Source organism: Phyllostomus hastatus, unplaced genomic scaffold (assembly GCF_019186645.2).
Source record: "Phyllostomus hastatus isolate PE091 unplaced genomic scaffold, TTU_PhHast_1.1 phas_contig_80, whole genome shotgun sequence".
In the NCBI taxonomy this organism is placed as follows: Eukaryota; Metazoa; Chordata; class Mammalia; order Chiroptera; family Phyllostomidae; genus Phyllostomus; species Phyllostomus hastatus.
In genome coordinates, this window is record NW_025333960.1 from 46,791,782 (window position 1) to 46,899,346 (window position 107,565).

At 49.6% G+C, this 107,565-nt stretch overlaps 1 protein-coding gene across 13 annotated transcripts; it reads left to right on the forward strand.

The window, feature by feature from the left end:
- Window positions 1-4,827: 4,827 nt before the first annotated feature.
- On the forward strand, window positions 4,828-102,170 carry ZNF532 (zinc finger protein 532). 13 transcript variants are annotated; one of them, XM_045850397.1, is made up of 11 exons: window positions 4,828-5,242; window positions 6,830-6,911; window positions 7,006-7,115; window positions 51,543-53,908; window positions 64,653-64,834; window positions 69,121-69,297; window positions 74,921-75,083; window positions 79,112-79,393; window positions 95,184-95,296; window positions 97,614-97,761; window positions 99,600-102,170. In XM_045850397.1, the coding sequence occupies exons 4-11, from the start codon at window positions 51,560-51,562 to the stop codon at window positions 100,089-100,091; spliced, it is 3,906 nt and encodes a 1,301-aa protein (XP_045706353.1). In that variant the 5' UTR covers window positions 4,828-5,242; window positions 6,830-6,911; window positions 7,006-7,115; window positions 51,543-51,559; the 3' UTR covers window positions 100,092-102,170. The 13 variants fall into 13 exon arrangements, with proteins under 13 accessions (XP_045706353.1, XP_045706355.1, XP_045706354.1 ...); XM_045850399.1 differs by having other exon boundaries at window positions 4,828-5,178; XM_045850400.1 differs by lacking the exon at window positions 4,828-5,242 and adding an exon at window positions 5,889-6,041.
- Window positions 102,171-107,565: the final 5,395 nt, after the last annotated feature.

Sequence of the window (107,565 nt, forward strand, 5' to 3'; positions counted from 1 at the left end):
ATAGGGAACTCCAGAGCTCGGGTGGCCATTCAGAATTGGCCCAGATAAGGCAAGAGGGCCAAGCTTTTGTACCTTGGCATCAGCCAGACATTGTGTGTTGCCTGGAAGGGGTATAAACTCGGGCAAGACAAGTCCCAGGAGCTGACACAAGACAGTAGCCAGTTTGCAGGGAGGAGCTCAGCTGTGAGTAGTCAGCAGCTAATGTTCCCAGCCACTGGGGCTTGGGTGTGTACACCCTGAAGAGAGGGTCCGGACAAAGCACTACAGTACACACTACAGTGGCGGAAGATCTTATGTTTCCCTTAGGACATACTTATTTTTAGGGGTCTGGAGGTTTATTATCCATTCCCTAGTTTGCAAACAACCAGTTCATTTCAACTATGGGGTGTGCAGGGCGTTTTGCTAACTGGTGCAGTCTCGTGTGTGTGTGTGTGTGTGTGTGTGTGTGTGTGTGTGTAGGGGGGCTGGGGTTGGGGGCAGATGCAAGGATGAATAATCATATATGCAGCTCTCAGGCAGCCTCCTTACTGCCGGGGACCAGTGAGATTCATTCTCAGGTGGAACTGAGCCCCCATTTCCTGTGGGTTCTCTCCTTCTCCTTGTAGGTTTAAGCCCAATTGCCTTTCCTTTTCTCAGGTACTTTTCTAGCTTTCTCTTCCCCTCTCTTTGGAACTGTAAGAGTCGGAAATTAGCCCAAACCCCAGTTCCTTTCAAGGAAGCCCGGATATAAAGTGAAAGTCACAGAGGGTTCAAGAACCTTACAAAATTCTCCAAAAGCCTTGTCCTTGGCCCATAGCACCTGAAGAATCCTTTGCTGACCTCCCAATACCCCTCCCCCCCCACACACACTTTCTGGTTCTTCTGTGATTCTCCCGAGTTCATAAAATGAGACTTTTGCTCGGTCTCTGCCCTCCTCTTCCCAGCATGTAGGCCTCTAGAGCTAGTAGGAGACAAAGAATCCCGGATCCATCCAGCAGCCGGGACCGAGGATGCCATTGAGATGAGCCTGACTCTGAACAGCTGAATTAATTAAACGAGGAGGCTGTGAGACTTAGGTGGCTTTGGCGTCCTGGTGACCTCCATCGGCAAACCAAAATCTAAGCCAGGAAAGACTTCAAGATTACAAAATCAAAACGCTGAGGACAGTCACAAACAGCCCACAGGGCTTTCAACTGCAGGCAGTCAAGTAAGGCCCTTCCTTTGTTTCTGTGCCTCCTCCCCGTCCTTCATTCCTCGGCTTATGTAGGTGGAGTGCTCCAGACCAGGGGTCCCCAACCCCAGGTTGGGGCTTGTTGGGAGCCAGGCTGCACAGCAGGAGGTGAGCTTGAATGCAATGCCCTTGAATCATCCGGAAACCATCCCCCCCACCCCCCACCCGGGGCCTGGGAAAAAGCGACTTCCACGAAACCGGTCCTTGGTGCCGAGAAGGTTGGCGGCGACCACCGCTCCTAACCACTGCTGGCTTGGAACGCCTCATTAGCATAGATTTTTGCTCAAATAAACTCTTAAAATTTTTCCTGTGCTCGGTGTATCTTTGAACAGAACACAACCCCCACCCCTTCAGGCGTCTGAGGGAAAGGCCTCGGCATGCATTTCCAAAGGGAGGCTCAGGAGCAGGGAGGAGTCTCCTGCGGCAGAAAATCTCCTTATGAAACTGACTAACAAAGGAAAAGGAAAATCCTTTCCTAGATCCCCCCCCTCTGTTTATTTCTGTTAGGCAAATAATAATTTAAATCTTGTTATCCTGTCTTTCAAGGGGACAGTTGGGGGAAATAAAGTAAATCCCCATAATACTACTGTTTTAAACTACTATGTTAAACATAGAAGATTGATTTTTTTCTCTTCGCTGACCACTCAGCTACAGATCTTTACATTATAATTCTAGTGTTGAACAGTGTAGTAATTCCCTTAAAAACATGCCAACAAATTGGACGTATTAAACTCTCTATAAACGCCTAGGCCTAGCTTCATTTAGAGCTAAAAAATGTGTAGTTCAAGTCACAGGGTGGGGCGGGGGGCGGCTGTTGAGGAGGGTTTTCAAGGACTTTTGATGGTGGGATAAAGGCTTTTCTTGTTTTTCTATTCCTTTCCCTCAAGGAACGCACCTTTGTGTGCTCTGCCTAACAAAGGAATCTCCCAATTTCATAGTGGAATTTGAGGGTGGAGGGAATGTGATGTGTACACTGATATCTATATAGCCTGCAAAGCCGGCTTCAAACCACAAAAGGATTAAAAAAAAAAAAAAAAAGCTGGGATTTTGCAATATACCGATTGGAGGAAAAAAAAAAAACCCCAGACTTAGAGAGCTAGCAATAAAAACAGCAAGGACCAAATCCGAAAGGGTTTGGAATGCCTTTAGTTTCTATTTGGTGTAAGAATAATATGATTTCTTTGTTCCGTCCCTTCTTATCTACAGCACGCCAATAATAGCTTATTCCATTTCGCAGTTAGCCCAGTTACTACTTCTGCTGTTGTCCAAAGCTGAGTGGTGCCCAAGATCACTTTACATATGCAGAACAACAGAAAGAACGTTTGCACTGATTTTTGGGGAAGTGGGGTAGTGGCATTTTTAAAAAAAAACACTTGCACTAAATTTTTTTTTCTGCTGTGAAATTGAAGGATTTCCTCCAATGGACTAAGATGCACGGTCTGCTTTTAACTCTTGCTCTACCTGGCAGAGGGGTTTCTCCGGAGAAATCTAGAGAACTGAGACAACTGGCAAGAAATTATCTTTTACTGTGGGTTGTTAATGGTTTTTAAAAGTAGATGCCCTGTTATCTGTGGCTGCTTTTTTGCAGATGATGAATAGAGCTTTCAAGCTGACTTCCTCCAGCCTAGGTTTGACCAAAACACTGGGCTTTGCACCAAGCTCTGCTCAAAAAGTATTTGGCATTATGGAGCCTCCAGGCAGTTCTACACTAAGACACTTTATGCTAAGCAATCCAGACTTTAGTGTAATGCTAACCATTCAAACGCTGCTGAGCTGTGCTTTCAACTCTTAAGAGAAGGGCATGGGGGAGGGGCAAGAGAGCGTTTGCAGTAAACAAAGATTCCGAATCCAGGGAACCTAAGATTGACTCTGGTATGCATATTATGAAATTCCATATATCGTAGTATGTGTAGTGTTATCAAGATTTCTGATAAGCAGGCCTTTGGATACTTTTCAATGCATGCAATGTTTTCACACGCATATTAATCAGGGCCCACTTTGGGGAGAAGAAAAAAAGGCCTCCTTTCAAATGAAATCAAGCCCAGGTAAAGCTGAAACTCAACCCACAGAGTACCCGCACTGTTTTCAGGCTAAAACAAGATGAGTTTCTACTTCATCATCTTGTAACACTGATAAACGTGAGGCTGTGGCTGGCAAAATTTGCAGATTACATAGGTCTTTCTAAGCACGTGGAAACGTGTGTCCCCATTTACGTGCCACTCCAAGCAGGTTGCTGTGTCAAACGAGGGACCAACAGCTCTTCTGTTCGGCAATCATTTGGCTCATTTACATGAAAAGCCTTAAAAAGCAAAAATGGTACTTCAATTTACATCACACCGTGTCCCCATAACGGAGAACAATGGCTTCCTCCGTGCAAGTTAATGCAAAGGAGAGGCACACTGAGATTTAAAAAAACAACAAAACCAACTTCTCAGCACTTTGCAAATAGTAACCAATTAATCTAATTTAAAATAAAACACAGAACCGCTTTCTATGCTGGGAGTTTTCACTGCAACAGGGGTGAGCCTTTTGAAGAGGTTAAGGTGACATTTTTCAGATGCTTTGGTTTTGTGCTGTTTCTAGGGGACGCACAATCAGTGTGATATGAGGGTTCTCTCTCCCTTTAAAAGACCTGTCCACTGAGCGCAGGCCCGTGAACCAGGTAGGAGCCAGAGCCAGGACGCAGGACTGGATAAATAGCATACCTGATGTGGTGGTCATATATTGTCTCTGTCGGATGTGTTGACGATGATACATCTTTGTGGGCTTTACGGGGTATATGTATCCTTTTGTATTCTGCAGGCTAGGACCACCTGCTGTATGCTCAGTATGTGCTTGCTACCTTTGTACACCACCTCCCCTCTCGAATTTAAAGACCTGGTTATTATATGTTGTTTACTCAATACCATTCCCCTATTTAAAAAAAAAAACACCGCATAGCAACCCCAAAACCCAAGCACATGAACAGAACATGCCATGTTTCAATTTGGCCCCAGAGGCTTTTTCTCTGCAAGCAAAATGTGTGTCTTTTACACCAGGGCTTTCTGCCCACCTTGGGGGGGTGTCTTCCACTCTTTTGTGGCTCAGTGGAAGGCGAGGAGGGCTCCAGACCACTAACTAAACCGAAGAGAGCCCCTTCTTGCACCTCCAGGGAGAATTTCAGATTGACTTTATCTGCAGATAGCGTGCTCTCTTCTTACTTATTTGCCACCATTACGAGGATAACAAAACACCACCTTGGCTTCAAGATCCTGGGTAGAGGCTCACGGTCTTTCTCAACCATCTTTGGCGAGGCCTTGCTTCCTTCCACTCGAGTAAGTTGCGGCTTGGGGCCATGGAGAGGACTGGGTGAGAGCCTGAAATGTCGTTTGAAAAAAAAAAGCAGCCCTCCCTCCATCCCCTCACCACCACCACCACCCCGCTCTCCGGGGCGAAGCTGCAATCCAGCAGCCCCAGATGGGCGAGACTTGGCAGGTCTGCGGGGCTCGTCTTCCCTCCGCGCCGCGGCACCGGCCGGCCGCGGGGCTTCGCGCTCTGGCTCCCGAAGCCTCCCTCCCCCCACCGGCCGCCCCCTCCCCCTCTCCCGCGCTCCCTTTTGTTCGCTCGCCGCTCGGCCCGAGCCACCGCCGCCGGGCACGCACCTCCAGCCGTAGGCCCCGGGCTCCGGGGCCGGCCCGTCACCGCCGCGCGGCCTAGAGCGCGGCGCCCGGGGAGGCGCGGGGCCCGGGCCGGGCGCACGGCGAGGGCGCACCGCGAGGCCGCGGCGGCGGCGGCGGGTCGGCCCGGGAGCCTGGGAGGCGGCGGCGGCGGCAGCTGCGGCGCGAGGCCGCTCCACCACACACGCACACACAGACCCCGGCAGCGGGAATGCAGATGACACGCCCGTAACATGGAAGCCGCCGCCGCCGTTACGACGACAGCCGCCGCAGCTTCAGCAGCAGCCGCCGGCGGCGCCGCGCTGAACAGAGGTCATCCGAGCTGCGGCCCAGACGCCCGGGCTTGACCGCTGTGAAGGCCAACCCCGGGAAGGGGGTGGGTGTGCGCCTGGGGGGCGGGGGCCGGGAGGGAGCCGGCTAGTGAGGGGCGTAGGGCCGTGGAGGAAGGGGCGCGCGGGGGCCCCGGGGCGAGCTGTGGGCGCGGCCCTTCGTGCCACCCCGCGGCGTGGGGTGAGCGTGTGAGGTCCAGGCCGTTTCGCCTGACTGCAGTGGCCTGTCCTGTGCTGGCCTTGGGGAGAGCCAGCCCTCGCGCCCGGCCGGCTTCCTTGGGGGGCCGAGGACAAGCGGGTTCTGCTAGGCCCCACAGGTTCAGAGAGGGGGGCCACGTGAGCGCAGGAGCTTGCCTGCTCCCCCTCAGGGCGGGCTGTGCATAGAGGATTTTTAAAGGCCTCTGTGCCCCTCTTTCCCACTGCCCCTTCGCTTGCCCCCCACCCCCACCCCAGGCATCTCTGCTCCTCTGCCCCGAGGTGAAAGGATTTGGACTTCTCCCCCCAGGTGCTTGAAAGAAGAGAAGGTTGGAGGAGGAGGAGACTGGGGGTGGGGGGGTTGCTGGTGGTGGTGACAGGGCTGGGAGAGGGAGAGACAGAGAGAGGGAGAGAGGGAGAGAGGGACGGGAGGAGGGGGCTGGGTGGGGTGGGGGTGACAGGCAGAGAGGAGCCTGGTCAACAAGCCAGCACCACTCAGCCAGGAGGCCGAGGCCGGCCGGCTCCCGCAGCCGGCGCATCCAGTGTGAGCAGGCACATAGATTGCTTTCTTGGGGGCTCTTTGTCAGCCACCAACACAGGGAACACACACTGACACACACGTACACAAAGATCTGAGCCAGGTTGTGGGAGGTAAGTGGGGGAAGGAGAAGGAGGGGGCACCAGTGTCTGCGGTGGGCTTTCGGGTGGAGGGGCGGGGGGATGGGCCCTGAGGGGCTCTGGGGTGCTTGGGAGGTGGGCATTTCCAAGACTGTGTGCTTGTGTGGCGGTGGGGGACACACGATGACCTTCCCCTCCTCAGGAAGACCTAAAAGGGAAAGGCAACCCCCAGCGAGATCCCCCTGTGCTGCTGATTTTCAGGGACTTGTTGGCAACTCAGCGAGGGTTGCCATAGCTTTTTTATGTAGGGTGACCAGAACCGGCTGAAACTGGTTTGAGGCAGATCAGCTCCTGAACACAATGCAGTCACTGAGCTACTACAGTGGGATAGCAGCTTCCTCCCTCCATGGCAGCCAAAAGCAGAGGAGCTTGCAGGAAGGTGCCATCCCAACACAGTATGTGAATGCACACTAGACACCACACAGCACTGGTATGTGGCTAATGGAGTCCTACAAGACTCTGTGTAGAGAAGATGGGGAAAATGTGCAGGTTTGCAAGGTCTGAGATTACTTGGGCTTTTCCTGCCTTTTTCTTTTGCTTAAGGGATGGACAGGGAGCTGAGATTTATGACCCTTATTAAAGAAAAAAAAATGTGACTTGCTAGGGTGGGGACACTGGTTTATGCAGTTTCTGTCTCTCTTTTCTGCTTTTAACAAAACCAAACCAAAATGAACTGATGGATTTGTAATGGTAGTTTGTTTGTTGCTGGAGATTGCTACTTTGCATGCTTTTTTTTCTCTCTCTCTCTCTCTCTCTTGCAGGGTATGTTCTGTGTTGTGCTTTTCCTTTTAGAAGCTACTAAAGGGTGTTGGGGATACTTCTGACTATTATGAAGGCCAAAAGGTAACAGTATTGTTCTAGGAAATGAGCAGGAATGCTTTCCAGTGATGCTGTTAAGGCATACATGCTGTCTTTTTTTTTTTTTTTTCCCTTGTAGGCCTGTTGACTGGGGCTGCTTTTAACCCTTTCATGTTTGCAGAGAATGCAACTGTGTGACAGTAACTGAGCACTGGTCCAAAGTCTTTCCCAAAGGTCAAGGTTCACAAGGTGAGATACGATATTTTGAGCATGAATTTAAGTATTTATTTGAAGATCCACTCAGACACAAACTGACAGTGGATTGGTACCCTGGAGATAATACTGGGTTTGGAGTGGAGAAGAGAAGAAAGACTCTCTTAATGTTACCCACGTTTGATGGGATTAGGGCGACTTGATGACGGTGTTTCTGTCCAGGTGAAATCAGAATGACCTCATGAAATCGTGTGTGTCTGGTCACTGGGGAGAGTCAGGCCTGGAAAGGAGCGAATTGAGAGGATGGTAGGCGCCAGGGCCTGGTGGAGAATGCATTGTTTTGCATAAGACTAAAAGCAATGCACAGGGAGCATTTTCCTCAACGATTACAAAAAAGAAAAAAAAAAGCCAGGACTTTGCCAAATCAGGGCAGCCTTGCCACCTTTTGGGGGGTTGAGGGGGCTGCAGGTAGATTCGTCCTTTGTTCAGTCACCCCCTTCCTTTTCCTGGGCTCTCTGTGCTAGCCTGACAGGTTTCTCACTCCGAGTCCAGTGGTGGAATGGCTTTTATTGATTTGGGGGGCTGCTGACGGTGAGTGTGCCATTGGGTTATTTGTGGCATACATTTTAACGTGGAATCCTAATGCAACACCCGGAGGAGAGCGGGGAAATCTGGCTTCATCTGTGAAGATGCCTGTTCACTCAAAGCCTTACAGCCCTGGATGGCAGAAAATGTCTGATGCCGTGCGAGACTGCGGTTCGGTTTGAGCTGGCTTTTCTCACGCACCCCCCCAGAAGCAGAGGTTTTGGAGAAGGGAGAAGGAAGCAGTAATGAGTATAGCCAAGGGAAGAACAAAGGCAGTGAGAGCTTACAGGGGAACACTAAACATTGTGCCTTGGGGTTCCTTGTGAAAAGAACTTCCACTTCCCCAAACAGGAAACCAGCAGCTCCAGAATCCCATCCAATATGATGTCATCAGCAGAGCTGGGTCTGTCTTCTGGCTTGGTAAAAAGGACAGTCAAGGGGAGCCCATACAAGACGGGACTGAAAATAAATTTCTCCCCTACTTTGAAGAGGGTATTTTGTTTCCCCTTCGCGGTCAGCAGGACAGAGCCTTTTCAGAAATGCCCAGGATCTTAGAATTGGTTGTGTGCAGGCATTCGGTGGGCGCAGTATCTGCCCTGGAGGGTGACAAGTAGGCAAGGGTTTTTATTGTTCAGGAATGTTGCATATGATTGCAGAGCGTCCAGTGTGTGGGAAAGCTGGCAGAGGGAGGCTGGAGTGTACATGGTTAGCTCAGAGTACTTTGTGTAGCATTTAACAGAGAGGTAAATGTGATCTTGGGCTGGTATACCAGTTCATAGCTTACATGCGGGGACGGAATTCTTTACAAGTCCCTGCCGCAGTTGGTTTTTCAGTTCTACGACGGTTTGGACGGCCAGGGGTGCTGTGCCTGAGTGTGGGCAGGAATCTGCTTGCAAAGCAGGTCCTGGTCCACGTTGCATGATATGCTGCTCCGGCTTTTTCGGTGCCAACGAAAACTCAGATGGCTAATATGATAAACCTTCATTAGCTTGATACAATAAGCTGTTTTATAATTGAGTCCTTCACTCCCATCTTTAGAAAGCCAGTGGCTTGTATTTAACTTTGACAGCTAACCCTTGGCAGGGACTCTTTCTTGATGTAACATGTTTAAAAGCTCTTTTTGTAAAGCGTTGCATGTCACAGAACGTTCTGGTTTACTCTCTCTGTGGTTTTGAGCTTTGTTCCTCCCCCTCCAGCAGAAGGCTCCTGGAAAATAGCATTTGTTTTGCATTTAGGCCGGTCTTTCCAGCTGCAGATGCAGTGTGAGGCTGGAGAGCTGGCTCTCCGCGGCGGCCATGGGGAGCTCATCTTGGATTGAGGGCTGGCTCAGGTGGCGGCCTCCCGCTGAGGTCTGACAATGGCAGCCCAGGGCCCCGGGGGAGAGGATCAGAGTTTTCTGAGCTTGGGAATGTGAATGTGAGTGCGGAGGGCAGCAACAGCATTAGCATTCTCTTTCCTGGAGGCGCCCGGGAGGGAGCAAACCGGGTGGCACCCACACTTGGGGCCGGGGCCTGTGTGTGGCCGACCCCCGTCCCCTTGGAGGAGGCAGCCACACCTGGAGCCCGGAGCCCAGCGCCCAGCGCCTGGTCGCCATTGCCTGCGGCAGTCCCCAAGGCGACCATTCCCTCTGGAGCAGGAATGTGTGGGTTTGGCTGAAGAGGGTGCACTGGAAAGAAAGTGTCACCTTTGCTTGTTTTTGTCATTTGCCTACTGAGATTGATTTTTTCCACGAGAAAGAACAGGGGATCCAGGGCTTTTAGAGCTCCAGCGTCCTGGTTCAGAGGCCTCTCCATCTCCTTTTTTCCCCTCTTTCCTCCTCTTTCCTCACAAAGAGATTCCCTGCCTCCCTCCACCCTTTTTTAAAGGAGGGTCTAGGAAGGAGGCAGCCAACAAGTCAAGGGAATTTTCTGCTCACACCTTTGACCAGGGTGGGTTAGAATTTTAGGGTTTCTAGTTGCCCAGCCCCTGGATTTTCTCCTGCTTGAAATGCTTTCTGGAGCATTCCTGCGGGGTGTCGCCCGTCTTCTGCTGGTGTTGAGTAAGCCTCCGCACGCCCTTGGTAGGACTCCATCTGGCCGCGCGCAGCTGCAGCAGAGGTTACCTGGACGGGGGAGGGTCACCAAGGTGGTCAACACGTGAGAAACTGAAAGGATCCGGGAAAGACCTGGGATTGCTCCCTCCTCGCGCCCCCAGTGTGTCTCCTCCTCATCAGTGCAGTGCAGGAGCAACAAGACACTGACAGCAGCCACCCTTTTGTGTCCATTACATTTAGGGAATGATCTTTCAACAAGTCATGGTTGACTCATTCATTGTTTCAATTTCTAAATTTCCACACGGTAAATTGACTCAGTGGTGGACAGTTTTCTGGGTGTGATGAGTGGATAGCCCTGTGTATCTGCCACCACTGTCCATAATAAGGAACCGTTCCACTGCCCCCAGAATTGTCCTCCTGCTGCTGTCCCTTTGCAGTTGGACTCTGCCCCCCACCCCAGCCCCCTGGCTGCCCCTGATTGGTCCTGTCCCTGCATCTGTGTCTGTTCCAGAAGGGCGTACCCATGGCTTCTTTCGCTTGGCAAAGCGCCTCTGAGGTTCATCCGTCTTACTGTGTGTATCCATGTTTGGCTCTTCTTGATGGTCAAGTTGTGGACCTCTCTGGGGGTGGACCTCGGTTTTCTGCCCGCTCCCCGACTCAAGGACATCAGGGTCATCTCCAGTGTTGGGTGACTGTGAAGAAAGCTGCTGAAACCTTTGCCCACGGGGCTTTGTTTGAACGTAAGTTTTGGTATCTTGTGGGTAAAGGCTTTGGCGTGAGGTGGCTGGGTCGCATGGCGAGAATGTAAGGATGAGACGTTTGGATGAAAATACGTTCAGCTCTCACAGCTCACAAAACAAGACCTGGCCTTGTCAGCTGGGTTAAGGCGTTCCGAGGAGGAGATTGTAGCGAACATTATCTGAAGACAAATGAGAGATGTTCGTGATAATAGACCACTCACTAACAGGATGACATGCTTTATAACCCAGAACTAATCGGAATTAGCCAAAAGTGGAAACAAAAAACGGCAAGTGGTAAAATCTCCTTTATTTCCTACAGCAATTATTTTGAATCTCCCCAGAAACGTTTGGCAGTAGGATTTTTACATTTGCCTTCAGGTTCAGTGAGACGCCAGATGATGATAGAACCAGAATTGTGGAAAGTGGTACCAAAGATCTCTGCTGAAATCTTAGTCGTACAAACAACTTAATTACAATTTGTCCGACTTCCTGCCTGCCAAAATATTGGTTGTGTTTTAATATTTGAAGTTATTATTCAGCTTTTATGCCTTTTAAGGAAGTGAAAATAGTTGTGCAATATCAAAGCAATGAAGCGGGTAGATTTTGGAGGCAGATTTGTGTGTGTGTGTGTGCAAAATAGTGTTAAAGACCGGGGAGAACTCGTAGGAAGAACAAGCAGACCAAAGTTGGGGTGATGTAGAGGGGGGAGCCCAGAAAAAAAAAGTGGGGAGCGATGTTTAATTGGGGGTGATTTCACCTACTTAACAGATGCTTATGGAGTGTTAGGCACTGGGAGCACTGGAGGGAGAGGGATCCAGAGGAAAGTGAGTGGGAAGTGGCCTCCCAGGTGCTGTGACAGGCATGCAAATGGGCCACCCAATGCCATGTGTCCAGAGAGGAGCCCTTGAAGAGTTGGCTTCCCAGCTGAACTGGGAACGATCAGTGAGGGACAGGTAAGGCAGGCAAGACTCGGGGGTGGGGTGGGGGGGAGGGTCTCGTGGAGCAGCGTGTGGAGGGCACCGAGGGAGTTGGTGTGGCCGGCGGTTTGGGAGGGTGCGGTGTGGGCAAATAGAGGAAGCTTAGGAGACGGTCAAGGGCCAGACGTCTGAAGGTCACGTCTGTACAGTCCATCTGTGTGTGGACTTCCTTGTCTAGGCTGCCTCGGCAGAAAGACTTAACTTCTAGCCCGGGCTGGGGAGCTCAGTAGGTTAGAGCGTCGTCCCAATACACCAAGGTTGCAAGTTTGATCCCCGGTCAGGGCACAGATAAGAAGCAAGCAATGGCTGCATCAATAAGTGGAACAAGCCCATCTCTGCCTTGCTCTCTCCCTTCCTCTTTCTCTGTAAAATCAATTTAAAAAAGAGAGACTGACTTCTAATCACGAAGGTTGTGGGTTTGTCCCTGGGAGGATGAAGTGGGAGTGGTTCAGGCTGGAGGCAGGGAGCTCCAACGATGGGACAAGGGAGGGCAGATCCGGGAGGGCAGACCAAGGCCTGGTCCAAGGTGCGGGCAGTGGGGATGCGGTGACTGCTTTGGGGGCAGGCGTGCGGGCGGTGGTGCCTGATTAGGGACAGGGGACGACAAGAAAGGGTGGCTCGGGGCTCTCGGAGGTGACCTGCTGGTGTGGTTTCGTGGCTGAGATCAGGAATTCAGAAGGCTGAAGAGATTGGGAGGGTGGAGGTGGTGGAGGGGCTGGATGCAGTGAGTTTCAGCTGTGGTTGGGTGGCCTGTGGGCGTGGCCTTTGTCTCCCAGATCTGTGTGGGCGAGAGGTCTAGATTGGGAGGGATTTGCATAGGCCAGAGATGACAGAGGAAAGGTGGGAAACGGGTTGAGTTTAGGGTCTCCTAGATTAATGGTTTATGTGATAAAAACCATACGTGAAGCAGAGGGGTGGCCAAGGAACTTGAGACGCACGCTTCGGGAAGCTGGAGGGCCCGTCTCTGAAAGGCAGAAAGGAGTGGCTGATGTCTGCAGAGCCTGCCGCCCGGCCCGGGGGGCCTTCCCAGGTGTTCCGTCGTTTATATGGAGACCATGAGGTGAGCTGCGTCCTGTTGTCCCCTTGGTGCTGGCGGGGAAACTGAGGCAAAGATCCTGGCCTGGCCAGGGTGTGCCAGCTCACAAATGGCCATAGAGGCAGAATTTGGATCCTGCCCCTTACCGCCAGGCTCTTCAGCCTTGGGGGAACGCAGTTGGTGGACGTGGGGGACCGCGGAGGGGGTGCGGGGGTGCAGGGGTGCAGGGGTGGAGAGAGGGCCCGGGGAGAGCTAAGCACGCCGGTGACGTCCAGGTGAGAAGCGGTAGGTGGTCGGGGTGAGAGTGTATAACGGAGCCGTCGGAGCCCCGGGAAGGCCCTTGTGATGAGCGGGTTTTCCTGGTGAGCGTCACGCAGAGACAAGCTGTGCCTGCACCAGAGCCGGTGCGGGGAATAGCGTGCTGAGAAGACAGACGTTTGTCCCGGGACAAGGATGAGGATATACATTGGAAGGGAGAAGGAACAAAGAGGTGTTTTTGGTTTATTTATTTATTCTTTGAAAAGGATGAGAAAATCAAAGCAACTCTGAAAAGTGGTGGCGAGAAAAACCTTTTGTTCTGACAATGAACGAACACAGGTTCGTTCTTTGCATCGTCTCCATTCTATTTAAGAATGAGGGGTGCGAGCTGATTCTGCTTAATCTAAACCTGAAGACTGAAAGAGCTATTTTTAGGCAAACTCAGTGGCCTTTTTCGCTCTACCAAGCAGGCTTTGTATTGTTTTGTTTCTAGTCAAACATTATTACAACTTGACATAATTAGAGATTCCAGGCATCTTGAAGGATTCGGAGGCTTGAAGATAAAATCAAGGTGGTGTAGTTCTTGAATGTTTTCTCAACTCAGCCTTTTCCTTCCTTAAACCCCTGCTTCCCAAAGGCTGACTCAGAGTCTAATAATGGGTATTGATTTTGATAGTTTTCTTCTGTGAGGAACAAATTCTTTCTAGGTAAGAATTACATTGCTGAAAAACTTACTGGGTTAGAAAAGTCAAACATTTACAGTGATCACCTCTCATTTCTACAGTGAGCCCATGGTGGGGTGGAGGGGGAGGGGTCATCCAGGGTTGGATAGCAGGTCATCCCGGGGTGGAGGGGTCATCCCGGGTGGGACTAGAACTCAGCATTCTGGGCTCCCAGTCTAAGGCTGTTGGATCATTCCTTTCTCTCTGCCTTCCGAAATTTATCATGTGTGTTTTGATGGTCTGTAAGTCAGCTCATATTACAATCTTTATATCATGAGAAGCTGAAACTATGAGTTATTCAAATTAAGCCTGATGCAGGTAGATGCTCTTTGATAAGCCGGTCCTTAACACTTTTGCTGATTTCACATAGCGAGTGTGGGAGAGGTGGTTTGAGGTTTGTAGCTTGAGAGTGGATTGTGCCTAGTGTTGCAGTTAAACCCGGGGGGTAAGGCCAACAGGTTTTCGGTTGCCTTTGCCTCGTCCTCAATGATACTGACCTCTGTTCTGCCAGTGACCTTGAGCAAGTTACTTAAATTCTAAGCCATACTTTCCTTGAAGGGTTCATTAGGATCAAATGCATATAAAAGGGCTTAGCAGAGTGCCAGGTACATGGTATACGTCCTGTAAAATCGCAGCTATTCTGTCTTCTCCAGCCCCGTTTTCAGAGAAGGGCATTTTTTTTCCCTGTTTAGAAGTGAGTTGTTTCTCTTGGCCTTCCTTTGATCTCATTTAAAAGTAGGTTTATTTTTTGGGGGGGGTGGGGCGCCATAGAAACACATACAGTGAGTGTCTCCTGCCTGGTCTGCAGGTCTTCAATTCCGGCTGCCCTGCATCTGGCTGAAGTGGGGGAAATGTGGGCAGGAGGGTAGCATGCTTCTTCCTACTTGGCAGTATCTTCATTTGTAGGTGGGAAGTCTTGCATGAATTTTGCAGTTATAATCTCCTTCGGTGGTCTTTGCTTCTAGGAACATCCAGCCTAGTCAGTGAGTGGCTGTAGTCTGCATTGCCTGTCTGTTGGTGTAAGGTAACTTACATTGATCTGAGTTTTTTTTTTAAACAACTGGATCATGTAAGTGTGGCAGGTTGGCTACCCCCTTGGATCCAACCCTTCCCCTGGCACTTTCTCCCCATGTTTGCTCCACGGTGCCTGGGTATTCCCGTCTTGCTCCCTGGGACCCGCTAGTGATGGAAGATTGCCTGGAGAAGGCACCCGAGGGATTACTTCGTGTCTAGAACTGCTCCGTCCATGGTGGGCGCCAGCCACCCAGGGCCGTTTGGTTTGGGCACGTGCAGCATGGCTGGTCCCAACTGAGATGAGTTGTGAGCGCACAGCGCATGCCGGATTTCGAAGGCTTATACGACAGACAGAACGTAAAATAGGTCATTAGGAGATACTGGTACCGACTACCTGTTGGAATGCCACGGCGACTGGAAAGTAGGAACTGTGTCCTTCACAGGTCACCCAGTGTGCCCTGCATTGTCTCGGTGCCTGTCCCTTGGTAGAGCTGGGGTCCCTCTCCCGTGAGAATAGCTGTCCCACAGCCCTTCTATTTCCATTCCCGCCTTTATTTATTTATTTATTTATTTGTTTGTTTGTTTATTTATTGTACGAATTAAAATTTACATGTTTGAAAAAAATTTTAAAAATTACAGTTTGCACCGTGTTATTTTGTGTTAGTGTTGGATGTACAGCAGAGTGGCCAGACACTCACATACTTTACAGAGTGTCCCCCTGGCGTGTCCAGTGCCCAGGAATCACCACGTTACTGATGGTATCCATGTCCTCATTGAAAGCACGAGGAGACATCACCTGTGTGCCTCAGTCCCCCTTCTGGTTCTCAGGACCGAAAAGCTCATTGGTCCTGGTCTAATCAGCTGTGGCTTTGGATGGCAGGGTAGCTCCTAACCCCGCACGAGTGACAGTTCTCACTGGGCTTGTGAGACACTCCCTGGGGGGTCTGTAGAGTAGGGGTCATGCAGGCAAATGCTCTTAGCCATCTCCAGTGTCAAGGTATCCCGTCTTTTGCAATGGGATGCTTTCTGGAGGGCGTCTCGGTCTGAGCGAAGTCTGGTAGCCGCCTTCGTTCAGCATCCTCAGAGCCGTCGAGGGAGTGAGTGAAGGCGATGAGAAATGATTTGTACGTGTTCATGAGCGAAGTTGAACAAGCTGGAGGCAGTGAAAGAGGGGGCCGCGCTTGTGTGGAACGTGCTCCTGTTCCTACGCGAGAATGGCATCGTTGCCCCGTGGGAGAGATGGATTTCCTCGGTTTGTCTTATCTTCCCTCTGTTCCCCTCGCGGCCGGGAGTGCAGCGTCTCTACATGACCACGCCGTTTGGGGGTGGGGCCTGCGGCTGTGCCTTAATTCGTTATGCCCAGAAAATAGCTTACCCCTTAGTGAATTGAATTCGTGTCCTTCGTTTTTATACTGTTTTCTGAGATGCTCGCTTGGATTCCAAGGGTAGAGGTGGGGGAAGAATCCAAAAAAAGATTAAGGTTGAATCTAAGAAATTTTGATAAAGGTAAATTTGGGGTAGAACTGTTGAAAAGAAGAGGGATGGACGGTGGAAGGAGGGAACGATGGGGAAGTTAAGACTCTTGGCACGAGGAGAAACTGTACAGAGGACGCTGAGCACAGCTTTCTGGCGAGGACAGGGATTTGGAGCTGGGAAATGATGAAACACAAGTGTCGGGGAAGATGAGCTGAAGGGTGGCGCGGCCGCCCTGGGCGACTGCAGCAGAGGAAACGGCTCGGAGCCACTTTTGATCTCTGAGCAGTGGGGTCTCACAGCAGCCCTGACGAGTGGGTGCTCCGGACCCCTTCTGTGCCTGAGGAACTTGAGTCTTTGAGAGGTGAACAGATATGCCAAGGCAGGTTGCCAGTCAGCGTGGGGGTGGGCGTTCACACCTGGTCTTCCAGACCCTGAAGTCTGTACCTCTTAACCGTTCTTCAGCGTCGTAGCCAAAGGAACTGAGCTCTCGTGAGTGTAGGAATGGAATCTTTTTTTACTCAAAATCATGAGAACAATGTTGAGCTTTCGATTTTTGTTTTATAAATGCGTAGTAAGTGCTGATGGACTGAGGAATGCATTGGACTGAGACACTGGGGCTAGGAAATTTGGCCAGATGGTGAGAGGGGTAGTTCATGCATAATGTTTAGGGTCTCGCCCATACACAGATGTGTATTTGAGGCCTCTCGTAGGGAGGGGTGAGTGTTGTGTATATGTCTGTGTGTGCCTGTGTGTATGTATGTTCGAGGCCCCCCGCAGGTACGTATCCTGCTGGCAAAATGCAAGTCTGGTTTACGTGGCCAATGTTAATTTTGGGAAAGATTAAACACATAGCTCGGCAGTTGAGTAATAATAATTACACTTGAGTGGTTTTGATGTAGATGACTCATAGAATTAAAAAAAACTTTCTGTTCCTCTAATCTCGAGCATTAGGATATTGTTGACCTCTGTTGGCGTTTCAAATTTAGCTGTAAGTTCTTTGGTTACAGGATGCTCTAATTTCAGGTGGTAGAGGATGGGACACATTTGTTCTGCATCTTAGAAGACCTGGCCGGGCTGCCTTTCTACAACAGGCACTTCGGGGAAGGAAACTTGTCGTCATGCCCCAGTGGTTGTTGGGAATTCTGATGGCATCTGTCTTATCATCACCAATTTAGGAGCAGAGTTGTGGCTTGGTTTCTTGTAGGGCTCTCTCTGTGTTAGAACCCTATTGCTGACCTTGTGTTGATGATATCATAACTCCAAATAATAAGTACTTAACTGTATTCCAGGTCCTGTGGTAAGCAGCTATCTGGATTGTTTTATTTTCTTTTAATATTTATTTATTTCTAGAGGGAGGGGAAGGGAGAAAGAGGGACAGAAACGTCAGTGTGTGGTTGCCCTTTGTGCGCCCCCTACTGGGGACTGTGCGCACAACCCAGGCATGTGCCCTGACTGGGAATTGAACCGGCGACCCTTCGGTTCGCAGGTTGGCACTCAGTCTACTGAGCCACACCAGCCAGGGATGGATCGTTTTGTTTATTGCTCACGATAACTCCGTGAGGTAGATCTGATTTCCATTTTATGCTGGAAAAATCCAGCTTGAAGAAGTGAAGGAGCTTGGAACCATGCAACCTTTTAAGGGAAGAGCCAGGACTCAGTCTGGTGTGTCTTACTCCGAAGCCCGCGCTTTCAAGCAGTGCCGTGCACTGTGGTTTACAGGTATCGTTTCTACAGCTGGTCGGCCGCAGGCTCGGGTGTCTTGGAGGTTCAAAGCCTCTGCTTCTGGGTCCACCAACATTCCCTCTGTTGTCACGATTGGGAGGCATTTCTTGCTTGGACTGTGCCATCGATGTGGCTGTGGCGACAGAAAATAGGTGAACGTGGAGAGACCCCTCGTTTCCTTTCCTGGTTTTTCTTCCTTTACCAGATGCGTGTGCGCCGGCTTCTGTGTGTGTGCATCTCACACCACAAACGGCTTCCTTTCGACAGTGCTCACTGAACCAGCCAAACCAGGCTTTGGACTCATTTTCACGGCATCCACGTGAGGGCAGAGCCCCTTTAGAAATACCTCTGTGCTCTTCTTCCTCCATAGTTGGCCATTTGTCCCCTCGGGCTGACTCGGAGGTACCTCTGGGGAGGCACCGCCAGGAAAAACGTGGAGAGGTAGAATTGTTCACGCTCTCTCCTCCCAAGGATTTCCTGTTTCCTGCTACCATTTCTCAAGGGAAACCCTTTCTTAAACCTTGTTTCAAGAGTTTCCCGAAAGCATCCAGCCTCAGATAAGCTTGGGTGGCGCCCTCAGCGGGGATCCCGGTCGTGAGATGCATGTCGCAAGCTCAGGGAAACCTCGAGGAAAGAAGTGTGGGTGTATTGAGCCCAGCATTTCCCACATTCGTAGCCTGTAGTCACCCCTCTTCCCTCTTGCCGGTGGGAAGTTGAGTAACAGGAGGAGCATTCCTGGGCCAGCATTGCTCCAAGCGGTGGGCTGTCTCGGATGAAATAAATGACCCGCGAGAGGGCCTTGGGAGGAGCACCAGCAAGCGCCCCCCATCCTTCCCCTTCAAAGAGAGCAGTGGTTGGCGGAATGACATCATTAGTTCTCTTTCTCTGTGTTATTTTGTTTTCTGTCTACTCCAGGAAGAGAACTTTCGTAGGAGCTTATTGGTAATCAACAGCCAGTGCGCATGCTGTAAACGATAACTTAGAGGGATGCTCTCAGTGGTAATAGATAGAAGAAAGTACCATATTTCATAATTCCAACCGTGTTGGAGGTGAAATGGGTATCTGGTGAGAACTCGCAGTTGGTGGGAGGGGCCAGGGGCGGGGGCAGTGAGCTGCAGCGGGGACTGGCCGCCATCTCCGCACTAGGAGGCCCTGCTGTGGGTGACCGGGGGAGCAGTGGGTTTATCGTGATGGGAAGAGGACAGGACCGTGAGCAGGAAGTCTGTGCCTGCAGAGCAGGGTGCCAGCCTCAGCCCCGCTGGCATGCGGGGCTGGGTCATTCCTTCTGTGGGGGGAGGGCGGGGGGGGGGGTTGTCCTGTGCACGGTAGGACGCGGAGCAGCATCCCTGGCCTCCTGTCTCTCACCCACCGGATGCCGGTAGCAGCCCCTCCCCCCTGCTACGTGGTGACAACCCCAAAGGCCTCTGGACAGTGCTAATTATCAGTGGTGGTGGAGGGGCTAAATCCCCCTCTCCCCACCCCGCCCGGTTGCTTTGGAGCAAGAACAATACTTCTAAACTTTGGGTAGTGAAATTCCAAAAGAAAGACCTCCCAGGGAAGCAGGCGAGCAAGCACGCAGGCACGCAGGTATGCAGGCAAGCGTCTTTGAGCTCTGAAGTCCCCAGAGGAGTGGAGAAGTGCCTTCAGCAACTCATTTTCTCCTCCACGTTTCCTCATGTTGGAAGTCTCAGCAGTGCTCGCAAGTATTTATTGATTAAAGATTTTATTTATTTATTTTTAGAGGGGGGAGGGGAGGAGAGGGAGAGAAACATGGCTTGCTTGCCTCTTGTACACGCCCCCAAACCCTCGGACCTGGCCCACACCCCAGGCATGTGCCCTGATCGGAAATCGAATTGGCAGCCTCCTGGTTTGCAGGCGGGCACTCAGTCCACTGAGCCACACCAGCCACGGCAGCTTGCAAATAGTTTAAATTTCGTATTTAACACCAAGAAAAATTACTGGTAAAGTGAGAAAGAAAACAGTAAAAAGTAGAGCTGCTGGTTGGAGTGAGTATTTCAGGGACAAAGGATTTAGGATTCATGCACAGAAATGTAGAGGGCTTACTCAGGTGACAAAGGAAAAATTACTTTGAAGTTCCCTTTTTTGTAGTCAAAATATCACTTCTTGTTTAGGAAATCTATACTTTGCTTCCAGCTAGAACTGTAGAGATGCTTCTACACACTGTGGTGTTGATAACATTCCCACGGAAGCTTCTAAACCCTTAGGAATTTTCCTCCTAAACTGAGAATCCTATGCTTTTCGTCCTCAAAGGGATAGGTAAGCAGTTTCTTAGTTCTGACATACTGGAATTCACCAGGCATGCTTCGTTTGAAAAAGAAAAAAAAAAGAGGCAATTGACATCCAACAGTGAAGGAATTTAGACATTTTTTTCTGCCTTTCTCATCGTGAAGCTATTTGAAAACCTCAGTTCAAGCGGAGGCGGTCATGAATTTTCCTGGGGTTTATTAACGGCGGCACGTTCCGCCCAGGCCCTTTTCAGAATTTCTCGTTGACGAATTCGTAAATCGCCAGCACAAGGGTCTTGCAGTTAAAAGAATGTCTGTGCAGTGGGAAGTGGAGCTTGTACAAAATCACCTCCGACAGTGGCCAAGATGGATGGTTTTGACAGTCGAAGTCCACGGGAAATTTAAACCTTCATCTACTGCCTTGTAGATACAAGATTCTGAAAATATGCACCTGCGCTTAGGTGGATGAAGTTTGAAAAACATTTTTTCCCTTGTCAGAATGTTTGGTGTTCATCCTAAGTCTTTCTGTGAATTTTACGTATAGCAGTATATTTTATCTGTCTGCATACATATAAACCTTTGAAATGCAGTGTACTTATTTTTAAAAAATTTTAATGTAGTGTGTGTGTGTATATAGTTTTATGACCTGACTTTTTCCCACTAAGTGGTATATTCTAGTTCATCCACATCAGCGTCTAGAGTAGCTGTACCTTACTGTTAAGGTAGCACTCTGTACACCTTAGTGTATACATAGTACTCTGTAAAAAAGATGCACCATAAACAAGGTAAGTATGCTCAACACAATGGAACTGTACACTTAAAAATGGTTAAGATGTGCCCTGGCTGGGGAGGCTCAGTGGATAGAGTACCAGCCTGCAAACCCAAGGGGTTGCTGGTTCGATTCCCAGCTGGGCATTTACCTGGGTTGCGGCCAGGTTCCCAGTGCGGGTGGTGCGTGAGCGGCAACCACACATTGATGTTTCTCTCCCTCTCTCCCTCCCTTCCCCTCTCTAAAAATAAACCAAAAAACATCTTTACAAAAATATAAATGGTTAAGGTCCATACACTCTGTATGACATGTATTTTATCATAATTAAACAAGGAATGTACTATGACCACCTTACTCATTTCCCTGTCGGTGGACATTTGCATGCGTCCCAGTGTGTAGCTGTGTTACAGATAAATAACCTCACCACACACTTTTATACACTGGCCCCCCACTTTGGAAGATTTTGTTTCTTTGGTTGGAAACATTGCCCCTTGTGCCCTAAGATCAACACTGTCTCCAGACACAGCAAATAGGACCCTTGCCCCTTTTTCTTGGAGTAACTAAGGAAAAGGCAGGTTTTTTTCCTGGACTTGAGTGTGTTGGTTGTGGCGGTGTGGTTGGAGAGAGAGAATTCTGCAGTGGTCTCCTTGGCTGCGTGTTTTATTCCAGTAGCTCACAAACTCGGGTGGGGCCTGGCCCATTCCTGCTCTGAGTGCCTTTTTACCTCCCCAGACCAGGTGTCCGCAGAGACGGTCAGCTCAGGGAGAGCACCCGCTCCCCAAAGGCATTCCTGGAGGTGAAAGGAAGGACGCCCCTAGGGAGAACACAGCCAGAGAACCTGGTTAAGTGGCTTATTCCGTCACCCAGTTGTTGCGGGCAGAGGAGGCTGTGGGCGGGAAGAGCTCGGCCCGCCTTCAGGTCTGCCTGCAGTGGCTGGGAGTTGAGTTAACTATGAACCCCTGTTTTCATTGGCTTTTAGCAGAGCCATCTTTTGACACGCTGACCTGAGGGTAGTCCTGCCCTTCACGTTTACTTTCTGCTTTCTGAAGAAAAACACGGGGGCGTGTATTTTGGGAAGCTTTGTATATTCAGTAAGTAGATGCCCCACTGTTCAAGAACCCTAGCACTCATGGTAAGTCAGCACTATTCTATTTTTGACTCTGCAGCCAGAAAAAGAAAACCGTGGTCACGTGGAATGACTGGCGTTGCTTAATTTGGGGATGCTGGATGCACGTTTGGTCACAGGCTGATCCAGGATGTGCCCTGCGTGTCATGGGTGAGGGGGTGTGGTGGGAGAAGGGCGGTAAAGAAACTGTCCCGTCTGCCGCAGCAGCAACCCCGGGACCTGTCCATCATCTTCCATTTGGGCCAGAAAACCACAAAGCAAAGCAGAGCCCCCACGCTCGAGCACGCGGGAGTGCCTGTCCTGCGCGACTAGCCCCTGTTGATGGAAGCATCCTCTTCCAAATCCAAGCCCCTCTCTGAGAGCTGGAGACATGCTGAGGCCAGAGGAGGGGGGGCGAGAGCTGGAGACATGCTGAGGCCAGAGGAGAGGGGGCGAGCTGTGGTCAGTCCCACTTCCTGAGGAAGTGGCCGCCTTTGTGAAAGCCGTGTCACCCAGGAGTCCCACAGGGCCGAGAAGGAGAAATTGCATGCAAATTGATTTTCCTTTGAGCAGGGGCTTTGGAAGGGAAGGAACCCTCCACAAACAGTCTTTTTTGTTAGTTTAGTGGTTTTTCTCAAAAACGGTTTCTTTCTTCTCCGCTCTTCTCTATTCTCGTTGCCTTTTGTGGGTGTCTTGCACGCCCGGAAATCAGAACCTTGACAGAGAGGACTTTGGGTCTTCTGCTAAGACCTTTCTGGAATTACGCTCTGATGTAAGTTATGAAAGCCTAATGTGTTTTAAGGGAATCTAGTCACTTGAATGATAAAACACAGTCTTTATGGGACATTTAATTTTGTATAAGCAGACTTACGATAAAAACTCTTGAGTAGTTCATTTATTAATAGGAATTAATAACTGAAAATACGGGAAAATTGGGGATTTGGAACTTGCATGTGATTTTAGCAAACTGCAAATGAAAATCAAATAGCTGTCAATGCCGTGGGAATGTCAAGAACCACTTGGAATGGACCCTCTCGTGGCTCAACATCACAGGTTTTCTAACCAGATATTTTCGTTTTGTGTTTTTTAAAAAAATATTATATTTATTTATTTTTAGAGAGAGGGGGAAGGGAGGGAAAAAGAGAAGGAGGAAACATCCATGTGTGGTTGCCTCTCATGCACCCCCAACTGTGGACCTGGCCTGCAACCCAGGCATGTGCCCTGACTGGGAATCGAACCAGCGGCCCTTTGGTTTGCAGGCTGGCCCTCAAGCCACTGAGCCGTTCCAGTCAGAGCTTGTGTTTTCTTTTTGAAAATGAGCATGTATATGATTCATTCCCCCCTCCCCTTCAGCATATTGAGGGCCATGTTTTCCCTTTCCTCCATTCTCCTTCCTTTCTCCCCCACTCTCTCATAACACACCGAGAACTGCAGGCTCCAGAGTCAGCCAGGTAGAGGTGACCGCACTCCTGGGCCAGTCCTTCCGGGCAGTAAATTCATCATGTGGTCTTTTTTCTTACCCCTCAAAACACGTTGTCTTTCTTGAGCCATATAACATATACCCATGTTACATCTTTTGCTTTTTCTTCATATCAATCTTATTCACCTCTTCATGTATATTTTTTCATTTAAAAATAAAATCCAGTCATTAAGAAAACAGCATTCAGATTAACTTGTCCGCTCTACTTCAAAGGCCATTTCTTCAGAAGTGGAGCAGGTGCTTAAGAAATCCCAAGTCAGATGACACGGTCAGGACCCTGGGTTTATCTAAATTGCTTTCCTTCTCCCCAGAGGGCAGTTTCTGTGCCTGGGGCTCCGGTCGCCTCCCTGCTAGAAAGGGTGGTTATCACCTCTTTAGTGACTCTGGTTACTTTTTTGACCTTTGAGTGTACCTAGTATCTGCTTGCTGAAATCTCCAGGATTCCGAAAAGCACTGTTAGAGGAATTCTTGATTCCTCTCTTTCTTGAAAATTTAAAATGTAATAAAAAGTATGATAGAAATGACATGTCAAGTACTACCTGTATTCTTAGCAGCCACGATTTTAAATGTGAATTTCTTTTTTTTTTTAAGGTTTTATTTATTTTTAGAGAGTGAAGGGAGGGGTAGAGAGAGAGAGAGAAACATCAATGTGCGGTTGCTGGGGGTCATGGCCTGCAACCCAGGCATGTACCCTGACTGGGAATCGAACCTGCGACACTTTGGTTCACAGCCTGCGCTCAATCCACTGAGCTACGCCAGCCAGGGCAAATGTGAATTTCTTTGCAAGCACAACTGTTCCCTCTTCTTCCCCCCTCCTCTTCCTCTTCCTTCTTGGGACCCCTCCATTCTTCTAGTAGGTAAAAGGCTTCTTCCTTCCCTTATACAGGGATCTCGGACCCTTGTACTTAAGAACATTTAAAAGTCACCAGGTAAAACAGATTGTGTTTCATAAGTGGGGTTAAAAAGGTTTCTTATACTTGGCTTTGGTCTGTGATTTTGCATGTTTTAAGACTTTTCACTGAAAATGAGAATTTATTTATAACAAGTTTGGCTAAAGTCACCTTGGAAAGTTGACCAGCTTCCTCATTCTGCGCTCTCACCAGCCCTCTTTGTCTTGTTGGCCACGCCGGTTTCTTCTCATCCCAGCACAAAAGGGCGTTGGGTGCCAGCCTACGCCAGGTTGCCTTCTTGAGGAACTTTGAGGTTCACACTTGCCTTGAGTTGGAGAAAATAATTTATTGTTTAATTTTAAAAAAAGTATTGACTTGAGAGAGATCGGTTTGTTGCTCCCCTTACCTTATGCATTCATTGAATTGGTTGATTCTTATATATATGCCCTGATGGGGGTTCAAACCCCTAGCCTTGATGTATTGGGACAACTCTCTAAACTACTGAGCTGCCCAGCCAGGGCTGTTTATTGTCGAGATAGGATTTCCTTCAGGCTAAGATTCCTTAGGAAAATGAAGCTAGAAGAGGACTGAACTATCAGGCATATGGATAGTAGGTGAAAGCTATCTCCCGGCGAGCCATGTTTACCGTGAAATCAAGGCCGTGGAGTCTGTTGATGGGTGGAATGACCAAAGTTTTTCTTTGAGACATGTTAAATATAAGAGTTATGATTTAAGAGCACATAAGTAAATGATTTTAATGTCCCCGTTTCCTTCATCTTTCATTTATCCTATGAGTTAAAAATACATCTTCAGAATTTTAAAGCAAATGGGTGAAACTCAACACTGTATGCCTTTAAGGTTATTTTTTGAAGTGTTCTTATTTTTGCAAGGAATCTTGAAGGAAGGTCTCTGGTTTCCAAATGTCTTTGGAAAATACCACGATCTGAATTTTGGAGGGTGCTCCTAAACGAATGTGTGTGCTGGGTGAACGTAGACATTATGTCTGGGACATGATGGAAACACGGGACGATGTCTGTGACACGGGGGAACATAGACAAGTCTAGTATGTTAAAGTTACATATGTGTATGTGAATTTGTGATTATGTATGACTTTAGAAGTCTCTATCCCGAAGGTTATCAGAGCTAATCTCTGACGAGTGGGCCTTCTGGAGACTTACTTTCTGTTGCTTATACTTCTAGGGTATAGAGTATTAGCAGAAAGCCTATCCTATTTTTAATAATAAAAATGTTAAAATCTATAACAAGAAAAGGATTGTGAATCAATGGCAGCCTGTTGGCTAAAATAACGCTCTTTCCCGCGGTGCCGCATGGGCATTGAAGAGTGATTTTAATGGAGTAGCAGCGTTTGTGTAGAGATTGTGGGCATGCTGGAGAGGACACCCCTGAATGGGGGAGTGAAACAGAGCGGCTGGGATGCCGTCGCTGCAGCCGGACTCACGCGGAACTTCTGCTGCTGGTGGACGGGATGATGGGGTTCTCGACCTTCCCTTTCTGTCGTGTTCGGCACACAGAACGTCTTAAGAAGTGCTTGTCAATAAACGGAGCCAGTGGGTCATTCCAGGTTATCAAGTCAGCAATTTCTGATTTGTACTTCAAAGTAAAAGAAGGAGAGCTAGATGTTTCGGGGAGTTGCTGAATCTCTCCTGTGATGGGATAAGGTAATGATAGCTTTCAGACAGGAGATAATTGGGAAGCGGTATGCCCTTCTGGACCTACGTGCTTGTTACTTAATATACTCGAGCTGCCTGCGGGCCTAGCTCACCTGGGAAGGGGTTGGCTGTGACATTTTGTTTATCTCGTTAGGGTCTGGCTTCTGCTTCTCCTGTGTGTAGGCAGTGATGGTGTGGGGGAGAGGGGTGGCTCGTTTTTACTTTACCTGAGAATCAGCTGGGTGGTTCCAGAATATCCTGGTCCTTCTGGAAAGCCCCCGGAATGTTTGCTGCATGTAAGGTGGCTTTTTCCTTGTCGTGTCAGTGCCTTTGGTAGTGACATAGAGGAGCCATTTCCTCTGGTTCAGATTCTAACACTTAGAGAAGGGCAAGGGCGAGATGCCCCCTAGCCTGGTCTCGGCCTAGCCAGGACCTTGGTAGATTTCCGTGGTGGTCTCATCATTTCCGTGTCCACCGTGTGCCTGATCGCCCTCAGCACGTTTGCAGAGACGTATAAATGTGTGATTTTCATCACAGGGAGCCTTTCCTCTGTTCAGGAAGGTTTGAACATTAAATAAGTGAAAACGATACTCTTACCATCAAATCTAACAAACCACGGCTGGTGCTGGTGTTGGGCATTCATTTGCAAGGCGTTAAGATTTTTGGCCTCCTTATTCTTCCCCAAGGAAGGAGTAAATCATTTGCCCTTTCTGCAGTTTTGATCCTCGCTTTTTACCCACTTTATTTCCATCTGACTTGAAGTCTTCCTCCGCTGTTAGGTGCTCCTCGGTGTTCTGTGAACAGAAGAAACATCAGTTTTTCTAGCTATGTTGGCAGTTTTACGTAGGTTAATACTGTGCCCTACCTGAGATATTTTAGGGTTCATGTACAGTAAGGTTTTGGGGGCTACTGGAATGGTAAGAGATGCATTGTGGGACTTGGCGAAGAATCAGCATCCCCGAGGAAAGGCCAAAAGAAATTATGTCTCTACTTTCCCCGTCCTCCCTGTGGCGAGGAGCCCATGGGCAGAGGCTCTGCTTGGGTTTTCTGTGTTGTCATTCAAGTCGGACCCAAATCGGACTGCCCCAGTTCAACGGGACAGGCACCAGTTGGTATCGGTGGCCCTCTGCAGAGGAGTCAGCATCTTCCGGGTGTCCTGCCATCTCTGTTCCCGTGGAGTGTCTGCATATCAGTTGCAAACGAGTAGACTCCTTTCTCACAGGTGGTGTTCCCCAGTGGACACACAGCACCTCTACCTGGAGGTGGAACAGATGTGGTGGTAGGCATTAGGTGATTCAGAGTGCATATCATTATAGTAGAGGTCTCACAAGGGGTGGGGATAGAGATTTGGGGTAGTCTTATGGTAAGGAAACCAGTTAGAACTTCAACCATTTCTCCCTGGACTCTTCCTTCCCTCCTGATCTCCATGAGCAGGGACACAATTTAGGGGTGTGGCGGTGCAGAGGTGATCGGGGGAGTTGGCACTGCTTCACCTGCTCCCAGTTCACTGCAGGTACCTGTCGCAGCCCCACCAGCGACATCTTTTAGTGGCTTGCAATGTGTCCTGGTGGGAGTATTTGAATCACAGGCACCAGGTTCCCCACTCCCAGACTGCTGGTTCTTAAAGGTTACCAGCACTCGGCCAACACCTACTAGCCCAGTTCCCTAAAGACGTCGCAAAAGGGTCCCAGACATTAGAATACATTTCTGAAACGCACATTTTAAAATTCTTTGTAATGCGTCTTCCCTCTTCATTATAGCAGGTTTTTAAAAAAACTGTTAAAACATACGCAGCCTAATAGTTTTCATATCACCCATTCATTCATAAGTGTATGCTTCGGTGGTATTGAATATGTCACCCTCAACAATTCAGGACACCCCCCCACAAAAACTCTGAGCCATTCAAACAATAACTCTCTCTTCCCCCTCCCCCAGCCCCTGGTGACTTCTCTTCTACTTTCAGTCTCCATGAACGTGCCTTCTCCGGGCACCTCATAGGACGTCTTTATCTGGCGTGTCCGGGCATCTGGGGTGGGCAGGGGAGGAAGCAGGCGGAGCACACGCCTGGAACGTTTTTCAGCCATGAGCCTCTGCGTGTGGATGCCTTTATGTTCCTCTCCCGTTGCACGCATCTCGATCCTTCCGAACGAACACCCTCCAGCCCTTCTTTATAGGCATTATGTATATCCATGGATAAAACGACCCATGATGTGCATAACTGTTGACAAGACCAATACATTGGACGGTTGGGATTCATAGGTTAGAGAGGCATCTTCAGGAGGCTTTGCAGGGGAAGAAGGTAGAGTGAGGAGCAGAGCCTGGGAAGATACACCAGCAAAAAAAACAGGTCGGAGGCCAAGGCCCCAGGCCTGTGCGCCGATGTTTTGGCATCGGCAGCCCGGTCCGCTGGGGGCACAGAAGGCTGCCCAGACCGCATTCTCCAGAGGCTGCGGCTGTGTCCCGGGGTCAAGAAGCCTTTTTTCTTCCTGTTTCTCCGCCCCCTGGGACCCCCGACACCCGCCCCCCCCCTCCCCCCCCGCCCTAGGGTTTGAACAGAGAGAAAAAAAATGCTCTGGGTTGGAATTTCTCTTTGATATCGGCCCTGGTCTAAGGGAGAGTTGTTAGTAACATTTCATTATGTATCCTCTTAGGTTTGCCAAATTTGACCCCACAGTTGGCTGTTTCTGGGTTAAATAATCTTATAAGCTGTGTACTCAATATAGGTAGGTGATACAAAAATAGTTGAATGCTGAAAGGTTTTCTTCACCCTTTTTTTTTTCTTTTATTTTTAACCCCGACCGAGTAAGGGTCTTCTGACTGCATGGAGGTTGGGCAGAAGAGACCTAAAAAAGACACACACACTTTAAAAGTTCTTCCTGAAGATTCATGGAGCCTAATTTTGCAGTCAGAAAGGACTCTTCCTGGGTTTCAGTTATGTAACATTTTCTGACAGATAATGGGATTTGCTGTATTCCCCTGTAAACAGCTTTGGACCGCACTAAATGCAGTAACACCCTAAGGGTTATAATTAGTGAACTATTTTCTTACTGTGACAGATTTGCATTTGCATGAGGAAAAGCCGTGAGTATGTCTTCGGCAGTTTTGGAAAAATGAGACTCGAGAAGCAGAATAATTTTTAAGTTGTTTACATTGGGGAAATAGATACGATGGTTACTTATCCACCACGGAGCCACACCAGCTGGGGCTACTGATCTCTTTTTAACAATTTTGATTTTTTTTGTTGAAGTCATAATATGATATGTACATGGGTTTTTAAAGACATCAAACAGTATTTTTCAGTCCTCTTCCCTGCAGGCAGTTAATTTCAACTCTTTGAATCGTTCTTCTGTTAATTGACATTCTTATTTCTAAAGTAGTGTACTTTTACTAGATTTGGATTTTTTAAATTTGAGCTACGGTCTCCCGACTCTGTGTTCGTATAGCGGTTGTGAGCTGGGCTGTGGAGGCAGAAGGTCTGGGTTCTGTCCCATCCTCTGCCACTTACTGGCCATATGTCCCTGGAGCAAGATACTTAAGCTTTCTTTGCCTAACATAAAACAACAGTAATAATAACAATAATGGCTCAGGCCTGCCCTTAATGTTGCAGGGGCAAGAGTACAAAGGGAGACCAGATGGCTAAATATTTAAAAGGCATAATGAAATATTTAAAAGCTACATTTAAATATTTAAAAGGCATATACCATATGCCTAAATATTTAAAAGGTTTAAATCCAGCTGTATCTACGGCCCGGCCCCCGTGCCCTCAAAGGGCCCGGGAGCCTCCTCCTCCTCAGGCGTCTCTTGAAACCTAGAGTCTGAAGACACCCTCATCCCCGGCCCCACCCTGTGAGCTGAGGGGCAGCAGGAATCCAGCCCAGCGGGGAGCTGGGCCTGGACGGACTGGGCCCAGCTGCAGTCTGAGCAGCTCAGGGTCCCCAAGGAGGCTGGATGGGTGGGTGGTTTCTCCCTCCAGGATGATCTCGAGCTGCTCCCCCACACCTAATGTTTCTGACTGAGGACTTCCAGGCAGTTGTAAGCACCGCCCCAGACCTGTGCCATCTGTGCAGGGGGCCGTCAGAGAGCCCTGGCACCCTGGGGCAGAGTCTGGGATCTGCCCGCACCATCTCCCCGTCTGCTTTTCTGTAATTCCCACGCACTCAGCCAGTTTCCAAAATGAAACAAACAAACAGATCTTTTCCTTCCGTGAGACTGGAACCGAAAAAAAAGTCTCTGTGTTTTAGCCTGTTGGACTGTTAGACAAATGGGTTGTCTACGTCCCAGGCCCAGGGCACAGGCAAAGGTGGCTGGTGGGCCCCGGCTGTGGTGAGGATTCACAGGTAACAGAGGCAAAGCTCTCTGTGCCGCAAGCCCTGACCCTTGCGCCTCTGCGTTTTCTGGGGGTGCCGTTTCACTGTGGTGTGGGCTTGCTCTATCTGCTGTGCTGGGCTCTCAGAGGTAGAGGGTGGCCAGATTTAGCCAACAAATAAAAAAAAAAATACGAGATGCCCAGATAAACAGTGGAACATGCACACAGGAAAAGATCACCGTAATCGTCGTTTATTTGAAGTTCAGATTTAACTGGGCAGCCTGGGTTTCGTCCGGCGGCCCTGGGGGGGGCCCCTTCAGTCGAGACTCGGCTCCCTCCCTCGTCTTGTCTTGGGAGATAGTCCTGTGCTTTTTCTTTGGTAATGTGCTCTCTGCGTTTTCTCTTTCTGAAATGCGATTAGATAGACATTGGACCAACTGGATTGAACTTTAAACTTTTATGCCTTTCTCTCCTATTGTCTAGATCTCTTTTCTGGAGATACCCTGATTTCCTTGACTTTTAAGAATATTTTATTTATTTACTTTTAGAGAGAGGGGAGAGGGAGAAAGGGAGAGAAACATGGTTCGACTGCCTCTCGCACACCCCGAGCCGGGGACCCGGCCTGAAACCAGGCATGTGCCCTGACTGGGAATCAAACTGGCAACCTTGCAGTCCGCACAGTGAGCTGTGCCAGGCAGGGCTCCTTGACTTTCTTTTTCTCTTACCGCTTTTATCTTTTATCTTCATTTTTAATGTTACTGCTGTAAGTTCCTTTTTGTGCTTTGCGTTCTTCTTCGTAATAACTTCCTGTTCTTCTTTTCCTCTGAGGATACTAATTACATATATATATTCTTCCACTCTGTGGCAGCCCTGTCTTTTTTTTTTTTTGTTTTCCTTTTTTGGTTTATTTTGGTCTGGTTCGTGTGAGAGGCGTTCCCGCAGGCCTGGTGATCTCACTTAAGGATGAGGCTGTGAAAAGCTGATTGGAAGCTCTGCCCGCGCAGGTGGGACCTGTCCGCTGGGGCAGGCACTTCTCTGTGATTCTCCGTGGTCTTCATTGAAGGACCCCCCCCCCAAAGTCAGCGTGTAGAATCGTGTCACTGGAGCTTTTGCTTCTTGGGACACTCGTCCACTCTCCTGCCTGGGAAGTAAACTTGGCTTGTGACTTCAGGGCTGGAGAGAACTGAAGGCCTGGCTTCCTGTCTCCTCCCTCCGTGTGGGGGCTCGGAACCCCAATCCTCCCTGGCTTGGATGGCCCGGAGATTTTTCCTCCTGCCTGTCCGTGGCTGTCTCAGGTTGCACAGGTGTAGGGGATCACACCTGTGGACTGACTCCTGTCCGTCCCTGTGCCCCCAGCTCCCTCCCTCCCTCCAGGCCCGGATACCCATCCTCCCGTGTCCGCGGCGCCTCCTGCAGGACCTTGGGACGCAGCTGACTTCTCCACGCTGCTGAGCCCGCTGCCACGCCACTGTCCTCTTCCTTTTCTCAGAACTGGGCCGGTGACTCAAGTTGGCTCTGACTCTTTTCTCAGTACCCTGTGCTTTGGGCAGATAGTGTTTTGTGGCAAGAGCCGAACTGAGATACAAGCCACAGACCGTACAGTTGGCCTCTTTATAGCCTGCAGATGCGTGGTTTGCCGTCTCTACTCCCAGAGTGGTGTGACCGTCTCCGGTCAACTGGAGGGCCTTTCCATTGCCTTAGAAAGAAGCCCTGTTTTCCCTCCCTACGTCTCCCAGCCCACCCCCACCAGCCCTCAGCTACCACAGATCTGTCTTACGTGTTTGCCTATTTTTATCTTCTTAAAAATACTTTCAACATCATCTTTGTAGAATTTCAGGAGGGAAGGGAAAGAAGCTCGCGAATTCGGTCAGCACGCATCATGGGGAGCTTCTGCCCCGTGTGGAGTAGTGTGGAACCACCCAGAGCTCCGTGCCTGTCCTCTGCCGGCGCGTTCTGGGGACCGGCTGAGAGCACACATGGGGATTTTCCTCTCTTCTCTCGCCCTCTCTCCTCCTCTCCCTCCCTCTCCCTTGTTTAACATCTCTGCTGGACTTGAACTTCAGATCTTTTGGGGCTGGGAATTGCTAAGCCTGTAGCAGTGGCCATCATGTCCTCTTGGCTTCTAGCAATTTCCAAGTGTCTGAAGGGTGGTTGTACGTTGACTTGGGGGCTGGAAGGCCTACCTTTGAGTCCAGGCCCCTGGGTCTTGAGGACTGAGGGGGTGGGGGCTGTGTGTCGGGAGAAAGCAGAGGCTACTGTCAGTCACCCCACAGCTCTGACTTGCGTGCATTCACGTTTTGTCAACACCTGCTCTTTGGAGAGTGTGGCCATGGCAGTTTTAGAAAACGGATTTTTGGGCTTTGACTGAACCAGTTAGGGGGAGAAGACAAACAGGAGCACCTGTTCTAAGTGATGATGAATACACCTGGGGGAGTGGAGGCATACATTACCGTATTTTGCTGAGTATAATGTGCACTTTTTGGAGCCCACATTTTTGAGGGAAAAATAAGGATGCACATTATACATGGGTAGTCTGTATAAATGTTTTAAATTATTTTATTTATACTTCAACATATAACTCTAGAAAACAACGATACCCATATGTTCAAAAATAAGTGCTAAAATTCCTTTATAATATAAAAAACAAGTATCTGAATATAAATAAATAAAAAATTGAAACTGAAAAATTTGGGCCAAAAATGTGGGTGCACATTATACACGACAAAATATGGTAGTCCCGAATGAACAGTAACCGTTCTGGGGGCTGCTGCTGGGAGTGCTGTCCCCCGTTTCTCCTGGACCCCCAGGACTCCTGTGTCTGCTCCGCACTGCACCTCCTGCTTTCACAGCCCACCAGCCTCTGGTCTTGCCCTTCCCTTCCTCGGGGGCTGCCTCCTTTCCCTGAAGAAAGGGCAAGATGGCTGTGGGTAGATACTCCTACGCGACAAGGACTTCATAGCCCACTTTGGCTTTGACTTTTCTCCAGGCCCAGCCTGTCTATTCCTGGTTTTCCGTAGCTTCTCTTGGCCTGTTGGGTGAGGAGTTGTGGCCACTCCTGCTGGCAGCCAGCCGTTCCAGGGCCTGGTCTGTAGCTGCCGGTTGGCTGTGAACGTGCTGCCGAGGTGTGGGCGGGGCCGGGGTTAGGCGCAGAGCCGTGGAGAATGCAGCTGGTCCTTGGTTACGCTTGGCTGGGAAGACAAGTTTCAAAAGTAAGAGAAAGGGTCATGGGACTGTCAGAGAGACATTGAAGTATTTCACATTGTGAGTTGAAACTTTACTGCTGTTTAAGAGGAAACTGCATTCCTTCCCATTTGTGAACCCCAATGACCCTCCCGCTGGTGGCTCCCCGAGGAGGCCTGGAGACACAGCCACGGTAGGACAAAGGCCGCATGTTTTGAAATGGAACGAGGTGTCGTTCGGAACCAGTGCCGCCACTGTGGAAGGAACCCAAGAAAGCGCCTTCTCCTTTTCCTTCTGGCGAACCATCATCGCCTCGAATGGTGTCACTTTCATTTTGTTGTTGTTAGTTCACTTTATGTTTTTAAGTTAACTTTTCAGTCACAGTTGAGCTATAATACCTACTATAGGAGTTTGAGGTGTACAACATGGTGATTTGATATTCATATGCCTTACAGAGTGACCGCCCTGGTAGGTCCAGCGCCCACCCGACACGGCACGCAGTCACTCCAGTATTGTTGGCCATATTCCCCAGGCGACACTTTGTGCATCCCCACGACCGTTTGTAGCTGGCGGTTCGTACTTCTCAGTCTTTCCGCCTTTTTCCCCATCGCTCCGTGCCGCCTCCCAATTTGGCGACCCACCTCACTTTCTTGTTTCAGAAACATTTTCTTTCCCTACTTTGTTTCAGCATTTTAACAAATGGAGGAAGAAAATAATGTTTTAATGCCTATGTGTTTGGCGCTGTCCATCTGTATTACTTATTTTCGTTTCTACAGTAACCCTATTATATGGCAAGTATTCGTTCCCATTTCATTTATGTACTTTTGAGTTCCCGTTTTAACAAAAACTGTGGTCTTCCTTCAGAAAAACCTGAGAAAACCTGGCTCTTCATACTCCGCTAATGGACATGGGTGTGTGTGTGTGTGTGTGTGTGTGTGTGAGAGAGAGAGAGAGAGAGTGGGTGGGTGTATATGACATTCTGGGTCAAGAAATAGCGTGGCCCAAGAAGGAAAGGGGCACCCACAAAAAATGCTTGGAGGATGGAGACAAAACCACGGCAGGCTGGGCCCCGACGGAGTAGGGTCCTGGGTCTCAGGCCAAGGAGTTTGGACTTCATTTGAAAAGTGATTCGAGGATGTTTAACGGGGGGCCTGATGGATGTGGTTAAAGTGGAACTGAGGAAGACTGATGTGGCAGTTCTGGGCGAGAGGGTGGAGAAATGGAGGACAGGGTGTCGCACTTGCCTAGATGTACGGTGTGGTGGTTTAACACTCGCGGAGGGACAGGAGTCGCACGTGGAGGGACACACACTCCGTTGCCGCGGAAAACAAGCGGGCGGGGCTCGGCGACACGGAGGAGTGGGAGGTGGAACCCTTGGTTTCAGTGACGGAGAAGAACAGTGTGGAAAGAGGGACTTCGGGTTCTGAGCGACAGCGGGTGAGTTCAGAGGAAGGTGTTTGAAACAGTTGTAGGATGTGTAGCTGTGAATACCCCCTCGGCACTCTAACTAGGTATTTGAGGAAAACAGAATTTTGTTGGAACCTCTCTGAAGCCAGAGACTGCTGTATGATGCAGGGGTGTGCAGTGAGTATCTGTCTACACAAAAATGTCAGAAGTCTAAAGTCCTAGTATTGGATAATGTGTGTATTGAGAAAGGGCCCTTTACAGGTTTCTAAAGAAATTTTCAGCCTACCTTTGGGGACAGCGCAACTAATTGTTTTTGATTCCTCTGCATCTCTTCGGTTAGGAATACTAGGTGGCCTTTGTGCTGTTAGTGTTTTGTGTACTCTTCATCTAGAAATAGATTGTATATAGTTAAGATGGCAGATTTTATGATGTGTATTTATTATAATTAAAAAAATGTATATCTTGCTCTGTTTTCCTGTGCGGAGGCCATTCATTACGTTGGTTTGGTGATGTGGGTGGATGTTAGTATGCAGTTGGGGAATCACACAGGAAGCCAGGAGTCCCCATTCACCTCTGCTCGTGTTTCGAATGGCAAAGCCCAGTTACGTTGCTATCGTGGGAGGAAAGACAGGCCTTGTTAGAAGGTACGTGAAGGATGGCGAGAGGGGGAAGTGATTCATTTCCTTCCACCCGACCTGTACAACCAAATCTTTAGGAGGGACCTTTTAAATAAATAAATTAATTAATTTATTTATTTTTAGAGAGGGAAGGGAGGGAGAAAGAGAGAGAGAGAGAAACATCAGTGTGTGGTTGCTGGGGGTCATGGCCTACAACCCAGGCATGTACCCCGACTGGGAATCGAACCTGTGACACTTTGGTTCGCAGCCTATACTCAATCCACTGAGCTACACCAGCCAGGGCCAGGAGGGACCTTTTTTTAATGGGCTCTTGTTTTATGGATTAAACTGTCAGTGTTCCGGTTGCTGTGTTGCCCACCTTTGGGCAGAAAGAGAAACCAAATAATCATTTATCAAGCAGAGGACCAAGGTCATTACCAACAGTGATGAGTCATACTGAGGGCAGGTGCCCTTGATGTGATGTCAGCACATGTCATCCTGGAAACATTACCCCACCTAACCCCAGAAAGACATCAGACAAATCCCAACTGAGGGACTTTCCGGCCCCAGATTGCGGCTGGCTGCTGTTGGCTGAGGATCCTTTGCATCCCTTTGTGTCCAGAAAGCATGGAGAACGCAAACTTTAGGAAACTCTGTTTCTAATAAACTTCGGTTTAAAAGTTGCTAAGTCGTTTGCATTAGTCAGTGGCTGACCTTGAAGCAGCTTATTGGTAAGAGGATAAAATGGAAAATTAATCTCCATGTATACAGAGTTGTCATTTAAACATTTTAGGGATCACTCCTTGTTTGTAGTGGGTATTCACCAGCCTTCCTTGGAAGCAGAAGGGTTGCAGTTCCCATCTCCTGCTCCTGACAGCTCTTTTCTTTGCATTTTTTCTTTTTAAAATATTTATTTTTTAGAGAGAGGGGAAGGGAGGGAGGAGGAAGGAGAGGAACATCGATGTGCGAGATAAACATTGATTGGTTGCCTTCCTCACGTCTCCAGTCGGGGACCTGGTCTGCAACCCAGGCATGCGCCCTGACTGCGAACTGGTGACCTCTCAGCCTGTGGGACGATGCCCAGCCCACTGAGCTGCACCAGCCAGGGCTTTTCTTTGCATTTGAAGTCTCCCCGCCCTCTTCCCTATTCACCGTCTGTCTTACGTACTGTTTGTAACACCCAAACCCCATGCTTTTTTAAGATTTTCAGTTTTCTCCTAACGTCCTTCGTTGGTCCCAGAACCTCATTCAGGGTATCTCATCTCATCGAGTCTTCGGGTCTCCCGAGGCTTCTCCTGGCTGTGACAGTATCTCAGCTTCCCTGGGTTTTCCTGCCTTGTCCACTGTGAGGATACCTGGTCAGGCGTTTTGCGGAGTGCCCTCAGTTGGGATTTGTCTGATGTCTTTCTGGGGTTAGGTGGGGTAATGTTTCCAGGATGACATGTGCTGACATCACATCAAGGGCACCTGCCCTCAGTATGACTCATCACTGTTGGTAATGACCTTGGTCCTCTGCTTGAGGCAGTGTATGTCAGCCTCTCTGTAAAGTGACTCTCGCCTCTCCCCTTTCCACACTGTCCTCTTTGGGACGGAAGCCACTGAGGAGCGGGACATTATTTTTCGCCTCCATGAGGGTGGGGCATCTCCATAAGCTCTTTGGAATTCTGCCGCACAGACTTGTCTGCCTGTCCCCATTTATCCAGTCATTTCCAGCATGGATAGCAGTGTGCACGCGTGGGCATTTATCTCAGACTTTGGAGTATAATCCAGTACTGCTTTGTTCGTTGCTCAGTTATGTCGGTGTTGGCCATTGGGGGCCCTTTCAGTTGACCTCTGTGTCCCTTTGACCTGTTGTGTTTTTTTAAAGATTTTATTTATTTTATTTTTAGAGAGGGAAGGGAGGGAGAAAGAGAGAGAGAGAGAGAAACATCAATGTGCGGTTGCTGGGGGCTGTGGCCTGCAACCCAGGCATGTACCCTGACTGGGAATTGAACCTGCAACACTTTGGTTTGCAGCCCACACTCAATCCACTGAGCTATGCCAGCCAGGGCTCCTTTGACCTGTTTTGCTTGTTTGTTATGGAGCACTTTCTCATTCTGGCACCACAAGGTGCCCCAGACTCACCTCGTGTGTTTCCTGTCCATTCCTAGAAGCCCTTTCTCGGGAGGAGCCCTGGTGCCTTGCGGTGGGGAATGGTGCTGGGCACGAAGAGCCGGTGCTGGGCAGCCCCCTCAGTGTCTGGTGTTTGCTGCTTTGGTCTCGGGACCGACTCGGGGGTCACCTTCTCACACGACTCCCTCTCTTCTTTTTCTCACTGGCTCTTTCCAGTAAAGATGGCCCGGATTTGGTTCCTAGAGCAGGCAGGTTTTTAGAAGGCTAGATTAATGCAAAGTTACAATTCCTTAGATGGGGAACGAAGGAGGCTTTTTTATGTGGCTTGAGTTCCAGGATTGACACTACATAGGACTCGGAGTATCAAGTTAGATTGAATTGGGTTCCGTGATATCTTTGGTCTGTGATTTGCCTCTTTGATGACAGTTTTCAAGAATTTTACAGATTCACGAACCATAGGGAGATGGTTAAAAACTTACTCCAGTTCAATGCTGAGCATGTGGTTTCATCAAGGCGGAATAAGCAGATGAACTGGAGTGGACTGGGAATCAGAGATGCGCATTCGATCTTCACCGGTTGAAGGTGCCGCTGAGATTGCAGAAGGGGCAGAGGGCCCGGAGACCCTCCCACGAAGGGGATCAACTACTGCATGGGCAACTGGAACGGAGTGGCAGTCACATCTTCAGGATGTGACATCCCCCCTGTACTTGTCTTTTTTAAAAAAATTAAATGTATTGCGGTCACATTGTTAAGTAAAACCCCATAGGTTTCCATTATACAGCTCTATGATACACCTGTATATTGCCTGGTGTGTTTACCCCCCAAAGTCAGATCCCCGTCGCCCTGCATTTGACCCCTGTTACCTTTTCACACCCCCCTTCCTGTTCGTCTTCCATGGGAAACCCTCCTTGAGAACCATTGCCTTGCTGCTATGTGAGAGTAAACTGTAAGCTGACATGAACACACTCTTAACTCTGTCTCAGAACAGATAGAGGCACCGTATTTCCTTTTTTGTTTCTCATAGCATATTAATGATGGATTGATTTTAAAAATCTAACCTGAAGACTCAAAACTTAAGAGTTTGATACAGTTCTCGGGCTCCCTTGGGGACGGCTGACTTGCCAGGGTTCTGAGGATCGGAGGAGGCAGACCCCTCGGGCCTCACCTGCTCCGACTCCCGCCCACCTAAGGCGGGAGAGAGCTCCGCCTTCTGCAGGGCTGGAGGGCGCCGGGCCTTCCGGAGGTGATTCTCAGCCCGAGCTGCTGCTGCTGCCGCAGCGGCTGTTTGTGAGACTGGTGCGCCCCGAGCAGTGCTGTGTCTGGGTAAGTTTTCAATTCTGTTGTCGCTCGGGGTGGCGGAGGTCAGGTGGGCTCAGGGTAGCCTGGCGCCGTTGTGCCTCTGGGCTGAGCAGCTCCTCCGCCTGCCCCTCTGGTCTGACCCCTTGTGGGTCGTTCGTGTCTCAGCCTCTGCTTCTGATCGTGACCGAGGCGCACGCCCCGGCCCATGGGTTCTGCGATGGACAGTGAGAGCCCCTGACCTCCCACCCTGGGACCCTCAGTACCGGCCGCCCCACCGGAATGTGCTGCCCGTGTAGCTTCTTTCCTGCTCTTCCCCAAATCCGCACTCCCTGGAGTGAGGATGGCTAATGATCACAAACCCCTCTGCAGAACTCAGTCCCGACTGCTCGGCCAGACGGGACTCCTGGCTGGTTGTGGCATGAAAAGAGTGGGAACCTTCTCTGCAATTCTCTGACTGCTGGCCAGTCCTTGTTTGAATTTTATGCTTTCTCTGCTTGTTCTGTGGTCTGTTTCATTATGACAGGGTTCCCTCTAAATAGCTGAGGATCAGCCCCCACCCCCACATGCCTGGAGTTGGGTGTACGCTGTTACCCTTGCTTTTTTGGGTGGAAAACCTACCAACGCAAAGAAGCCGGAGGGCAGAGGGCGTGTCGGGCTGGACCGGAAGGGTACAGGAAGGACCGTTGTGCCCTCCCAGCGACTGTCAGTGTCTGTGTGGCCGGCACTTCGGGACCGAGTTCTCTTCCCCAGGGGCTGTCTGTGGAAATGCGTTCATTTTCGGCAACTGTATGGATGAGTTGTGTAGGCTCTTCCTTATCACAAAGTGACAAGAGTGTAGGTCAGTAAGCTACTTCACTGCAGGAGCTGCAGGAGGAGGAAGTCAGTGGGGAACTCACCGTCTCCCTCCGCATCAGTCACTGCACTGGTATTTCTTTTTCGTTCAGTATATTTTGTTGATTATGCTATTACAGTTGTCCCATTTTTTTTCTACCCATTATCCCTCTCTGCCCCGTGACCCTCCCCCCACCCTCCGGGGTTCCTCCCCATCCCCCTTAGTTCATGTCCATGGGTCATATATGTAAGTTGGTTGGCTTCTACATTTCTTATGCTATTCTGTTGGGAGCTGCCCTGCCTGGTTTCAGAAGCTGTAATCCCCCATGACTAAGGCTGAGTAAAGGACCTTGGGACTAAAAGCCACTTAGGAGACAAAGCTTATCTTCCTTGTAGGGGCACCACCTCTGCCCCCTTTCTCTTCACTCTGCTTGGCCCTGGGCGGATGACTGGTTAGCCAATCACGGGTAAGATTCCTGAAAAGAGGGACAACCTAAGACAGGCACAGTCTTGAAGGGGCTCTCAGGGAAGGACATAGGGGGCTATAGAGAAAGGGGGTGATGGACCCTCGCCCCTCGGCTTTGACATAGCCTGAGTCCTCATTCTGTCTGCAAGAAGTCTTCTAGTCTCTTGGCTGCCTTACTTCCCCTGTCTGATTTAAGCCTGAAACAATGCTGGAGGTGGGTGGGCCCTGTGCTGGAAAGGGTGGGTTTCCCTAGGGCAATCAGGCCTAAGAAAGAATGCATAAAATCCTATGAAACCTACTTTGCTAATACTCTCAATTTAAATGATAAGGGTGGAAGCAGAAAGTGAGTTTGTCCCTCAAAGTTTTATGGCCATTTAACTATCTGGCCCTCACTTAGAATAAGCCCTCAGAGTTCTTGGAATGTTATGTGTTGTTTAATCATTTCTGCCTGACAATGACTGACGAGCTTTAAGTATGCACCCTGTATTCCTGTGTGAATTGAACTTGCAGTAAAAGCTTGTCAAGGCAAGGGTCGAGGTGCTGTCATCTTGAGAGAGTGGCTGTGCTGTCCCTTTCCCTCCACAGGAATCAGTAGTCTGTGTGACTTTATCTCCTCTCATCCATAACGCCTCGGACCCCAGGGGCCGGGATCCGAGTCACTATTCTTAAACCTACACCCATCTGTCTTCTACCTACCATTTATGCATCTCATTCCCTGTGTGTTTTTCCCCATTCTCCTTCCTCCTCCTCCTCCTCCCTACTGATAACCCTCCATGTGATCTCCATTTCTGTGATTCTGTTCCTGTTCTAGTTGTTTGCTTAGTTTTGTTTTCATTGTTTAGGTTCATTTTTTGATAGTTGTGAGTTGTCATTTTACTGTTCATAGTTTGGATCTTCTTTTTTCTTAGACAAGTCCCTTTAACATTTCATATAATAAGGGCTTGGTGATGATGAACTCCTCTAACTTGACCTTATCTGGGAAGCACTTTATCTGCCCTTCCATTCTACATGAAAGCTTTTTCTGGATAGAGCAATCTTGGATGTAGGTCCTTGCCTTTCATGACTTCAAATACTTCTTTCCAGCCCATTCTTGCCTGTAAGGTTTCTTTTGAGAAATCAGCTGATAGTCTTATGGGAACTCTTTTGTAGGTAACTCTGTCCTTTTGCTGCTTTTAAGATTCTCTTCTTACCTTTAATCTTTGGTAATGTAATTATGATGTGTCTTGGTATGTTTCTCCTTGGGTCCAACTTCTTTGGGACTCTCCGAGCTTCTTGGACTTGATGCCTGTTTCCTTTGCCAGACTGGGGAAGTTTTTTCATTATTTTTTCAAATAAACTTTCAACTTCTTGTTCCTCCTCTTTTCCTTCTGGCACCTCTATGATTCGGATTTTGGAACATTTAAAGTTGTCCCAGATGTTCCTAAGCCTCACCTCATTTTTCTGAATTCTTGTTTCTTCATTCTGTTCCAATTGAGTGTTTATTTCTTCCTTCTGGTCCAAACCGTTGATTTAAGTCCGGGTTTCCTTCCCTTCATTGTTGGCTCCTTGTACGTTGTCCTGTATTTCACTTTCTATAGCCTTCTCTTCTTCCTTTGTTTTGTGGCCATTCTCAACCATTTCCGTGAGCATCCTGATTACCAGTGTTTTGAACTCTGCAACTGATAGATTGGCTATCTCCTCATTGCTCAGTTCTGTCTCTGGAGCTTTGATCTGTTCTTTCATTTGGGCCATATTTCTTTGTCTCGGTGTAGCTGTTATGTTGTAAGGGACAGAGCCTTAGGTATTCGCCAGGGTGGGGCAACCACATTGCTGCATTGTGGTGCTGTATGTGGGGTATGGGTCAGAGAGGGAACAGTGCCGCTTGCCCGGCTCTTCCCCCACTTTCGTCACTTCCCCCACTACCCACAAGTGAATTGGTCCCTTTGGTGCTGATTCCCAGGTGGGCGGGTTTGTGTATGTTCTAGGACCCTGTGGGTCCCTCTAATAGACTGTCCAGTGAGGCTGGGAGTTTCTCGCACTTCCACAACCCCCACAGATATTTACGGCTAGCGATTTTGAGGCTTTATTTCCCCACACCGGAACTCTGGGTTGCGTGGTTTGTGTCGCTCCCCAATTGTTCCTCCCTGTTCATCTGCACGTGAATGGGGGACTGCCCAGTCCGCCAGCCGCTGCCTTACTGTGCATTCTCTCCTCCCCAGTGCTCCTTTCCACCCCTCCTACCAGTCTGGGTGAATGTGTTTTCTTTGACTCCTTGGTCGTCTGGTTTCTACACAGTTTGATTTTCTGGCAGTTCTGGTTGCTTTTTATTTTTAAATTGGTGGTTGTCCTTCTTTCAGTTGTGCAAGGAAGCAAAGTGTATCTACCTACACCTCTGTCTTAGCTGGAAGTGGCCACCAATATTTCTTTGACACCTTGTAAGCAAGTCATAAGGGAACAGTTTAAACTTTGTAATGCCCAGTAATGCAGAAATTTGTATGTAATGTCACCGTTTTGCCTCCATGGATGTTAGGGGAGGCATAATTTGCTTACTGTATAAAGATGGCCACTGAAATTGGCGTAGCCTTTGAGGCAGTCATTTTGGCGTTTGTGTTCTTGGATCAGAACAAAGTGACCCATGGTTAGGTCAACTTTGGGAGCTGTTGCTTCCCTCTTCCCAGAGATTTATCTGCCTGAGCGCAATCTGTTCATGGTAGAAAAGTTCAGCATTTCCTCTGTGCATTTTTGTCCTGTGTTGGTGGGAAGGCTAGTATGACCTACGGAACTAGTATCTCTGTGTTGCAGTGTGTGAAGCGTTGCCTGAGGGTTTTTAATATTTTTCTAGAGGAGGTTGAGGGTCACTGACGTCACACAGCCAGGACTCGGAGGAAGAAGTGGTTGGGAGGGGGTGGGAGGGCTTTAGTGTGGGTGGGACAGACGGGCGGGGGAGTCACATGGGAAGCACAGCCTGCTTTCCAATTGGGAAGGGGGCTCTCTATACGGTAGAATTAGGGCCGACTGTAGGAGTATGTGACTTCCGTGAATACTGATGATTGCGTGACCTTTGGAGTTGCTGGCACGAAGGTAGGCGACTGTCTGAAGGTTGCCTCGGCACGAAGGTAGGCGACTGTCTGAAGGGGGACCTCCACGGGAGAAGGGGACGAGCCAGGGAGCCAGGGAGACGTCAGCTCCGGACAGACAATGTGGCTGCGGGTGCGAGAGGAAGGACTCCTGGAAAAGGAAACTTGGCTGAAAAGGCCACTGGCGCAGAGAAAGGTCACAGGTAACAAACAGCACAGGCGAAGGGGACAAAGGTTGGGAATGGACACTTTGGGGAGTGTCCTGAGACACTTGCTTTATTTCATTTAGTAGCTTTACCCTATTCCATAGCATTTAACTTTTTATTTTGAACTCATGGGAAAGTTGCAAAAAATAAAAAAGTTCGTTGCCATGTTCCCTTTCCCCAGTTTTCTCCCACCGCCTGATGGGATGGTAGCACGGTTAGCGGAACCGAAAAGCTGGCGGGGGCGCCCTGCTGCTACGTGGGCCACACACTGTGTGCGTTCTCTGTGGTCTCACTGTGCGCGTGGTCACAGCGCTGTCTTCCGAAGTGGCCCGGCCCGTTCCTCTCTCCCCTGCTCTCGTCAGCACGGTGACGTCACTCGCTGGTGACATGGTTTCTGTGCTCTGGTGCAGCTGGTCTCTCATTTTGGGCCTCCCCTCGTTTCTGGTTGCCCTTTTTCTTTGTCTTCCTCCATTTACATGCAGCAAAATTCCCTTGGTTTAGACAAATGCAACGAAGCGTGTGTCTGCCCCCATGGTTGTGATAAGAACAGTTCCAGCAGGCCCCGAAATTCCTTCTTCCAGTCCGGGTCGGAGGGTGCATGGCCAGGGGGCTGGTGGTCAGGGTGTGTCCCGGTGGACTAAGGGCAGCATGCTGGTGAGACCGCAGGGGAAGGCTGGGGGAGGTCTCTCCGTGCCAGCCGGCGGGGGGGAGCGGAGTGACCGAAAGCACAGGAGGAGGGGAGGAGGGCCGGCTTGGCCAGGCCAACTGCAGGACCGGGCAAGATCTGTAGGAAGGAAGGGTGTGGGGAGCGGGTTTGCCTGACGTCTGTTATCTGGGAGGCTGACGGCAGAAAGAAAAAGGCCGAGGCGTGGTGGAGTAGGTAAGGGGAGGAGATTAGGAACAGCCTGTGTCTGCTGGCAGGGTGGGAGTTCATGTGAAGGGAAAGAGGATTGCGGAGCTTAAGTGACACTGAGGACCCCCCAGGGAATACGGAGCAGGGATTTGCACAGCCTTCCCTTGGCAGCTGCAGAACCCGAGTGGGAAAGGCAAGGGCTCTCTCTTTCTGTGGCTGAGCTTTTGTTCTGACCGATGAGCGCTTGGAGCTGGGGCTGGGGTGGGTGAGAAGGAAGCCGGGAGTTGCAGGTTGAGCTGAAAAGGCCGAGGTGTGTAGGGGACCATCTGGTCACGTGGTGGCTGGGTCTCCAGGGTCCCTAGGGAGTGACGGGTGGAGGAGGGCAGGGAGGACTTGCGGGAGGAGGGTAAGAATAACCACAGGGAAGGTCTGGGGCTGGTTTTATTCTTGTGTTTCCCAGGGTTGTGCCCTGATTACGTGACTCAAGTTTGTATTCCCAGAATCAGCTTGAACTTCCACGTAGGTTACATTCACATCAGGAAGATCATGTATTCACCGAAGCAGGAAACATACTACTTTGGCCAAAGCGTCTGTGTATGGGTAGATGCTACCATCGGGATTTAGTGAAACAAGTCAATATCTATTCTGGATCATAGCAGTTGCGTTTACTAATTTCTTGTTAACGCGTACAGAATTAGCCAAATGTTTGCCTTCTGTTCATTTCACCTGTGTATGAACTGTTTGCACGCAGCATGTTGCCCGGCATGTATGTGCCGTCCGGCAGAAGTTCGGCCCTCCTGGGCGGTGTCTTCAGGGCCCCCACCCATGGGAGCCGGAAGGCCCTATAGCTGGAGAGGAAGTGTGAGACCTACAAGGTGCTTGATTACTGTCTGGAGTCACACGGGGTCTGACTTATGTGGAGGACAGAGGATGAAGTGAGCTCTTTCTTTGGCCTTTGTCACTTGCTTGGGGCCTTCCAGTGACATGGAATTCTTAGATTCCTTCTGTGGTTCCATTTAGTGTTATTTTTTCTCAAAGCTATACGTACTTGGACATTCATATATGTGCATATATGGGTTTGTGTTGTTATTTATTATTCTGAAACGTAAGCATCTGCCAGTTTGGGGGTCCAGTCTCCTCAGAGACAAGCAGAGGCGAGCAGAGGTTCTGAACACCTCCCATGACTGACACCTTCTGACCCGATTTCAAACAAACAAACAAACACACACACACACAAACAAAACCCCTCCTTCCAGCTGGTGTAGGAAACGTGGAGAAGCACGAGGCAGACCTCCCACTGCACCTGCTCCGTGTACCTGGAGGCAGTCACGGCGACAGAGCGGTTGCCCTTAGGAACAGCTCGGATGGAAGCGGAGTAGAAGCAAAAGGTCAGCTTGGAAAAAAAAGATGTGATTCCTCCCTCCCCTCCCCACTCCTTTCTTTTTGTAGTTGGAGAGATGTAATGATAGGGGGCCTGGAGCTGCCAGAGGTGGAAACGATCAAAGGTCTCCGTACTGGTGTGACGGGAAAAACGAGAACTTCCCAGGTCCCAGGCCAAGAGAAGCCCATCCCAGGAAGACGTTCAAAAAAAGTGGGGGCACTGGAATCACTTTCTGTGAGGAACAAAATAAACGGGAAACATTGCGTAATACCAACATGTCATAACATTTCATATTTGAAGGAAAGACAATAAGGATCATAAATGAGATCTATTAATCTGTTGAATTGTTATTATTTTTTTTTTGAGAGAGGGAAGGGAGGGAGAAAGAGACCCATTAGTCTGTTGAATTATTATTTTCTTTTAGAGAGAGGAGAAGGGAGGGAGAAAGAGAGTCAGGGAAGCATTGATACGAGAGAGAAACATTAATTGGTTCCCTCTCCTATTTGCCTGACTGGGAGCTGAACCTGCAGCCTAAGTATGTGCCCTGACCGGGAATCAAACCAGCGACCTTTTGCTTTGTGGGACAACACCCAACCCACTGAGCCACACCAGCCAGGGGGAATTATTTCTTTAAGAGGGGCTTCAATGGCCAGATAGTGCTACAAAATGGTGATAAATAATAGTCCCCAAAGAGAAAAACAGACCTTGTATTAATACCACTATTTTGTGGCAAGTGTGTATAATGCTGTCCAGGTAGTCAGTAGACTTTGATGTGTTTTTCTGCAGGATTACTATAATTTAGAGTTTAATGATTTTTGTTAAAGAAAATGTTCGTTTCTTTAGGATTTCAGTGGGGGAGCTGATGTGTTTTCACTGTTCAGATTGACCTTGCGTACGTGTTGGAGACGGAGCCCTGGCCGGGTCCAGGCGTGTCTGGGATTAAGTTGGCGTCCATGGTTACGTAACCCCTGGGCCTTTCTCGCTGCCTTCTCTGGTTGGAAATTGGGAAACAGCTCCTTGACACAGTTTTTTAGGTTTTCTTTTTTAATTGCAAAGCAGAAGTATGAGTAAGGGGTGAATAGGTTTTTCTTAAGGTTTTCTTTTGACTCGATAACTTTTGACTTTTGCCAACAAAGATGAAATAGCTTTCTGTGATTTTAAGAGGCTTTGGTAGGAAAGGAAATGTTTTGTCTGTGTCATGGGAGGGAATACAGTGATCATGTGACATGCAAGAGTTCTTTCAATTTCCTTTTCAGTAAACAGGCCTAGCTTTTCCCCCGAGATATTCTCAGTGCCTTTGGGTAAAAGGACATTCTCCATGAAGTACAACTGCTCTTAGTAAATTACAGGTCATCGAAATGGGTATAGTCTTAAATGAGAAGACTGCTAGTGCCTTTGAAGGAAGATGTATTTCGCAGTGAATAAATGAAATGAAAGACATAGTTACAACAATGAAAGCTAATTCTGTTTGAAAATCAAGCTGTTGAGGCCAAGAGAAGCTCGGATTTTGACATGTTTTTATGTTATCTTTTAGGAGAGAAGACAGACTTATTTTTGTAATGTTTTGAAGCAAAAGGATCTATTTTTAAGAGAGCGATACTTAGAAATTAGGGGAAAATGAAGAAACATAACATAAACATTTCTTCCTGTACTTCACATAGCTGAGCAATGAAGTGAAAGTTAAAACACCCCCCCCCCCAGTGGAAACTTTGTTCTCATCTTCCCGAATGTGGGAAGGTCATGGGTAATAGGACGACGTGATTGTGGGTATGAAAAACATTTCTAGAAACCAAAAAAGAAGTGTGAAGTCACGGAGAGCGGTGTTTGTTACATTAATTACACAACCCTGAGAGGCGAGGCCGCCTCCCCCCGCGTGATCTTGGGTTTTAGGCAGAGCGACGTGCTGTCGACGGGTCCCCCGCCCGCGCTCAGTGTTTTATGCTCACCGTGCATTTTCCACTCGGTCAGGATTCCGCCAGGTGAACCGGTAGGGCTGACTCACAGCTTTCTGAGCCACTGCTAATTCCCTCTTACCTCGAGGGGTGTCTCACTGGTCCACCCTTTTCCCCCAAGAGAAAGCATAAGGGGATACGGAGGGGTGACACAGCAGGGCGTGTCGCTGGATTTCTACAGAGAAGGAGTTGCCCCCGAGTCAGCAGTGTCTTCTCCCCCCTGGGGGTTTGCAGGCGGGTGTTTCCCCAGCCTTAACTCTGCTTCGCTTGGGCGGGCAGGAGAAGATAAGGGCAGGGTGGTGACTCAGGATTTGCCAGCTGCTCTGGGGCACCTGTGCGTGGACAGGCCAGGCAGGTCCCCACTGTGTAAACAGAAGGAGATACTAAGAATCATGCGTTAATCTTCCAGGTGTTCAAGAGAATACCTGCCAGTTGCACTGCTGATCTGAACTGCCAGTCATTGAAGGTTTCACCTGGTGACCTTTTAGCATTTCCTGTGGTTGCGTCTTGGACCTGCCACAGATGAGTGCTTGAATTGTCTCATGATCTTTTTGCTCCTGGACTGATGGCCCTCTGGGACGAATGATGTGAAACTGGATGATGTCACTTGCTTAGAGGGAGGGCAGATAACACATTCCGTGTATCTGTAGAGGAAGGATGGAGGCACTTAGGAGGAGCCCCAGTCCACTGTGACTTCCAGAGCCCGGGCACAAGCTGTGAATAAGCTGCGGCATTAAGAAAAAAAACACCTTTACCTTGGCCAGTGTCGCACAGTTGGTTGAGCGTTGTCCCATGGACCGAATGGTCGCAGGTTCGATTCCTAGTCAGGGCACATATCCTGTTGGTTCGGTCCCCAGTCAGGGTGCATATGGAAAGGCAAACAATGTTTCTTTCTCATATCAATGTTTCTCTCTCTCCCTTCCTTTCTCTCTAAAAATAATGAAAAAAAAAAAGTCCTCAGATGAGGATAAAAAGGAAAACCGCCCACCTTCAGCCCTGATGGTGAGGGTTGGGGAGTGGCTCTTGATTCTGTGTCCTGAGTTCTCTAAAAACAGGAATGTCCCCACTTGGATCACATCACCGTGGTTGGTGAAGACAGGCCACAGGGATGCTGTGCTAACTGCGGTTTTGTTGTGAGTGTTCGATTTAGAACCGCACTGCGATGCTTACAAGGAAAAGTAGTGACATTCACGGATTATCCGTAAGTAGGCGGACCCTAAAGTAGGCATATTATCCGACAGATGGAGTTTTCATTCCCCATCTTTTGCAGATTAAATGTGCAACTTCATTTTAAAAAGAAAACCCTGCCCTGGCTGGTGTGGCTCAGTGGATTGAGTGCCAGCCTGCAAACCAAAGGGTTGCTGGTTCAATTCCCAGTCAGGGCACATGCCTGGGTTGCGGGCCAGGTCCCCAGTAGGGGGCGTGTGAGAGGCAACCACACATTGATTTTTCTCTCCTTCTCTTTCTCCTTCCCTTCCCCTCTCTCTAAAAATAAATAAAATCGATTAAAAAATCCCTCATGAACTTCTGCTCTCAGAGGGTTCTTGTACAGGTACTTTCAGATTGACATGAACTTAGAAGTGTTGTCTAGTTTTCTCTGACCCTTCTGTCTGAGCTGTGGTTCAATGCTGAGGGTATGCTCTCCTCTGTCCGGTTGTAGACACCCGTCCGAGAGAAGAGTGGCTGTGGGTGTTTTCTCCGAGTGAAGTAAACCGTTTAGAGAAAAGTACATGGGCTTCTTGAGATCTGTGTTAACTGAGATATGTTCACGGAAGGTGACTTTCTTTCCCTCTAGCTCTCACTGAACTGTGTGTATTTTCACCTTTAACAGTAGCTGTGCCTGACTAGATTCTTAGAAGTGTTTGGCCATGGCCCAGAGGGAGTGAGTGTGCTGAGGGTGTCCCAGCAGCTGCTGGCGGATTTGTGGCCTGAGCTCTCATTGGTATGTGGTCACCCCAGTGAAAGTTCAACCTTGACCTTGGTGTTGGAACTTTCCTTAGGAATGTGTGATCCTTGACAGATCGTACAAGAAAATAAATGATTAAATCCATCAGCAAAATGTGGAAGGCCACTTTTTAGTGATTTGAAGCAGATTTCAAGGAGGCATAACAGGAAAAGGGAAGAAGAAAGGGGTTAAGAATATGTGTCTGCAAACCAGTTAGGCTAATTTTTCCATTGAAAGTTGCCCCAAATCAGCGCTAACCCTCCCTTCCTCCCTTCTGACACGGATTGTTGCCTCTTGTTCTTTCCTTTCCTGTTTTTCGTCCTCCCTCTTCTCTTTCCTTTTCTTCCCATCTGCTTGCCTCGCTCCCTGCGGTAAGCAAGGAAGGAACCGACCCAGAGAGACTCCCTTGCTCCCTAGGGTCTCAGTGCTGGCTCTAGCCCTTCCCTCTGTTAGAAGTCCGGCCTTCTGGCCCCTGACTTGTGGCCTGTGAGTTCTGCGGCGTCGATGGTGTGAAGGTGAGTGCTGACAGGCGAGTAGGTAAGAGGAGACGAGCGCACACATTGTAGCAGCGCATACCAGGGTCTAACAGGGGTGTAAGATGGCATGCTTTGGGGGCTTAGGGAAGACAGACTTCTCTCGCACAGTGGGAGTTTGATCTGCACCCCCCATCCACGCATCTCCTGCAGGTAGGGTCAAGGGCACCCTTTCCAGGCCCCCGGCATTTCGTGTCTTTATATACCCTTCATCTTTCATAGTGACTGTCCATTTTTCTAAAAGGGTCCTACCATCCACGGCTTTGTGGGCATGGATGTCCTCCATCCATGTCTAGCTCAGGGGTGAAAGGGAGGGCCTTCCCTCTCCTGGGCTCTGCGGTGCTGCGGCCCAAGTGGCTGCACACCGAGATTGTGGCAGGGTCTTGCTCCGCCGCCACAGCCTCTGGCACAGCTGTGTTGGATGTGTGGTGGATCAGGAAACAGCTCTGAGTCACCTTGACCACTGAAACCGCCAGACTGGGGTGGGACAAGGAAGGGATCTTACATTCTTCTGCCAGGATGGCATTTCTCCCCCTAACATAATAGAGAAAATTAGGATTAAATAAAAACTGATGGAATCAGCTTCTTAGGGAGTTTTTTTAAAAAATCCCAAGTGCGCCCTGGCTGGCATAGCTCAGTGGATTGAGCTCGGGCTGCGAACCAAAGCATCGCAGGTTCGATTCCCAGTCAGGGCACATGCCTGGGTTGCAGGCCACAGCCCCCAGCAACCACACATTGAGGTTTCTCTCTCTCTCTCTTTCTCCCTCCCTTCCCTCTCTAAAAATAAATAAATAAAATCTTTAAAAAAAAATCCCAAGTGGAACTTTATTAACAGTGGCTGTGCCGTGGTGGGTTGGGATGCTTATTTCTTCTATGGGTAAATGGTTACCTATAATTTTTAAAAATATATTTTATTAATTTTAGAGAGGGAAAGGGAGGAAGAGAAACATTGATGTGTGGTTGCCTCTCATGCGCCCCCTACTGGGGACCTGGCCTGCAACCTGGGCATGTGCTCTAGACTGGGAATGGAACCTGTGACCCTTTGATTCGCAGGCCTGCACTCAACCACTGAGCCGTACCGGCCAGGGCTATGATTGTTGTGGGTTTTTTTTTTTTTAATATATTTCTCTTAACCTGATGTCCTGAATCTGCTAGTGACTATCATAGTGATAATTTTGCCAGTGGAAATAAATGCTGTCAAGATCAAAATGTGTTTGGAAGTAGCTTTTCGTGAAAACAGGGTGATGAATCCAGCCATAAACAACAGAGTTTCTAAATGTTACACCAAAACCCGCCTTTCTTAAACTAACAGCTTTGCCCATCATTATTCTCGTTAGCGAGGGGCCACGCAGATCATGCTGTATATGGCACTTTGGAGGAAAGACTTGGAAGCTACAGTTATCAAGGTCTTACGTATATATTTCTGGATGTTCGCTCACTTCTTTTTCAGAATTCCGTGGTTACAGTGATTGTGCAGTGGATTGACTTGCTCCTCTTGGTAGTCATCCCTGTGTCAGTGCAAATCGTAACAGGGATACTTACCTCGTCCATTACAAAGCGCCACTCGCTGACGCGGTTGTTTCTGTCTGTTGCACAGGATACCTGAACAAGTCCATGACCATGGGGGATATGAAGACCCCAGACTTCGATGACCTCCTGGCGGCGTTCGACATCCCAGATATGGTCGACCCGAAAGCCGCGATCGAGTCGGGACACGACGACCAGGAGAGCCACGTCAAGCAGAGCGCTCACGGGGACGACGACTCCCACACGCCCTCCTCCTCCGACGTGGGCGTCAGCGTGATCGTGAAGAACGTGCGGAACATCGATGCCTCCGAGGGCGCCGAGAAGGAGGGCCACAACCCCACCGGCAACGGCTTGCACAACGGCTTCCTCGCGGCATCCTCTCTCGACGGCTACGGCAAGGACGGGTCGAAGTCCTTGAAAGGAGACATGCCTACCTCAGAGGTGACTCTAAAGGACTCGGCTTTCAGCCAGTTCAGCCCCATCTCAAGTGCTGAAGAGTTTGACGACGACGAGAAGATAGAGGTGGACGACCCCCCTGACAAGGAGGACGTGCGTCCGGGTTTCAGGTCCAACGTGTTGACGGGGTCCGTCCCCCAGCAGCAGGACTACGACAAAGGGAAGGCGCTCGGAGGGGAAAACTTGGGCAAAACTGGAATCTCTGCTTCGGGCAATGCAGATAAAAACAAAGTCGTCAAGAGAGAGACAGAAACAAATTCGATAAATCTGAGTGTTTATGAGCCTTTTAAAGTCAGAAAAGTGGAGGATAAATTGAAGGAAAACTCTGAAAAGGTGCTTGAAAATAGGGTCCATGACGGGAAACTGGGCTCCGAGAAGAACGACATCTCCCTTGGCGGCATGGCCCCGTCAAGGTCAAAGCCATCCTCCAAGCTTTCTTCCTGTATAGCTGCCATTGCAGCTCTTAGTGCTAAAAAGGCTGCTTCCGACTCCTGCAAAGAACCAGCGACCAATGCAGGGGATTCCTCTCCGTTACCAAAAGAAGTAAACGATAGTCCTAGAGCCATTGAAAAGTCTCCTGAATCCCAGAGTCTCATCGACGGGACCAAGAAGGTGTCCCTGAAGCAGCCGGACAGCCCCAGGAGCATCTCAAGTGAAAACAGTAGCAAGGGATCTCCATCGTCCCCTGCGGGATCGACACCAGCAATTCCCAAAGTCCGCATCAAAACTATCAAAACGTCATCTGGGGAAATAAAGAGAACAGTGACGAGGGTCTTGCCGGAAGTCGATCTCGACTCTGGAAAAAAGCCTTCAGAGCAGACGGGGCCCGTGGTGGCATCGGTGACATCACTCCTGTCGTCTCCCACTTCCGCGGCTGTCCTTTCCTCTCCCCCCAGAGCCCCTCTGCAGTCCGCCATGGTCACCAACGCAGTTGCCCCTGCCGAGCTGACCCCCAAACAGGTCACTATTAAGCCTGTGGCAACTGCCTTCCTCCCAGTGTCCGCCGTGAAGACGGCGGGCTCTCAAGTCATCAATCTGAAGCTCGCTAACAACACGACGGTCAAAGCCACGGTCATATCTGCTGCGTCTGTTCAGAGCGCCAGCAGCGCCATCATTAAAGCTGCCAACGCCATCCAGCAGCAAACCGTCGTGGTGCCGGCATCCAGCCTGGCCAATGCCAAACTCGTGCCAAAGACTGTGCACCTCGCCAACCTTAACCTTCTGCCTCAGGGCGCCCAGGCCACCTCTGAGCTCCGCCAAGTGCTCACCAAACCTCAGCAGCAAATCAAGCAGGCAATAATCAATGCAGCAGCCTCGCAGCCACCCAAGAAGGTGTCTCGAGTCCAGGTGGTGTCCTCCCTGCAGAGCTCTGTGGTGGAAGCTTTCAACAAGGTGCTGAGCAGTGTCAACCCCGTCCCAGTTTACATCCCCAACCTCAGCCCCCCTGCTAACGCAGGCATCACGTTACCGACCCGCGGGTACAAGTGCTTGGAGTGTGGCGACTCCTTTGCTCTCGAAAAGAGCCTGACCCAACACTACGACCGACGCAGCGTGCGCATCGAAGTAACGTGCAACCACTGTACAAAGAACCTCGTTTTTTACAACAAGTGCAGCCTCCTTTCCCATGCCCGCGGGCATAAGGAGAAGGGGGTTGTGATGCAGTGCTCCCACCTGATTCTAAAGCCCGTCCCAGCAGATCAAATGATCGTTTCTCCGTCAAGCAATACTTCTGCTCCATCTTCCGCGCTGCCGAGCTCCGTGGGGGCCGGCACACACACTGTCGCCAAGATTCAGTCTGGGATAACTGGGACCGTCATATCGGCTCCGTCCAGCACGCCCATCATTCCAGCTATGCCTCTAGACGAAGACCCGTCCAAGCTCTGCAGGCATAGTCTGAAATGCTTGGAGTGCAACGAAGTGTTCCAGGACGAGACGTCGCTGGCCACGCATTTCCAGCAGGCTGCAGATACGAGTGGACAAGTAGAGTATCATTTACATTTTGGTGTTTCAGTGATGAATCTGTAGACATGAGTGCTCTATGCGATGCCCTTGCTTTTTTACGGGTAGGAGCTCAGTTAACCGGAAGGGGGTGCAGGGGGGTGTGTGGCTGTATGTGTATGCACGTACACGAGGGAGGAAGGATTATTCCCGTAGAAAAGAACAGAATGGAAATGCGAATCTTACTTTTGAAAAAAAATTTTCGGGGTAGCTGATTCTTCTAGACGGACAGGACCTCTGTGTACTAGTTGAGTTATGGCACCTTAGACTTAGGGTAAGTCACGGACTTCTTAAGTGTTGGATCATTGGAATATATGTAGGGAGTCTGAGATCCAGCCAAGTTCAGTGTTGTCCCATTGATGTAGGGGTTCGAGTCGGGCTGTGGACATAACCGACGCTCCTTAATTATTAGGGACAGTTTTGGTATTTAAAAAATCCCTGTTTTTACTTACAGTTACTCTTTTTTATAGTTAAGTGTACATAACTCGTACCCATTTTATGGTTTGCCTGCTTGGTCCTGAACTGTATGGAGCGATACACTTGACTACAGTGAATTTCAGCTACAGGTGGGAAACCTACCTGCATTAAATAGGATACTGCATTCAACAAGGCATTCGTTTGCAGCCTTTTTGTTGTTACTGGTTCAGGAAAGTGTAGGTTGATGTTGGTGAAATGCATTTCACCACGGGCATCAGTCAGCTTTTCATCCCCATCATTGCCTCTCTCCACAGAGGCCAGTTTGTGGCTAACAGATAAATGTGTTTTACAGATACCTGATACTCTATCATCTAAAGTAGCTGGACATGTTGAATGAAACATGTTTGAGCTTAGAGAGATCATATGATTTATGATCCCAACCTGAAAACTTAAGAAATTGGAAGGGGCCCCTGGTTTGGGCTAATGTACTTGGACTCGAACTTCCGTTCATGAAGACTGAACGGTAAACCGATTCTTCTTTTGTTTGACTCCAGCATCCCCATGGTAGTTGTCCAAGGGCAACGACTAAGTTCTTTGCAGAGTTTTGACTTTGGGGAACAGGAGATCAAGCGTACCTCCATCACGTTTCTCTCTCGGGTTTTCAGTGTAGCGGAAGTGGAAGCGAAAGCATTCCTGCCGAATTGGATGTTAAATGTTCCGTTGGCTTTGATCGTGAAATACTCAGAAAGATTCAAGTAGCCAACAAGTTCCAGAAGGCAGCGATTATGTCGCCCTTCCAGCGTGTCCTTGGGACCGTGGTTGGGCTCTGGATGGGTGTGCCCTCTTAGCTCGTCCCCACTTCAGCCAAAGGGCAGTACTTCTTTCCATCTTAAAAGGAAGCAGGGAAAAAAACACGCATGTCTTTAAGTCTGTCTCTTCTGTTGCCTCGCTCCCCCATCTGCTGGTGGTGTGTATGCCCCGGCTTCTGTGGGCTCTCCCACCCGCCCCTAGCTCCTGCGTGCTGGTCAGTGTCCGGCGTCTCGGGCCGCCCTCAGGGGTGTCTGCCCTGCGTGGGATCCCTCCTTCTCTGGGAAGGAGGAAGGACATGGGCAGGAAGGTGGGAATTTTCCTTCTTCCCCGTACTACTCTAGTTTCGGGTCTCTGTTTACCTGTTCAGGCTCAGTAGGCAAACTGGGGTCAAGCAGGGGTGAGTCCCTTTTTCAGGGAAGGAGGTTAGCATCGCTTCCTGAGTGTGGTGCTCCTTTGCCTTGACTCCCGCGTTGCGCCGGGACAAGGATACGGTGCAGCTCACCTGTCTCACCTGGAATACCAAGCACTGAGTCGCAGCCAAATATACAGTAACTCTAGGGCCAAATAAGCATGAAACCGACATTCTTCCCCTGTTCTGTGTCTCAGCTAAGCATCAGAGAATCTGGTGAGCTCCAGGGGCTGGTGTCCAGGCATCACCAGGCTGGCAACACAAATACTCCCCATGGTACACTTTTCCTGTCCCCTGTCCCCCCTTCTCTCCCTGAGATCTGGCCCAGAACACCTCCTCCTCAGTTTCCCGTTCTTTTCACACTCAGCCAGCGGGTTCTCGTGCAGACCCCAGCAGGTAGCCTGGCCTCTTGCTCAGCAGCCCAGCCCGGGCCAGCTGTCCGTGGAAGGACTGTCCCTCATCCAGCATGCAGAGTTACATTGGCCCCACCTCAGACGCTTCCATAGTACAGGGGCTTGGCGGGAGCCTGTGGCTGCTGCTGGACTAGCCTCCAAGGTAGTGAGAGCTGGGGTGGTCCTTGCCCACCCATGTCACCCGGTCTGGTATCAGGACCGATGGCAGTGGGAGGTGGGCCGGAGACAGGAAGAACAGTGGGAAGAGGAGAGGAAGTTCTTCATCTCAGCTTCTCCAGCTCGCCATCCGCAAGATCGTTGGCTAGTTCACAATCTGTGAACTTAAATTCAATGGGGGGAAAAAATCCACTCATGTAAACTTTCTTTCCTGCAAACAGCACTTGAGCACTCAGTGTCTCCTTACTGAATTTGGAAGTGGAACCAGTGGCACCCCAGGCACCAGTCTTTCCCGAGTGCCTTCTTTCCCCTGTTGTGCACGACATTCGTGTATGTACAACTTCTGCTTCTCCTTCACCTTGACCTTGACCTTCTCGGAAACGGGCTGGTTGACTGAGGAAGAGTGGAGCGTCTCTCGTTTGGAACAGCTCCCCGAGGAGGCTCACGCCCGGCGGTCCTTCCTCGAACGGGGCCCCAGCGCCGGGGAAGCCACTGGGCCTGCCGTTCCCACTCCTTGCCTGGCTTCCCAAGGGTTCCCTGGGGCAGGGCTCCCCAGGCCTGCACAGCAGCCACGGTTTGAGAACCATCCTCACGGACTCCTGAACTGGCCCCACTGCCCCTGGTGATCCTGAAGGTTCAAGTGCGTGACCTTCCGGGCCCTAGCAAGCCTGAGCTAGGCTTGCTCATTGCCTTCCAGCTTCTGACTTGATGGGGCCCAGAGGGAGGCTCACACTCCCTCCCTGACCGGCTGCAGGGGTGGCCCTTACTCCCCGCCTCCTGCCCAGTGTCTCCCTGCAGTTACCCTGATGATTTTAAAGTCTTGCCCGAGATAGTGCTGAGGGGTCCTGTGCCGATGTTCTGGGTCTTCTCAAGTCATTCCACTGTTAAAATTAAGCCTCTTATTTTGAGATCATTTTTGTTTCATTGTAAGAAGTAATATAGAGAGATCCTAGATGCACCTTTTATCCACCTTCCCCAATGGTAACTTCTCGAAACACGTGGAATAGTGGTATAACCAGGATGTCGACAATGATGTGGTTGATACAGAGTATTTCCATAACCACAGAGAACTTTCTAGAGCCACCGCGCCCCTTCGTGAAGAAACGGCAGCCCCTAATCTATTCTCCATTTCCAGTTTCATCACTGGGGGAATGCGGTGTAACTGGAACCTTCCCTTTTGTTTATAACCTTTGGGGATTGGCTTTTCTCACTCGTCTTCATGCCCTGGTGATTGCATGTATCAAGTTCTTTTTCTCGCTGAAGAGTGATTCCGTTCTGTGGTGGTGCCTGCGGGGTGTTCCGCCGCTCAGTCCTTGACGGATGGATGGCCGCACCGCTTCCAGCTTGGGGCCGCTGTTACACGTCAAGGTGCTGCAAACATTCGTGTGCAGGCTTTCGTGTGAACGCAGGTGTTTGTTTCCCTGGGATAAATGCCCTGGTGTGCAGTGGCGGGGTCGTCTGGTAATGCATATTTATATTTTTTAAAACCTCTTTTCCGGGGTGGTTGTCCCATTTTCTGTCCGATGAGCAGTTGTATGAGTGGTCTGGTGTCTCTGGGTCTTCATCAGCGTTTGGTGGCGGTCTTTGGCGGTCTTTTTTGTCTCGGCTGTTCCGACGGGTGTAGTGAGAGCGCTTTGTGGTGGTCGTTCGTAGTTCCCCAGGAGCCAGTGATTCCGAACATCTTTCTGTGTGTTTACTTGCCATCTCTGTGTCCTTTTGGTGACGTGTCTCTTCGCGTCTTTTGCCCATTTCGGATTAGATTTTCCCCACTGTTGAGTTTTAAGTATTCTTGATGTATTTTAGATGCTAGTCCTTTGTTGGATGTGTGGTTGGTTGTCAGTCTTCTTTTTCCCCCCAGTCTTGATGTGTGTGTGTATGTGTGTGTGTGTGTGTGTTTTACTTTTTAAAAGGTCTTTGGTAGTACAAAAATTTTTAATTTTGCTGGCATTCAGTTTTTCAATTTTTTTCTTTCATAGCTTGTGCAAAATTTTGTTCATCTCTTAAGAACTTTGTTCTAGATCCTGAAATTTTTCTCCTGTGTTTTGTAGTTTTTTAAAAAAATTACTTATTGATTTTAGTGGGGGTGAGAGAGAGAGAGAGAGAAATACCAATTTTATTTGTTGTTCCACTTATTGATGCATTCATTGGTTGCTTCCTATGTGTGCCCTGACGGGGGATCGAACCTGCAACCAAAGTGTGTCAGGACAGTGCTCTAACCAATGGAGCTACCCAGCCAGGGCCGTAGTTGTCTGTTTTACATTTAAGCCTGTGACCCATTTGGGGTTTTAGTTTTTGTATAAGGAGTGAGACTTGGGTTGAGGTTTATCGATGTGGTTCATTTCTGCCTGTGCGTGTCCTCTTCCTTTAATACTGTTTGCCATCTGTCCTCATGGGATTGCCTTTGCCCCTCTCTCTGGAAGAAGTCGGGTAAGGGACTTCTGGTCCGTTTTCCTGGAAGAGAAAGTTCCACTCTGTTGTGGAAGTGTCAGAAAGTAGCTGTTTTCAAGGAGAGACTCTGACACAGTCGGGCTCTTCCTGAGGCCTCTGCATGCGATGCCCAGTAGTTGCTGGACCTCGGGGTCCTGGGAGGGCGGCATTCCATTGAGCCCCTTGGACGGGCGGGCGGGTGGGTGGCTGGCTCTCTTCCCTGAGTCGCTGACGCTCTGCAGGTCCCCTTTTTCTCAGCCCCGCCTGGGAAAAGGACGAAGCCAGCTCTTCTCCCCCCTTTCACATTGGTGGGGTCCAGCCCCTGGAGGCCTTGGCTTTTCTCTTGGGAACCACCTTTTCTCGGTTCAATGCAGCCACTGTCTTCCTTCGTTTCCCACTTGTTCCCATTCCGACTCCCGTTCATGGCGGGTGGGGTTTTTCAGAGTGTTGTCGGAGGGAGTGTGTCTGAACCCAGCAGGGGGTCTCTCCTGGTGACACCGCCTGTGGCTGGGACTGTCCGTGCCAGGGCCCCTCCGCCTGCGTGGCCAGCCTCCCGAGACGTGGCCGGTGTGGAATGGGACAAAGGAAGGCTTCGGTGGCATTTGCTGAGCTCTGCCTTGCCAGCCGCTCCTCCGCCCCCCTACAGGAGTTCTGTGGACAGTCTCTGTGAAAGTCGTGTTTGCATTAGAGAGACCTGGCCTTGGCAGCAGGACCTCCGGGGCAGGTCTCCGCTAAGAGCTGGGCTGGAATATATGGTTTAGCCTGAATCATGGAATTGTGCCACACTCCGGTACACGACAGGGGACTGTGCCCCGTGCGTACTTAGGTCCGGGTTAGACGGCCCTGCCTGCATCCACTTACCCTGCAGCGGAGCAGACAGCGGAGGGAGAGGGCGGGATGGTGACACCGTGGGGTGGACAGGGGCCACTTCCCTTCCCAGCTGCACGGGACCAAGCGGTCCAATACAAATGGAGCCCCCGGGCACTGGACTTCTAGCACGACCAGTAGACCTGCCCTGGCTGGGGGGTTTGGATTCTGACCTCTGATGAATAATCTTTGGGGCACATTGAGGGAAAAGAGTGGGTGGAGGGTCAAGAGAAGCTTTCCTCTTCTCCACAGTGTATTTAAGAGCTCACAACTTTAGTTTCAATAATTGATACTTCAGCGTATTGCAGTGTCATCGCTTCACCTCTCTGTAAAAGCGTGACCAAATCTAGCCGAGCGCGCACTGGAAGGGCACACTGGGGCCCTTTAAACGGCAAAGTCCCTCTCCCTCGTGTGCAGGCTCCATCAGCCGTAGGGTCGGGGGGTGGGGTGGGCGGTGTCGGTCCTGTGGTCAGCCCTTTGGTTTTACACCTGAAGCCACAGGTGCCCAGTGAGTGGCTCAGTCGGGGCTGAGGGCAAGATTGTCTTATCGCTGGTTCATTATTCCTTCCCCTGGGTGATGCCGATGGCCTGCGGTACAGACACACAGCATTCTGCGGTTGGGGGATCAGAGGAGTTGTACGAGGACTGACTCCAGACCAGCTGCAGGAGCGCAGGTGAAGGTGACTCACCAGAACGGGTCCTCGTCTTCAGCTTGGTTTCAGGAACTTTCTGGATGTGCCCTGCGCAGGCAGCTTCTGGGAGCCATGGAGCTACCGCAAGTCCCTCGCCCGCCTGAAATACCACTACGAGCTGAAGACTCATGACTTGTGTTGTCGGTCCTGTTCTCTGAAAGGCTTGATTTTCATTTCAGTCAGACGAGGCCTGTCCCAGTTTTTTATTTTCTTAAGGACTTTGCTTATTTTTGAAGGGACGGGAAGGAGAAAGAGAGGGAGAGAGCATTGACGTGAGAGCGAAACATCAGTCTGTTGCTGCCTCTCGCACCTGCACCCCAGGCTTGCGCCCAGACTGGGGGTTGAACCAACCCAGCTGAGCCACACCGGTCCAGGCTGCCCCACCCCAGCTGATGTCCCAGTGTCATCAACCTTTGATTTAACTCTGTTCTCTGCTGATGATCATCTGAATAGACCATATTGTTTTCTGAAAATTGGCTCACTTAATTGTCAGCTCTTATCAGGGATTTTCGCTGTTGCAGAATGACTGAAGGAAAAATCCACCACAAGCAGTGGGCCTTGGGGGCAGAGGTGCAGAGAGTGATTTCTGCTGCAGTTTTTGCTTTGGCTCATTCCCGCTCAACTGAGTTCTGAAACGCAGTGCTCTCTCCGCGCTTACTGTGGGCCGCATGAAAGTGTACGCCAGAAAGCAGACCAGTGTACTTGATTAATTGTTAGTTTTGGTAATTATACTGGAGACAGAAGATTGGGAAGCTGCTGTTCGTGAGGCGGAAACAGTTTTCTATGCCCCGGGGCTGACTGTGGAGCCGGCGGTGCTCTGACCTCACGATCCGGCGTTTCAGGCTGTTGCAGGCAGTTGGTCTCTGAAATTTAAGCATAAATATATGCTCTCTTGACTCACATGTTGTTACCCTTTGTCGCCTTTCCCCTTGTACCTTTCCACGGTGAGTTGAAGCACACAGGATTGATTCCCTTGTTACTCAGCCATCTCTGAGGCCTTCACGGGGCCGGAAGGTGCCCCTGTCCCTCTGTCCCCCTTCCCCACAGCCCAAGTGGCAGTGGCAGCGCTGTTTTGGGTGCCAGGGTGGGGCAGAGAAGGCGCAATACAAAGAAATAGTCAGGTGCGGATCGTGATAACAATTCAGCTCTCTTTTCCTATAGCTTTCTCCTGTTTCCTGACTTTTGAAAAGTACTATTTTTTTTTTTTGGAAAAGTAACAGTTCTCTGAGCATATGAGTCTGCCCCAGACTCATGTTCCTTACTTCAGTACTGAAAACGTGTGTCCATTTTTTAGATGATGCAAATAAAATGTCAGGAGACGCTTGAAACCAGTGAAGTACTTTCGCTTGTTTCTATTCAAAAGGCAGGCACCGTCCTGTTGAATTGTTTTCTCCTTTTGTAAATAGCCTCAACTTGTAGAGAGTTCGAGTTTGAAGATATGTTGTAGTTTCTCTGACTTTAAAAAAAAAAAGGAAGGAAAGGCAGGTTCCTTTAGACCGCAGAAACCCTGGCCGGCACCTCTACTCAAATATGTCCCCCAAATCCAGAGACAGTGTGTTCTGGCCACAAATGCCAGGGACCCCAGAGGAGCTAAGGGGTGCCTTTGCGTCCCCACCCTCTCAGGGGTGGGGAGGGCAGCGTTATCTAAAACAGGTGCAGTGACGAAGATTCAAGAACAGACAGCTAGGTAAGCTGTGCTCACGTGAGTTTCAAACTATGGCTGTCCCGCCGGGGATGAAGGAGGAATGGATGCCCGCCACCCCCATGGCATGCGGTCCCTCGGAGTGGGGTGGACGCGAGGGGCGGAAGCAGGTGGATACAGAGGGACGTGGAGGAGCCGATGCGGTGGTCCACAGATCTCTGCGTCTGCAGGTGTATACATTGAGCCTCAGGTGTGCAGGCGGCGCGATTCCCCAGTGACCGAGTCCCCTCATTTCCGTCGTGGGTGCCGTCGTCTGCGCCCACTTTCTCCTGGAACTTTTGCCTGGAAGGTGGATGGGAGCCTCAGCTGGTGGATGTGGAGTGAGTGCATTCCTGTAGCCAGGCAGTGGCTGGGGCCGGGGCCGGGGCCGGGGTCCTGGCGGCCACCAGCTGTCACAGAGCCCGATAGGGGCTGGGGGACCCCCGCCCCCACAGCCCACCTTGAAGGGAACACTTCCCTTTCCAAGAAATGGTAGGAGAGAGGTTGGCATTGGAATGTGAGTGTTTAGGCCACCCTGTTCCTCTCAAAATAAATGGTTCAGTCTTTGCAGTCAGAGATTTCTGCCCTAAAGAACACTGAATAGTTTATAAAACCGATTTTGAATTGAATCATGTTGATCCTTTGTTGTTAACCTGCTAGAAACAAAGCCTTTTCAAACCCATCAACACCTTCACAGCTATTTATATAGTTACATGTGTATGATAAACATAAACATGTCTACTAGGGAAGAACATTTAAGCAATTCATTGTGAATTGTATTTGTATTGTGAAGTATCTATATCTTGGTGAGAGATCATGTAAAAAGGTTTTTCGTGTGGAACACATACACTTTGTCTCCTTTGCAGATACCCTCCTTTTTGTCATTGTTTCTCCCTGTTAAACACGGTATAACCACCTCGCTTCAGAGAGAAGCAGCCGTGGAGAGGGCGGGTCACCTGTGACCCTAACGCATTGGTCACCGCGGGCCCTCAGGTGTATTTGCGAATCGTCTCTCTCCTGTGTATTGTGGTCTGTGCAATCCGTGTGACCCCCCCCGCCCCCGCCATGCCCCTCTGACACGCCCTCCGTCACAGGCCTCGGACGCAGTCACAGTCCCATTCAAATCCTGGTTTCTTAACGCCACCACCTGTGGGGTGGGGGGGCGTGTCCTCACGTCTCCACACCTGATTTCCTCATCTGTAAAATGCACATAATATTCTCTGCTTCAGAGATATGATGAGAATGAAATGAGATGTTGTATTTAAATGTATTTATTTGGAGTGCTTAGTTCATCACTTGGCTTATGGTGGAATGGGGTCACTATCTATATAAATAAAATTTGTCTTCACTTTAGTATAGAATATATTGATTTTACTCCTAAGTGAGTGCAAGACATTCTATGGTGCTTGTGGAAATTCAGTTATTATAATTCACTGCCTGGGATTAATAACTGTGTAAGTAGAAGACTTTAGTTCAGAGAAACAAATGATTACCTGTGATAAGGTAGATGCCAGCAAGGTCTTACGATTAATTAACGAATCTGTTGATTGGTTTTCTTTGTTGTGGCTTGTTTTAACCTTTGGAATATTGTTACTAGAAAAGGAATGCTATTTTTTTAATGATGCTAACCTCATCAAAGCTGCCTGTACTGTTCTTATTCTGTGATTATAATAAACATTTTGTGGGATAAAATTTGTATTTTAGTTCTTTCAGGAGAAAACCAAAAGAATTTCCAAGTGAGTTTCTGATTTTTCTTAGTCTGAGTCGCTCAGAAGTTTAAACCTTAGTTTTTGGGTTTAATTCAAAAGCTAAAAGAAAAAATCTTTTTAAAATGTCATAATTCTGTCATCAACATAAAAGATCATTTTAAATCTTAGAGTCTATATTTTGAGGCTTTTGAAAAAACAGACTTTAATGCAAATTGTACATTTTAGAAGATAGTAGACACTTATTGCATGAATATCCAAGTAGTATTCAAACACATTTTACTTGTGCTATGTTAGATTTATTTTTGGAATGGAAGCGGTAAGTCCTCCATTTATATTTACTTTAAGTTTTAAAAATATGCCACATTCAGTGCTTTCATCTAAGGGATGAAAACAGTGTGCTTCAGTTTTTCCTGGTTGGTTGATAATGTAGGGCCTTTTCCAAAGAGGAGTCCGTCCTAATTTTATTTTTATATATGACTAGATTTTAAGCTTTATATAAGGTTTCAATTTACTATTTAAATTTATGTACCTGAACTTGACTTCCTTGGCTTTAATTACGCATCAGGTAAGGTCCAGTTCATCCATTTAAAGGTCAGTGAATGTGCAAAACAGAACAACTGGTGCTGTGGTCATTCTTTTGCTTTGCTTTCTCTCCGATTTCGAACAACTGAAGGGACTTAAAAAAACGTAGAAATTGGATTAGACTCCAATGCATTTTTTATTATTTCGAAGAAATTTTTTTGAGTTGTGGGAATGTGACTACCATCAGCATAGACCCCCATAAACTTGTACTTGAACGTGGATGTCGATTTGCTTGCATAATTTGCAAGGATACCTGTCTGATTCCGCTTCCTTACATTTAACAAAGGTAACAAAATTGGAACTCTACCTAAAGCCAGCGTTCTCTTCATACCTTGGGATGAGCCCGTACTACTTAGTATGCATTATTTTTATTTTACAGGGGAAGGGATTTTCCGCTGAACATGTAACTTTCAATTTTGCTTTTTCCTTGGGCTTACAATCAATTATCGCCATATTTGAAATGACGGCTGTGTAATAAATAATTTTGAGGTTTAACCAAGCTTCTTTGCGTGTTAGAAAGTACTTCGTAGGACCAACCCTGTCTCCCCCTTTGGTTTGTCTAGAAGACTTGCACTATCTGCCAGATGCTGCTTCCCAACCAGTGCAGCTATGCATCCCACCAGAGAATCCATCAGCACAAATCTCCCTACACCTGCCCCGAGTGCGGGGCCATCTGCAGGTCGGTGCACTTCCAGACCCACGTCACCAAGAACTGTCTGCACTACACGCGGAGAGTTGGTTTTCGGTCAGTATATCGTTCGCTTAACGTGCCAATAAAGCTCGTTCGCTTAATAACCGCCCAGCATCTGGAGGGGTCTGTGCATCTGGTGGTCCGGGTCGCACAGTGATACCTCGATTAACATCCTCTGGGAACTGAGCTCGTTTGTGGTGGAGGTGATCTGTTTGAATCCTTTCACGGGGTCTTGGCCCTCTGATCCACACGAACCTGAGGGTAAATGGAGCCCCTCCTTCCAGGCAAAAGTGTGCATGTGGCGAGGTTTGGCTCAGATCGACTGTTCAGGCCTCTTCTTTCTGCACCCCTTCTTGCATACTTTTATTGTCTTCCTCTGCATTTTAATCCCTGCAAGAACACCACGCATGTCTGGGCCTCTGGATCCTTCTCACCTAAACCAGAAAGGGTGCAGCGGTTCCTAACTTTTATTTTGGAGCGATAAGGGATTGAGTGAATGTTCTTTCCTAACACTGCTCCTTGTGGAAGAGCCTTCCACCCCAAGTATCCTTCCTCTATTCCTTCTTCTTCATTGCCTCTGCCCAGGCTCCTCCCTCTCCTCACGCACCTTGACTGTGACCCCTTTTCCCGTCCCCAAAGATGCTCAGATGCGTCTTTTACAACATCTGACAAGTCTAATGTTAGTTTAGCTAATAGCGGTTGATGATGTGCTTGAACTTGACTCTCCACTCTGTGACCTTCTGAAATGCATTCCTGTGCCTTTTCTATTTTGACCCAGTGAAGGGCCCACCAAGAAAACCTGTCATCGGTACACTGTGTCTTTGTTAATAGAGGTATTACTGTATTGTCTTTATCTTTTTTTTTTAAAGATTTTATTCATTCACTTCTAGAGAGGGAAGGGAGGGAGAAAAAGAGAGAGAGAGAGAGAGAAACATCAATGTGCGGTTGCTGGGGGTCATGGCTGTAACCCAGGCATGTACCCTGACTGGGAATCGAACCTGTGACACTTTGGTTCGAAGCCTGCGCTCAATCCACTGAGCTACGCCAGCCAGGGCTGTATTGTGTTTATCTTAAACTTAAGTGTTTCGTTGCCTAGCATCTTTCATGGTAGACTTTATACACAGTGATTTTTTTTAAGCTGTAATATACAGTTACGATGTTTTATTAAAGGAAAGTCTAGTGGGTATGATTCGACAGTTGTATTTCGGTTACATTGAGGGGAATGCATCACCAGATCCTAGGTGGCTCTGCCCGTTTTCTAACACTGAAACTTTTTTCATATTCTCATCTCATGTCTCCAGGCCTGTGATGCTCTGATGTTTAATGGATTGGGATCTATCCTAGTAGACCTTGGGTTTGGAAGTTAAGAAACCAGAGTTCTGGGTACCAGTCCCGCTACCAGTGTTGTGGCACTTCACGTGTTCCCCCTAGCGCCATGGTGCCCTGTCTGTGCATCGGGGGGGTGCTTGCCTCCGTCTCTGCTGGGATGTCGGGGAGTAGAACAGGATAGTCACACCGCATGCCTGCTGGGAGCTTGGAGGGGCAGGTGCACACCAGAGGTGCCCTCGCCTCCCCGGAAGCTGTACGCAGTGTCGCTGTGGTTCTTATCCCACGATTAGAAGCTCTCATTACTGGAATCTTAGTTTAATACTGACGGAAAGCCGTCCTACGGCATTTTCTGGGCGCTCTTCTGGTAACAGATGCCAAACGTTCTTCAGGTGCTAAGTTTATTTTCCTAATACATTGAAAGTAAACTTAGTTTGGAACGACTACAGGAATTAAGAGTCTATAATTTGAGCCAGTCCTGGTATCTTTCCCAAATTGAAACAAAAGCTCTGGGGACCCTTGCTGCTATTTCTTCTTTTTTCCTTTTTTTGCCAGTTCACAGAGTTGCTTAAATTTGGGGCCTTGAATTTTACCTAAACTTTTTGTGTTTAGTATAGATTTTTTTTTCCTAGATGTAAAAATATTACGTGTCTGTATATTCTGAAGTTAAGTTCATGTTTACCTTTTTTAGATGATAGAAAATAATTTGACCGTAGTTTTTTTCCTGCTGTCTTAAATAACTATCCAGTCTAATGTTTGGCTGGGGCTTAGCAGCCCCTTTATGTTGTATATTTCCCCCTTTTTTTGCTAATTTTTTTTTTAGGCAGAAGAGTCTAACGGCTTGCATATTTTACTTTTGCTCTTTTTGATTCAGTGTGCCTCAGTTTCTCTCTCCTTGATCTAATTGCATCTCCCACATATTGAGGAGGGGGTCACTTCTAGCTTCTGGTTGATTTGGTAAAAGTCAAATATTTCTCTGAATTTTCCTGGTTCTTGAGCTATTGGCTCTGAATCTAGAAAGGGGAATTCCAGGATTCTGTACTGTAAACATTTTTTACGTTACAGAGAAACACGATTGATACCCAGAACATAAAGGGTCTCGGGTGTATTAAATAGGAATAGACTGATTTTTAGTAGCATTAGGATACTGTGTGACCCCTTCAAACTCCGACTTCTTTCTGTCTTATGTACATGCACCATCAGTCTCTTGTTGCCCTTGAAAGTTCTTTCTACTTTAAGCAGGTATTTTACAACTTTCTCTTTCCTTAGTTCTTTCTAAATTCCCTTCTTTCTTTCCTTACATTAAAGAGGGTTTTCTTTTGGCCTCCATGATGCTTATTGGACCAAACCTTCAGCTGCCTCCTTCATTAGCTGTAGATTCTTTAATGTCCAGTTTATTTCCTTTAGGATTAACTCCTTCCCTCCCTCCAGGCGACTTCAGAGAATGAGTGCTTTGTTCCTTTCGGCCCTTCCTTGGTCTTGTGCCCTCTGAGTGCTCCCCTTCTAGCCTTGATGGGGAAAATCTTTTGTTGATGACTCATGAGGATCCTTCTGTTTCATTAGTAACCCATCTATTTTTGTTTTATGTAATCTTTTTCTTTCATAGGAATCGCAGGCTTCCAGGGTTGGGAAGAACTAAAAAAAAAAAATCTCATTTTACACATGAGCAACCAGCCCAGAGAAGGTCAATAATAACCCGTTCGAGAGAGTACAGACTCAGGTTAACCCAAGATAACTCCCGTGTGCTTGGGTGTCTTCCTTGCCTAAAACAGAAGGAGATAGGATGGGGCGGGGGGAGCTTTTCTTAATTCTTGTCCTGTTTTTAGTGAGTGATCTTAGTGTGTACTCTGCTGACCCTTGTGCTTTCAGTCATTTAAAATGCTAATGCACTAGTAACGATTTTTATAAAATGCTTGCGAAGCCTCACGTGGCATGCTTTGTAGAACACGTGTCATTCTGAGCCTGCCAGTCCCCTGAGACTCTGGGCGCGTCTCCATGAATTCAGAAGGGGGATCTAAGAATAGAAGGACCTTAGATTAATCCAGAGGTCGCTGAGCACTGCCTCCTACAAGGCGGCCCGGTCCGCAGTCCTCTCCTCAATCACTGTTCCTGTTCACAAGGCCAGGCGTAAGCCGAGAAGGTCAGCTGGGTCCTCCGAGGGTCACACACACGCTTAAGCGTTGCTGACAGCCCTTGAGTGTTAACGACGAGGTTGGGGGGAAATGGATCTCCGAATTTTGGAGTTTGTTTCTGTAAGGCTGGATTTGAACGAGGAATGAAGGAGCTTAGCGGGACCGGTGATTTATTTAGAGATGTTGATTTGTCAGAAGTTTATTCTTCATGCCATTTCTCCAACAAATTGGAGTGGACTTCAGTTCATACTTCAGGGGACAGACAGTCTAGGTGGTTGACCTTGCCTACCTGATGGGCCCCCAGAGCCGACAGGTGCATCAGCCACACCAGTGGCCACACCAGTGTGTGCCAGGAAGCAGGACCTTGGCTTGAGAACCGATGTCCACTTGTTCCTCTGTGCCCCTCTGTTGGTGGCGTGCAGGATTCGGTAGCGAAGCTCTCTTCTCTTGGAAATGCTATTTGGGTAGGGGGGTGGGGAGGGAACACAGGGTCCTAGTGTCCGAATTTGGCACATGGGAGAGTCTTCTCCAAAGCCAGGAGTCATCCAGTCTTGCTGTGTTCGTGGCCTTGACAATGGCCCCCATGATGCATTGGTCTCGCCACCGTCTGGAGTCTGGACATCCAATCCTAGACACTTTAAAGATGCCCAAAAGGCAGGCCATTTGAGGTTTATGTTTCTTCTTCATGATCTTCCTTCTTACCTACGTAAAAAATATTTTGGTCTGTTCTCCTTAGGGAAAAAAATGAAACCTGCCTCCAGGAAGCTATTAGCAACCCCGAGGGGCTATTACAATGTGTTCGTTTTACCCAGTTTTTACGCAGTTAAGTTACCCATGTTGAATGGTCTCGTGCTAACGACTCTGTGTTTATCTCCCTAACAGATGTGTACATTGCAATGTTGTGTACTCTGATGTGGCCGCCCTGAAGTCTCACATTCAAGGTTCTCACTGTGAAGTCTTCTACAAGTGTCCTATTTGTCCAATGGCGTTTAAGTCTGCCCCCAGCACACACTCCCATGCCTACACACAACATCCGGGCATCAAGATAGGAGAGCCAAAGTAAGTCGTGCGCCTCTGACCGCCGCCCCGCTGCCGTGTGCGTGCCTCCGGGGAGGTCGGCGTTCTGTGGGGTCCCGTGTAAGGCAGGAGCGAGGACGCCACCGGGCAGACCCTGCCGCTCGATGAGGCTCCACCGCTCACAGCCCCCGGAACCTTTCGTCCTCCCCAGGTGGTACCTTTGTCCAAAAGCGTCCCTTACTGTGTTTATGCTCCTGTCAGCCAGTTTTTAGGAAGCAGGTGAATATTTATTTGTTTTGTTTTTTTGTTTTTTTAAGATGATTTTCACAAGTTCTAGGAAAACGATAAAAACCTGTCATCCTTCCATTTTCCCGTGGGTTCTTACAGTGTGCACGTTTCGTAGTGACATTTGTAAGATGAAGTCAACTTACGGCGCTGGCTACTGAATTTAATTTCATCGCCAGTGTAGGTCCTTGATTAGTAAGCGGATTTTATTTTTGCCTTACCCTCGCTCTTCATCTTGTCGTCAACTTTTGCTTTTTTGTGTCTTCCCTAATGAAGCGGGCTCCCGCCGGCGATGACGGGCTGCCTGCCCGCAGCAGAGGCGGCTCAGCCCAGAGAAGGGCGCGTGGGCGCCCGAGGCACGGTCCCACCGCCCACCCACCCACCCCCCGGCTGTGGGCGTGGGCTGCCACTCACCCTGTCTCCGTCTCTTATCCACGGCCCCCCCCCCCCCCGTCCCAGGGTTTGCGTGAGGATCAAACCAGGTGACGTGTTTGAAAGGCCCCTCCCGCCCGTAGTCCTGCGTGCAGAGCGTGAGGGGCCCCGTGACAGCAGCTCCTTCCCACAGCTCCCTGTGTCTCCCCCGCGAGGGGATGCAGGCAGGACGCGGGTGAGATGCCCCAGGTCGGGTGAGATGCCCCAGGTCGTCTGCCTTTTTTCTGTATCTACCGCAATGTGGAATTTGATGATTCTGGGAGGCTAGTTTGGCCGCCTCGTATCTGTGGTGCTTTTGCCCATAACTGCCCATTTTTGGGAGAAGATGTTCTGTTTACTAAATACTATGATAGTGGGGTTTTATTCGAATAGGATCTTCACTCTGATTTCTGTAGATGCTCAAATGAGACAAATGACAATGTAGGGGACCCGTATACAATTTGACGTGTGGGTTCTGAAGACAGACACTAGTGAATTTTAGTTAATTTTCAGTGTTCACGGTAGTAAGACCTCTGGACACTAATGTAGTCATTTCCCTCCAGTGAGTAAACACTTTTGATTTGGTTCTTTATTCAGATTTTAAAAGTGGATTCTCCGGAGTGTCGACAAAGTCTGGAACAGTAGTTAGTTGGAAACACAGGGCAGCAATGATTTTAGTACTTCGAGAAATGTATAGGAAAACCTGATTCCAGTACTTTTTTTATACCATGTTTTTTTCTGCATGGTTCTTTAATACGTGCCAAGCTTAAAGATGGGCATCGATGACTATGTTTCAACTCTAAAACTGAAACGGCTTTGCAAATGCAACAAAACTCCCAAACCAGTGAACACTGAGTTTTACCGGGTTGACTCGGGCCGATGCCCAGCACCTGGCGGGATGGAGGCCCCGCCCGCAGCCCGGCTGTTGCTCCCGGGGCTCTGTCATTGTCACGCCTGTCCTGCAGTGTGCTTTCAGGACACGCTTCCCTGACACCCTCCCCTGTTCAGGCTCCTGTACCCGCTCCTTCCCGTGCCATGCTGGAGGGCCAGCGGGCCTGCACGTGACCCCAAAGCCTCCTTTCGACGTTAAATCCATCTCTGTCCTGTTTATGTTAGCCCAAAACAAGTCAGTTAGCCCCACAGCAGTGGAACTCCGGGCATCGAAATCTCCTGGCGGTATTCGGGTAACAGGTGGTTTTATGCAAATGAGCCAAAACTGTGCAAATGATCTCCATTAATTTTTAAAGATAACTACGGAACCCCCATCCCTATTTTCTTTAGAGAACACAGGGCAGCCTGAAAATCTTCCCATAAAGCCCTGCAGCACCCCCCCCCCCCCCACACCCCTCCAGTTTGAAAAGCATGACAGCAGAATTTTAGCAAACGTTGATACACTGTCACCAGGTGCCAGGTGTCGTTCCAGTGCTTCAGTGCGTGTTGTCCAGGGTAAGGCCAGGCCCGCTCCCCTGCTGGGGAAGAGGACACTTCAAACAGCTGTAGTCTTTTCTGGGTGATCGGAGGTCATTTTCAATGACCACTATAGGCTTCCACGGCGATCCAGTTTTGTGTCTGTTCAGCTTTGTATTTTCCTTGATGTCGGACGAACAGCAGTTTCTTTCGCTGCTTTGGGCCTTTCACTTGCCAGCGCTAAATGTATCTGAGTGGCTAAATGAAAACTCTGGAGTTTAGAATTGTATGAGAGAGAGAGAGTTTTTAACCAAGTTCCTAAGGAGTGAAATGTGTGAAATTACAGTAGCGGCACGGTCGAGGTCTTGGGAGCTGGCTGAAGCGGAGTTTGAACCACGACTGCGGGGTTACCATGGTTTCCACCCCCCCAAGCCTGTTCTCCAGTCCCTCTGCAAAGTGGCGGCTGAGGCGTGGGGACTGCAGGGTGCTCAGGACAGTGCTCTGCACCTGGCTGGGTTCAGTTTGTGATGCAGGAGTTCCGTGGCCGTGATGGCAGAGCCAGGGACCCTCTATCCGCTTGTTTTCACATCCGTTTCAGGGGTAGCGCTCTCTTCTGCAGAGTTTTGGTTGCTGCAAGTTGGAGCCGAGTGTGGGTGTTGGGTTCTAGCGTTCTCTTTCTTTTTTTCCCCTTCCTGCCTACTCTGCTTCCTTCCCCCCTTGGCTGTGGTCTAGTTGCTCTTGCATTCATCAAATGCTGTCACGTCTAGGACCGAGTCACAGTTTTAGGTTTGCCGTCCCCACACCCCCAGGAACCCAGCACACCGAGTGTCTCACCGCCTCCCCACCACGCTGCGCCCGGTGAGACTCTGCACCTGGGTCTCAGTGTCACCCTGCCGGGCGTGCTGCTGCGGTTTCTCCGTCGTGTTGGTTCCCTCTTCATGTTCTTCTGTCCCTGTGTCTGTGAGGGTCCCGGGACCTTCGTCTGGGCCTTGCCTTAACTTCAGCACCAGCTTTTATGGTTTGATCGTTTCCGTTCCATGGAAGCGTGGGAAGAGCCCTCTGGAGCACCCGTGCCTCCCCTCGCCCAGACCCCCCGGTTGTCAGCAGCTGTCTTGCCCCCAGTGGGGCGCCCTGGGGCACCGGGGCTTTCTGCCGCGCCCCCGTGAGGACGCTCGCCGTCCTGGGCACGAGCCGGGATCGGTCATGTTCCGGTCCAGTTAGTTCATAGAGCCCTCGGACATTTCTCCGTTGGTGGTCCGTTTGGAAAGTTCTGGTCCAAAATCCTACCCAGGAGCCCGTTTTACGTTGAAGTGTCCTGTCTGGTCGGTGCTCTTCCACCTGGAGCACCTGCTCGGTCTCTCCCCTTCCGGTCTCTGGCCGTCCTGCCGGGGACACCAGCCTGCCATTGGGAGGGTGGCCCTCGAATCTTCCCATCGCTTCCCACTGGGGACACGCTGTGCCTGCCTGTCCTTGTCATGCTGCCGTCACTAACCTTCGACCTCTAGTGCACTCAGCACCCCCATTTCCCCTTTATAGTCTGAGCCGTTTGTGGGGCAGAACTCGGATACTGCAGCAGCACCCTGTTCCTCCGAAGGATGCCCGAGTACATGCATGCTCTGCTGTTCTACACTTTTCTTTGCTGTTACGTTCTAGAAGGCGACAAATCGGACCAAACAAAACCCCACTCCAAAGGAATGTAGCAGGAATAAAGGGAACCGTGCTGTGTCTTTTCATGAAATAAATAGTTATTTCTGAAAAAGTAAGAATAGAATCCTGAGAAAGTTCTTAGCCTACCTAGTAAATCTTACTTCTTTTCTTCAGGCTGTTTTTTTCCCCCTTATTGCTCTATGCTAATTATAGAAAAAAAACAGGAAACCTAGACAAGCAAAGCCATAAAGCGGATCCGTAGATTATCACCCTGCAGTGATGACAGGTACCTGCGCTCCTTTAAAAAATGTGGCCATGTCCTACATACTGTCTGGTGTCCTGTCATTTTAATTTTCATTAAAGTCTTTCCACGTCTGTGGGATATACCTGCAACGTAATTAAATTTTTCACACGGTTGCTGCTGTTTAACTACTTATGTCGCTGGGCTGTTTAAAAAGCGAAGCTGTGTCCCACGGCGAGGGAACGAACGTCTTTGTTGCACCTCGTGAGGCTCGTGAGGACACGGGAGTGTGCCAGCCTGTCTAACCAGACGGCGGTGTGACCTAAACACTGGTCCCCGCCCCTGCCAAGGGTGCTTGTGCTCTGTGCTGAAATAACACATCGGGACCTTGTAAAAACATGTGTCACTCGGTCCGATTAAATTGATAAATCTTCTGGGGGAGAAAAGAAAATAGTTACATTAGTCATTGCTGGACAGAAAAAGACAAAATGAGGTTCGAAGGAACCCGAGAACTGCTCTCTTGAAAAGACCCCAAGGGGTAAGAAAGTGGCTGCGAGAGGCAGTCCTTTCCTGAGCTTCGCAGCTGAAGTACCAGGTGGGACCTCAGTGTGTGTCGCCTTTTGCGTCCCTGACTTTCATCTTCTGTCACTGCTTCTCTGACATTTTCCCGAGCTGCTCCCTAGGATGCTTTGTGCCGATTCTCATCACTCTTCAAAGGAGACACAGGTCTTCTAGGGCCTCCCCTAAGGACCAGGTCGACCTGGGACGGTTGAAGAAGGGGTGACCTGCTGTGTGGGCAGATGTGTTCACAAGGGGCCTGTGATTCTCGGGGGGCGAAGGTTGCCACCAGGAGTCTAGGGACATTCACTGCTCCAAACGACCCTGGCCTGAGCGTCTGTGGGAGGTTGTGGATGGACGGAACGGATGGTGTTCTGCAGGTTGAATCTGCAGAAGTAGCTTAGGGCTGCTTGGCGCAGGTAGTGCATTAGGGACGGAAATGGTTTGTTGTGCACGGTGAGCGTTTTAAGCCAGTGTAAGTGCAGCGGGCATTCAGGTGTTGAAGTGTGGATTTCTCTTGTCCGTGGGGCTTTCTGTGTTAAGAACCGCATGTTGACTTTCAAGTGTGAAATTGCTACCAAGCCTAAAAGAAAATTTGCAACAAGTGAGAGCTTGTGCAGTTCCGGGGGTGGAGCAGGCCTGCTTACGAGTTCATTCATCAAAGCGTTTCTCAGGTTAGGGTACCACTGTGGAGCCATGTTCCCCGTCTGATCTTAAAAAACAGGAGCAACAGCAACAACAACAAAAAAAACTAAAAAAGAAAGCGTCCAGGGCGCTTTGCTGAGTGTTAAAGTAACAAGTAAAGCCTTTATAAAAACGTGTCACTTGTTTATCTCTAAGTCATAAAATGGTCCTCAGTATAGACATCCAAGCAGATATGCCTGAATCTTTACCCGAAATGTTAAGAAGCATCTGCCCTTGAGTGATGCCTTCAGAAGTTTGTTTCAAAGCAAAACCATTTTGTTCTCCTTACCGTGTGTGTGCGTGCCTGCATGCCTGCGTGTGTGCGTGTGTGTGCGCGCTCACTGCTGCTGCGTCCTGAATTCCTGAGATGCGAGTGCCTTTCGTGGGAGCCTCGGGGTCTGACTGACGTGTCCATGCACTTCTCTGTTTTAGAATAATCTATAAGTGTTCCATGTGCGACACCGTATTTACCCTGCAAACCCTGTTGTATCGCCACTTTGACCAACACATCGAAAACCAGAAGGTGTCTGTTTTCAAGTGCCCAGACTGTTCTCTTTTGTATGCACAGAAGCAACTCATGATGGACCACATCAAGGTGTGTGCGCCTCTCTCTGTCTTTTCCGTGAATCCTAGCCCCCCCTTCATCGGTCGCGAGTCACGGCCGAGCAGCAGGTCCGATGGAGCATGGGGGGCTGTGGAGGGAGGGGAAGGATGCTGGTCGTGGGTAGGGAGCAGGGTACACAGCTGGGTGCTGTCATCTGGGTACCTGACTGAGGGATGCCTTTTATTCCCGAGTCCTGATGTGGATACTAGGCACAGCCAACACGCAGCGACACACCCATGTGCTGATTTTAAAAGCGGAATGAAGGTATTAGGGTTCTTTTCTTCTGCAGGTGAAAATGGTGACCGTGACATCTACTACTTTTAAAAAAAACCATTTTATTTATTTATTTTTAGAGAGAGGGAAGGGAGGGAGAAAGGGAGAGAAACATGGATGTGTGAGAGAAAGATCGATCAATTGCCTCTCACACGCCCCCCGACTAGGGACCTGGCCCGCAGCCCAGGCATGTGCCCTGACCGGCATGGAACCAGCGACCTGTCATTTTTTGGGATGACCCTCAATCCACTGAGCCACACCGGTCTGGGCTGAAGTTGACTTTTTTTGAAACTTGGGGTTGTGTAGGGTTTAGAAATAGAGACTCTGACAAATTGTCTAATTTGTATACATATCGGAGTACTTAGAAAAATGAAGGTGTTTCCCTTGAGATGGAGCAGTTCCGTTTGCACTGGAATAGATGTCCTGGACCTTTCTGTGTTTTTTTTTTTTTCTCTTTAATCAGCGTGCACACTGACTAGGACAGGTCCAGCATACGGCACAGTGCCTGGCCCCTGGGGGGTGTTCAGTTAATGAAAGGAGTAAATGTCCAGTTTGGATGACCCGACTCTCCAGCCCCCAAAGGGGACACTGAAATCTCTTTCCAGCCCTTTACGCTCCCTGAGGGCTGAGCTTAGTCCTAGCCTCTTAGCTGTCCCCTGTGCTAGGCTAAGCAGTTTTATTCCCCCGTGATTAGGAGAGAAGATCCATTAGCTTGCAAGGGGTGAAAGTGACTTGACTTTTTAAAAAGAGAAACGGCAGACCCACTATTGTTGCGATGTCAATCTCTTTCTCTGAGTTTTCCCTCTGTTTTAATGCATTACACTGAGAGGTCGGTTGAAAGAGCAAAGCAAGTCCGAAGCAGCCTGTTCTCATCTTAGTGAAGTGAATGGACTGCTAATCCTTGGGATTTCCTGCGTTGGGTGGATGCGAGCTCCCATGGCGTAATCGCCTGTTGCAAGGGCCGTGTCTGGTGCCTCGGGGTCTGCACAGTAGAGGCCAGACAAAGGTGGTGGCGCTGTGACGCTCCTAGTGCCACACCGGTGCCACTTTAAGTCAGATGCAGTCCTCTTAAGATCGTCTAAAGGTTTCTGCCAAAATTATAAAACTATCTTGACAGTAAATATTCAGTTAATGAATGATCAGGAAAAATTAAAAACCGCTAATAAAAATGTAGGGACATTGGAATTAGACCCAAATATTTTAATGTATTTATATGGGGCGGGGGAATCAAGAAGAAAAGTCACTCCTCGAGAGGGGTTTTTTTTTTTTAAGATTTTATTTTTATTTATTTTTAGAGAGGGAGGGGAGAGAGACAGAGAGAGAGAAACATCAATGTGCAGTTGCTGGGGGTCATGGCCTGCAACCCAGGCATGTGCCCTGACTGGGAATCAAACCTGTGACACCTTGGTTCTCAGCCCGCGCTCAATCCACTGAGCTACGCCAGCCATGGCTCGAGAGGGTTTTAAGTAAGGCAATTAATTGCATTCTGGAACTCCTCTTTCTATCTGGAAGTGGGTCCTCCACCTTCCAGCGGTTAGGGTCTTCCTTGTGTTAATTGTGAACTTGGAGGAATACAAGGTCCCGAGAAATAAGAGACCAAAGAGGCGTGGTAAAATCTTGTGGCCGCAAGGAGGAAAGAGTTGTTTTTCTCATCCGAATTTCTGTGGGTCCTGATATGAAACCAGTGGCAGTGCAGACTCACGGTCTCATTTTAGGTATGTTCTGTGCGTTTCAAACACGATCCTGCCTGTCACTGAGATGGGTCAGAATGAAGGTCAAGTGTCAGGGGCACCCTGCTGTCATGTCTAAGATACGTACTTACCTCTTGTGAGTGTATTTACGTTTGCCCAGTACCTGTGCTGTTCGGTTTGTCAGAGGAAGGGAGGAAGGAAGGAAGAAGAAGGAAGGAGGATGAAGCAGCACAGGAACGGCGTTTCTCCACAGACACGTTTCTTTTAAGGCAGGTCTCTGTCGGTCACTCTGGCCCTGCCCGTGTCATCGCTTAGCTCCCGCAAAGACAGGTGTTCTCACTGTGGGCCCCGCCCTCCATGCAGGCTTTTACACGCAAAGCAAACTTCCACGTGGTGGTCACTCAAGTTCCTGTTACCGAGGGGAAGGAACATCCACTCTGAGAGCATTAAATCGTGTTTCTGTTATTCAGAAGATTTGTTTTGAAGTGAACAATCTTATTTTTATGTATAATGTGAACATAAAAAGCGTAAGTTAGAAACTCTCTCTCTGGCACACATTCTGTTGCTCTCTCGTTACTGCAGAATTTTTTTTTTTTTGCTGCTTTTCTGTAATTTCTGTGGCACGATAAGCTATTTATAAAGGATTACTTTTTCTCTCTTCACCTTTTTAGTTAGTAAAAACGTATTTGCCCAGAAACTTATCGAAAGCTTAACTAGAAGATTTGGGGTTTAGGTTTATTTGAGGGGGGATTTAAATAGTTAACAATGTAAAAATGTGGCTTGTGTTTTGAAAAAAGCCAGAGGCCCCTGCCCTGCGTGGCAGAAAGGAGGCCAGAGCCCAGAGTTTCGCTGTCAGAAATCTCACCCGATTTCTCTTTGCAAAGGAGCATGGGACGTGCAGCTCGGGCCCTGTTTACCGGGTGGAGCTGTAACCTGTGCTCCTGAGATGATGCGAGAAGCCCCATTTCCCTTCCTGGGTGAGACAGTATTGGAGAAGCTTGGCTCCTTCTCGGTACTGTTGAGAGAAGGCTTTGCCCTGAGAATGTGAGAACGTAGGCTGGAGAGTACGCGGAAGGGGCAGCCTCTCACTCTGACGGTCAGGGAGGCAGGTGGAGCCGGGTCTTGACCCAGCGCTCCGGGGGCCCCGGAGACCTGCAGGTGCTAACTCAGGAAACGAGCAAGGTGTCCTCCTGCCTTTCTGCCGGCTCAGGAACCCGGGCTAGCGACAGCCTAGCGCTAATAAAAGGAGGCCCTATCCAAAGATAAATTGTATCCAGAGACACAGAGCGATGTGCTTCCTTGGTTTTTTGTTTATTTTTACTCCGTGCTTCTAGAACACAAACAAAACAAAAACCAGAGTGAGCCGGTCTTTAGAATCACATGCACTCACTTTACCCCTGTGGAATTTGAAATCCTGAGATTTTTAACTTGAAGGTCACCACTGAGGTTAATGAGAATAAACAGCTAAGCAGTTTGAAAAGGCTTTTTGAGTCTCTTCTTACGTGTAGAGTTCACCAGTCTGCCCGAAGGAATGCATTCAGATAGGGTGCAGGAACATGACACTTACAGCCCCTTCAAACCTCAGACTGTTACAAGTCTCCCAGGAGTGGGACAATGGGGAGAAAGGTTTGCTGTTAGCATATTGGTACCAGGTATTTGTGAAGTAGCTAAGGGTCTTTACTTTGGCCAATACGTGAAGAAAGTGAGGTGCTTTCCCCAGAGACGGCCTGTTACAGAGAAGACGCACTGTGTCGCACTGGAGTGTCAGGAATAACCTGGATTCAGCACAGAAGTCTTTAAACAGTTTTAACACGCCACAAACAAGTTTTCAAAAATAATTTGGACCTAGAATTGAATATTTTAGTTGACCTACAAACCATATACTTCTTTATCTCTTTTTTAAGCATATGTTTTGCTTAGGTTTTCTTCTTCATCGATTAAATGCTTCTGACTGAATACAAAATCACGTTTGCCCAGTGCATTGAGAGAGTCCCCAAGTGCTCCCTTTTAGCTGTGCGATTTGTGATGGGTATTTCTTTTGTTTTTGTGACGCAGTCCATGCACGGGACGCTGAAGAGCATTGAAGGGCCCCCAAACCTGGGAATAAACTTGCCTTTGAGCATTAAACCTACGACTCAGAACTCAGCAAATCAAAACAAAGATGACACCAGGTCCATGAACGGGAAGGACAAATTGGAAAAGAAGTCTCCATCCCCCGTGAAGAAATCGATGGAGCCCAAGAAGGTGGCCAGTCCCGGGTGGACGTGTTGGGAGTGTGACCGCCTGTTCACGCAGAGAGACGTTTACATTTCCCACGTGAGGAAGGAGCACGGGAAGGTAAGAGGGAGAGCCGGGCCCCCAACGCCCTGCTCCCTCTTGGTGTAAGGAAGCTCATGGGACAGGCCGACCTTGGGCCGACCTCCTGGGTGGACAGACTTCCAGGATTTGGGTTCCTGGCTTGGCTCTGTCCGTGATTAGTAACCTCAAACACCCCTCAGTGTCTCTGAGCCTCAGTTTCTTTAGCTGTAAAATGGAATGTCCAAGTCCTCCCCGTCTTCCTGTGTGATTTGGCGAATCGTTGCCTTCAGTTTCACAGCCGGGGCTGGCAGCGAGTGATTACCACACTCGTGCGGAAACTGAGAGCAGAGGTGACCCACAGTTAAAAAACGCTGGAGCTTGCCGCTCAGCCCCGTGACAAATGTGGGGGAAAGCAGGAGGGAAGGAAAGTGGTTGTTTTGAAAACTGCTAGTAGCATTTTATGACTTCCGTGATTATTTCCTGAGTTTGGTAGTGGGGAGAGGAGGCCTCCTCCTTACAAGTGTCTAGGAGAAATTCTAGAACGCAAAACCACTGAAAAACCTGAGTTGCAATATGTATATTGTTAAAGATTTTTTTATCCTCACCTGAGGGCATTTTCTCACTGCTTTTAGGGGGAGAGGAAGAGAGAGAGGGTGTAGAGAGAGGAGAGGGGCGGGAGAAAGAGAGAGAAACATTGATGTGAGAGAGAAACATTGATCAGTTGCCCCTTGTATGTGCCACTGACTGGGACCAAACCCTCAACCTTTTGGTTTGCCAGACGATGCCGAACCAACTGAGCCATACCAGCCAGGGCTGGTCTTTCTCTTTTCAAAATAAGCACACATCTCCAACTAATAAGGAAAAATTTTAAATGCTCCTTATTAGACTTAATGAATGAGCAAGATAATTTTTTAATATTATTATGATTATCTCAAAGTTGGTTTGTTCTGGTCAGGATCCAGAGAAGAGTCTGCATTACATTTGGGCATACAACTTAAGAATTCTATAGTAATTTTATTTTTTAAGGTGCTATTAAGTGATTAGAAAAACTGTGTATATATGTTCCCCGAGTTTCTGGGTTTGGGTCATGGCTTCCTTTTGGCATCATTTAACTTGGTTTTCTGTATCCCGTAGTTCTTAGAGATTTGGTTACATTCAGGTTGAATATTTTTAGAGGGGAATATGACGTAGGTGTGGTCTTCTTTCTGCCCTGCATCCCGAGACACAACATACCAACTTGTCCCACTTGTAGTGACTCCGGGATTGATTCGGGGTTTCAGAGACATGACACGTTCAAGAACCCATTTTACTGCTTTGACTTAAGCCAAAGAAACCAAATAGTTGACTTTGGAAACCTGTGTAGAGAGTGCACAGGAACTGGTTTGTAATTATTGATAGTATGCACTGGAGTCTTGTTACATGAAGTGCTTAAGCATTGCTTTGTAATCTGATTTGTTGAAATCATGTATTTGAACTAGTCATGAAGTTAGAGTTTTAACTGGCTACCATCCAGATCTTATAAACTTGCTTTAAGAACATCAGTCACAGTGATCACAAATTGCAAAAATATTTTTATTGGATTAGGTCTAATTGTACTTTTTTTTAAAGATTTTATTTATTTATTTTTAGAGAGGGAAGGGAGGCAGAGAGAGAGAGAAAGAGAGAAACATCAATGTGCGGTTGCTGGGGGTCATGGCCCGCAACCCAGGCATATGCCCTGACTGCGAATCGAACCTGCGACACTTTGGTTCGCAGCCCGAGCTCAATCCACTGAGCTACGCCAGCCAGGGCAGGTCTAACTGTACTTAATTCAGCATCTCTTCATGTAAAAGTTAGTGACTTATGGAACAGACACGGCTTCAGGAGCCCGTTGTTGATTTCATCATCTCCACTCCAGGCTCCCTGAATAGGCCACCGTGCGCCTCTCACAATGTGCATTGTTAAGGATCGGGTAGAGCTTGAGGGTCAATGCTCGACAAGCCTCCTGTGTAAATACCAGCAGTTCTTTCAGAGCCTGATGTGTTAATGATTCCAGAAGTCTGTTCGCGGCACCCAAACCGGATTTCACAAATACTTAAATACCAGCAGACCTCAGTTACCTAGCAGTTCAGTCCTTGTGTCTCTTGTACATTTGAGACTTCTGTAACTGTCTTAGAACATCTCAGAACTCCTTCTGTTTATTTTCCCCGCTGAACTGTCCTTATCGCGCACATCTGACAATGACGGGATCTAGACACCGAGATGAAATTTAACACTGATTTCAACTACTTGCTTTGGGCTGGCGGCGGGGAGCCCGCCCGGAACTGGCGTGTGCGCGAGCGTGCTGTGCTGTGCAAGGCGTGTATACACTCACAGGGGATGCAGCCATTCATCACGGAGGAAATGTTAGGCTTAGTAGGATTTTGGGATTAGCTTTGAAGAGGTTGAGACCCTGCCTTCTGGAATGAGCCACATCAGATTCGATTACAGTTTCAGTTCAGTTCAGGCAGCCTCCTGAAGGAACTCAGGGGAGGTGGGGGAGGGGAGGAAATGTCTTTATAAACTGGTGAGCTGAGACCGAGGTTGGCTGAACTCAGTCGGAAGCCAGCGGGTGAGTTCCGCCCACTGGAGCCCTCCGCTTCCAAACCTGCCTGCAGACACATGTGTGTCTCCTCCCATTCTCTTTTTCCCTCCTGTCAGAATTCTTGCGTGACCTCGGCTGCATTTAACCCCCAAACTTCAAATCTTCTCCACTCTGTCCTTTCTCTTCCCTTCGCACAGCCAGGCAACATTTTCCCACGCCCAGTCACCCCTCCACTGACCACCTTGGGCTTTCAGCTTCACCTTTGTCAACAGACTGTCTTCACCTGTGACCTCATTGTTGAGTCCAGTGGACGTTTTTTTGGGCTTGACCTCTATCAGTTCCACTGCAGCGTTTCAGCCAATTGGCAACTCTTCCTCAACACCTTTAGTGTTGAGCACTATACCCGCCCCTGGGTTTTCTCATGGTGTCTGTCCTGGACACATTTCACGGACTCTCCCTGGGGAATTTCAGTTGCTCTTACAACGTCACTTCTCACAGAAACGTGCAGACCACTTCCCAGCCTCTGTCTCCACTCACTGTGGTTTCTCACCTGCATTCCAGGCTCCGGAATCCAAGTGCTTACCAAGTGTCTCAGCTTGTCGGGTAACTCACAGAAGCTTCAAACCCACGGAACAAAGAGCCCACTCCACCCCCCACCCTCAGCTCCTGCAGCCACAGCTTGGTGGCCAGCGTGACTTGGTGTTTTCTTCCTTCTGTCCAGTTCTCTCCCCATCTCTTCACTCAATACCCTTTGGTTCCCCCATTCATCTTTGTTCTCGCCCAGATGGTTGTCCTCGCTGTGCAGTTCTGATTGTGCAGAGTGTTATGTCCCTATTGCCCGCAGTCCAGTGGCTTCCTGGGAGTCCCCTGGTCTACCCTTTTTCTCTCTGGTCACGTGTCCTGTCTCCTGGTGAGGCTGGCCGGCAGTGCTCTTGACCATTGCTCATCTGCCTCTGCGGCATTTCAGGCGACAGTCACTCATTTGAAGGACCGCACCTTTCAGGTGGCCGACGTCTCCTACCCCTTCAGGCCTCGGCTTAGACATCAGCTCATCTGGAAAGCCGTCCCTGGTCCCGTCAGACTGAAGGAGGCCCCCTTCCTGCATCTTCCAGGTCGGCGTGTGCTCCCTGCTGTGTCCTTGAACCACCCTCTGGGGGGCGCCTCTCCCGTCAGGCCTTCCTCCTCCCCCAGCTCCCCTGCACGCAGCCCCTGGGAGCCTCTCTCCCGAGCTCATAGTAAGCCCGTAAATATTTCTTCAGTGGCTGGATCAGGAACGGGTGCTGATTTGGGAGACCTCAAACCACCTTGGACGGAACTTCCTCTTTGGAGCCGGTGTCGGGCATGCTTCGGTGGCCACGGTGTTCCGTGTTGCAGGCACCTCGGTCCAGGGGACCCATTTGCGAGGTGAGGGGCCGCCTCAGCTCTCTCAGGGTCTCAGATGCTACACCCGTGCAAGGGGTTTGGAAAGCGTACGCGGCTGAACGCCTCGGGAGAGCGTAGTTGCGCCACCAGGCGGGACGTCCCTGGAAAGACCTGGTTTCGCGGTGCGCTGTGGCAGTACGTGAGTGTTCTGAACCAGTGGATGGCAGAGGTCGCCTCGTGGCTGGCTGATTGTGGCAACGTGTGCTAAACTGGGCGGTAGAGTGTGGTGATGACGGCAGGGTGGCTAACGCTGATTGGGGGCTCGCCACGCGCTATTTGGTGTCTCGCTTGTCCCTGAAATGGGCTCATGAGGTGGATGCTGTTGCCGCTCCCATTTCACAGATGAGGAAAGGAAGGCAGCCCGGGAGAGGTTCAGTGGTTCATCGCCCCCAGTTCCACACCCCGTGAGCAGCAGACGTGGGATTCTGTCCAGGCTCCTCAGACACTCTGCCGAACAGTCTCCTCTTGCAGAGCCGAAAAGCTTAGGATTTGAAAAATTGCTTGATTCGAGCCTCATTGAATCTTTCAACGTGGATTAGGAACAGCTAGCAAATATGTGACTTTCCATCCATTGCTGCTGTAATTGGTTCGGGTTGTTTATGGTCGGTGTCGGTTAGAGTTGTTTATGCCATTGTGGAATGAATGAGTGTGTGTTTGTGGTTTTGGAAGAATGTTGAGTGTAACAGCCTCACAGTCCTCCCTTGGGACCCACAGCCTTACAGGGGTGAGTTGGAATCGTAGTAATAGTGCTGTGATGCCATTAATTTATCGCGTAAATCCTCCTGCTTACGAGTCATAGGTGTCTTGGCCACTGCCTGGCGGGTGTTTGGGGCTGGCTGGATTGTAGCCGGAGTGGGCTCCCTGGGACAGAGAGTGTCTCCCTGCAGAGAGAGAGTTCAGTGATCTGGAGAAGTGCCCAGGAGAGAGGCCCCTGCCTGCCTCCAGGAGTTCTCAGAGGTTCTCGGTCCATCCTGCAGAGTGAATTAACCAGAGATGGTCAGCTGGGCTTTCTCGGGCCTGTGGCGTGGCCAGTTACGCTCACTCCTCTTGGTAACCAGCGGGTGCACCCTCACTTTGCCCAGCCGCCCGGCAGGTGGGAGCCTGCGGCCAGGTGACCGGCCCAAAGGGACGGGGTCCGCACAGTCTCTTGAAGCAGGTATCAGAAGATGACGGAAGGTGCTGGCGCTGCAGACGTATCATGTTGTGTCTTTGCACGCGAAGCGCAGCTCCTGTGGCAGCCTGAGAAGTCGGCCCTGTGCAAGGTGAGCAAGCAGTAGCTGGTTCCAGCCGGGAGCTTCCTGTCCCCGCCATGACGAAGGTGTTTACAGACACGCCAGCTTCTGCAGTGAGTGCATCGCCCACCACAGCTGCTGTTGTTTTGGAGACTGAGGGAGACGCTTCCTCCCTGGGCCCTTCCTGTTTATCTCTCGCAGGGAGCTTGGCCTCAGGAGGTGGAGGCTGTCCTGAGGCTGGGCCGGTGCCATCTGCCGCCGGGAGAAATATGAGACTTGGCCCCGGTCCCCGTCTGCTTTGGGTGAATGTGCCGGGACTCGGACTCACTGGCTGAAGAACATTCTTGTTAAAAACATCGCCTGCAGCCAGGGACTGACTCCCTCACTGTCACAGATGAGCCGTTCTCCTTCTCTCGGCTTCTCCGCCGCTTGGCTGCCGTGCCTGGGTCTAGCTCCTGCTCCCTCTCCTCCTCCTTCACCTCCACAGCTGTCTCCTCCTCTTCCTCCTGGCTCGTTGGAGGTTTGATTCTGCTGTCTCTCCATGCTGCTCAGAACCGGCAGCTCGCCTTATGGCAAAGTCTTGGCCTCCCGCCCTGCTCCCTGCCCCAGACCCAGCCCGATGCTCCCAGAAGCCCCTGCCCTTGTGCTCTAGGTTGCCTGCTTGCCCTGCATCCCTGGCAGGTCGAGTGTGGGTCCCATGGGGCAGAGGGGAGAAGTAGGGAAGTAGCTTTTTTTATGACACGAACCCAGATTTGCCGTCGGCTGCGGTGTTTTCATTAAACGGGTGCTGAAGCCTCGTCAGGTTTTAGAATATCGGTCCAGTTCTGTGGTTCTGTTTTTACATGGGGAGGCTTTCATGTGCTGGCCCAAGAATGCAGCACTGGTGTGTACTTTCTTTAGGAAAATAGGCTCCTAAGTCCAACTGGCAGACCAGGGTTTCAGGTTTTAAGAATTTAGCACATGATTGTGTCTGTAAGCTGACAATGCCTCGAGGCCCCCCAAAACCAGACAGTGATTTCACATGCCACAAGCTGGGATGTCAAAGGAGATTGAAGGCCATTCTGGCCGTGGTCGACCTAATAAGGCGTCGTAACACCGACAGCAGGAGAAGGTGACGCAGCGGTCACGATTTCCCCACCCGGTTTACAGATGGGAACACCTCAGACCCAGAAAGGCTGCCGGCGTTTTCCAGAGTTCAGTCAACCCTCGTGCCGAAGGCTGCCTTAGAACCCAGGGGCCTCCACCCCTGGCTCAGGGTCTGGGTGTGGGGGTTTTTAGCAGCCACCCCAAGTTATGAGTGGGAACAAACGCCTGTTTGGCAGGGGAGGGGCCTGGGGTGAGACCGGAGCCAGGCGGGAGGTTCTGTGTGTGTGGCGTGCTGCACGAGGGGCCGCAAATAAAGAGTTGGAAGGTTGTCAGGGAAGCGAGAGGCAATATTTCCTCTGCAACCCCTCGAACTCACGTTGTCACAAAACTGGGATGAACAGCAAGAGAAGAAGAACAGAAGAGCCTGTCAGTAGCTGTGGGGCAGTCAGTTCTCGCACGGGGGCGCGGACTGGCTGCCTGGTACCTCTCGCGGTGTCCCGTGCCCCTGCACACACCGTTGGATCCGATGGTCGATGATGCCGACCCACAGTGCCGCACCGCTGCGGTTCAGACGGCGGGAGAATCAGTGTGGCGCGCAGGACAGGGACAGACGAGAACGTTACCATTATCATTCAGATCTAGTCTCAGCTTTTTTATACTGGTGCTTGTTAACGTTTCAAAGTTATTAACAGATTTCTTACAGATCGTCTGATAAAAACAGTGATTCTCTTTAAAAAAATTTTTTTAAAGATTTTATTTCTTTATTTTTAGAGAGGGAAGGGAGGGAGAAAGAGAGAGAGAGAAACATCAATGTGCGGTCGCTGGGGGTCATGGCCTGCAACCCAGGCATGTACCCTGACTGAGAATCGAACCTGCGACACTTTGGTTTACAGCCTGAGCTCAATCCACTGAGCTACGGCAGCCAGGGCCCCAGTGATTCTCTTTAAAAGGAACGACTAGTTTCCTTGATTTGTAGAAATAATATCACAAAGAATCTGCTTATGTCTTCAGACAGTATATTTTAATTTTTTGTTCTGTAGCAATATTTAAAATAGTAACTGTCGGGAAAAAAACCATTCCCAAGGAGCTCTTTTCTTTTAGATTGCTTTTTAATTAAAAAGGGCAAGAGGATTGTATTCAAAAGCACATTTGAAGAAAAACATTCTCTGTATTCCTTCCAGTGGTCCCTCTTTGAGGACCGAATTCTCTGAGAACAGAAATGATAGAGAAATACTGTCACCCTCTGTAGGCACGTGTTCTAGGGACCAAGAAGTCTCAGTAGACGACTCTTTAAAGTAAGTAGAAGGGGAGTGAAACAGCCAGACCCAGAAGAATTTGGCAACAAAGGTTTTGTTCCCATGCCCGTGTGGTCTCTGACTCCTGAATACTCAGACTCAGTGAGATGCGGTGGCCCACGGCACCCGTCCGTCCGCCCGGTGTCTCCTGCTGTGAGCTGTGGAGGAGACAGAGGAGGAGCAGTGCATCGGGTTTGCTGGGAGGGCAGGGCCTTCCGTGGGGTGGGCGGCAGGACAGAGGGGCCCTGGGGTCTGTTTAGGGCCTGTGGCAGGACCCCCAGCCCCTGGTGCATGATGCCACTGGTCATCGGGGGTAGATGCCGAGGTCCCGGGCAGCCATGTGCCCATGGTGACCCAGTGGCACCGGGCAGGCCTTTCCGAGTGTCACTGCCCTGGTCCAGGCGGCTGCGCTAGGAAGCCAGGCTTCCTTTGAGCACTTGCCTTTCCCCATGGGCCCTGAGCGCCGCAGCTGCGCAGGGGCACCCTCTGTCCCGTCTGCCCTGGGCTTGGCTTTCCCTTACTGTGCGCTGACGGCTGTTCTGCATCTTTTTAAAGATTTTATTTATTTTTAGGCAGAGGGGAAAAGGAGAGAGAAAGAGAGGGAAACATTAATGTGTGATTGCCTCTTGTGCACCCCCAAACTGGGGACCTGGCCCACAACCCAGGTGTGTGCCCTGACTGGGAATTGAACCGGTGACCCTTTGGTTCACAGGCCCACTCTTAATCCACTGAGCCACACCAGCCAGGTCTACAGTTCTCTATCTTAATTTTTCAGTTGTGCGGTGTTATCAGCAAACCAGGTGGTCTCATAACCAGAAAGTTAGGACACTGGCTTTGTTTGTTGCTGTTTCAACAAGTCTAGCAACAAGCAAGCACTGGTCTTCAGCACTCTGTCACCTAACCAGCACAGGACACATTCTGAATGTGTCACCTGAAAAAGAATCCTTTCTCCTTGCTTTGGAGGTATGGCTGGCGTTCACCTTGATCGATTGCCTGCTTTCTTAACTAGACCTGGTTCTGAGTGATGGGGGCCTGGCTCTGTTTTCTGCAGCACGTGAGACAGTGGTCTAAATCGGGGTCAGCAAACCGCGTTTGACAGCCCGGCCACCAGTTTTTGTAAATAATTTTTGGAAACCATAGCCACACCCATCCATTTATGTATCATCGTCCACGGCTGCTTTGGAACTACAAGGTGGAGCAGTTGCAACAGAAGCTTTATGGTCTTCAAAGCCTAAAGTATTTACAATGTGGCCCTTTATAGAAAAAGTTAGCCAACCACTGGTCTAAATTTACTCTCTGTGTTTAAATATTTCCCCCAGGCACTCAGTTCTAATTTGTAGAAACTAGGATCGTTTTAGCACTCAGAAATTATTTTTCTTGGTGCCCACACACACGTGTAAGCTGAGTTTCCTATTCTGTGCTCGTCTCAGTGCCCATGTATTTATGTGTTCTTGGATGTCGTGAGACAGGAGCTGCAAAAACGTCACGAGTGTCCTAGGCATCGGGTTCTGCCAGTAAGGACTTAGGAATTTATGTGCCACCGTATCCCACACTTCAGGGGGGCGGCGGGCTAGCTGCCCGGGTGTAAACGACCGTGTTCTGAGAGGGCATGGGTGTGTTAGGTGAGCCAGCCTCATTTTTTAAGATTTTACCATCTGTAACTGTAGGTAACATTTTCATAAAGGGAGTGAAAATCTTTAGTTTTGAGGCACATACTGACTATATCCAGATCTAACATATGAAAAGAGGAAGAAACTGAAATATACCGTATCTTCGGACTGTAAGACACACTTTTCCCCCAAATTTGGGGGGAAGAGTGGGGTGTGTTTTACAGTCCAAATGTAGCTTACTTGCCTAGTAAATGTAGTTTACATTTACATTGGTGAAATACTATGTTATTTATGTCATTAAATATTTTACCACATTTTTTGCTTTGAAATTTTTTTTTCCTATTTTCCTCCTTTGAAACCTAGGTGCGTCTTATAGTCCTAAAAATATGGTATATAATACAGTATATTTTATTTACCCTGGTGAAAGTTTCAATAATTCTCACAGTGAAAATTATACCTTTTATTTATGAAATAGGTATGCTAATGGCATGATCCACTTTTTTCCAGGGAATTTCTTTTTTTAACATCACCTTTGTTGAGTTATAATTTTTAGGTAATCTTAGCATATTTTTATTCTGTAGGAGAGCTAGGAGCCATAGACTGTAGATTTTTTTAACGTGTTCATGATGTCAGTCTATTCTTTGGTGTGTCTGGATACTTGAGTATTATAGGAATAAAATACAGTCATGAAACTGTTGAGAGCAGCCCATTCATTCATACTTTGGGGATGTTTAACTTTTAACTACGCTTATTTTTTTTGTATTTACCTTTCTTTCAATCTATAAATATTTATCAGTTTGCTACAGAGGAGTACAAATTAAGTTGAAAGTACAGTTCTTGCCCTGCTTACAAGTGGGTAGAATAAAGAAAGCATAAATGTTTTAAAAGCCAGAACTAGTAGGAGTTTGGGTATAAAACTAGCGTCTCAGAGGAACCGCGAGGTGGTGTGATTCAGTGGTGGGTGAGGAGAGGTGCTTTCAAGTCCGACCTCAGCTCAGGTCTTGTTGAGGGCCCTGTGCACAGAGAAAGCAGTAGAATCTGTCGCAGAGATCGGTCTTTGAAGAGGTTGGAGGAGGACAGAGTGAAATGAGAAGTGAAAATCGTGTGTGGTGCATGGAAGGGGAGACTTGGACTGACATCGAAGGTCTGGGGAAGGGGAGGTCGAACATCCCTGTTTCGGGAGAGATGGGCAGGGGCTGGGAGATGTGGGGGAAGGCTCCACAGAGGAAATGCCGCCCCCGGGGGGTACTTGGAGGTCGCACAAGGGGAGGTCGTGCCGGGCACAGTGCAGCAAGAAGCCGGTGTGGTGCAGATCAGCAGGGCAGCTGAGCGACTGCCACCAGGTCGCTGTGGGGGGTGCTGCACCAGGGGGTGTTGGAAGGGAGGCTGGCATGTCCGCAGGCCTTAGTCCCTGAGCGCGAGGCTGGGTTTCAGGCGGAGAAACAGGATGAGCTGGGTGTTTCTGGTGGCTTGCTGTGGCTGTCATGTGGGGTGTGAGCGAGAGAGGAAGGGGGTGGTGGCTGGACAGGCTGGGAAGGCCCACCACGGAGCTGAGAGGTTCCCCAGACCGAGCAGTCCGCTGCCCGGTCTCACCGGCCGTTCTCCCTGCCCTCACACCCCTGAAAACTGCAGAGAGGATACGGTGGGGTCCTTCACTGGGGAAACCCAGGTGGCCCGGGAATGCACGGGCAGATGTCACTGGGCGTTGAGAACAGCACAGTGCAGTGTAGTGTTTTTCCTGTCACCGGCAGTCAGTCGGTGAGCGGTGATCTGGAGTAGAGGACTCTTAGGGAGCGCCCGCTGACGTGGTTGGTCTCCGGCGTGAGGACGGTTTTGCTAGAAGCTTCAGAGAGCTGCAACATTCTCACGATGTCTGAACTGGAAGGGCTGCTTCCAGAAATTTGTACAAAGGAAACAATTGGCTGATGACTGAATTTTCCATCTGTAATTACTGAAAAGCTGAAACAACCTAAATCGTTAATAGAAAATATTTAAGTTATGGTTCATTTATAGAAGAGAACACTGTGCATGCATTGAGAAGACTGTAGAACCATCAAAACGTGTGTAGCTCTGTGCGTTTTATCAGTGAAAGAAATCAGGATACAAATCAATATGCATAATCTAGCCTTATTATAAATACACATAAACGTATATTCAGAAACGAAATTAATGGGAAGGCTATATATAGCTAGAAATTGACTTCAGTGGGTGAGATTAGAAGAAGCCATTTTTACTCCCTCTCTCCCTCATTCTGCAATAAGCATTTAGTATTTTTACAATTGGAAAAGATGAGAGAAAGGAAATGCAGGCTGCATTGTCTGGATGCTCCATAGAGTCCTCATTGGGAAACGGAGGCCATGGAGCAGGAATTCCTTCAATTTCCCGGTCCTTTCCTCACCCGCCCACCTTGGACCGTAATAAGCGCAGCACCTGTCTGTGGGTGGCGCCTCGTCTCCCACCGCACTGGAATCCTGGTTGGCTCTTCCTTCTGTCTGAACCCCTCCCTGCTCTCTGCCCCATCTCTTGTCTTTGTCCTCAGTCCTTTGCCTTTGTCCCACCCCAATATTTTCATAGGTTTGTTTTTTTTTTGTTTTGAAATAGGCTCTTTCTTAATGGGTATTTAAACTTGCTCGTGGCTCCCCATTTTGCAGAATCTCAGCAGTGCCCGCTGAGTGCCCAGCACTTTATCCTGAAGGTGCTCCTCTCGGATGGCGTGGTGGAACCTGCTCCTAGTTCTCCAGTAGATACATGTGTGTTCAGTGACTCCTTCCGGTGCTCGTTCACTCACACAAGGAGGATCCACGAGTGTTTTCCAAGTGCCAAAGGCCAGGCGCATCTCCCATGAGATTTCAGAGGAGTGAAATTCACTCCTTGGAGGAAGAGAGGTGTATTAGTAGGTGTTTCATCTGTTAATTGTTCTGTTTTCAAATCTTAGTGCTATTAGTCATTAGAGAAACACAAATTGAAAGGACAGTGAAACCCCGAGGACCACCCTCTGCAGTGGCTACGACAGATTAAAGCGGCAGCACCGGCTATGGCGGGGGGGTGGGGGGGATGGTTGCGGAGCCGCCGGAGTCCATTCCGTTGGGGGTGGAAAGGCAGGGCACAGCCAAGCTGGGAGCCCGTGGGAGAGTTTCTTACTTAATGTACCGTGCGTGTGACTCGGTGATCCCATCTCTAGGTGATCACCCAAGAGAAATAAAACCATGCGTTCACACCAGAACGTGCACACGAATGTTTCTAGGGGTTGTACTTCCTGATTTCCCCACACCGGGCATAGCCTAGACGCGCTGCACCTGGTAAATGAACAAACAAATGGAAGTATAATCCCTACCGTGGAGCACTGACTGCTGCACTGTGAACAGGAGCAGAGCCTGAGTTCTCAGCGGCACGGACAAATCATGGCATGTGTGACCGTTGTGTTGTGCCCAGCGAGAGGAGCCAGGCCCAGCCGCCTGCCTGCTCTGCTCCTGGTTCCATCTGCTGACTCGGGAACGGGAAAGGGGAGTTTAGAGCGAGCTCGATGGGCACCAAACAAGAAGGGACTAGTTATCAGCATGGGAAATGGCCGACTGTGACAGAGCCAGCGGCAGCACAGGGCACACTCACCGGGTGCCGCCCGGATGCAGGGGGCCTTGGGCACTTTCCACCCCAGCGCTCGGAACACCCCCCCCCGCCCCAAGCCCAGGGCCACAGCCTCTCCCGCCCGGAATGTGCCCAGGAAGCTGATGCTTTTCTTCCTGGTTCAGCGCTTGGGGCTGAAGAGTCAGAGCTGGGAGACCAGGGAGAAGGCTTGGGAAATGTACCCAGACGTTGATTTGATATTTTACTATAAGGTTTCACAAAGTTCTCCAGACCTGCCAGCTTACTACATTAATTCGCTGTTTGTTCAAAGAGCTCTGCTGAAAAAACAAGCAAAACAACTAACAATGGAGGGGGGAAGTGTGGATTTTCTGAATTTAGTTAACTATATAAGAAGCCCCTGAAGGCCATGGTTTCCTCCGAGGTCAGCTCACACCCCACTGGAGCCAGAAGGAGGTAAACGACCTTCAAAGTTTTTGAAAATAGAACAATGGTAAATTTATGCTTTTCTTAATACTGTTTTTTCTTTCCATTTTTGATTGACTGACAAAAATTACAGCAGTGTGAACTATCACAATACTGAAGATACAGTTATGAAAATAAATGAGGTTAAAGCATCTCTAAGTAAGTCAGTCCGTATTTAAAATTTAGCGAAGAAGAAAGGCGTTTGTTTTGTGAGGCGGAGATGACCTGGAAACGGGTGTTGAAACCTGTGATTTTCTTGTCCCCATCGATCCGGAAACGCTGCTCCATTGTTGTGGGGTTTGCACAGTTCATTCCTGCGTTTTCGAAATAAAGATGTTGAGAAGGAAGACTATCTCACATATTGTCAACTCTTTTTGAAAATAGTAATTATTGATTCAGCTAAGCTGAATTTAATTTATCATCTCCCGAGGATTCCTTTATTGAGATTTCTCTGTTAACATTTTGGTTTGCTAATGTAACCACAGCACAAAGAGGAATGGGGTACTGAGCCCTTCATCTGAAAAGAAAATACAGTTTACAATTCTCTGAGGCCCCTTGCCCCTTGTGTGCTTAGATATGAGTATATTTCAGTTCTCTGTGTCCTTGAGGATTCTTTGCTGCAACTTCGCGTTTAGAAATGTGTCTTGTGTTTTGATTCTTCCGGGTGATCTTAATATTGCCTATCTTATGTGTGCAAAGCTCAGAGGGAATTAGACATTAGTAGATATTTAAATAACCTTATTGAAACATAGGAGAACCATTCATGACTCTCGCTGTTCCTTATTGAGAGCTGGATCCTGAATGTCACCTCATCCTCAGGCTACGTAAATCTGAGAGACGGGGGTGTTTTGCTGGTGTGTGCGTTGCGTGACCGCAGTTTTTATGGAGGAATGCCTTTGGGAGAAGGGACAGCACGTCGCAGAGCACCAGCTGGCTGTTGTCTTTGTTCTCTCTGTTTCCCAGAGATTATGTGCTTTAGGAAGCAATAAAGACAGCGGTCCGACTTTCATCCTTAGCACAGAGAAGAACCTCCCTGCTTTGCCTTTATCTGGTCCAAGACCCTTTGGAACACCTGCCAGACTGGTTTGCTTTCTTTAAAAGACAGTATTTCCCTCTCTTTCTAAATGAAACTTGGGCCCTGACAGCAAAGTATTGCAGGTTCGATTCCCAGTGAGGGCACATACCTCGGTTGGGGTTTTGATCCCTGGTTGGGGCGCCTACAGGAAGCAACCAATCCATATTTCTCTTTCTAGTCGTCAATGTTTCTTTTTCTCTCTCCCTGAAATCAATAAACGTATTTTTTTAAGGAGGCTTGGATGTGTAACTTGAGTGTTATTAATAGGAAAACATGCACTGAGGATTTCTCGTGTGTCTCATGCTCTGTGTTAACCTCTACTTTCGCCCCCCCCACCCCCGCCCCCTCTGAGGTGTGGTCTCCGCCTTACAGCTGGGGGTGGGGGGCGGGTGTTTAAAAACTCGCAGCCCCTTCCATCTGCTTTCCCATTTGACTGGGACATGTTTGTCAGGGGATGTACGAGTCATTTTTAAAACACATTTATCATTCCTTTATCACTTAGCTCCCAACCGCTTGCTTGCTTGTCTCTTTCTAGTGCCCAAAATAGGGATGTTATTTGAGAGACCGCATTCGCACGAGAACGTAATCCTGCTTCGGCCTTGTTTTTCCCGAGGGCCGAGCGGCACTCACCCCGTTCTGGAGCCGCCCGCTCCTTCCTGCCCCGGCTTACTTGTGATGGATGCATCGTTGTCCTCACGCTGCAGTGCTGGTCGAACCTGCAGGATGCGTTCTCAAGTCAAGCCACTGATTTTAGTCCCTAGGGTCTGCACGGAAATACATGGAGGTGACGTGATTGTGTCGTAGCCAGAGTGGGAAATTTTTAACTTAGATTTCTGTGGAACTCACGATCGCTTTCTCGGGTGCTCTCGCCCAGCCCCCACCCCACCGCACCCCACCCTCTCTCTCCATCTCTCTGGCTGCAGTTGCCAGCGGGGTCGTCTCCGTAACAAGGTTTCATGCGTCTGTGTTCTTGACACAGCCACAGGGTGTTGTTTGCAACAGAAGGCCTTCTTTCTTTACAGAAGGCCTTCTTTCTTTACATAAGGAAGAATTATATAAACCCTATCTTTATATAAGGAATATATACAACTCTTTCTTCATATAAGTAATAATTACTTAGTCATTAAGTGGGAGAAAGTTAAGAGGTTTAAAATCAGCCAGAGATTTAATTTAAAAAGGCACATTGGATGAGGTGACATATTCTTTCTGGACATAAGGAATTAAGATAATGGCTTGGTTTGGTCATGACTGAAGAGTTACGTTTTCCTGTATCATCTGCTTTTAAAAACAATGTTTATTGTATCTGTTTTGCAAAGAAACTTTATATAATGTTTCTTCTTTTAAACACTTGGGCGTTTGTGTCGAATCAAAAACGTAAGTGTTTTTGAGAAAAAGCAAAATGTTGTTACTCTTAGGCAAGAGTTCTTAGCCTCAAACGTGGTTTCTGGCTGCGCTCACTCACGGGCTGTCCCCCCCTCTCCCCCCCCACCGCGGTGAAGCAAATGAAGAAGCACCCGTGCCGCCAGTGCGACAAGTCCTTCAGCTCCTCGCACAGCCTGTGCCGCCACAACCGGATCAAGCACAAAGGCATCCGGAAAGTGTACACCTGCTCGTAAGTCGTGGTTTCTCACGGGAGGGGCGCAGGGAGAGGACTCAGCCGGACGGGCGCTCACCAAGGCTCCTCCCGGTTTCCCCTTCCTATCCCACCCCACCCCACCCTATCCCACCCCACCCCCGTCCCATCCCCTCCCCACCCCTGTCCCATCCCACCCCTGTCCCACAGTCTCTGGATTCAATGTCTTCATGACAGCCTGTAGTTTTGACATGCAGTGTCTCGATTGGATGGGAGCATTTAAAACCGTTGAACTCTAAGGCACAGTTCCTCGTACCCCCCGGGTAGGTAGGTTCCTGGGCTCTGGCTGTTGCCCAGAGGCAGCTGCGGGGGCACGGTGCAGTGAGCCGCCCGCCCAGGTGCATGGATTTGTCTACTTCTATTTGACTGACTCCTGGGTTCAGAGAGGCCCTGGTGGGGCCCGGTCCTGGAGTCGGCCCGAGGCTGACCGTTGGCCCTGTGGCTGTCGTGCGCCACCCAAGGCAGGGTGGCCTGTCCCGTCACACGCTGTTGGACAAGGGACCAAAGGCACGGACTGAGTGGGCCGGCACACCGCACCCCTCGGGATGGCCATGAGCTGCTTAGTGTGTGGCGACCAGAACTTGTTACGCTATTACTAATGAGAAAGCTTTCTCCTGTGTTCAAACAGAACACGCCTGAAGTGAGTGGGTGTAGCAAGGTCACGCACTTTAAGGCACTTCTCATAAAAGAGAGAGAACTCAAAGACCGGGAAGCCACGTGGCCAGCCTGTGGCAGGTGGCAGCAGAGACGCGTGAAGTGTGGCTGTGTCAGATCAGTGGGACGTGGCTGGGGCGTGGTTAGCCGGGGGCGGTTTCTCGGGTAGAAAAACGGGGATGGAGTGGACTCTCCTGCAGGGAAATGGAAGCTGAGAGCGGTTGTGGAGAGACGAGAACATTCTGTGAATAGAATCTGTGCATCGAGATCGTGCAGAAAGAATCAGAACTTGGAGGGAGGGCCTGGGCCGGGCCGAAGATGACAGGGCAGTCGGGCGTGGCAGCATCCATGCCGCGACGGGTTTTGTTTGTTTCCCCGCGAAGTCACCGCGAGGCAGTGAAATGCTGGGGTTGTCCGGCTCATCTCCTGTGCTCCTCGGTGTGGGAGGGGGTGCCTGCCGCGCCCCCCCCCGGGTTCTGGGCCTCTGACCTGAACTCAGCAGAGTTTGGGGCCGGTTGTGACAGAATCCACGGGAGCTTTTCTGGAGGCGGCACATTCGGTCCTTCGTGCCCCTCCCCGGCAGGGGAGTTCTTCCTGATGTCTGGCTCGTGGTGCCGCCATCGTCATGGCCCTTAACTTGTTTTGTTACCTTTTTTGGGGCCTGTTTTAGTAAGAAAACTGTGAATTCATGTCTCCCAGAGAAAAACCATATTCATCATCTACAGGGTATTTTGGCATAATATAAAATGAACACTTTTTTTTAAAGAGATAATTCTCTCTTTTTTTTTTTAAGATTTATTTATTTATTTTTAGAAAGGGAAGGGAGGGAGAAAGAGAAATGTGCGGTTGCTGGGGGCTGTGGCCTGCAAACCAAGCATGTGCCCTGACTGGGAATCGAACCTGTGATGCTTTGGTTCACAGCCCACGGTCAATCCACTGAGCTACATCAGCCAGGGCAAAATGAACAGTTTAAAATAGGGCAATTTAATAATTGACCTATTTGGGGCATCCATTTTCTATGTGAGTGTCTGGATGGACACACGTACTTGAGTGCTGGGATTCTGTGCTGCGACTCTGACCGGGCACATTGCGTTTGTGCCTGGGTGAGGGATTGGACCGGGCGAGACACTGTCCCCTCTGTGCTGTGGCAGAGTGGACAGGAATGATTAAGCTCAGCATGAAGGAGTCAGGGAGGGACTCCACAGTACAGTGTCTCTCATGACGCAAATCCCGAGGGAACGCTCTGAGGCAGGGTAAAGAAAACTTTTGAAATTGAGCATTCTCCCTTTTAAGATTAAAGCCACACCTAGAATGACCAATTAAGTGACACTTGAACCAAACCTAGAAAATAAATACTCCATCTGAACCAAGTCAGGCTGGTCCTGCGAGGACACAGAAACGGGCAGAAAACTTTCCGAAAGGTGCAAACACTTTTTTTTTTCCTTTGCCCAAATCGGAAACTGTGATTTATGGCAACATTTTGCCATGTCACTTTGGGCCACGGCCGTTGATTGACACAGATCACCCTGACCCCCCTGAGCGTGCGGCCGGTGGCGGCGGCGGCGGCGGTCCCCCGGGATGCGAGCCGCTGTTCTGCTGGTGGGTCACCTGGCCGCGTCCTCTCCCCTGCCCTGCCCTGCAGGCACTGCGCGGACTCCAGGAGGACCTTCACGAAGCGGCTGATGCTGGAGAAGCACATCCAGCTCATGCACGGGATCAAGGACCCGGACCTGAAAGAGATGACAGAAGCCACCAACGAGGAGGAGGTGGAAATCAAAGAGGACGCCAAGGTCAGATATTGCAGCCGTCCTCTCTACAGCGAAGTCGTGTTGACTTGGTGTTTTCAGTTAAAAGCTCCTGCAGTTACACGGTTTTAAAAATTCAGACTATGGATGGGGGTGTGAAATAATAGGCTGTCTCCCTCTACACCCATTCTGACCTTTCCTCTTGCTCCTGAAAGGGAACCTTTGCTGAGTTTCCTCTGTGCCCTTCCAGAAATAGCTGTAGGCACCTACCTACAGAGTAAATGTAAAATGGTGGTGTCCATGCACAGAAGTTACCTCTCAGCCAGAAGGAGTATATAGAACTAGATTCTTTTTCCCTGGCAGCAGTACCAGGCGTGGTAGTGTCCTCATAAAAGCCGTGCTTCCCTGTAGCTTCTCTCCGTAGTGATAGTAGCTAGCGCGGCAGATCCGAGCCTTCTTCTTACATCGGTGGACAGTGAACTTGGCTCAGACAGCAGTGCATATAATACTAACCTGTGCACGAGGTGTGTGTGTGCCGAGTGCTCTTAGAGTGAAGCCACAGCTGAGCAGACTGTGTGTCTCAGAGCTCCTGCTGTCTTTGGTGCCGGGCCATGCCTGGACTGTGCCTGCGTAAAGCCTACGTGTGTTTTCAAGGAGTTACGCACGGAGTCGAGGCCCATCAGACCAGTAGTCAGACCAGTGTCCCGTTGGATTGTAATGCTTTCCCTCAAGTGATGTCCGAGGGGAGTGGGAGGCGGGGATTCAAGAATGTAGGTGGAGCCCTGGCTGGTGTGGCTCAGCGGATTGAGCACCAGCCTGTGGAGCAAGGGGTCTCAGGTTCGATTCCCAGTCAGAGCACATGCCTGGGTTGTGGGCCAGGTCTCCAGTAGGGGGTGTGGGGCAGGTGTGAGAGGCAACCACACATGGATGTTTCTCTCCCTTTCTTTCTCCCTCCTTTCCCCTCTCTCTAGAAATAAATAAGTAAAATGTTTAAAAGAATGTAGGTGGAGGGGCAGCTTCAGGCAAGGTGCCCGCAGTCATAGCTTCAGGTCAAGGTGCATGAGAGACACCCTGTGAACAAGGTGGAAAATGGGGGCCCTGGAACTGGGAGGAGGGAGATCCCTGTGGCTTGGATTTTTGGAGATCAGAAAAGGCGCGGGGATTGGGCGCGGCTCAGATCTAGAAAGGCAGGAGAAAGGCACGGCCCGTTGAGGAAGGAGTATGACAGAGGTGAGCGGGCAGGACAGGGCAGTTACTGGACCAGCTGGGCTTCCAGGGACTCTCCCTTTTGGTCACACAAAAGGCAAAATTCCTGGCCTTTTCTCTCCCACAAGGTGTTTTTCAGTCCACCCAACCCCCGTGTCTCCCCAGCCCCCTCTCTGCACTTGCCCGGCCGCCCTGCTCCAGCCCCGCTGGCCTTTCTGCTGTGCCCCAGGCACAGGTCCCACCTCAGGCCTTTGCCTACACAGCTCCCCGTGTCTGGTCCCTGTTCAGAGGTCACGGTCACGCCACGTGTGACCTAAAAGCCCCACCCCACCCATCCTCCCTCGTTGCTTTGTTTTCCTGTGTGTGACTGCACATTGGCTCCTTGGTTGCCACTTGTCACGCTCCATTGGAGCCCCCCTCCCGTGAAGGCAGGGACTTGTTTGTCCCCTGCTGGGCCCCTGGGCTGGAGCACTGCCTGGGACACAGGGACGCTCAGATTTGTGGAGCCAGCGAAAGGCCTGAGCCTCGGGTGGGGTGGCAGGCTCGCAGCCGTGACAGAGCCCACGCCCCCAAGCTCGCTGTGCACGTTTTCCCGGCCGCCTTGAGTCCGAGGGAGCTGGCCACCGGCCACCCAGCCAGCCCGATGGCTTTCAGTTGTGTCTGTTTCTTTCTCCAAGGTTCCCAGTCCCAAGCGGAAGTTGGAAGAACCAGTTTTAGAGTTCAGACCTCCCAGGGGTGCGATTACTCAACCGCTGAAAAAGCTAAAGATCAATGTTTTTAAGGTTCACAAGTGCGCCGTGTGCGGCTTCACCACCGAGAACCTGCTCCAGTTCCACGAGCACATCCCGCAGCACCGATCGGACGGCTCCTCCCACCAGTGCCGGGAGTGCGGCCTCTGCTACACGTCCCACGTGTCCCTGAGCAGGCACCTGTTCATCGTGCACAAGCTGAAGGAGCCGCAGCCCGTGTCCCAGCAGAACGGGGCCGGGGAGGAGAGCCAGCAGAACCAGCCCAGCCCCGAGCACGAGGCGGCCGACGGCGCGGCCTCCGACCGGAAGTGCAAGGTGTGCGCCAAAACGTTCGAGACGGAAGCGGCCTTAAACGCGCACATGCGGACCCACGGCATGGCCTTCATCAAGTCCAAGCGCGTGAGCTCAGCTGAGAAGTAGCCACAGACCTGCCACGAGGAAGAGCCCCGTCCACGTGGGAATGAAAAAGACGTTTTTGTTACAGAAAGGTTGCAGTATCACAGAGTTAACAGCGCTGTCGAGGCTGTTGCAATATATTCTCTCCCAGCGTCCCTTGTCCCTCCTCCGCCTTCTCGTGTATATCCTCCATAAGTATTAAAGCAGTATTTGAGTTCAGAAGAGTTTGTATATATTTAAATGAATAACTTTTTATACTCTTTGTTACATGTTTGTATCAGTATTTAGTAGAAACTGTTTTGAGTTTGGGTTTTTGTGTTTTGGATTTTTTTTTTGTTTTGTTTTGGGGGTTTGTTTGTTTTTTTTTTTTTGTGGGGGGAAGATGATAATTTTTCTTTTTGTATCGTTCCTTTGAAGCAGAGTTCTTAGTAACGGGCAGTTCCTGAATTCAAATAAACCATTTTGTATGTTACAGATTTAAAAGGGTTAACTAATTAATGGGCTAAGATAACGGCCTTTTTTAGTGTTTTTAATTTTTAGAACTTACTACATCAATTGTAGGTGATTGTGGGTCTCAAAACACCTGGGGACTTTCAAGTGTCTTAGCGCTACCCTCAATGTGCCTGCTCGGAGTCTGGGGTGGCGCGTCTTGGACGCACACACGCTCCGGCGGCCCGGGGCAACTTTTCTGGGCCATGCCAAACGGTGTTGAAAGCGGCAGCCTTGCAGGTGAATAAAAAACTTGGGCCCGAAATCCAGTAACAGATAAGGGGTTTCCTGATTTCCCTCTTACGGGGAAGAAAGGTGTCTGTCCTGAAGGGCAAGGAGAGGGCCGGTGGTTTCTTGGCTGGACGTGCAAGGCTGCTTCCCAGAGCACAAGGAAATAAAGTTACGCAAGGGCTGGACTCCTGTACACGTTACAAACACGTAGTTAGACCAACAGATTTATATAGTCAGGTTTTTGTCACGTAATTTATTAACGATTATCCAGACACACCTAAAGATACCAAGTATTTCTCTGGCTCTTGACAGGAAGACAGAAATCCAGGTTGACGTCACCCCTTTGCTGTCTCAAGAGTTGGCATCTCCTGTTCTGGGTGCTACTGCCAAACGTTCTGGTACTTAGAGTCGGGAAGCACAACTCCGCCCGCCGCCCCGCCGGTGTGGCCCCTGCGCGCGCGCGCGGGGCCGCCCGGGCCGCCCGGGCTCAGGCCGGTCATTTCCACGAGTCCGTTGACCGTCCGAGGTTCTGCTCCACGGAAACACAGCAGACACGTGCTTCCGTCCCTTCCGTTTATAGTTCTCTGGGAGAGTTCTATTTTTTTGGTTTTCGTTCCATGTTTTCTTTGGCATTTTATATCTTGTATTTATCCCTAAACATGTTTTGTACTTTTTTTTTTTTTTTAAGAAAAATTTGTGTATATATAGATACTTGCATGATATACTGTAGTCCGCGTCCGGTTCCTCACAAAGGTCTCGCTGCTGTCAGGGGTTGCACACTACATCCATCCCAACTGTATCACACTCGTTTCCTCTGTAAATAAACGTGGGACGTTTGGCCCTTGTGCTTCTGTGCGAGAGTCATTGGTGGCGGGACTGTGACGTCTTCATGATGAAGTTTGGGAAGTGGTTGATTCCGGGGGCAGGCTACGGGATGTTGCAGAGTTCTTCCCGCTCTAAAGAATGGCATTTTCGTTCTCATGAGAAAGCAGCTCTTTTGTCACTTTCTGGTTGACCCCGTCAGGACATCGGTGTCATCTGGGGGCATGATTAAGTCTTCCCCAGCTTGTAATTCAATGGCTGTTCCTTGTTCTACTTGTATTGCCCTACGTTGTACTCGTACACTTCCACACGTGTCTCCATTTGAGCCTCCGCAATAAATCTGTGCGGTGGGCCGCCCAGGGCTCTCTCGCCTAGTGGCACCGTTGAGGAAGCTGAGCTCTGCTTCTTCATCTTTGGCCTGTGCCCCCATAGCTGGTAAGTGACTTCGCGTATGAGAACCGGATATCCTTGCCCTACATCTAGTGCTCGCTCTCTTGTGTTTATGTACATATGGACAAATATTCATTTATTCAACAAATAAAAAGTATGTGCAAAACACGATACTAGATTTTTTGTTTGTGGCACGATAGCTTTTATAAGATGACCTGGAAGTCCATCTATTCTTCAATACCCAGAAATGCTTGGTGATATGAAATTAGCATCTATTAAATGCCTAGTCGAGCCTCCAGAAAAGTTTTTTTTAGAATTCCCAGAGGTCCAGGAGGAAGAGCAAGTGAAGCCCAGGGTCCAAGACGGCACAGGTTTCTTCCCCCAGGGGGAAAACTGGGTGGCTCTACCCAAGAGAGAGTTGGTGAGCTGGAAGGTGGATTGTGAAGATATTATGGAGAATCTGCAGAGATAAGGAGATGAACTACAAGAAAGAGATTAGAAGTCAAGAACAGCCGAATGAGAAGATCTAGCAACTTGAACAGGAGTTCAGAGAGAGGGAACGGAATTGGTAAGGGCCACTGCAGGAAAAGCCACTAATGAAAGACATGAACTCTTTGGTGGTTAACATGCTGAATGCTGAGTGAACACCCACGCTGGGACTTGGGAATTCCTTCTGTGCTTCTTTAGTTGTAGATGCTGGGCGAGGTGGTAGGTGTGGGCATTGCAGAACAGGATACAGTCAGGCCCAGGGCGGGAACCTGGGGCTTCCTTCCTGAACTCTCCGGAAGCCCATTTCCTCTCTTTGGTGGGAAAGAGGTGGCTGGGGCTGGCAGAATAGGACGAGGTCAAGTTGCAGAAAACCTTGAGTGATGGACTAAGGAATGTGTACGTCAGCAGAGACGAGTTCTTTGGACAGGAGAGTGATGTAACCAGACTGATCGGTGACGGTGTTTAGGGTGGGTGGTGGGATAGTGTATCAGGATAAATTGGGTTGTGCTGTGGTCACAACCTGAATCTTAATGGCTTGTGACAGCAAGACTTACCCTCCTGCCCACATTCCATCCCCACGGTGGGTCGGCTGGAATCACGGCTCCAAATCTGCTTGTTCCTCACCTCATTGTCCCCAAAGTTGCTGGTTACCGTGGCAGTGGAAAAGGGCAATGAAATGCCTTGGCCCAGAAGTGGCAAATGCCACTTTTCAAAACTCATCGGCCCAAACCATTCCTACGGCCCCACATCATCACGAGGTGGCCAGGAAGTGCAACCCTGCCACATGCCCAGGAGGCAGAAAGCTGCAAATCTGTGAACGGCATCCATGACCATGGCAGGACTAACACGGAGGACTTGACCTCCAGGGGCGGGAGTGGCCCTGGGCAGAGGCGGTGGTGGTCAGCAGCACTCCAGAAGTGGCATCAAGGTAACTTTGTGTGAGGGAGACAGAAACAAACAGGGTGAGTGAGGAAGTTCAGGCCTAGGTGATTTCTTAAAAGACTTCTCCAAGTTTTACGTTACTTAGAGATGCAGAAGTCAAAAGGAGAGGATGGTGAAGATTGCACTTGAGATACACATACAAGACACGTTCTTGTTTGAATGTGTGTGGTTGGATAATTTTTATCCATCATGGAGTGAATAGTGCTGCAATAAAGAATGCCGGCAAGGTGAAACAGATTTACAAAATGAGAAACAGGAAGTTTGTGGACTTGGGCGACATGGCCCAGACCGCCACTTCCTCCCAGAGACCGCGCCTGCAAATTCTAGAGAACAGCTCGCTGCCCCACTCGAAGCTCCGGTAGGCGCGTCTGCCCTGGGTGAGGGGGCGGTTCAGCTGCATCCTTGGGGTCACTGACCAACAGGCACATTTCTTGTTGAAAACCTGGGCCAGGACTAAGATGTTATTTCATGCTAATATATTCATGGTGCTGTGAGCTCTCGGTAAAATGCCTACGTGGAAGAGGAAAAGAGAAAACTGTTGGGAGAACTTTGCAAAATAAAATATGAAAAGAACCATTTGTTTATTCCAAAAATGGTCTGAAGAGAGGGGCGTGTCAGATGTGGAACACCGTCTGTGTCAGTTACACACACACACACATGCACACGCACGCACACACACACCAGGTGCTGTAGGAGTTCCACAGTGCAGCTCCGAGTTGTAACCATAAAATGTAGAACTTCGGTTCGTTTCCGTAGGAACTGGGCTCCTCCTCGTGCACAGTTCATTCTTAGCTTAAATGCACACTTGAACTTTCTTGTTCACTTCGACTTTCTTTTTGAAATTAAGTCCCACAACCCTACAGAAGCCATCATAAACCATTGAGATACAACAAAGCAGACTTTGGTTTCTGCAAGGAGCCTCTTCCAGCTACCAGAAGCTTCTGGACTAACCAATTACTACTCTGTGGTCAACTTGACCCCAGACCACTTCCTCGGAGTAGCCCAGCCTCCACGCACGGGGTTGGGTGGGAGGCTGACCTAGAGACAACTTTCCCTTTCCACATCCTTTCCCCCGCCCTACGGTCCCAGTAGATTTTGGTGAACATTTCAATAAAGGCTCAGTTCCTTGGGTGATGAAACTTTCATCATCCTCGCCTGTGTTTTTCTGGGAGTTGGCTTCTTCGTAGTTGCTGCCCTTGTTGGAAGGGCAGACCTGAAGGTGCCCAGTCTTAGGTCCTGGATGACTTAGGGACTCAGCGGGACACGGACAGCACACTAAAGAACCTTTATCTTGACGGAACTTAAGGAGGGAACTGTATACAGAGCCGCAGTCTGGAATGAAGGATGCTGAGCCCCATGGGGACTAGCAATGGTGGGGAGCCACTGCCACTCCCAGGGGTGGAGCTGGAGCGGTGCACCCGGGCCTCTCTGTAAGAGCCAGAGCCCTGGTGAAGTAAGGGTAGGAGGGGAATTACAGGGAAGCTGTACATCATACTCAAAGATTTCCTGCCTGCGTCCCCCACGGGCCTAAGCCATATAGAAGCTAGAGCACAAGGCAGCCCCAGAAACGGTCTGTAATGTTAGCAAGCCGGGCACAGAGCAGAGCAGAGGGGTGCATGGTGGATCTGGGGTGCCGGGCGGGAGTGGGGGACAGTGTGACGATCGCAGATGCCCAGCACACGCTTTGAGAAGTGTGCTCTGGACCTGTCTTGTCATCCGCACCCATTTCATCCCCGAGGGCAGGCCGTGAGCTGGAACGTCTCTGCGTGCCATGCTTGTGTTTTCTAATTACCTCAGCAGGTTTACCCTGGAATTACAGCCTTTCCCTAGTGGCTATATTTTACTTAAGGAAACAGACCAGCAGTTCCCAGAAAACACTCTTTGCTAGTTTCTAAATTCAATCTGTGAGGTTAGTTCTGACTCCAGGCAGCACTGTGTATAATGTTCCGCAGCATTAAAGGAACTGATGACTCAATTTGCTTTGCTGTCTTGCTGCGCGCTGCTCTTCCTGGGGCTTCCGTCCTCGTCCCCGTGGTAAGTGACACCCCCCCGGTGAATCTGCTTCCCACACGGCGCTCTGCAAGACCGCGGTTTTATCGGGGGGAGCTCTGTGATCAGAATCCACCACGTCAGGCCTCCAGCTCAGTTCCAGGAGGTGCGGGTTTAGCCCAAGGGCAACTTTCTGACTTCGGGTCTAGTCAGCTTTAATTGGGCTGGTTATTTCCGGAGAACACGCGTCAGGTACCTGATGAAAAAGCGCAGGGACGGCAGAGTCAGTTGATGGGAGAGGATGCTGACAAGTCAGGAGGAGCAGAGCTGCGTGTGTCAGAGGGAGGAAGGACTGGCCCTCTCGTGGGCAGGGTGGCAGATACCTCTTTAAGCAGGGGCAATGGACATTTGTCTTCATTCTGTCAGTACCGCCTCTGATCCCTTTCCAGGGTTGGAGAATCAGCCATTGTATGACTCTTGGCAGGAAGTGGACTTTGTCTCCTGCTCCAGGAGCCAGAAGGTCCTGTCCCTGACCCCTGGTAGACGAACCTCAGGCAAGGGACGGTCAATACTGGGCCCATACTGGACTCCTGCTTGTGCTCTCCAGCAGACGATGCGAAGAAGTGTTGCAGTTGCAGTTTGTTCATTCTGGAGGCACGGTGGCAGTGGTCGTGGTGATTACAGATGAGCATTACTACCTCGTGACTTGTACTTGTGCTCAGGAAAGGGAAGGACCGAGACCTGGGGCGGGGGTGGGGAGAGTGTGGACCTTCCTCAGCCTCGCCACCCGCTGCTTTCCAGGATCCGCTGAACCGTCTGGGACCAGGGAGTGCTGACGTCATGGGGGCACATCTCAGCGCTTAGACACTTGCCTCCCTCTGAATGCCACACGGTCCCAGTGACAGGACACCATCAGTTACCCTAGAGGAGACTCACCGAGGTGGGCGGAAGAGTGTGCCCTTCCGTCACCACGAGACCCCGGCACACCTTCCGTCCCCGCATCCTGCCACCTCACCAACCTCACCGTCTACCCAGTCTTCCCGGTTGCCCCTTGAACACACTCTCCCCGACCCACCGCCCCCCGCCCCCAACCAGGCCCCTGCTCTTCCTCGGCCTGCAGTGCCCTTCCCTGAGTGGCTCTTCTCCCGTGGATTTCTTCCGCTAATTCCTGGTTGGCTCAGAACTCACCTGCGCAGAGCCAGCCTCTCGGGGGCGCCTTGCTGAAAGGCACCCGCCCCCACCAACAGCACCCACGTGCTTCATTCGCCACCCTTCACTTCTTCACGCGGCGTGATTTTTCTTCCTAGCACTCACCCCTGCCGACGTAGGCTTACTCGCTGACAGTCTGCCGTGCTCCTGACAAGTGTCCTGAGCCGGTCCGTGGGCTCTGCCTGCTTTCTGACCTGCAGTCTCCATTCCCTCTCATTGCACAGCGTCTTCCCTTTGGCCGCTGTTAGGTAGCATTTTCCCATCACCGGGTTGGTCGATCCTCATTCTTGTCATTGAAGACAAATCCTTGTTGCTACGGATTCATGGCCAAAGGATGGGAGGCCTCATGCTTTTTCCTTTCCCACGGAGCTGGTTCCTTGGCTAAAAGGACTGTGGCATTTATAGCAAAGTCAGCAGGCTGCTTGCTGCTGCCTCGGGCAACAACCAAGGCCTGCTCGCGGGCAGGGCAGGCATTTCGTATTTTCCCGCCCCATTGCCTTACATAAATGCCCAGCACATTGCCTTACATAAAACCGGTGCTTAAAGTATCTTTGCAAAGTGACTGAGTCTCTTTGAACTTGATTAGTCTTGATTTTATTTCTGAAGAGTTGGGACAAGCAGAAGGGCCTTGGGATATTTAGTTTTCCAAAAGTTGGGTGATCACTCTGGCCGTGCGGGTCAGTTGGTTGAAGTATCATCCTGTACACCAGAAGTTTACAGGTTCGATCCCTGGTCAGGACACATCACCAAGGTTGTAGGTTTGATTCCCAGTTGGAAGGCAACCAGTTGACATTTCTCTCTCTCAAATCCATAAAACATACCCTTGGTGAGGATTTTTTTTAAAGTAAGATAATCTGTTTCCTTTTTATTTAGGTGGTATGTAAAAATCACTTTCGGTGTCTTTTATTACACTAATGATTAAAATGTGGGATGTGTT

What these genes read in the sequence shown, in the direction of transcription:
- ZNF532 (XM_045850393.1), top strand. Translation starts at nt 43,197, where the DNA reads ATGTGGCTGCGGGTGCGAGAGGAAGGACTCCTGGAAAAGGAAACTTGG. An exon ending in CGGAAAGTGTACACCTGCTC is followed by an intron (nt 95,297 to 97,613) that starts GTAAGTCGTGGT and finishes CCTGCCCTGCAG; the next exon opens with GCACTGCGCGGACTCCAGGA. An exon ending in AAATCAAAGAGGACGCCAAG is followed by an intron (nt 97,762 to 99,599) that starts GTCAGATATTGC and finishes TCTTTCTCCAAG; the next exon opens with GTTCCCAGTCCCAAGCGGAA.